Genomic DNA, 121,896 nt, shown 5'->3' with positions numbered 1-121,896 from the left:
ACAAAAATTAGCTTGGCATGGTGGCAGGCACCTGTAATCCCAGCTACTCGGGAAGCTGAGGCAGGAGAATCACCTATATCTGGGAGAGGGAGGTTGCAGTGAGCCGAGATTGCAACACTTCAGTCTAGCCTAGGCAACAGAGAGAGTCTCTGTTTTTAAAAAAAAAAAAAAAAAAAAAAAAGACATTTCTGACCCTTCACCTCCTCAGATCTGGTTCAGACAACCTCCTCCACTACTCTGCATTTTGCTAATGGTATAAAAGTGGCCAGACACGGTGGCACATGCCTGTAATTCCAGCACTTTGGGAGGCTGAGACGGGTGGATCACTGGAAGTCAGGAGTTCAAGACCAGCCTGGCCAACATGGTGAAACCCTGCCTCTATTAAAAATACAAAAATTAGCCGAGCATGGTGGCATGCACCTATAGTTTCAGTTACTGGGGAGGCTGAGGTGAGAGAATCACCTGAGCCCAGGAGGTTGAGGCTGCAGTGGGCCAAGATCCTACTACTGCACTCCAGTCTCAGCAACCAGAGTGAGAACCCGTCTCAAAAAAATATAAATACAAATAAAAAATTTCGTTTAATTATCCAGACATGGTGGCACGCACCTGTAATCCTAGCTACTCAGGAGACTAAGATAGGAGAATCGCTTGAACCCAGGAGGTGGAGGTTGCAGTGAGCCGAGATTGTGCCCCTGCCCTCCAGCCTGGGTGACAGAGTTAGACTGTCTCAAAAAAAAAAAAAAAAAAAGTTTTTAATAAAAAAGTACCATTCATCACCAATGAGGAAATAATAATGATTCCCTGTGGACACAGGGCTAACCACTGTTTATAATGAAAAGATTATGTCCCTTCAGAGTTCTCCCAGGGCTTAGGTGACATTGGTTGTGAGCAGGAGTAGTGGATTTCAAAATAATACACCTAAATTACTCTAAGAACAAATACTTCTTTTGACTTCACTTACAATTTTATACAAAAGCAGAAGTTACTGAAGGTTACTTATCCTTCATATTTACTACCATCTTCTTACCCCAACCCCCATGTCTGTGTGTAATTAAAGGAAGCTTGTTAAGTAAGCTACCCACTTAGTGCTTGGAACAAGAGAATAGTGTGTGTTGGGAGTTGGGGGACTGCTTGTGTGAAATATTTCTCTCTTCTGGGTTTAAAACTTAGTCTTTGCTGCCAATCTGTTAACAGATAGTTTGTAAATCAAGTAGAAGAAAAAATATAAATTAGCTTTCTAATAAATCTGAAATTACAAATGTGAAACAAAGCAGGGAATAAATACTTGACCAAAAATGTATAAGTAAGTGAGTGTTGGGCGATCATAATTTTTAAATATCTCTTGATTATTTTGGTATGAAAGTTCTATTTCAAAGTTCTTCAAAATAATGCCTAATGTTCCTAAGTACTGTGTTCCAAATATATGTAAATACAAGATGGAAACTGTGAAATATATGCCTTCCAAAAAGAAAAAAAACCCTGACATTTTATCTGTATATATTTAATAGATTTATAAAGAACATGCGTACACAAATATCAATATAGATGTACCAGCAAGGAAGATTTAGAACACATAACTATGTGGCAGGGTTGGAAAGAACATAATTCTTTCCCAGAAGGGGTGTGGGGAACTATACTTAATCAGCTACCAGTTACAAAATAACTAAGTCATTTCTCATCAAAATACGTCTCTACTGCATATTGTGGTTGATACATTTTCCATGTTTTTTGTTTATGAAGATTATCCAATTCATTTCTTTGTAGATAAAGCCTAAGAATAGAAAACAAATTATTACATTTTATTTTGGGGCTAACTGAAAAGCCATGCAGTAGGCACCCTTGTTAGAGCTTGAAGAAACAAACAAAAAAAAGACTTCCTCACCATGAATAGAACCTCAGCCCTTTTTCTGTGTCTCAGTTGGCTCCTTCCACCTTTTCAGTGAGACTTAAAAATACCTTAATCTTCAGCAACACATCAGTAACACGTGCTACTGATTCTTTAAACGTTGCTTTTTATGGAATTAATGACATCTAGGTTTAATAAAATATCTAAATTTCTATATGTGACAGAAATCAGTCTGATTAGACATGTATCGAAACCCAATAATAAAGTACTACATCTATTTTAATTTATGCCTGAGGTTGCAATTTTTTGAATTTTTGCAATCAGCCCTTGGCAATGACCTTGAGCAGTAGGATATAAATAAATCCTACATGCTTAGCATTCCAATAATAGAACACTAAGCATAAATTAGTTAACCTATTTATGCCTAGTTTTCTAAAGGACAGAAGTTGGCATTTTTGGCTAAACAACAATCTCATAACGAACAAAAAGCTTTACCAATAGTATATAAATTGAAATATTACAGAAATCTCTAGAAATTTATATAAAAGTGAGAATAAAGGTGATCTAACTTATTACTTCTCCAAAATGAACATGGTGTTTCAAAGGAAAACCAGAATCACTTTTGAGGAGCAGCAACAAATAAAGCTCCACCCAGCTCTCACATTTGAGGGACTTTGCTCATGTTAGGAGTCAAAGCTTATTGTTTGTATGCATCCAGGAAACAAATTTGTAAAAAATTTCCATCCAGTCCAAAGTTCACTCTATCAAAATCTATTAAATGTGTATGCATTACAAGTGTGTAGACCAGAGGTTTAATTTACCGTTGCCTTGCTGGACTTAAGGAGTTATTAGATCCGGCTCAGAGTTGAAGAAAAGACTAGGACTGGTTGTAACAATAACTACCAATTCATGCCACATGCAATCATAGCCACTTCCTCAACTCTGACCTGAAGCATTTTAAAAATATTTTATCTTTTTGTATTGAAAAGTATGGTTGATACAAAAAAAAAAATCTCAATTTTTCACCACCACAGAAAAAATACTACTTAAAGTGGAGAACTTCTAGACTGAGAAATAAGTTTCCAAATATGGCAGAAGGTTTTCTGGGAACAATAATCTCCAAATCCGATTAATAGTTTTTTCTTTTCTTTTTCTTTCTTTAGACAGAGTCTTACTCTGTCACCCAAGCTGGAGTGCAGTGGTGCGACCTCGGCTCACTGCAATCTCTGCTTCCTGGGTTCAAGCGATTCTACAGCCTCAGCCTCCCGAGTAGCTGGGATTACAGGCATGCGCCACCACACCTGGCTAATTTTTGTTATTTTTAGTAGCCAACACGGTTTTACTATGTTGGCCAGGCTGGTCTCGAACTCCCAATCTCAGGTGATCCGCCCGCCTCAGCTTCCCAAAGTGCTAGGATTACAGGCATATGCCACCATGCCCAGCCTCCAATTAATAGTTTTTAAGAAAGTTTTCCCAATTCAGTTATTAGAAAGCCATGTTTAAATGGGAGACTATTAATTGATGATTTTTTAGCTGTATTTCTTAATACTTATTGTGTCTTGTAACTTCTCCTAGATGTAAGTGTGTCAGTCAGCTTTTCAGCTAGCTGAAGCCTCCCTAGGTCCTCCCTTACTTTAGCACAAAATCTGGTGGTGGTTCGTCATTGCTAAATTGGCACCTACTGAGGACCTGACATGTTGAAGGTACTGAGCAGATTCATATTGAACTTCTGCGGGAGGAATTTACTACCACACTTAAGATCTGATTATAATACTCTTGAACTCATAACACAGTCCTATGGCATGGACCTTGAGGACCCTGCAACAGGTGGTCTCAAGAACAACTGTATTTTTAAAATAACCATCATAAAATGAGTAAGGCAATGAACAATGGTGGCTCAAGGATTTTTTGTTTTCTATAAATTAAGCTTATGACAACCAGCAAAAGACTTGCCATTATACCTTATACACAGACATTGAAGATTAGGTTGTTTCTTTGGGTTGATATTATATCCATACCTGTTATTTTGTATTAAAGATGTGTTAAACCAGAAGAAAAAAGGGTAGTTGTGATAGTATCTAGGAAAATCCTAAAAAGAAAAAAAAAATTTTTTTAAGTAAAATTGATGCCAAGAACTAATCATTCCAAAGAAATTAAAGTTTCTTCCTTTATTCCTTTATATATTTATCAAATAATTATAACCATTCAATATGTAGCATTCTACATCCTATAACAATACACTCAAGACACAAAGGAGGAGGCTTATGAAAATGCTATTGCTTTCTCTTGCTGTTTCTATCAAAATTTTCAAGGAATACTATATTTTCCATGATAGATATTTAAATGCTGATATTTGAATCTGGTTTAGATAGTGTGAAACAGAATCCACTAAGGACCGATGCTTATATATACCCAAGTATTTTGTAGTGAATTCTTACAATTTTTTTTGTTGCCTCAGCATCCCTTTTAAATATAAATTGCACTTTCTGATATCAGAAGCAGGGCTCAGCCACCCTTGACAGTTTCCAGTTCACCTCCTCCCGGTTTCTCAATGTGACTGATACCAATATCTGCCTTATACAACCTTCTGCTGGTGACTACTTCATTATGGGACAGCTAGATATAACCACCCCACAGACCCCCATACTCTGCATGGACCGTGTGGATATATCAGTGACCACCTCTCAGTCACAGCATGACTCCATGCTCATGACTGCTTGCATTAAACCCACCGATTAGACCTCCCTGCAGGAAACCTGCTCAGGTAACACCTTACTTCCCAATAAAGGCTTCCATTCTCAGGTCCCTCCCTCTTTCTCACTCTTGCTGCCCACCCATCAGTTGAGCACAGGTCTCCTGCATGGCTCCCCCTTGGAGTTAGCCCTGTGAGGTGTGCTGCCCTCTTCTCTTTAGAATTAACAAAAAACTGCTTCGGTTATTTCATGTGTTGTATTGTGCTGCCTTCTCTGTGTTTCACCCGAGTCACCCAAACCTAACTCTCTTTCCAGTCAGTGCTCCCAGCTACTCAGGAGGGTGAGGTGGGAGGATTGCTTGAGCCCAGGAGGTGAAGCCACAGTTAGCTATGGTCACGCCACTGCACTCCAGCCTGGGTGACAGAGTGAGACTCTGTCTCAATTTTTAATATTAAAAATGATGCAAAACAAAATGTAACCACTGCTATGCAGTAAAACATACCTTTGGTTTTTTAGCATCTTGGCTTTTTTTTTTTTTTTTGTATTTATTTTGTATTTTTTGGATTTGTGAATTAATACATGTAAATTTAGAAACATTTAGAAAATGTACAATTTAGAAAAAACAAATGAACAAAAATTATTCAAATTACATATGTTCTTTTAAAATTTTTGTTATAGATCTGATTTATTCCCCCTTCCTCTATGGGATGACATTTATCATCTCCCTTGTTGGGAATTGTAGTAAAGGAAACCTTAAATAAAACCATTCAAATGTTCAGACAAGAACAATGGCAGAGGCCATTTCTTGATTACTCACCGAAGAGGAAACTTGCACTTTCACATCATCATACAGAGGTGGACAGTTGAACACATCAATTATTACCCTGTCTGTTTCAATGTCATGAAATACCTGTGAATGAACACATGGAATTCAGAACTATAAACCTAGCTAATGATAACAATTCCTTTTCACTTATCCAGACTTCCTATATTTGTCAAGTACTTTTGGTCTCACAGACCAGTCACTACATGTATAAATAATTATTAATAATCTTTTCTAGTTGCAACACTGTTGTTAATATGTATGCGTGTGTGTGTGTGTGCATATATATATATATATATATATATATATTTTTTTTTTTTTTTTTTTTTTTTTTGAGACGGTCTTACTGTCACCCAGGCTGGAGTGCAGTGGTGTGATCTCAGCTCACTGCAACCTCTGTCTCCCAGGTTCAAGTGATTCTCATGCCTCATCCTCCTGAGTAGCTGGGACTATAGGCGCATTCCACCACACCCAGCTAGTTTTTGTACTTTTAGTAGAGAGGGGGTTTTGCTATATTGGCCAGGCTGGTCCCAAACTCCAGCCTCAAGTGATCTGCCCACCTGGGCCTCCCAAAGTGCTGAGATTACAGGGGTGAGCCACCACACCTGGCCTGTTGTTTATGATTTTTAAAGACCAACATGTTTGAGGGTTACCATGAGGCACTTTTCAAAAGTGTCTCACTTTTCAGAAGTATTGAATTTTCTATTAGATTTTAATCAGTTAAATATTATTTAATGTGTGTTATTTGATTTTCATACAGTAGGGCCCCTTTTGAGAATATGTTAAGAAGCTCAATTTTAAAGCTACCCTCGACATTCAAAAAACGATGCTTAACTCTGGCTTTTTATTTATTAAATTTAAAAAATAACAACGGGGGTCTGTAACACTTCAGGGGGTGGGGTCCCCCTGATCATCATGTTTTATTAGAACTCTTATGTTTGTCAATGGGATCTTTGGACTTGACCATTACAGGCTGCAGATGGAGGAGTGACCAAAGATAGTTCAAGTTGTGGAATGAATAACTTTGAAGATATACTATTTCTTTGACTCACTCATATAAATAATGGCACCCACAGTAAGAAGGGTCTATGCTAGGCCCTGCGAAAAACACAAAGGAAGGTGCAGACTCTTTTGGTCCCTTCAGGGAGCTGTACACATAAGAAACAATTGTAGAATGGTATGTAACTCTCAATCTGTATGATGAAGACTGGGTGTGCTCTCATGCACCATTGAGGGCTAGTTAACAGGAAGTGCAGAAAATTTCATTGAGGAGGCAGAAATTGAATTGGGCATGAAACGGTTTAGATAAATGAAGAAGAGCTCTGAAAATAGAATCTAGTCCATACAGATGGAAAAAGACCAGCAATAACGCAAAATAGAAGTTAGAAAAACAACACAAAAGGTCAGGCAGTGTGGCTCATGCCTATAATCCCAGCACTCTGTGAGGCTGAGGTGGAAGGGTTGCTTGAGCTCAAGAGTTTGAGACCACCCTGGATAACACAGCAAGATCCAGCTTCTACAAAAAATTTTTAAAAATTGGGGGATTGCTTGAGCTTGAGAAGTTGAGGCTGCAGGGTGCCATGATCGCGCCACTGTGCTACAGCCTCGGACAGAATGGGACCCTGACTCAAGGAAAGAAAAAGAAAGGAAGGAAGGAAGGAAGGAAAGAAAGAAATAACCAACTAACTAACTAAATAACTTAGAGTTTGTTCTAAGAGCCAAAGGGGATGACCCAGTTTATTTGGAATGGAGTCTGCTGGTCAAGCTACTGATAAAAATAAGCTCAGGTATGTTAGGGCTATTGTATCTTAAGAGCTCAAGAGCCAAGGAAATAAGAGTGAGGGTGCTGAAGAATATCGTGGGGTATTTCCTATGTGACAAAGAGGCCTGATAATTATCACATATAACATTTATTTAGTGATTTATAGTTCACAAAGCAACTTCATACATATTATCTAATTTAATTCCCATAATACTTGAGAAGTGATATTTATTTTACAGGTAAGGATGTTGAGCCAAAGGTGTTAACTGGCTCTGACCATGGGCTTGCCGTGTGTCTTCTGCTCTACATACTTTTCACAATGAGAGCAACATTTTAGTATGCATATTTCAGGATTCTATACATTGCATTCTATAAGGAGCAAGAAAAGGTAAGGAGACCATTGTAGAAATCTAGGCATGAGCAAATGAGGTTCCGCACAGTTAGTGACAGTGAGAACAGAAAGGAAGGCGAGCATAGAAAAATTTCAAAGGCATCATCAACAGGGATTGATGCCTAACTGGATTTAGGGAGCCAAGGCAAAGAGAATCAAAGCCCAAGGCCTGAGTGGGAGAATGCTGGTGCCATTTGCAGAAGCAGATAAAGCTCCTTGATAATTCAGACTGGCTACTGCATTTCAGTTGGAGTGGAAACTGTTCGTGTTGCAGCTCTTGCATCTACAACTCAGTGGGCGACTATAAATATCTCTTCAGTAAATGAACAAATAATAGTTTAAGTAAGGGAAATGGGTGATTCTTTAACCAAGAATAAAGCATTTGCTAAGAACAGGAAGCCAAGGATAAGGCCTGGGTAAATGCCCTCAGTTGGGAGAGGCCAAAAAAAAGTGGGTGCAGTGCAGAGAGTGAGGGAATAGGATTAGTAATAAAAGAATTTGAGACAAAGGCCTGGGTAGGAATTCTAAAAGTTTATGGTTTTTAGACCCATGAAGGAAGCTTTCTTATTGTTTCAGAAAAGGTATGTAGTTTAGGCATTTCTTCATTGTAGCAAAACATTGACTACCAGGTCCCTTTTGCTTTGGATAAAGAGATTTCTCCCCAATTCATTCCTCCTTGCATTGTTTCTCATAGGGTCATCCCCACAGAACCTCTGACTTAGAACAATCACCTGGGACACTGCTAAGTCTATAGATTCCTGGCCCCCATTCCAGATTTCCTGAATCTTACTTTAGGGTACAACCTAGGAATGTAAATCTTTACAAGCTTCTCAGTGGTTTTCATGCACACTAACATTTTAGAATCAGTGCTATATAATAAAAGATAAAATGACCGAGAAGAAGAGAATATGGCTAAAAATGACCAGATATGTAAATTAAAATCCTTAATACATTCCTGGGAACATGCTCAGCATTTGTAGAAAAGTGAAAGGCAAAGCAACACTGTACAGAAATACATTCTGGAAAGTACCCTTAAAAAAAAGTAACCAGAAAGCATCATGGAATCTCTTTATGGGAAGTGATAGTTTAGGGAGGTCAACATTGCTGGTTTGACATTCAGCCTTAAAACAAACATCAGATTTTTTTCAATTCACATGCTTTCTCTTACCTGACAATTGTTTAAGGAAGTACAGGAAAAGACAATCTTTTTCTTCATTACTATTTGGACTTTTAGATCATATCCATCGCCTGTTCCAACACCTAAATGAAATTAAAAAGTTAGGCTGGTTAGCGCGAAGATCAAAATGTCTTGCCAATTAACATCATGGATTAAAAAGAGAAAAAATTAACTGGGCACGGTGGCTCATGCCTGTAATCCTAACACTTTGGGAGGCTAGGCAGGTGGATCATTTGAGGTCAGGAGTTCGAGACCAGCCTGATCAACATGGTGAAACTCTGTCTCTACTAAAAATACACAAAAATTAGCCCAGTGTAGTGGCACATGCCTGTAGTCCCAGCTACTTGGGAGGCTGAGGCAGGAGAATCACTTGAACCTGGGAGGTGGAGGTTGAAGTGAGTCGAGATCGTACCACTGCACTCCAGCCTGGACCACAGAGTGAGACTTAGAGCAAGACTCTGTCTCATACATATATATATATATATATATATATATATATATATATATATATATATGGGAAGGTGACTTGACACCTTTCTTGCTAATGTCTTGCTTTCTTCAAACTTCTAACCGTAATGATTCTTAATAAGAAATACTGTGGTCTAAATTACTTTGGCCCTACTTTAAGTCTAGTTCCTGATGCAATCTCTATAAAAACACAGGTTATATCAAATTCCCATGGTATTCTGTATATATTTACAGACAAAGGCTCTTTTGCCCTTTTTTTTTTTTGTCAATTCAAATGACCTACTCACTTCCTTAGCATTTCCTCAAAGACTGTTTCTCAGGTCCAATTAATTTTTTATTGCTTTCCTCTCAACTCTACATTATTTTTAATTTAAATATGCACAAAACTAAAAGTAGAGAATTAAATATTCTAATAAACGAGTGTATTAATTATTCTTGATTGATCATCTCCTATGCCGTTTGTCTTCTTTTCATTTAATTTTGTTTTCACTAACACCATGATATTCATTTGTCATTAGAAATCACAGTTTCTTGCCTCAGTTCCCTCTTTCCCATTCCAGGTGCAGAACTTCTTTCTATTGATGTCCACCAGAAATCAGTGAAATGTAGAACAAAACTCGGGAGGCTAAAAATACTAGGCTATCTGTGTGGACACCAGCACCCCGGCACCATGGCACCTATAACGCCCAGCACTGGCACCACCTCAGGTCCACATGCTGGCTGTTATAAGAGGTTTGCTTTAGGGGTTCAGATGCATCGCCACCCTGCTACCTCTCTGGCAGTGGGAGTGGTGAGACCCCATCCCCTCTACACAAACACATCCTGCTTTCCCACCTCTACTGAGTGTAAGCTGTGCAGGGGAAGCAAGGTTGGTGATGGAGAAATGGACATGGAAATGGAGGCCAGTTTCTCTCTGCACTTTCTTTCTCAAGTCCCAGAGGTGTACATCTGACCAACTTCCCTGCCTCCCTGGGCAACAGTGCATCCCAGCTTTATCTCTCTGCTTCCATTCTGGAAGCAGGCAAATAGCTCTCATGATGTTTATATGGATTTTTACAACTGGTAATACTCGGTAACAGCTAGGGGGGTGAAAGATACCTCCATAGAGCCCCACTTTCTCCCAACCCTTTCCATTTCCATGTAGATTCAGGCAGGGAGGACCTAAGTGCTCCCTTAGGAGGTTTATCTTGACCCCCAGCACTGTGGCTGGGAGTGAGAGCCACAAGGTATGGGAGTGGCTGGGAGTGAGAGGGTTACAGATGGAGGACAGAGGGGAAAAGAGAGAGCCCAGGGGGATGAGAAAAAAATATGCCTCTGAAAGAAGGTGAGAAAATGATATGATATGAAGACACCTCTGCCAAGACAAACTCTGAACTAGAGGTGGTTATGAGAAATAACCAGTCTTGAAGGCACAGGGGTCTTCCTCCTCCCTCATCAGAAGCTCACTCTGCCCTGAAAAGTCCACTCTGGGTTGCGAACAGAGGAGCAAAGAGAACAGGAGAGATGGGAAGGTGATGAAGTCCCCCAAATTGGTGATGGAAAAGAAAAAGTGAAGAAAATCTAAGGGCTGGCAATCAATGGGCAATTAAGAAGGAATTTATGCATGAGGATATGTAAAAAGACAGGTATGAGTTAGGATCATCTGTATATATAACAATGAGCAAAACCCTCCCAGAGTGGGAACCTTGGCCCTCCTGCCCAATTCTTCAATTTTACATAAACACTTACCACGAATCGAATAAATAACGAATCTTTTTATAAACAGTGTCTTCCTTGGAGGGAGATTCCAGTTGTAGCTATGTTTCACTTGTGCAAAATATCTAACGTATCTATTCTGAAAAGCAACAGAAGCCTTACTTTAAGTGGAGATGAAAAGTCTAAAGTCAGCATTCTTAGTTTTTCTTTTCTTTTCTTTTTAATTGCATAAAGGTTAGGGGCAGTAAATAATTAAGGAAACATTTACTGGATGCCATTATATTACTAGACATTTTGAGGGATGCTGCCTCACAACTATCTACTTTGGGGGGAAAATACTGAATTAAGTGCGATGGGGAAGTAACAAGGATGGAGCCGGGTCTTGTTGACAGGCTGCTTATGGTTGAGAGGGCAACTAATCAGAACCAACAACAAAACAGTTACAGCATTAGCAGTGTGCAGATAGAAGCTTAGTTGTGACTGAGTTAGAGGAAGGTTTGTGGTTTAGTGAAGAGCAGGTTCCTGGGCATGAGAGAATGGTATATGTGAAAACTCAAGGGGAATACCTCCATACCTCGGAAGCAGGTTTCCTGTCATTCTTCTTTTGTTCCTGACAGCTAGAATTTCTTCGCTTTCCATTTCCCCAATTCTGTTTTCACAAGGAAGCCCTGGAATTCCCTTAGCCTTGTCCTTTCCCTAGGGCAAGCTGTTCACAATGGCTGTCCTTGAATCTATCTTCAAGGGGTTGAAGACCTTTGGTACTGAATCAACTGGTTCAGAACTCAACAGTTGGCCGGGCTGGTGGCTCACACCTGTGATCCCAGCACTTTGGGAGGCCAAGGTGGGCAGATCACTTGAGGTCAGGGGTTCGAGACCAGCCTGGCCAACAGGGGGAAACCCTGTCTCTACTAAAACTACAAAAAGTAGCCATGCGTGGTGGTGGGCACCTGTAATCCCAGCTACTCGGGAGTATGAGGCAGAAGAATTGCTTGAACCCAGGAGTTCGAGGTTGCAGTGAGCTGAGATTGCACCACTGCACTTCAGTTGAGGTGACAGACTGAGATTCTGTCTCCAAAAAAAAAAAAAAAAAAAGTTCATGGACTCTTCCATACCCATTGAGAACTGTTCATAGAAGTCACAAACTGCCATACTTTCCTTCAGAAAGGGCCAGTCATGAGGAAGGCTCATGAAAGTTCTTAACTTAGAAGTAGATGTAATCAGTAGAATGGCCCACAATGCAGGATCAAAATGTGTTGGTGTCTGAGAATCACCACCAGACACAGAGGGCACGCTGCCCTGAGGTCTTGCCAACACAACTCTCAAACATGCAGCTGAAACCCTGTGTTGCCCTGTCAGTGAATCAGAAGAGATTCAGTTGCAGCCTTTGGTGTGCTAGTTCTGGACTAAAGTTCGAGACGCTACACACGACTACAGAAGAGGTGCGGATGGGGAGATGTGTGGGGAGAGTTGTTGGGGGAGCTCCATCTAACATCTCCTTGGCTCCTGCCACCAGATTCTCCACCTTCCCCTAAAGGCTGTAACCTGCCAGGGCCCTTAAGCTGCTTTTGCTCCCATGCTTCTTTCTCCTGCAACTTAAAACAACATGGACTGGTAGTAGAAATTAATACAACCAACCCATAAGAGGCACTCACTACAAACAAAGAAGATATTATGAGGAAAGGGTGGAAAGATGGATAAGCCATGGGCCTTGACTTTAAAGAGGATACAGAAGTTACCACTTCAAATAGCTAGAGAATAATGCAAAGTGATGTAGTCCCTAAGAGAAACACAAAGGGCTTTAAGAACTGAAAAAGCAAGAGATTACTTGAGGCTGGGAAGGGAAAATGACTCTAGGAAAGGGGCATGAGCAATGGCACGAGGGAATCAAGTGTCCATGGGCTGGGAAACAGCACACAGTCTAAATGTGTTAGAGTGTGGGATGTGTGCATGCACAGAGTGGAAGAAAAGGTTGGAAAAGTCAAACTGTGGATCCTGAATGCCAGGTTGAAACACTTAGTTTATTGCTATTGGCAGTGGGGACATATTCTGGAATTTGAGCATGGAAATGGCATGATTAGGGCTGCACTTCAGTAAATCCACACATTCCTTTTAGCATAGGGTCTATGACTGTTCTTTGTTTGGTTTTGTTTTTGGCTTGGGAGTGGGAGAAAAGTATCAGTGGATAAGGCTGAGTTCTTTTGCCCAAACTAAACAGGGTCAGTAGTTACAGCGTTCTTCTAACAGGGCCAAGAGTACTTATTCAGTTCCCACCATCTAAAGAAAAACTCATTTACAGCCACATCCAAATCTAGTTAAGAATTCCCAACCCACTCTCACTTTGGTTTGAGGGGCAGTATAGAAAAGGCAATATAAATGAGAAGCTGTGCACAGCATGGGCTTCAGAGTCTGACATCTAGATTTCAGTCCTTGGTTCAAAAGTTAATGTAGTTAATTTCTCTGAACCTCAATTTTCTAATTTATAAGATGAGAATCATAGTAGTGCCTACTCACGGAGTTACTGAGAATATTAAATGAGATAGTGAATGTAAAACTCTTAGAATGGTTCAGCAGAGTCTAGAATGTTATAAATGCTATAGGATAAACATTCTGGTTTCTGCAGTAAACCAATTACAAGTAATAAAAAATGGCGAGAAATCTATGAAGTAAAAGAGACTTAGGAGACATAGCAACCAAATGAAATGTGTGGATGTTGTTTGAATTCTGACTGAAACAAACTAAATTTTCAAAGATTTTAAGACAATTTTGGAAACAAACATGGACTAGAAATTTGATATTAAGGATCTTTAAGGTATAATATTTTAGATATGATAAAAGATATTATGGGTTTTTTGTTGTTTTAAGAGTCCTTAGATGTCATACTAAAATACTTGTAGGATAAAATGATCTGACGACTGAAATTTCCTTCCAAATAATCCAGGTCTAGGGAAAGCAAGAGTGGAGGGTGGGGTTGGGAGTGTGAGTAGAGTGGGAAAAGTGTGGATGAAATGTGGCTGATTGCAGGCTGAAGTGACTGTTGCAGTGAAGTGATGACTATACGGAGATATATTGTATGATTCTCTGGACTTTTGTATATAATTAAAATTTTCCATAATGAAATTTTTTTAAAAAAAAAATAGAGTAACTGTATGTTTCATATAGGTGTTATGGGTTTTCAGTGAGATACGTAAAAGTGCGGTACTGTCTGGTGTATACAAAAGGGTTTTTGAAAAGTTTATTTCCCCTTTTCTTTCTCTTTTAAAATACACCTCCCCCACAACACACACACACACACACACACACGCACACACACACAGGGGAGTCATCCAAAAACAGTCTTTGTGATGTTCTGCAAGGGTTGAATTGCCCTAGTAAGGATTTGTGGAAGACTTATATCTTTGTTACATTGAAACAAAAGGCTGGTGATTTTAGATGAACTTCAGGGTCCTGGAGCCTTAGGTATTGGACCTTCCTGCTTTGGGAAAATAATCAACTCCTGAGCTCCATAAACAATAACCAGTATAGAATAGAAAGCAGGATGCTCTGAGGAAAAGCCACACCCCCCAACGTGTGGGTGGCACCTGAAGCAGGACCCTCAGCCTCAGGGAGGGACCAAGGCCTGTCGCAGGGCGCCCAAATGCTGCTGCCCGATCACCAAAGGAGAAGAGTCTAAAATGAAACCACGTAACAGGTGGCAATCTTAACCCACTCCCCTATAAAAGCTCCCCTTCTTAAAAAGAAAACTTACCTGAGAAGGAGTCTCTACTCCCTGATATTTAGTGCCATTGGTTTTATCTGTTCGCCGTTCTCCAAAATAGTACAAGCTTTCCTACAAAAAAGGAACCATGGTTTACCTGCATTCTTTCCTTTTCTATATTAGGTGCCCTTAGTCTTTCTAAAACCACCTTCTTTCCTAAAGCCAGTGATTTTTTTTTTTTTTTTTCATGGAGTCTTGCTCTGTCACCCGCACTGGAGTGTAGTGGCAGAATCTCACCTCACTGCAACCTCTGCCTCTTGGGTTCAATCCTGCCTCTGAGGCAGGATTATCCTGCCTCAGCCTCCTGAGTAGCTGAGACTACAGGCATGTACCACACAAATGGCTAGTTTTTTGTATTTTTAGTAGAGATGGGGGCTTTGCCATGTTGGCCAGGCTGGTCTCAAACTCCTGACTCAAGAGATCCACCTGCCTTAGCCTCCCAAAGTGCTGAGATTACAGGCATGAGCCAACGCACCCAGCCGCAGTGGTCTTTTGGCAAAGGCTACCCAAATTACCAAAATTAACAAAGTCACATCAAAGACTTCTTTCATTCAAGGTTTCGTAAAGACATAAAATTTTAGAGCTGGAAAGACCTTAGAAATCATCTGGTCCAACCCTTCTTTCCATCTTACAAATGAGAAGACCGAGACCAAAAGAAAACTACACAATCTGCCATGGAGATGCTGCAGCCAGTTAGAGGCAGCACAGACCTGGAATACAAGTCTCTGGTTCTCAGTCTAGGGCTCCATATCAGTGGCTTTCAAACTTTTCATTTTTTAAGTTGCAATCCACATTAATAAACCTAGGAAATGTACACACACACACACACACACACACACCCCAATACTTAAACCTTTTGATATTTTCTATTCTGCTCTATTCCATTTTATTTATTTTTAGTTTTAGTTTTTATTTTGAGACGGAGTTTCCCTCTTGTTGCCCAGGCTGGAGTGCTATGGCTTGATCTCAGCTCACCATAACCTCCGCCTCCTGGGTTCAAGCAATTCTTCTGCCTCAGCCTCCCAAGTAGCTGGGATTACAGGCATGTGCCACAACGCCCAGCTAATTTTGTATTTTTAGTAGAGACGGGGTTTCTCCATGTTGGCCAGGCCAGTCTCAAACTCCCGAGCTCAGGTGATCCATCCGCCTTGGCCTCCCAAAGTGCTGGGATTACAGGTGTGAGCCACCGTGCCCGGCCAATTCCATTTTATTTTTAAGAGATGTTAGTCACAACTCAGCACTTTATTTTACAACTCATTGATAAATCATGATCCATAGCTTGAAAAACACCATCCTAGAACATCCATTTTCAAAATCTGTGTGTCTCAAATTAGAAAAACCAAAGGTGGTGGAATTAGAGTGCTGGTCATTGTGCATAACCACCACTTCTTCCCTAGACTGTAGGCCAAACAACTCGAGTGGAGCTGCTGGAAATCGTAGCATCTCACCAAGAAAATGGCAGAAGGAAAAATGACGGAGAACACTGCTTTAGGTGGAAACAGCCCATCCTGTCTTATCAGAAATTTCTAGAGGTCACAGATTCCACATGTGTTGACTAAGCAGAGATAGTTACATGCAGGAGAGACTTTGAGTTGTGAAATCTTGCTTTTTATCTACCTAAGCATTGTGAGGATGGTCAAGACCCTTTGGAGGATTTATCTAATTCAGCTTGATACTATTCTCATGAGGAAAGAAGAAGTCCTGGTACTGGCAGGAGTAAGAGCAGGGCCAGGATAGGTGAGGGAACTACTGTGATTACTGAATGTTTTTTATATCTGTGTAACATGGCTTTACTCCCCTCACCTTAATCCTGCCCCATCAGGTCTTGTTTTTATTTAAAATGTTGATACTGTGTACCTCAAAATTTTTTGCATTAATTTTTATTTTTTAAATATTGCATTAAAAATCATTTATTTTAATTATTGCAATTTTTAGCATTCTCTTAAATTTTGCATCTCATTGACCTCACTCTACTGCTGGCCCAAAGAGATTCTTAAGCCAGCTACTAACTAATGCATGTTAAACAAGGAAGTATCAAAAACAGACTTTTTAACAACCACTTCTCCAATTACAGTTTCACTGAGCACCATGACTAAAATAATCATCTTAACATCCTACCACTGATGTTTCAGAACTAGCAAACTCAGTCATCATAAGACAAAGTTTGTGGTAACATCTTTCATACCTCTGCAGTTAAAAATATTTCAGTGGCAATCAGGCAGGCACAAACCATAGTTCCAGTTCTTCCTAGAAAAGAAAAGAAGTTAGTTCAAGGGACATGCTTGGTGTAAAAATACACTCAGAAATATTCAACGAGTTCATTTTAAGTTGATTTTCTTTCTTTTTTGCGGGGGGACAGTGTCTCGCTGTGTCACCCAGGCTGCAGTGCAGTGGTGCGATCTCAGCTCACTGCAATCTCTGCCCCACAGGTGGAAAATAAATTACATGTATGGTAAAAATATTTCTCACTACCTCTCCACGAAAGAACAAGATGAGATTTTTACTAATTCTATTCGAAAGCAGTAATTCATGTCTTATATAAATTCTTTTGGATAATAGTAAAAAAGAAAAATTCCCAACTCATTTAGTAACACTAATATAGCTGGTTCTAAAACTGCGTAAATACAGTAGATGATTACTTTATACCAGTCTCACATATAAATGTAGATACAAAAATATATATATTTTTTCAAAGTGAATTCAGCAATGTAGAAGCACCATGTATCAATACCAAGTGCCATTTCTTTTAAGAATGCAAGGATGCTTTTTTTCCAAGATGGCAGATTACAAGCTTTTAGCATGCCTCGGTCATTTGGAAATAGCAAGATAGTATATAAAGATCAACTCTGTAAGCTTTAATTCAAGAAAGAAAACGACAACTCCCTGGAATTATGAAGGACACTCCAGATCCTTGGGAGGACAATGCAGGCAAACAGGTCTTGTGACAACATTCGAACGACAAAAGTGAATGAAGCCTCAGTATGTGACAGAGGCAGACAGCATCCCTCTTTCCACTGGGGATCCTAGCAACCCGGACCCAGGAAGAGCACTGTTTCTCCCAAGTCCTGGAGCTAATTTAACGAGAGACTTGGAGACTTTGTGAGGGAAAGACACAAGGAAAAGCTGCAGGCATTTTCCCAAACCTGGACTGAGCAGGACAACACTGGGGAACCTTCCCCATCTGGCTCCACCCATCTTCCCCCTACACCCCCACCTAACCCCCATTCCGCTAGGGCTTAGGAGGGAGCTCAGATTAATGTATTCTCTAGGAATCAGCTCATTGCCTAAGGCAACAGAGAGTTCCTCCCAATAAACAAGAATCAAGTATATAGCCAGCACCACTGGCCACAGCCAGCTCTTACCCATTGGCGCCATCTACTGGCTTCTAGGTCAAACCACATACCCAATATAAAACCTGCTGATAGAAGTGCATATAGAAGCAACGCTGAAAGACCTACTAGCATTGCTCTACAGTCACATAACCTAGGAAGGAAGGAAAGGGAAAGAAGAAAATAATAATAATAATACAGGAAAGAAAAGAAAAAGAAAAAATCCTACCCACATAAAAACAATTACAAAAATTAGAAGCGCTAGCATCTCCAGATGAGAAGAAGCAGTGCAAGAATTCTGGCACCATGAAAAACTTGCGTGTAGTGACACCACCAAAGGATCACACTAGCTCTCTGGCAATGCTTTCTACCAAAATGAAAACTCAGAAATGACAATAAAGAATTCAAAGCATGGGTTCCAAGGAAGCTCAATGAGATTCAAGGTTGAAATCACCAAAAGAAACTTCTAAATCAATTCAGCAAATGAAGGAAGAGATGAACATCTTAAAAAGAAATCAATCAGAACTTCTGGAAATAAAAAAACTCACTTAAGGATTTCAAAATACAATGGAAAGATTTATCAATAGACTGGACCAAGTAGAGGACATAATCTCAGAGCTTGAAGACTGGTCTTTTGAACTAATGCAGTCAAACAAAAATAAAGAAAAAAATATTTTTAAAAAGTGAAGAAAGTCTTTGAGAAATATGAGATTATGTGAAGTGACCAAACCTACAAATTACTGGCATTCCCTAGAGAGAAGGAGAAAAAGAAAACAACCTGGAAAACATATTTGATGCAATTGTTCAAGAAAATTTCCTGAATCTTGCTAGAAAGGTAGACATCTAGATACAGTAAAGCCAGAGAACGCCTGCAAGATGCTATAAAAAAATAAACATTACCAAGGCATATACCAGACTATCCAAGGTCAACATTAAAGAAAAAATCCTAAGGCCAGATCACATAAAAAAGGAGTCCAATCAGGATAACAGCAGACACCTTAAAAATCAGGAGAGACTGGGAAGGTCTATTTTCAGAATTCTTAAAGAAAATAAATTCTAATCAAGAGTTTCTTATCCTGCCAAACTAAGCTTCATGAGTGAAGGACAAATAAATATTTTTTTTCCAGAGAAGCAAGTGCCATGAGAATTCATTAAAACTATACCAGTCTTACAAGAGATCCTTTAGGGAGTTCTAAACAGGGAAATGAAAGAATGATACCTGCTGTCATAAAAGCACACTTAAGTACATACCTCACAGACCCTACAAAACAACAATACTACAGAAAGTATAAAGCAACCAGCTAACAATGTCATGATAGGGTCAAAAGCTCACATGTCAATATTAACCTTGAATGTAAATAGTCTAAACACACCACTTAAAAGTCACCGAGTGGAAAGTTGGATAAAAAAACAAAACCCATCCGTCTGTTGTCTTCAAGACACCATCTCACATGTAACAACACCAACAGGTTCAAAGTAAAGGGTTGGAGAAAGATCTCTCACACAAACAAAACACCAAAAAGAGCAGGGATCACTATTCCCAAAACAGATAAAACAGGCTTTAAACCAGCAATAGTAAAAAAGGACAAAGAAAGGCATTACATAATGATAAGGGGTTCAATTCAACAAGAAGCCATAACTATCCTAAATATATATGCACTCAACATTGGATCACCCAGGTTAATAAAACAGGTACTTCTAGACCTACAAAAAGACTTAGCCACATAATAATAGTCAGGAGACTTCAACACCCCACTGATAGTATTAGACAGATCATTCAGATAGAACACTAACAGAAAAATTATGGATGTAAATTCAACACTTGACCAATTGGATGTAATAGGCACCTAAAGAACATTCCACCCATCAACTACAGAATATACATTCTTCTCATTTGTACACTGAATGTATTCCAAGATCAACCACATGTTCCACCATGAGGCAAGCCTCAATAAATTTAAAAAAAAGTTGAAATCATACCAACCATTTTTTTGGACCACAGTTGAATAAAAATAGAAATCAGTACCAAAAAGATCTCTAAAAACCAAACAATTTCATGGAAATGAAACAACTTGCTCATGAATGACTTTTGGGCAAATGATAAAATTAAAGTAGAAATCAAAAAATTCTTTGAAATAAATGAAAACAGAAACACAACATACCAAAATCTCTGGGATGCAGCAAAAGCAGTATTAATAGGAAAGTTTATGGTGCTAAATGTGTACCTCAAAAAGCTAGTAAAATCTCAAATTAATAATGTAACATCACACCTAGAGAAATCAGAAAAACAAGAACCCTAAACCTAGCAGAAGAAAAACAATAACTAAAATCAGAGCAAAACTAAACAAAATTCAGACCCCACAATTAAAACAAAGATTCAAAGAAACCAAGTCATTTCTTTGAAAAGATGAACAAAATTGATAGATTGCTAGCTAGATTAACAAAGAAAAAGAAAGAAGATCTGGATAAGCACAATCAGAAATAACAAAGATGACATTACAACCAATCCCACAGAGATACAAAAGGTCCTCAGAGACTATTATGAACAGCTCTATGCACACACACTAGATAATTTGGAGGAAATGAATAAATTCTTGGCAACACAGAACTTCCCAAGATTGAATCAGAAAGAAATTGAAACCCTGACCAGACCAGTAACAAGCTCCAAAATTGAATCCATATCAATTGAATTGGATTCAATTGATCCAATTCAATTGAATCCGCCAACCAAAAGAGTCCTAGATCAGATGAGTTCACAGATGAATTATATCAAATATGCAGAGAAGAGCTGGTATCAGTTCCACTGTAACTATTCCAAAAAGTCCAGGAGGGATTCTTCCCTAATTCATTCTATGAAGCCAGCATCACCCTGAAACCAAAACCTAGCAAACACACAATTAAAAAAAAAGAAAACTAAGGGCTAATCTCAATGATGAAGATAGGCACAAAAATCGTTAACAAAATACCAGCAAACTGAATCCAAGAGCACATCAAAAAGTTAATTCACCATGATCAAGTTCGCTTCATTCCAAGGATGCAAGGTTCAGCATATGCAAATCAATAAATGTGAATCACCACACAGAAACCACATGATCATCTCAATAGATGCAAAAAAAAAAAAACCTTTTGATAAAATTCAACATCCTTCTTGACAAAAAACACTCAAGAAACTAGGCATTAAAGGAATACACTTCAAAACAGAGCCTTCTATTATGAACCCACAGCCAACATTATAACAGGCAAAAGCTGGACGCTTCCCCTTGTGAACTGGGACAAGACAAGGATGCCTAATTCTCACCACTCCTATTTAACATAGTAGTAAAAGTCTTTGTCATAGCAATCAGGCAAAAGAAAGAAAAAAAATGGCATCCAAATAGGAAAATAAGAAGTCAAACTATCTCTCTTCATCAACAATATGATTCTATATCTACAAAATCCAAAAGACTCCACCAAAAGGCACTTGGAACTGACACGTTACTTCAGTAAAGTTTTAGGATACAAAATCAATGTACAAAAATCAGCAGCATTTCTATACACCAATAATGTCCAAGCTGACAGTCAAATCAAGAACATAATCCCCTTTATAGTAGCCACACAAAAAATCAAATACCTAGGAATACAGATAACCGAGGAGGTGAATGATCTCTACAGGAAGAACTACAAAACACTGCTGAAAGAAATCATAGATGACACAAACAAATGGAAAAACATTCCATGCTAATGGACTGGAAGAATCAATATCACTAAAACGGCCATGCTACCAAAAGCGATCTACAGAATCCACATTTTTCCAATCAAGCTACTAACATCATTTTTCACAGAACTAGAAAAAAACTAATTCATATGGAACCAAAAAAGAGCCTGAATAGCCAAAGCAATCCTAAGCAAAAAGAACAAAGCCAGAAGCATCACAGTATCCAACTTCAAACTATACCATAAGGCTACAGAAACCAAAAGAGCATGGTACTGGTAGAAAAATAAAATAGATCAAAGGAAGACAATAAAGAACTCAGAAATAAAGCCAAGCACAGAAAGCCATCTGATATTTGACAAAGTCAACTAAAACAAGCAATAGGGAAATGACTTCCTGTTCAATAAATGGTGCTAGGATAGTGGGCTAGCAATATGCAAAAGAAAGATATGGCCCTATACCTTTCACCGTATACAAAAATTAACTAAAGACAGAAAGACCTCAGACTATAAGAATACTAGGAGAAAACCTAGAAAACAACATTCTGGACATTGACCTTGGGGAAGAATTTACGACAAACTTTTCAAAAGCAATTGCCACAAAAACTGACAAGTGGGACCTAATTAAACTATAGAGTTTCTGCACAGTAAAGAACCTATCAACACAGTAAACAGACAACCTATAGAATGGGTGAAAATATTTGCAAACTATGCATCTGACAAAGGTTTAATATTCAGAATCTATAAGAAACTCAACAATTAGGCAAAAAAAAAAAAAAAAACCATTAAAAATGGGCAAAAGATATAAACACACACTTCTTAAAAGAAGACATACCAGTGGCCAAGAAACAGATGAAAAATGCTCCACATCACTAATCATCCGAAAAATGCAAATCAAAACCACAATGTGATTACATCTCATACCAGTCGGAATGGCTATTATTAAATAGTCAAAAAACAACAGATGCTGGTAAGGCTGCAGAGTAAAGGGAACACATATACACTGTTAATGGGAACGTAAATTAGTTCAGCTACTATGGAAAGCAGTTTGGAGATTTCTCAAAAACTTAGAAATACCATTTGACATTGCAATCCCATTACTGGGTATACATCCAAAGGAAAATAAGTTGTTCTAACAAAAAGACACATGCCCTGGCTTGCTCTTCTCAGCACTACTGACAACAGGAAAGACACAGAATCAACCTAGGTGCCCATCAGTGGTGGACTGGATAAAGAATATGTGGTACATATATACCATGGAATACTACACATACATAAAAAATAAAATAATGTTCTTTGCAGCATCATGAATGCAGCTGGAAGTCATTATCCTAAACAAATTAATGCAGGAACAGAAAACCAAATACCGTATGTTCTCACTTATAAGTGTAAGCTAAACAGTGGATGCTCATGGACATCAAGGTGGCAATAATGGATATTGGGGAGTTCTAGAGGGGGCACAGCAGAAGGTGACACAGGTTGAAAAACTAACTATTGGGTCCTGTGCTCAGTACCTGGGTGATGGGATCAATCATACCCCAAACCTCAGTATCACACAATATACCCAGGTAATAAACCTGTACATGTACTTCCGAATCTAAAATAAAAGTTGAAATTATACCAAAAAACTAAGCTCAAAAAGAAAAAATATCTTTGCCCATTAAAAAATAATAAAAATACAAGAATCATCCTATATCAGAAATCTATATTAATGTAATTTATCATATTCACAGATTAAAGTAGACATATCTCACAATTATGTCAATTAATGCAGAGAAAGCATTCACTACAATTCAGCCTACAACTGTGACTTTAAAAATTAATAAAAACTAGGACACTTCTTTAACTCAACAAAGGGAATCTACCAAAATACCTACCAGGAACATCATATTAATGATGTAATACTGATAGCATTTTCTTTAAAGACTGGAATTAAACAAAAATGCCCATGTTCACTGCTTCCATTTAACAATGTACTGCAGAGCCTAGCCAGTGCAGTAAGTCAGTGTAGTAAGTAAATCTATAGAATAACTTGTTAATCTAACGAGACAGTTTAGGAAGATTTCTAGATGTAGGCTGAACATAAACAAAAATTAATAGCTAAATCAAGGATTCAGGTTGAAATCTTTACAGTAATTACTTAAAAAAAAAGAAAAGGAGTATATAACTTCCAAGGTAATGGTAGAGAGTGAGAAGGAAAGAATTATTAAAATTCAATAAAAGCAAAACACAAAGTCAGTAAGAATATAGAAGAGTTAAATAAATTTAACAAATGGATGTACATAGAACCATTGTTCTCAACAATGCATAATACGTGTTCTTTTCAAATGTACAGAAAACATTTAACAATATCGACCAAATTCTGGGCCATAAAGCAAGTCTACACAAATTTCAAAGAAAAAAAAAAACATAGTATGTTCTGTGTCCACAACACAATACAATCAGAAATAAAAAACTTTTTTTTTTTTTTTTTTTCAGATGGTGTTTCGCTCTTGTTGCCCAGGCTGGAGTGCAATGATATGACCTTGGCTCACTGAAACTTCTGCCTCCTGGGTTCAAGTGATTCTCCTGCTTCAGCCTCCCGAGTAGCTGTGATTACAGGCATGCGCCACCACACCCAGCTAATTTTTGTATTTTTAGTAGAGACGAGGTTTCTCCATGTTGGTCAGGCTGGTGTTAAACTCCTGACCTCAGGTGAACCACCTCCTCGGCCTCCCAAATTGCTGGGATTACAGATGTGACCCACTGCGCCTGGCCTCAGAAATAAAAAACTTAAAGATAAATACAGAAGTCTCCTATGTTTGGAAATAAGAAAGTATGATTCTGCATAACTCATGGGTCAAAACAAAACAAAACAAAACACCAAGCACAGTGAAAACTGGAAAATAATTTGAACCCAGTAAAATGAAAATATTACATATGAAAATTTGTGGGATGAAGCTAAAGCAATTCTTAGAAGAAAATGTGTAGCCATAAATGCTAAATAGAAAACAGAGTGGTCGACACTCTAAGAATTATTCATCTTAAGAAGTCAGGAAAAGAACAAATTAACCCAAGGAATACAGAAGAAAATACTAATATAATACTAATTGATGAAATAAAAAATAAATAATAGAGACCATCAGTAAGGCCAAAAATCTGTTACTTTTAAAAGACTAGTCAAATTGATAATTCCCTGGTGAGACTAATCAAAAGAGAAAAAGGGAGAAGGCACCAAGAAAGTAATGCAAGGAATAAAAAGGGAATGCCTCTGTAGACATTAAAATGGTAAAATGATATTGTGAATAATTTGATGCCAAGACATTCGCAAACGTAGATTAAATGGACAAATGCTGGGAAAACTATAACTTACGAAAACGGGCTAAGGAAATAAAATTATAAAAAATTCTATAGGCCAGGCGTGGTGGCTTATGCCTGTAATCCCAGCATTTTGGGAGGCCGAGGCAGGCGGAGCACGAGGTCAGCAGATCGAGACCATCCTGGCTAACACGGTGAAACCCCGTCTCTACTAAAAATACAAAAAATTAGCCGGGCCTGGTGGCGGGTGCCTGTAGTCCCAGTTACTTGGGAGGCTGAGGCAGGAGAATGGCGTAAACCCAGGAGGTGGAGCTTGCAGTGAGCCGAGATTGCGCCACTGCACTCCAGCCTGGGCGACTGAGCGAGACTCTGTCTCAAAAAAAAAAAAAAAAAAAAAAAAAAAAATTCTATATCTGAAACTGAGCCATAATTTAAAAACTTCTCCCCAGAGAAAACTCTAGACCAATGTAGCTTCACTGGTGAATTTCACTGTACACTTAAGAAGAAAAAAAATTAGCATGCATAAATTCATCAAGGGAATAAAAACTGAGAAAATGAAATCTAACTCATTTCATGAAGCCAAGTTTCAAAAAACTATGAGAAAAGAAAATTATAACCAATCACACTGATGACATGAATTTGAAAATCCTAAACAAAATATTAACAAATAGAATCCAGGAATTTAATAATAAAATATTTTAATAATTAATAAAATAGTATAGCAAAACTCAATTATATTTATTCCAGAAATATGTTGGTTTACCACTTAATCAATCATGTAATTAACCACATTTATTTATAAGATAAATGGGAAAAATTATCATCTCAAAGATTCAGAAAAATCTGGAAAAATTCAACATCCATTCATGAAAAAAAAAAAAAAAAAACTCTCAGCAAACTAAAGACATTGTTTTTTCTTTTCTTTTTCTTTTCTTTTTTTTTTTTTTTTGAGCAAATGTCTCACTCTGTCACCTAGGCTGGAGCGCAGTGGTGCGATCTTGGCTGACCGCAACCTCTGCCTCCTGAGTTGAAGCTCCTCTGGAGTAGCTGGTATTACAGGCATGCACCACCACATCTGGTTGTTTTTATTTTTTCGTAGAGACGGTGTTTCATCCTGTTGCCCAGGCTGGTCAGAAGTGATCGGCCCCACTGGGCCTCCCAAAGTGCTGGGATTACAGGCATAAGCCATGGTGCCTGGCTGAGGAATTTCTTTTTCTTTTTTTTTGAGATGGAGTCTCGCTCTGTCGCCCAGGCTGGAGTGCAGTGGCGATCTAGGCTCACTGCAAGCTCCGCCTCCCGGGTTCATGCCATTCTCCTGCCTCAGCCTCCTGAGTAGCTGGGACAACAGGCGCCCACCACCACGCCCGGCTAATTTTTTGTATTTTCAGTAGAGGCGGGGTTTCACCGTGTTAGCCAGGATGGTCTCGATCTCCTGACCTCGTGATCCGCCCGCCTCAGCCTCCCAAAGTGCTGGGATTACAGGCGTGAGCCACTTCGCCTGGCCTGAGGAATTTCTTAATCTGATAAATGGTAGCTAACACACACACATACACACACACGCTCCTAAAGCAATTGGAGAAACGCTGAAAGCTTTTCCTTTGAGAATAGAAGTGTACATTGATGGCTGCTATTGCCACTTCTAATTTTACACTGTACTGAAGGTTCTAGCCAGTGCTAGGGGAAAAATATGACTGAAAAGGAAAAAATACAATTTATTATTTTCACATGATATAATCATGTACTATAAAATCCAAAAGAATCTATAGATAATTTAGTAGAACTAGTAAGTGAGTTTAGGCTGGGTACAGTGGCTCAGGCCTGTAATCCTAGCATTTTGGGAGGCGGAGGCGGAGGCTGGCAGATCACTTGAGCCCAGGAGTTTGAGAACAACCTCGGCAACATGGCAAAACCCCGTCTCTACAAAAAAATCAAAAAATTAGCTGGGCGTGGTGGCACCTGCCTGCAGTCCTAGCTACTTGGGAGGCTGATGTGGGAGGATTCCCTGAGCCCAGGGAGGTTGAAGATGCAGTGAGCCATGATCACGTCACTGCACCCCAGCCTGGGTGACAGAATGAGACCCTATCTCAAAAAAAAAAAAGTGAGTTTAGTCAAGTAGCGAATTACAAGATTGATAAATAAAATGAACTGCATTTAAATCAACATTTAGAAAATAAACATTTTAAAGGGATATCATTTCAATAACCACAACATTTCAAATATGTAGGAATAAATCTCATCAAAAATATGCAAGCTTTCTACACAGAAAATAAGAAAACATTGTAAAGAGAAATGGAAGGAGACCTAACTGAATGAGAGAATCTCTCTTTTCATGGGTTGGATGAGTCAATATTGTAAAGATTCAATTCTCCCCAATCTATAGATTCAACACAATTCCAAAAATATTTCTATCAGGTGTGTGTATTTAACTAGTTGATTCCCAAATTTATATGGAAATGTAGACGGCCTAAAATACACAAATAATTTTGAAGAAAAAGAAAAGATGATTGTACTCACTTAAGTGGAAATAAGGACTTATTAGAAAGCTACAGTAAGATGGTTGTGCTACTGGCACACAAATGAAAAATCAGTGAACAGAATAGAAAGGTCAGAAACAGACTCAAATTCTGCAGGGTAGTAAAGTAATGAAAATCTTCTCAACCAGTGTGCTGGAATAATTGGATAGCCATATATGGAAAAAGATGAAACCTAACCCCTTCCTCACACCATGCTTATAAATCAATTTTAAAAGGAATGAACCTTCTAGAATAAAATATAGTAGTAGAATGTCTTTAAACTCAAGGAAGATTTTCTTAATCAGGACACAAAAACACAAACTTTATAAAAGGAAAGCATAATACCTATGATGGTAATACAGCTAAGAACTAAAGGCAAATCACAGAGCAGAAAAGGTTTCTTGAAATACATATATGACCAATAACAGAATGGAAATCAGAATACATAAAAAACTGCAAATCAAGAGAAAAAAGACAAATAATCCAAGAGAAAAATGGGTAAGAAAATTTAATAGTTACTTTACAACAAAGGATATCCAAATACTTAATAATCTTAAGAAAACTTCCTCAATCTTATTAGTAATTACAGAAATGCAAATGAACACCACCATAATATGCCATCACACAAACACCCAATGGCTAAAAATACAAATACTCAGAATTGCAAGTACTGGGGAAGATATGGAACGCTTCGAGTGTACAATACCAGTGGAGTGAAAATTGGTACAACTGTTTTAGAAATAGGTGACATTATCAAATAAAGTTCAAGATTAATTACCCTAAGACAGAACCATTTCAATCTGAGGTATATACTGAACAAAAATATGGTCACATATGCAACAAGAAATGTGTATTTTTAAAAGCAGCATCATTGGGCCAGGCGCCGTGGCTTACCCCTGTAATACCCCCGTAAGCTCTTTGGGAGGCCGTGGTAGGCAGATCACTTGAGGTCAGGAGTTCGAGACCAGCCTGGCCAACATGGTGAAAGCCTGTCTCCACTAAAAATACAAAGCAGCCAGGCATGTTGGCAGGTGCCTGTAATCCCAGCTACTCCGGAGGCTGAGGGACAAGAATCACTTGAACCTGGGAGGCTGAGGTTGCAGTGCGCTGAGATCGTACCACTGCACTCCACCCTGAGTGACAGAGTGAGACTCTGTCCAAAAAAAAAAAAAAGCAGCATTATTTATCATAGTAAAAATTGGAAACAACCCAAATGTAAAAGAAAAAAAAAAAGAGATTCCATTTGCAGTCACAATTTGTGTAGGAATGAATTTTTGAAAATATATGCAAAGACATGATGAAGAAAATATAAAATATTATTAAAGAATGAACAAGATCAATCACATGTATAACTTAATATCACAAAGTTGTCAGTTCTCTCAAGTTAATCTATAAATTCAATGTAGTTCCAATGAAAATCCTAAACGTGTTTTATAATGGAACTTGACAAAATTATTTTAAAATTTAATGTATGAATAACGTTCCAAGAAGAGCAAGACAATTCTGCCTTTATCAAACTACAATATAAAGCTACAATAATTACAAAAGTGTGATATAGAGAACTTAGAAACAATTTTGAATATTTGTAGAAACTTGGTATATGATTGAGAGGAATTACAAATAAATGGAGAACAAAATAGCATGCAATTGATGATGTTAGGACCATTGGCTACCCATATGAAAAAAAAAAACTTCCCCCAAATTTCAATTAGATTAAAGACCCAAATATTAAAAATGCAACTTGAAGATTTTTGAAGAAATGTAGAGTATCTTTACTATCTCAGTATAGGGGTGAATTTCCTAAACATGACAGAAAAGCATGAAATACATACACACACATAGACTAACACATTTTACTACATTCACCATTACAAACTTCTTTCCAGCACAATGGCTCACACCTGTAATCCCAGCACTTTGGGAAGCTGAGGCGGGTGGAACATTTGAGTCCAGGAGTTCAAGACCAGTCTGGGCAATATAGGGAGACCCTGTCTATACAAAAAATACAAAAATTACCCAGGCGTGGTGGTGAATGCCTGTAATCCCACCTACTCAGAGGAGTTGAGGTGGGAGGATCACTTGAGTACAGGGAGGTTGAGGCTGCAATGAGCTGAGATTGAGCCGTTCTACTCCAGTCTGGGTGACAGAACGAGACCGTGTCTCAAAACAAAACAAAAATTTACAAACTTTTATACGACAAAATAAATCACAATCAAATTTAAAAAAAACACACACACAGTGGGAGAATATACTTGCAATACTAAGAGAAATTGACATTCAGATTCTTTAAAGAACTCATACAAATCAATAATAAAATATTTCTACTATCATGATACTACTGGTAACCCGCAGGCAGCAACCAATCAGAAGACAGCAAGACTAATACGAATGAACATTTAAAAAAAGAGGCTTCTCTGGTGCATACCAGCGGGATATTCTCTAAACAACCCCAAAAAATCAACAAAATATTCAGTGAACACTTACATTATGCAAACCCCTTCTCAGCAAAAGTTTTTAGAAAAAAGTCAAATTTCAAATCCTTCAAGCCAGGAATTAGCATTAGTTAATAGAAAACTGATGCTACTGCTTGATAATAACGTTTTTGTTTGAGCAATGTGAAATGGCCATTTTTAAACCAAAAGATGGTTAAAAAACTGGCAACTTCAAATGATTCAACCTCTATCTTCTTAATTTAACTATGGTATTGTAAATTGCCAGTTTATACAGAATATTCAAACCTGTAGAGCTAAACACTGAACCTGTATATTAACTAATGCGCTTGAAACTAATTCTCAATAAGACTAAAACTTCATTTTACTGAATTATATAAATCAGTTTACAGTGTTATGTTTTCCTGGAATTTGATATAAAAATGGTTTTACAGCCCTCTAAGAATATAATTCTTCATGTTTGTCAAAAATTGTGAAATATCCTTATATGATTATTCAAAACCTAAACCTGAATGAGAGAAAATCTAACTGAACTTAAATTGTTTGGTTTTACAAGTGGCTTTTCTGCCCATTTTAACCCCACCAATATATACTTCTTTGTATCATTACACTAGAAAAAGTCCAGTATAATTTTTGAAATAGCATCTCTATGTTGGTTCCCTTAATCTAAAAGATTCTCACCAAGTTTAAGAACAACCTTAAATAAAAACAGATATATAGACCAATGGAACAGAATAGAAAGCCCAGAATAAATCCACCCGTTTTTCAGCTGATCTTCGACAAAGGTGCCAAGAATCCACGATGAGGAAAGGACAGTCTCTTCAACAAACAATACTGGGGAAACTGGATAACCACTTGCGGAAGAATGAAATTGCACCCTATCTCACCCAGTATACAAAAATCAACTCAAAGTAAAGACTTAACTGTGAAACTTGAAATTGGAAAACTACTAGAAGAAAACATAGGGGAAAAGCTTCTTGACATTGGTCTGGGCCAAAATTTTTTGGATATGACTGAAAAGCATAGGCAAAAAAAGAAAAAATAGACAAATGACATTGTATCAAACTGAAAAGCTTTTGCACAGTAAAGGAAACAATTATAAAGAGACAACCTACAGAATGGGAGAAAATACCTGCAAAGCATATATTCGAGAACAGGGTAATATTTTTTTTAAAAAAAGGAACTCAAACAACACAATAGCAAGAGAACAAGTTACTTGCCTAAAAAATGGGCAAAGAACCTGAAAAGATATTTCTCAAAAGAAGACATATGAATGGCCAAGAGGTATACGAAAAAATGCTCAACATCATTAATCATCAGGAAAAGCAAATTAAAACCACAAAGAGATATTCTCATACCTGTTAGGACGGTGATTAACAAAAAGACAAAAGAAGAGTTGGTGAGGATGTAGAGAAAAGAGAACCCTCTTGTACACTGTTGGTGTGAGTGTAAATTAGTAGTTATTATGGAAAACAGCATGGGGATTCCCCAAAAAACTAAAAATAGAACTACCATATGATTTGGAGATTCCACTTCTGGGTATATATCCAAAGGAAATGAAATCTGCACTCCCATGTTCACTGCAGCCTTATTCATAATAGCCAAGCTATGAAGTCAATCTAAATGTCTGGATGAACGGATAAAGAATATCTGCTATATATAAATAAGAACATACTATTCAGCCTTAGAGGATATCCTATCACTTGAGATAATAAGGATGAAACTGGAGACCGTTATGTTAAGCGAAAGGAGCCAGGCATAGAAAGACAAATATTGGATGTCTCACTTATTTGTGGACTCTAAAAAAGTCAAATTCATAGAAGCAGAGAGTAGAATGGTGGTTACCAGGGGCTGGGGGGAACAAAAAGGAGGGATTGTGGAGATGTCAGTTAAAGGATGCAAAATTTCAGTTAGACAGGAAGAAGAAGTTCAGGAAATTTATTGTACAAGATGGTGACCATAGTTAATAATAATATAGACTTGAAAATTACTGAGAGAGTGCAATTTAAATGTTCTCACCACAAAAAAGTAAAAAGTATATGAAGTAATGCATATGTTAATTAGGTTGATTTAGCCATTTTACAATGTTTACATATATCAAGACATCATGTTGTATGCCATAAATATACTTTTTATTTGTTAATTTAAAAATAAAAATAGCAGCCTTAAATAAAAGTACTCTGACACTCCAAACTTAAAGACTTTGTATTTTGAGAGACATAAACTGGCAAATGAAAAATAAAGATATCCAAATAGTAGAAAAACAAGGGAAAATATGCTCAACCCTCTTTAGTTCTTTTTTCCTTCCCTTCCTTATCCTCTCCCTATCTCCTACTCTTGCTCTTCTCCTCTTTCCTTTCTCCTTCCCTTCTTTCAGTCTTAGAGCTAATATTTTTAAATGCTAACAATTACTAATACTTAATAGCAACACATATCTTGTTCTTGTGCTTTCCATGTATTTACATGTCTTTAGAATGGGAGGAATAAAAAGAAAAACGTTATTACCTTTGCCTCCTTTACAGTGAATCACTATGATGTTTTCAGGATCTTGAGCCAGCCACTCCTCTACTTCCTTGGAGAATGCTACCATCTCCCTGATTTCAAGTTTAGGATTTTTAGTTGAATTAAAATATTTTCAAAAAATCAAGCCCAATATATTTAGCCCCCTTCTGATAGTCAACGTAGCATAAAACTTACCATAGAGTGGGGACATTATGATCATCAATCATGATTCTACTGACCCTATTATGGAAGTGCTTAGGATCATAAGCTCTTTCACCTAAAATAAATAACATGTATGTCATATCTCTCTATACAATAACACAGTAAATGATGAAGTTATGAATCATATAAAATATCTTATTAGAAATTCCCTATCCATTTCAAAAGGAGCTTTCCAAGTTGCTCCTGCTGCTCTAAATAAAATAAACTTAAGAGTCTCAAAAACATAAGGACAGTAGTGGATTATCCATCTCACGTCACCTAAACTCAACTTATTTTAGTTTAATAGGTGTAATTTTTAACTTTTTAGCAGACTATTCATTATATTATTGCAGGGTAGTTAGAAACCATGCAAGAGGTAAATGTAACTGGCCAAAATGATTGCCCCCCTGTCTATTGAGCACACAGGTAGAGAAAAAAATTAGGACAGAGTGGTAAGCTGGGTTGCGACCTATTTTCTAAAGAGTTTTTTTGCTTTTTTCCCATCTGCGGCCCTGCTCTCATCATAACCCACTGCTAATGGGTCAGGGGACTCATTTGTTAAATTGTCTATGTCCTCGTAACACAATCTGGCAGGAAAAACAGACAGATTTTCCTAAACCTAGTATCGCCAGAACAGATCTTCCCTAAAATGGTTTGCCTCCACTCCAGCCTCATTAGTCCTGCCAGAGCTGCCTCCTTCATAAGGGTACTCTGTGCTCCTGGGCTAACTCCTTCTACCAAATGGGGCCAGTCCAAGATGGGGATTTTTAAATTCCTTCCGCACCAGCACCAAATACTTATGATTAAATGCAATGTAAAAAACAAAATCATCTTCTTACATTCAGTAATCTGTTTTCTATCTACAGTAGCAATATACAGAGTAATGTACATACTGCATAGATTGTAGACTCGATAGTGGTTTGGATGTTTCTTGTCTAGAAACTGTACAACTTCCTAAAACAGAGAAACACATATTTTACATATTTGCATGGCACCAACATAAGCCATTTCCTAGGAGGAACCTAAAATGGTTATTACTTTCTATTACTTTGTCTCTCATCAGCATCTTCTAGGGGAGACTCAGGGAATAAAGGGTATGCCAATTTCAAGTTCTAATCCACTGTGGTTTTTCAAATAGTCCACAAATATGTGTTTGACTACTCAGATTAGCCTCTATTGTAAATACACACTGTTTAAAGCTATTAGAAAAGTACATTAGATGGTTAACGAACTTTAAGTAAATTTGTTCCAAAGCATTAATTCACAGTTAATGTGATTCTTATTTAAATCTAATTCATATTGGTTTTTATTTAAATTTCATTCTGAATAGGTATGTCGTTTAGATAGTGGTTTGAATATTACATTCTACCTAAGCACTATGTAAGCAAATAAATGCAAAAAGTATTACAGTACGATTGTGTGTGTATGTATGATAGAAAAAGACAAACATATTATATCAATTTATAAATAACTGGTAACAATATGGAGACTTTTTTGGCTCACCTGTTCTCTTAGTTTTTTAATGAAGATATATATGTACCGCTAAGTGTGTGTGTGTGTGTGTGTGTATATATATATGTATAACCTTTCCAATGAAAAACAAATAGTAGTTATTATTTGAAATATAGTTAATATAACTACATGAATCCAACAATATTTTCAGGAAATATATCTTTCTGAAACATATGTATATATCTCTGTGTAACAACAAAAATGACACAAAATTTCAAAAACGGATTAGTATGGTACCCTCAGAACAATGTTTACTGGCTTAATATTGAGGAAAAATAAAATTAAGGCATCGAAGTCATCCATTTATTAAACTGGTTATCTATGTTAGGAGGAAATAATACATCAAAAAGATGAACACCCTGAATCTGCACAGTGGCAGAGGGGAGGGATTAAACATTTCACATACTTCAGAATTCATGAATTTTCTTACATAAAATCCATATAGGTTTAGAAATTACATATTAAAAACTACAACTATCTATGAGAAACTTAAGTGAATTTTAATCAATTCTTTGGATGAGGAAGAACTAAAAGTGTTGAATCAATGGAAGATCAATAGCCTTGGGTTTGACTTCATAAAATTCTGAAATTTCTGTTTAAAAATGCTATAACGAACAACAGGGGAAAATATTTTTTCAGAAAAATGGACTATTGGGGACTATATCTTATCTAGGATAATAAATTAATAATTCATTAACAACAACTTAAATATTACTCCCTCACCTTATAGATAAATGGGCCAAGGACATAAACAATCCATAAAAGAGAAAATCAAACTGATTAACAGCCTACATAAATATTCAGTGTCACCAATAACGAAGTTAAAACAACAGTGACATGACCTTTGCACCCATGAAATTAGCCCTTTCTCTTTTAATGAGAAAATCCAATGCTGGCAAAATAAGACATGACATTAAAAACTTTGATTTATTGTTGATACAACAATACAATTGCTCTTGGATTTGGCAATATATATTAAGAACCCTAAAAATACTCATTCTCTTTAACTAGGTAAGTTCACTCCTAACAATCTGTACAGAAAAAGCCTTATGCTCAAAGATATTTGTTGCTGTATTATTGATAATAGTGACACTTAAATGTCCAACATTAGAGGTTAATCATAGCACTAATGAAATATCATGCAACCATTAGAATACTGTCCTGTTCTTCATTCTCTCAACCAGTAAATATCTCAATGCAGTAATTTATGTGCAGTCTTCTTTAGTATACATATATAGAAAAACAGCTGGCCGGGTGTGGTGGCTCATACCTGTAATCCTAGCACTTTGGGAGGCTGAGGTTGGTGGATCATGAGGTCAGGAGTTCAAGACCAGTCTGGCCAAGATGGTGAAACCCAGTCTCTACTAAAGATACAAAAATTAGCCAGGCACAGTGGCGGGTGCCTGTAATCCCAGCTACTTGGGAGACTGAGGCAGGAGAATCTCTTGAAGCTGGGAGGCGGAGGTTGCAGTGAACTGAGATTGCACCACTGCACTCTAGCCTGGGTGACAGAGCAAGATTCCACCTCAAAAAAGAAAAAAAAAAGAAAAGAGAAAGAAAAACAGGCAATATTTGCTTTTTCGTGGGAAGACAAATACCCCTGGAGGGTTAAACTTTAGGGATTTTCTGAATCCCATTCCTAGTTTTCTCAATGTCTAAAATTAAATTACATACATATATATGTGTGTGTGTGTGTGTGTGTGTATGTGTGTGTATATACTTTTTATAATTATATATGTGTATATATACTTTTAATAATTATATATATATATAGACTCAATATATTGATGATTTACTGCTGTTTCCTGATCTAAGTAGTTTACTGAAGGCTCCAAATACCTCTTATTCAAAGGTGAAAAGGGACATAAAGAATCTAGAGAACAGGTGAAATCTAGAGAAAAGATGAACTCTGCCAAGAATCTACATTTTTCTGGTCACAAGCTGTCACCAGATGGATAGTTTCTGTTTTCAACCAGAATAAAGAGCATTCAATTCTACCAAGAACAGAAATTAAAAGATGGTTAAGAAGATTTTAGGACTGTAGGTAATTGTATATCTCATATCTCAGCCTTTGCATGGGCTTACTAAGTTTATAATTTCTGATGCAACTTCCTTGTGATGCAAAAGTAGAAACTACTACTCTGTGAAAGCCTTCTTGCAACAATCTCCACCTTCGGGTTTTCCTAAATCTGCTCAACTCTTCTCTCTGCCTATCTTAGTACATTCCTTGATTTGGAGGCAAAGGTACACCCTCTGTACCTGCATGAAGTGGTAGCAGTGGCCAAACTTGTTGATGCTTCCACCACAGTGCTTGTGTGTCCACTAACTCTATGGGTCCCACATCTCTAAAGTTTCTGCTACTTCAAGGCAGCATCTGACATTTCTCCACTAGTAAATTTACCACTTATGAAATTGTAAGGTCTGCTTTGCATATTCAATATTGTTCGAAATGTAACCCTGCAAATTTATTCTCTTTTAAGAATAAAGAGGAATCGCATGACTGTTTAGCATCCTCTCAGGAGTTAAGTATACCCGGATTTGAATCATGTACCTTTTAGTCAGCCTTGATTTAATATACATTGTGGATGGTTCTCAGAAATGACAAAGGCATTCCAAGCGCAGGATATGCTGTTGTCATTGAACATGCAATTGAACATTACTCCATGACTGTTCCCATTATGGGAGAGGAAAAGTAATTCCACCTCAAATAAATAGTTTGAAACAATTTTCAAAATTGGCCAAGCGTGTGGTAGAATCATGTCTTAGCTGGGAATAGCATAACCTGGGTGAGATGTGGGTCAGATCCTGCTCTTCAAGGTCTTTGGGTATTTACAAATACATTTTTATACAACTGCTGAAGCCTTGCGTTTCTGACTATATAGTAGTTATTTCTTGTAAACTATCTGCATGTATAAAAATGCTTCCCTGCCTGAGAAAAAGGTAGAATGATTCCATCAGTGGTCCCAATTCTTCATCTTTTCCTGAATCCCAGCCTTCACATTTCACCTTGTAGTGCCCTTTCACTCTAAATTTTGGTTCTATTATGTGAGTTGACTTGGTCAATGAGATGTCACAAAGGAGAGGCCTGCAAAAGCACTTGTAAGATTCCACTCTAGCTCTTTCCTTTTGCCATTACCCTGAAACATATCCATCATATTTTTCCTGATGGAGGATGAAGATGAGTTCAGCAGATAGGAGTTATCCAAGGCACCAAAGCTAAGGTAATCATAGACCAGGAGATAAAGACATTTCAAGGAAAGAAAATTTCATATCACCCATGCACATAGATGAAAAGTTCTAAATAAAATATTAGCAAACAGAATCTAGTGATATATAAAAAAGACAGTACATTAAGACCAAAGGGAGGTTATTCCAAAAATAAAAAATGTTGGTTTAACATTTGAAAATCTCATTAAGGGAAAAACACAAAAACATTTTGATTACCTTGATAGATCCAGAAAAAAATATAGAATCTACTCAACACCAATTCATGATTCAAAACTTTTAGCAAACTAGAAATAAAATGGATTGTCTTAATCTGGTAAAGAATGACTACAAAAGCCTATAGCAAACATCATTTCAAATAGCGAGGTATAAAATTCCTTCCACCTGAGTTTGGGAATAAGGCAAAGCTGCCTCCTCTTACCATTTCTATTCAATATTACAGTGAAAGTCTTAGATAATTCAATAAAGAAAGAAAAAAAGTATAAAAACTGGGAAGAAAGTAGTAACTTTATGATTGTATACATAAAATCCCAGGGAATCTACACATTAATTATTAAAATGAATGTGTGAATTTATGAGGGATGCTAGATATAAAGTTAATATACAAGGCCAAGTGTGGTGGCTCACATCTGTAATTCCAGCACTCTGGGAGGCTGAGGTGGGAGGATTGCTTGAAACCAGGAGTTCGAGACCAGCCTGGGCCAGTGAGACTAGTGAGGCTCCCTGTCTACAAAAATTAATTTTAAAAAAATTAGCCAAGTGTGGTGGCTAAAACATCAAAAGCAACTGCAACAACAGCCAAAATTGACAAACGGGATCTAATTAAACTAAAGAGCTTCTGCTCAGCAAAAGAAACTATCATCAGAGTGAACAGGCAACCTACAGAATGGGAGAAAATTTTTGCAATCTACCCATCTGACAAAGGGCTAATATCCAAAATCTACAAAGAACTTAAATTTACAAGAAGAAAACAAACAACCCCATCAAAAAGTGGGTGAAGGACATGAACAGACATTTCTCAAAAGAAGACATTTATGCAGCCAACAAACATACAAAAAAGGCTCACCATCACTGGTCATTAGAGAAATGCAAATCAAAACCACAGTGAGATACCATCTCACGCCAGTTAGAATGGCGACCATTAAAAAGTCGGGAAACAACGGATGCTGGAGAGGATGTGGAGAAATAGGTACACTTTTACACTGTTGGCTGGAGTGTAAATTAGTTTAACCATTGTGGAAGACAGTGTGGCGATTCCTCAAGGATCTAGAACCAGAAATACCACTTGACCCAGCAATCTCATTACTGCGTATATAATCAAAGGATTATAAATCATTCTACTATAAAGACACATGTACACATATGTTTATTGTAGCACTATTTACAATAGCAAAGCCTTGGAACTAACCCAAATGCCCATCCATGATAGACTGGATAAAGAAAATGTGGCACACAGACACACCATAGAATACTGTGCAGCCATAAAAAGGAATGAGTTCATGCCCTTTGCAGGGACATGGATGAAGCTGGAAACCATCATCCTCAGCAAACTAACACAGGAACAGAAAACCAGATACTGCATGTTCTCACTCAGAAGTGGGAGCTGAATAACGAGAATGGACACAGGGAGGGGAAAAGGGCCTGTCGGGGATCGGGGGAAAGGGGAGAGCATTAGGACAAATACCTAATGCATGCAGAACTTAAAACCTAGATGATGGGTTGATAGCTGCCACAAACCACCATGGCACATGTATACCTATGAAACAAACCTGCACGTTCAGCACATGTATCCCAGAACTTAAAATTTAAAAACAAAAGTCAATATACAAAAATTAAGTGTGTTCCTATATACCAATAGCAAATAATTAGAAAATGAAGATGTTCAAATATCATTTAAAACAGCATAAAAACTTATCAGATGCCTAGAAATAAAACTAACAAAAGATGTGTAGGCCAGGTGCGGTGGCTCATGCCTATAATCCCAGCACTTTGGGAGGCCAAGGTGGGCAGATCATGAGGTCAGGAGATCGAGACCATCCTGGCTAACACGTGAAACCCCGTCTCTACTTAAAATTCAAAAAAAAAAAGAAAGAAAGAAAGAAAAAAAAATTAGCCAGGTGTGGTGGCGGGCTCCTGTGGTCCCAGCTACTTGGGAGGCTGAGGCAAGAGAATGGTGTGAATCTGAGAGGTGGAGCTTGCAGTGAGTGGACATCACGCCACTGCACTCCAGCCTGGGCAACAGAGCGAGACTCCATCTTAAAAAAAAATGTGTAAAACCTGTACACTGTAAACATTGCAAAAAGACATAAGTAGAGAGATATATTATGTTCATAAGTTGGAAATCTCAATATTTTTAGACGCCAATTATCCCCAAATTAAGCAATGTAGTCAATGCCCAAGTCAAAATATATGTGTGTGTGTGTGTGTGTAAATTGCCAAGATGATTCTAAAATGTACATGGAAATTAAAAAAATCTAGAAGAGCCAAAATAGTTTTTAAACTAAGAAGTACAAAGTTGGGGGACTTATACACAAGTTTCCAAAACTCACTATTAAGCCATAATATTTAAAACTGTGATCTGGACTTAAGTATAGACAAGTCATAATAAAAGGAGAAAAAGCTGAGAAACAAACCTATACATGTATGTTCACTTGATTGGCAATAAACACACCTCTGCAATTGATTGGGGAAATTATGCTCTTCACAGCAAATGGTACAGGAGGGATTGACAGCTATATGAAAAACATGAATCTTGGTATTTTCTATCTTTACAACAATTAATCGGAGATCAGTCATAGACCAATGCATTGATAGAGGCATTGGTTACATGCATATATACTTAAATATAATATCATCAAGATATACACTTGATTAGTGCAACTTACCATATTTGCTATACCTCAATAAAAATGTGATTATGTATTTTAGGTTCAGGGGTACATGTGCAGGATATGCAGGTTTGTTACATAGGTAAACACGTGCCATGGTGGTTTGCTACACAGATCATCTCATCCCTACATATTAAGCCCAGCACCCATTAGCTATTCTTCCTGAGGCTCTCCCTCTCCCATCCCCTCCTTCCTGACAGGCCCCACTATGCATTGTTCCCCACCATGTGTCCATGTGATCTCATTATTCAGCTCCCATTTATGTGTGAGAACATGTAGTGTTTGGTTTTCAGCTCCTGTGGTAGTTTGCTGAGGATAACAGCTTCCAGTTCCATCCATGTCTCTGCAAAGGATCTAATGTTGTTCCTTTTTATGACTGTACAGTATACCATGGTGTTTATGTACCACATTTTCTTTATCTGATCTATCATTGATGGGCATTTAAGTTGATTCCATGTCTTTGCTATTGTGAATACTGCCACAGTGAACATACACGTGTATGTATCTTTATAAGACAGTGATTTATATTCCTTTGGGTCTATACTCAGTAATGGGATTGCTGGGTCAAATACTATTTCTGCCTCTATGTCTTTGAGGAATTACCATACTGTCTTCTACAATGGCTGGACTAATTTACACACCCACCAACTGTGTAAAAGCATTTCTTTTTCTTTGCAACCTTGCCAGCATCTGTTGTTTTTAGACTTTTTAGTAATAGCCATTCTGACTGACATGAGGTGGTACCTCATTGTGGTTTCGTTTGCATTTCTTTAGTGGTCAGTGATGTTGAGCTTTTTTTTTTTTCATATTTTTGTTGACTGCATGTATGTCTTCTTTTGAGAAGTGTCTGTTCATATCCTTTGCCCACTTTTTAATGGGGTTGTGTGTTTTCTTCTTGTAAATTTGTTTAAGTTCCTCGTAGAATCTAAATATCAGACCTTTGTCAGACAGATAGATTGTACAAATTTTCTCCCATTCTGTAGCTCGTTAGTTTAATTAGATCCCATTTGTCAATTTTTACACTTGTTGTAATTGCTTTTGGCATTTTCATCATGAAATCTTTGCCCATGCCCATGTCCTGAATGGTATGGCCTAGATTTTCTAGGGTTTTTATATTTTGGGGTTTTACATTTAAGTTTTTAATCCATCTGCAGTTAATTTTTGGATATGGTGTAAGGAAAAAGTCCAGCTTCAATTTTCTACATATGGCTAGCCAGCACTCCAGTACCATTTAATAAATAGGGAGTCCTTTTCCCATTGCTTGTTTTTGTCAAGTTTGTTAAAGAGCAAATCGTTGTAGGTGTGAAGTCTTATTTCTGAGTTTTCTATTCTGTTCCATTAGTCTACACATCTGTTCTTGTACTAGTATCATGCTGTTTTGGTTACTGTAGCCCTATAGTATAGTATAGTTTGAAGTTGGGTAGTGGGAGCCACCTGCTTTGTTCTTTTTGCTTGGGACTGTCTTGGGTATTTGGGCTCTTTTATTGTTCTATTGTTATATATGAATTTTTAAATAGTGTTTTTTAATTCTGTGAAGAACTTCAGTAGTAGTTTAATGGGAATAGCATTGAATCTATAAATTACTTTGGGCAGTATGGCCATTTTCATGATATTGATTCTTCCCATCCATAAGCATAGGATGTTTTTCCATTTTTTGGTGTGTCTTCTCTGATTTCTTTGAGCGGTTGTTGTTGTTTTCTCTGTGTTTGATTTCTTTTAACAGGCCACTCTACCATAGTGCTTCTGCAGTTTGCTGGGGGTCCATTCCAGACCCCAGTCACCTAACTTTCTCCCGTGTACCTGGAGGTATTACCAGTGAAGGCTGTGAAATAGCAAAGATGGCAGCCAGCTCCTTCCTTTGGAAGCTCCATCCCAGGGGGATACTGACCTGTAACAAGTCTACATACACCTGTAGGAAGTGGCTGGAGACCCCTGTTGGGAGTTTGTACCCAGTCAGGAGACATGGGATCAGGGATCCATCCAAAGAAGCAGTCTGGTTGCTTTTTGGTAGAGCAGGTGTGCTGCACTGTAGGGACCCCTTCCTCCTCCTGACCACCTGTATTTTCCATAGCTGGCAGGCAGGAGTGGCTGAGTCTATGAACTACAGTGATGCCGGCTGCCCCTCTCCACCACCTAGGGAACTCAGACCCATCTGAGGTGGAATCCAACCTGGTGCTGTTGGCTGATTAGGATTCCAAGTCATTGGGTCTTAACTTGTGAGATATCGTGGAAGTGGAGCTGGCAGAATAACGCTGCTTGGCTCCCTGGATTCAGCCCCTTTCCAAAATATGTATGGACAGATTTCCCAACTTGCTGTGGATCTCAGGGCCAGATTACGTAAAACGCCTGGGTTTCTGTGTGTGCCCGAGCAGCTGATCTGCTGAGACTCCACACAGCTCTGTGTATCAGACACAAAGCTCTGGTGGCATGGGCTTACAAGGGGATCCCCTGATCCATGGGTTGCAAAGATCAATAGGAGAAGCACTGTCTCCTGAGCAGGATTGGACAATCACTCACTGCTTCCCTTGGCTGGGAGTGGGGGTTCCTTTGGCTCCATGCTGCTCTCGGCTGGGCCATCGCACCCTCTCGCCACTTTTCTTCATTCTCCATGGGGCGAGCTGTTCTTCCACTCAGTCCCAATGTGAGAACCTGGATATCTCAGTTGAAGGTGCTGAATTCACCTGCCCCTTTTCATTCCTCTTCGTGAGTGCTGGGGAGTGCAGCTGCTTTTAATTGGCCATACTGGATCACTCTAAACATTTCTCTTTTAGTCCTTGTTCTTAATTCCTATAGCCCTTGGTTTAACATTAGTTTCTTAATAAAATAACCTGTCCACATTCTCCAGTCTTGGGATGATGATTCAGGCCAGGGATCCAGGCCATTTTCTGAAAAGTTGCTGAACTTGCAGCCTTGTCCTGTTCACACCTGAGCTAACACGCTGCAGAGAGGTACTCCTTCCACCTCTTGGCAACCGAAGACAGCCCTTGATAATTATAGTTTTATTGAAGTATAATAAGTATTGTAAATTACATAAAATTAAACAGTGACTTTCACTTGGCATTTTACAGTAAACAGCATTATATGTTTGAAATTAATTTAGTCATCCACGGAGCCTAAAGCAGTATGCTGCCACTATAATTTAGGATCTCGGCCGGATGCGATGGCTCAAGCCTGTAATGCCAGCACTTTGGGAGGCTGAGGCGGGCAGATCACAAGGTCAGGAGATTGAGACCATCCTGGCTAACACGATGAAACCCCATCACTACTAAACAAAAAAAAATACAAAAAAATTAGCTGGGTGTGGTGGCGGGCACCTGTAGTACCAGCTGCTCAGGAGGCTGAGGTAGGAGAATGGCGTGAACCCGGGAGGTGGAGCTTGCAGGGAGCCAAGATTGTGCCACTGCACTCCAGCCTGGACCACAGAGTGAGACTTCGTCTAAAAAAAAAAAAAAAAAAAAAAAACAGTCGTGATTCTTTACAATTCCTTCCAGCAGGAGTTGGAGTCTATTTTGTACTCTGAATCCAGACTGGCAGTATAATTTGCATTGTCCAATAAAATGGGATAGAAGTAATATTATACTAATTTTGAGCCTGGACCTTAAGAGGATTTACATTGTTTTGCTTGCTGCTCCTGGTACTCTTGCCACTGCCATCATGTGAACAGGCCTGAAGTAGCCTACTAGAGAATGAGCGACCACATGGGACCATTCAGCCAAGTCATGTTATTTTCTTTTCTTTCTTTTAAAAAATCTGCTTTTTACAGCCGGGCACAGTGGCTCACGCCTATAATCCCAGCACTTTGGGAGGCCAAGGCGGGCAGATCACGAGGTCAGGAGATCGAGAGCATCCTAGCTAACACGGTGAAACCCCATCTCTACTAAAAATACAAAAAATTAGCCGGGCACGGGGGCGGGGCGCCTGTAGTCCCAGCTACTTGGGAGGCTGAGGCAGGAGAATGGCATGAACCCGGGAGGCAGAGTTTGCAGGGAGCTGAGATCGTGCCACTGCACTCCAGCCTGAGTGACATAGTGAGACTTTGTCTCAAAAAAAAAAGTCTCAAAAAAAAAATTTGCTTTTTTCATTCTTTAAAAAAAAATTTAATTGACACATAATACTTGTTCATATTTATAAGGTAGAGAGTGATATCTCAATACCTGTGTACAATGTGTAATGATCAAATCAGGATAATCAGCATATCCATCACCTCAAATATTTATCATTCTTTGTGCTGGGAACACTCAAGAGCCTCTCTATTTAAAAATAGACAATAAATTATTATTAACTGTAGTCATCCTACAGTGTTACAGAATATCAAAACTTATTCCTCTCTATAAGCTGAAATCTGACATTTCTTTGTTGATTTTCTATCTAGATGATCTGTCCAGTGCTATGAGTGAGGTATTATGGGGTGTTAAAGACCCCAACTGTTACTGGATTGGAGTCTGTCTTTCCCTTTAGATCTAATATTTGCCTTGTTTATCTGAGTGCTCTAGTGTTGGGTACATATATATTTGCACTTATTATATCCTATTGCTAAGTTGATCCTTTCATCATTATAAAATGTCTATCTTTGTCTCCTTATACAGTTTGACTTAAAGTCTGTTTTATCTCATGTAAGTATAGCTACTCCTGCTCACTTTTGGTTTCTGTTTGCCTGGAATATCTTTTTCTGTCCCTTCACTTTCAGTCTGTGTGTACCTTTACAGGTGAAGTTAGTTTCTTGTAGGCAGTATGTAGTTGGGTTTTTTGCTTGTTTTATCTTGGCAACCAACTCATATCTTTTAATTGGGAATTTGATCTGTTTACTTTCAAGGTTACTATTAATAGATGAGGGTTTATCCTGTCATTTTTTTTTTTTTTGGTTGTTTTTTATATCCTGTGTTCTTTTCTTCCCCTATTTTTTTTTTTTTTAAATCTTTGTGGGTTGGTGGTTTTCTATAGTGATAAAGTTTGATTTCTTTCTCTTTCTTATGTATCTGCTCTACCAGTGAGTTTCATAGTTTTGTGTTTCTCATGATGGTAATCATCCTCTTGCTTCCATTTGTAGAACCTCCCTTAAGCATTCCTTGTAAGGCCAGTCTAGTGGTGATGAATTCTCTCAGGTTTTGCTTGCCTAGGAAATACTTTATTTCTCCCTCATTTCTAGAGGATAGCTCTGCTGGGTATAGTATTCTTAGTTTATAGTTTGTTTTTGGTTTTTTTCCTTTCAGTACATTGATTATATCATCCCATTATCTACTGACTTGTAAAGTTTCCACTGGGAAATCCACTATTAACCTAAAGGAGTTTCCCTTACATGTGACTTGATGCTTTTTTCTTGCTGTTTTTAATATTTCCTTTTTTTTTTTTTTTTTTTGGACTGTCTCACTCTGTTACCCAGGTTGGAGTGCAATGGTGTGATCTCAGCTCACTGCAACCTCCATCTCCTGGGTTTAAGTATTTCTCATGATTCAGCCTCCCAAGTAGCTAGAACTACACGTGCATGCCACTACACCTAGCTAAGTTTTTTTGTATTATTAGTAGAGACGGGGTTTCTTTAAGTTGGCCAGGCTCGTCTTGAACTCCTGGCTTTGTGATCCACCCGCCTCAGCCTCCCAAAGTCCTGGGATTACAGGTGTGAGCCACTGCACCTGACCAATATTCCGTCTTTTTGACTTTTGAAAGTTTGACTGTTATACAACTCAGAGAAGACCATTTTGGGGTTGATTCTATTTGAGAACCTTTGAGCTTCCTAGATTTCAGCCATATCTCTCCCATGTCTGTTTTTAAAGCTCTTGATTATATATATAATTTTTTTTTGAGACAGGGTCCCTCCCTGTCTACCAGGTTGGAGTGCAGTGGCATGATGTCAGCTCACTGCAACCTCCACCTCCTGGGTTCAAGCGATTCTTGTGCCTCAGCCTCCCAAGTAACTGGGATTATAGGCATGCACCAACACACCTGACTAAATTTTGTATTTTTTTAGAGATGGGATTTTGCCATGTTAATCACTCTTGTCTTGAACTCCTGGCCTCAAGTGATCCACCTGTCTTGACCTCCCAAATTGCTGGGAAAACAGGAGTGATCCACTGTATCTGGTCTCTTGATTATTTTTTATTTTATTCCTTAAATTCTTCAGCTCCAAGATCTCTGTTTGGTTTTTAATGACATCTATATCTTTGTTGAATTTCTCATAAGACTGTAAATTGTTTTTCTAATTTCATCAATTTGTCTATCTGTATTCTCTTGTACCTCATAAAGTTTCCTTAAGATAATTATTTCAAATTGCTTCTTAGTCATTTGATATACTCTTAACATTTAGGGTCTGTTAATGGGGAATTATTATGTTTCTTTGGAGGTGTAATGTTTCCTTGCTTTTTATGTTTCTTGTGGTCCTAAATTGATTTTTGCACATCTGGTGGAACAGGTGCCTCTTCCAATGTTACGGAGCTTTCATAGAGAAATATTGTTTCCAATAGTTGTCTCCTAGTGTTCATTGAGTAGGGTGATTTGACTTTGGTTCTAGGTGGCTGCAGTAATATAGTCTTCATGTGACTTCTTTGGCTGTAATCAACATTTAGAGGTGTCTCTGAGTGCCTCAGAGGCCTAGATGGTGAGTGTTTGTGGAGACAGTGGTATGGCTTTTCTTGGGATGGGAGCCATCGGTCGGATTAGTTCTAAGGCCCTAGAGGTATGCATGCTAGGTGCAGTGGCTTTGCTAGTGGTAGGGTGGTGCCACCAGCAGGGTGGGCACCAGGCAGGCCAGTCCTCAGGGTCTTAGAAGTGCATGCAGCATATGGCAGCTCTGCTGGTCAAGGGGATGGGGCTGTTGGCAGCAGTGGGTGCCAGATGGGATGGGCCTTGAGGGGTGCATGGAGCATGCAGTGGCTCTGTCAGCTGAGGACAGCCAAGTCATTTTAGACTAGCCGGTGCTCAGATGACTCAGTAGCTGCCCACAGATGCGTGAATGAGCTCAGTTGAAAGAGGCAATCCTCCCTGTGAGCACAGAATTGAACAGTTAAGCCCATCTCAAATTCACAAACCATAGTATCATGAGCCAAATAAATAGTTGCTGTTATAAGCCAGTAAGTTTGGGGGTGGTTTGTAACCACTGGTACAATTGTAACTGGTATCAATCCATGATGATTGTTTTACTTGAAAGATTACCTTCTGGAAAGAATATTGACATTTCTGGGTCAGTATTAAACTTTTGACTACACAGTCTACATTCACTGAGAAATGAGTATTTTTAAGATAAACACCCTTACCTTAATTGGATTCCGATAGAAGGACTGGCCTCCAGAAGATGGAAACGACATAGCGATAATACGTTCTGGAAGTCAAAATCATCACTATTACAAACATCATTATAGATTTAAAATAACATACAAAAATTAATTTTATATGATCAGACTCCATTTTCACAGAAAAATAAATTTTAAGATTGAGGTTGACAGAAAAGAGCTAATACTCAGGATAATCAAGATAACATGTTAAATTATCCAACATAATGACCATTAAGCTGCCACGGTGTTCATAAGACTCCACCGGTTCAAACCATATGCTATGTACTTATGTTGGCCTCAGTCTGAAGTTCTCCCTGTTCTGGAATTTATTTCTTAAATACCAAAGAAAATCCAAGAATTGTGGGCACCAGTAATGGTGGGAACTCCCAAAGTGCTTTGTAGCCTTCTGACTTAGAAAACCTGAGATCTACAAAGCTCTGACCTCATTCTCTGGGGTTCTAAGAAGAGAAGCAGTCTCTCTGGGATCCTTGGGATTCAGGATAACTACTAGAACTTAATAAATTGAAACTCAAATGGAGTTAGCTGAAAATCCATTCAAGTTTCTGTGCTGCAATCGAGTAGTCCTAAATTGAGATGACATGAAAATCTTCCTTGCCAGAGTTAAACCACAAATACGTCACACTATCACAGTGGCATAGCATATAGCCTCATGAATAAAGAATACTTTGAATGAATGTGGCTTAGACAAGGCAAGAACAAAATAAAAATATAATTACAAGAAAAAGTGAAGTTAATCTAAGTAAATCAACAGTTAAGTGTCACAAACCAGTAATGTAAGTGAGGTCTAGGTCAAATCCATCCCTTTTGTATCGCCTTTTGTTTCCTGAAACCTGAGAGTTTAAAACCATTATTAGTTTGTGAAACATAAATCAACATAAAAATAAAGGACATTATACAGTATAGAAATCAACCCTTGCCAATGGGTCCCAAAACACAAAATATTTTTCTGAATCATAAGCATGTTTTACCCACTTACCAGCCTTCTTATCAGCTTTCCAAGTTGTCTTTTTAGATGAGCCAGATGAAAAACTCTTATCAGAATGATAAGTCGTAGAAGTCGAAATAAACGTGTCCATCTAAAAATAAATTTAAAAGATCAATTTTTGCTTCAGAAACAGAGAATTTTATGAATATAAATTAAGTTTAGAGCAGCAGTTGTTAACCAGGGACAATTTTCCCTCCTCTCCTCAATCACCTACATGGGGGATATTTGACAATGTCTTGAGGCACTTTTGGTTTTCACAACTGGGATATGTGTGTGTGTGTGTTCACACGCATATCCGTGCTACTTCCATCTAATGAATAGAAGCCAGGAATTCTGCTAAACATCCTGCAATGAATATAACTGCTCACCACCCTCCTGTGACAATAATGATCTGGCCCAAAATGTTAGTAATGCTGAGATTGAAAAATTCTGGTCTAGAGAAATAGTGAAACAACAGAGTCTCAGAATTTGTAAATTTAATTTTGGGATTTGAAACTAGCATTTTCAATTTTTCCACATCAAAATAAATTGAGGATTCTTGTTCACCTTTGTTACTCCCATCTGTAACAGAGGTTCACTACAGCTACTAATGCACATCAGGCAGGCAACAGATTGAGATACTTCCCAAGTGTGCTAGCTGGTGTCTCTCCTACCATGAGAAATATCAAAGCAGAGAACTGATGGTCTGGACTAGTGCTTCCCTGGTTTGAGCATGCATAAATCAGAGTCATCTGGAAAAACCTGTTAAGCTACAGATTGCTGGGTCCCAGAGATATTGATTCAGTGGGTCTGGGGTGGGGCCTAAGGTATTTTTCTTGTATTTCTAGCAAGCTCTCAAGTGATGCTGAGGTTTCTAGTCAGAGGACCACACTGGCTGAGGTGATTTTCAAACAACTCCAAAAGCCTATCACTTAACATGCTTAGTTGGTGCCTGAGTTGTAGTCCAGGGAAGCTAGGGGTACAGAAAGAAACCAGGTATTTGACCCATGAACAAGCATAGGCGGCCACCAACATCTACATCCCAGTATACATTTGCTCTTCCATTTTCCTCACTGTCACAGTAAAAAGGAAAAAAAAAAAAAAAAGAGAGTCACCAGGTCCTCATACACCCTTTAGTTTCCTAATCCCCAGCAGTTCTAACTTTGCCTTAGCTTTCTTTGTTTCTACCACAACTATACTGCAAAACTCTACTGTTGTGTTGCTATACATGTCATCTCCTAGTTTTCTGTTCTGTTTTCTATTTTTTAGAACATCATGATTGAGGCTGGGCACGGTGGCTCACGCTTGTAATCCCAGTACTTTAGGAGGCCGAGGTGGGCAGATCACTTGAGGTCAGGAGCTCAAGAGCAGCCTGACCAACATGGTGAAACTCGTCTCTACTAAAAATACAAAAATTAGCCAGGTATGGTGGTGCATGCCTGTAATCCCAGCTACTCGGGAGGCTGAGGCAGGAAAATCGCTTTAACCGGGGAGGCAGAAGTTGCAGTAAGCCTGATATCATGCCACTGAACTCCAGCCTGGGCGACAGAGTGAGACTCCATCTCAAAAGAAAACAACAAAAAAAAAAAAAAGGAAAAGAAAATCGTGATTGAAGTCACTCAAATTTTGCATATGCTCAAATAAATTCCCTCTTGGCTGTGGGAAAAACCCAGACAGAACATATGTGTAAGGGATTTGTAGTTGAAGCACAGAGAGGAATTGTTTTTAATATCAAATTTTTTAATGTATCAGATATTAAACTAATAAGAATATCACACTTGATCTTAACCAAAAGGCCAAAAAATGATACAAATGGGAATTTGATGAGAACTTCAAAATGTAGCGAAGTTAAAGTTAATACAGGAGGTAAAGTCCTTCTTTGGCTACTCCATCTTTTTTATTCAATTACTGGTACTTAGTGTGTATACTCTTCGCTGGTCCCTAAATACCACAATCTTTCAGTTTCAACCTATATGGGAATTTACCTACACATTTCATTTTAAAGCAATATATTTGGTATAAAATGAGGCCATTTGAAGTTGAAAAGATTATATCGAATAAAAGCCACGGAAAAGGCAAAAAATAAATGAAAAACTTTGAAAGAGGTGAGTCTTATAATTCATACCTGGGAACATCCTTAAGAAACTTAACGTCAAAAAAAATGTAAATGACATCAACCAGCAGGATAATCACAGTAATGGCAGTATCTAAAATGTTCAGTAAATCAGAAAAATAATGCTGTCTCCTGCAATATAAAATGGAAAAATATGAGTTCATCTCCCCTGCAAGAAGAGACAGGAATATTTAAAGAACACAGACTATTAACTGATCCCCATTAAGAATTCTAGTTTCATAAATTATTTCAAATGCATGTTCTAGAGTAGACTAAGGGAAAAATATAACATTCATGGGAACTTTTCAAACAATACATTTATATTCATCATTTGACACATATATATGACTAAAGCACCAATATGGCAATTTAAGTATAGTAAGAGATATAGCTAAATGCATATTAACCACCCTTATCATGGATGATGGGGTATCTCTGTCCCCTCAAGCATTTATCATTGTGTTACAAACAATCCAATTACACTCTTTCGATCATTTAAAAATGTACAATTATTATTGACTATAGTCACCCTGTTGTGCTAGCAAATAGTAGGTGTTACTCATTTTTTTCTATTTTTTCGTACCCATTAACCATCCCCACCTCCCCACCCCCAAATTCCTAGTACCATTCGCAGCCTCTGATAACCATCTTTCTACTCATGTCTATGAGTTCAACTGTTATCCTTTTTAGAGCCCACAAATAAGTGAGAACATGTGATGTTTGTCTTTCTGTGCCTGCCTTATTTCAGTTAACATAGTGATCTCCAGTTCCATCCATGTTTGTTGCAAATGGCAGGATCTCATTAGCTAAATATAGCTAAGTATAGCTAAATAACAATATTAGCTAAGTATAGTAATATTAAATAATACTCTCTTGTGTATATGTACTATTCTCTTTATCCATTCATCTGTTGATGAACACAGGTTGCTTCCAAACCTTAGCTCTCATGAACAGTGCTACAACCAACATGGGAATGCAGATTATCTCCTCTATGTACTGATTTCCTTTCTTGTGGGTATATACCCAGCAGTGGGATGGCTGGATCATATGGTGGCTCTATTTTTAGTTTTTTTAAGGAACCTCCAAACTGTTCCCCATAGTGGTTCTACTAATTAACAATCCCACGAACAGTGTATGAGGGTTCTCTTATCTCCACGTTTGCCAGCATTTGTTATTGCCTGACTTTTGGATATAAGCCGTTTTAGCCAGGGTGAGATGATATCTAATTGTAGTTTTCTATACTGTGAATTTCTCTAATGATCAATGTTAAGCACCTCTTCACATGCCTGTTTACCATCTGTATGTTTCCTTTTGAGAAATGTCTATTCAAATCTTATGCTCATTTTAAAAAATCATATGATTAGATTTTTTTTTCCTATAGAGTTGTTGGATCTCCTTATATATTCTGGTTATTTATCCCTTCTCAGATGGGTATTTTGCAAATATTTTCTCCCATTCTGTGGGCTGTCTCTTCACTTTGTTAATTGTTTCCTTTGCTATGAAGAAGCTTTGTAACTTGATGTGATGCCATTTGTCCATTTTTGTTTTGGTTACCTGTGCTTGTGGGATATTGCTCAAGAAATTTTTGTTCAGACCAAAGTCCTGAAGATTCTTTCCGATGTTCTCTTGTTATAGTTTCATAGTTTGAGGTCTTATCTTTAAGTCTTTAATCCATTTTGATTTGATTTTTGTATATGGTGAGAGGTAGGGGTCTAGTTGCATTTTTCTGCATGTGGATATCCAGTTTTCCCAGAACCATTTGTTGAAGAGACTTCCGTTTCCTCAATGTATGTTGTTGGCACATTGATTGAAAATGAGTTCACTATATGTGTGTGGATTTGTTTCTGGGTTCTCTATACTTTTCCATTGGTCTATGTGTCTATGCCAGTGCCATGCTCTTTTGGTTACTATAGTTCTATAGTATAATTTAAAGTCAAGCAATATGATTCCTCCAGCTTTGTTCTTTTTGCTTAGAATAGCTGTTATTCTGGGTCTTTTGTGGCTCCATATAAATTTTAGGATTGTTTTTTCTGTTTCTGTGAAGAATGTCATTGGTATTTTGATAGGGAGTGCACTGAATGCGTAAATTGCTTTGGATAGTATGGTCTTTTTAACAATATTGATTCTTCCAATTCATGAACATGGAATCTCTTTCCATTTCGTGGTGTCCTTTTCAACTTCTTTCATCAGTGTTTTATCGTTGTCATTCTAAAGATCTTTTACTTCTTTGGTTAAGTTAACTCCTAGGTTTTTAATTTTATTTGTGGCTATTGTAAATAGGATCACTTTTTAAAAGTCTTTTTCAGATGGTTTACTGTTGGCATATAATATGCTACTGATTTTTGTATGTTGACTTTGTATCCTGCAAATTTACTGAATTTATCAATTCTAATATTTTTTGTTGTGGAATCGTTAGTTTTTTCCAAATAAAATATATCATCTGCAAACACAAGGATAATTTTACTTCTTCCTTCCCAATTCAGATTTCTGTTTTTATTCCCTTTATTTCTTTATCTTCTATGATTGCTTCAGCTAGGACTTCTGGTACTCTGTTGAATAACACTGGTGAAAGTGGGCATCCTAGTTGTGTTCTAGATCTCAGAGGAAAGCTCTTCCATTTCTCCCCATTCAGTGTGATACTGACTGGGGGTCTGTCATATATGGTTTTTATTATATTGAGCTGTGTTACTTCTATACCCAGTTTTTTTTTGTTTTGTTTTGTTTTGTTTTTTGAGATGGAGTCTCGCTCTGTCGCCCAGGCTGGAGTGCAGTGGCCGGATCTCAGCTCACTGCAAGCTCCACCTCCCGGGTTTACGGCATTCTCCTGCCTCAGCCTCCCAAGTAGCTGGGACTACAGGTGCCCACCACCTCGCCCGGCTATTTTTTTGTATTTTTTAATAGAGACAGGGTTTCACCGTGTTAGCCAGGATGGTCTCGATCTCTTGACCTCGTGATCTGCCCATCTCGGCCTCCCAAAGTGCTGGGATTACAGGCTTGAGCCACTGCGCCCGGCCCCAGTTTTTTTTAGAGTGTTTATCATGAAGAAATGTTGAATTTTATCAAGTACTTTTTCAGCATTAACTGAAATTATCTTATGACTTTTATCCTTTATTATGTTGATATGATGTATCACTTTGGTTGATTTGTATATTTTGAACCATGCTGGCATCCCAGGGATAAACCCCATTTGTAATGATGAATGATCTCTCCAATATACTCTTGAATTCAGCTTTCTAGTATCTTGTTGAGGATTTTTGCATCAATATTCATCAGATATATTGGCCTGTTGTCTTCTTTTTTTTTTGGAGGCAGAGTCTCACTCTGTCACCCAGGCTGGAGTGCATCTGTCGTGATCTGGGCTCACAGTAACCTTCATCTCCCAGGTTCAAATGATTGTCATGCCTCAGCCTCCTGAGTACGTGGGATTACAGGCACCTACCACCATGCCCAGCTAATTTTTGTATTTTTAGTAGAGACGGGGTTTCACCATATTGGCCAGGCTGCTCTTGAACTCCTGACTTCATGTAATCCACCTGCTCCAGCCTCCCAAAGTGCTGGGATTGCAGGTGTGAGCCACCGCTCCCGGTCTTTCTTATTTTGATACATCTTTGTCTGCTTTTGGTATCAGGGTAATACTGGCCTTGTGGAATGAGTTTGGAAGTATTGCCTCATCTTCTTCTGCTTTTTGGAATAGTTTAAGCAGGAGTGGTATTTGCTCTTCTTTAAATGTTTAGTAGAATTCAGCAGGGAAGCTATGGAGTCTCAGTATATATATTGGCTATATATGCTGGATGAATATATACTTAAAATTGTTATAGCCTCTTGCTGAATTGATCCCTTTATCATTATATAGTGACATTCTTTGTCTCTTCTTATCGTTTTTGTCTTCTTATCGTTTTTGTCTTGCAGTCTATTTTATCTGATACAAGGGTAGCTACTCCTGCTCTTTTTTGGTTTCTACTGGAATGGAATACATTTTTCCATTCCTTTATTTTCAGACTAATGGGAGACAAGTGTTTCTTATAGGCAACAGATCGATGGGTCTGGTGTTTTTTGTTTAGTTTTGTTTTTGTTTTTACTTTTTTTTTTGAGGTGGAGTCTTGCTCCATTACCAGGCTGCAATGCAGTGGCATGATCTCAGCTCACTGCAACCTCCGTCTTCCAGGTTCAAGTGATTTTCCTGCCTCAGCCTCCTGAGTAGCTGGGACTATAGGTGTGCACCACCAGGCCCACCTAATTTTTGTATTTTTAGTAGAGATGGGGTTTCACCATGTTGGCCAGGATTGTCTTCATCTCTTGACCCTGTGATCCACCTGCCTCAGCCCCCCAAAGTGCTGGGATTACAGGCGTAAGCCACCGTACCTGGCCAGGTCTTGTTTTTTCATCCATTCAGCCATTCTGTCTTTTGACTGAAAAGTTTAATCTGCTGACATTCAATGTTATTATTGACAAGCAAGGACTTACTCTTGCCATTTTGTTAATTGTTTTCTGGTTGTTTTGTAGTCTTCTCTTCCTTCTTTCCTCCCTGTCTTCCATTAGTGAAGGTAATTTTCTCTGGTGATATAATTTAGTTTCATGTTTCTTATTTTTTGTGTATCCATTGTATTTTTTTGGTTTGAGGTTACCATGAGGCTTGCAAATACTATCTTATAACCCATTATTTTAAGTTTATAAAATAACACTGTTTGCATAAACAAAAAAGTAATAAGAAAACTAATACAAACTCTACAACTTAGTCTCATTTCTTTTTAACTATTTGTTACTTTGATTTGTATCTTATTATAACATTTATGCCTTGTTGTTGTAGTTAATGTTTTTGATTGGCTTATAGTTTAATCTCTCTACTTAGAATAAGAGTAGTTTATACACCATAGTTAGTGTTATAACATTCTGTATTTTTCTGTGTATTCACTATTACCAGTGAGGTTTATACCTTCAGGTAGTTACTTATTGCTCATTAATGTTCTTGTCTTTCTGACTGAAGTACTCCCTTTAGCATTTCTTCTAGGACAGGTCTGGTGTTGATGAAATCCCTCAGCTTTTGCTTGTGTGGAAAAGTCTTTATTTCTCCTTCACTTTGAAGGATATTTTCACTGAATATATTGTTCTAGGGTAAATGTTTTGTTTCCCTCAGCATTTTCAATACGTCATGCCACTCTCTCCTGGCCTGAAACATTTCTGTTAAAAAGTCTGCTGCCAGCTGTACTGTAACTTCATTATATATTATTGGTTTCTTTTCTCTTGCTGCTTTTAAGATCCTTTCTTTATCTTTGATCTTTGGGAGTGTGATTATTAAATGCCTTGAGATAGTCTTCTTTGAGTTAAATCTGCTTGGCATTTTATAACTTTCTTGTACTTGGATATTGATATCTTTCTGTAGGTTTGGGAAGTTCTGTTACTATCCCTTTGAATAAACTTTCTAACCGCCCCCTCTCTACACCTCCTCTTTAAGACCAATATCGCTTAGATTTGCCCTTTGGATGCTATTTTCTAGATTCTGTAGGCATGCTTCATTGGTTTTTATTCTTTCCTTTGTCTCCTCTATGTATTTTGAAATAGTCTGCCTTCAAGCTCATTAATTCTTTCTTCTGCTTCATCAATTCTGCTATTAAAAGACTCTAATACATTCTTCAGTATGCCAATTACATTCTTTGGTTCCAGAATTTCTGCTTGATTATTTTAAATTATTTTTATATCTTTGTTAAACTTATCTAACAGAATTATGATTTTTTTCTCTGTGTTATCTTAAATTTCTTTGAGTTTCCTCACCACAGCTGTTTTGATTTCTCTGTCTGAAAGGTCACATATCTGTTTCTCCAGGATTGGCCTCTAGTGTCTTCTTGAGTTCATTTGGTGAGGTCATGTTTTCCTGGATAGTGTTGATGGTAGCAGATGTCCTTTGGTGTCTAGGCATTGAAGAGTTAGGTATTTATCGTAGTTTTCACTGTCAGGGCTTATTTGTACCTATCTTTCTGGGGAAGGCTTTCCAGATATTGGAAAGAACTTGGCTATTGTGATCTAAGTTGTATCTGCTTTAGGGGGCACCCCAAGCCTCCTAAACTCTGTAGTTCTTGCAGACTCATGTGGTACTGCCTTAATGGTCTTAGACAACATCCAGGATAATTCTCTGGGTTACCAAAAAGAGAGTCTTGTTCTCTTCCCTTAATTTCTCCCAAACAAACAGAGTCTTCCTCTCTGTTCTGACTCACCGTGACACAAACACCCATGTGGCCACCACTACTCTGACTGCATTAGGTCGGATATGAAGCCAGCACAGCACTGGGTCTTGCCCAAAACCTGCTGTAACCACTCCATAGCTATTGCATAAGTTTGGTGAAGCCCTGGGGCTCTACGATCATCACATGGTAAAAACAGCCAGGCCTGTGTCCTTCCCTTCAGGATGGCAAGTTCTCCCAGGCTCCGGGTGAGTCCAAAGGTGCTGGGAATCAGGGCCTAGATCAAAAACTTCTAATTCTACCTAGTGTTTTATTGTGCTATGGCTGAGCTGGTTGAGCTGTCACTCAAACCACAAGATGCAGTCCTCCCCACTCTTTCCACCCCTCTCCAAAAGCAGAGGAGCATCAATCTATGGCTACCAAACTCAAACACAGGCCATGGGAGGTACTGCCAGACTACCACCAAGGTTCTCCTAAGGCCCAAAGGCTTCTAAATCAGCTTGAGGTGAATCCTTTTGTTACTTTTTTTGGGGGGGTGCGGGGGGGATAGAGTCTGACCCTGTCACCCAGGCTGGAGTGAAATGGTACAATCTTGGCTCACTGCAACCTCCGCCTCCTGGGTTCAAACAATTCTCCTGCCTCAGCCTCCCGAGTAGCTGGGATTACAGGCTCCCGCCACCACACCCAGCTGATTTTCATATTTTTAGTAGAGACAGGGTTTCACCATCTTGGCCAGGTTGGTCTCAAACTCCTGACCTCGTGATCCACCCGCCTTGGCCTCCCAAAGCGCTTCTTAGAAAAGTACAAAATAGCTTTATGTATTATCAAAATAATCAAACTTACCCTTCTACAAATACTCGAAGAAGAACATCCATGAGAAAAAATAAGGCAATAGCTAGAGAAATAGAACGATACTCCAAAGGAATATAAACGTTGCTATCAGTGAAAATTAGGTCAGCAAAGATCAGAGCCACATCCAATAAGATCAGGAAAACTCCAAATATTCTACAATAAATAAATAAATAAATAAATAAATAAATAAGTAAATAACAGCAAAGATAAAGGGGCTTGTGTCCCTATAGTTATACTATATTTAGGCCAATGATCGGGTACGAAAATGTTATTATTTAGTTTTAAACTGCCCAGTGGCAGGAAAAACTGTAATGTTATAGAATCTCAGAAACATCATTGTTTTCATCCAATAGAAGCAGTTCTTAATAAATAAAATTCCCACCAAACCACTTCACAAGATGTTATCATGCCTTTTTATAGTAGAAACATCACACTAACACCTCAAGAGTGAGGTTCACTAACACCTCAAACTGAATTAAAATTACCTGCGTCTGTTTGTAAACTCTTCTTAAAATTTGAGAATTTCATAAGAAGTTTATACCCATTTCTCATTAAAAATAAAATCTTATCAATCTTGATAATTCCTAAGAATTTATTAATATAAACCAAATGAAAGCATGAGTAACATAAGTTCTTAAAAGACCAAGTTTTTTGTCAGTGACATTTTCAACAAGTACATGATTACATATTTATGGACGATTCTAGTACAGTGATGGGTACATGAGAAAGAATTCAATTCCATACGTATTTATAGTACTGAACTCTAAAGTACCTCCTGAAACTTGCTGTTACATATTCTAAATACATTCCCCATAAATTGTTTACATTATTTGCCTAATCTATGAAGATGAATTCATCTTCAAAGTACTTTTCAAAAAGTTGCAGCTCAAGTTAAAATATCATTAATTCAAAAGGAAACAATTATATTGTGTAAATCTATATGATATTGAATAAATCTATATCATAGTATGAAATCTTACTCTTAAGTAGAGAAGAGTCTAAGTAAATTGTTTCCAGAATTAAAGAGTAATTCTGGATGTATAAAGTACTTAATAAAACACGTTACTTATAATTATAGAATTTTAACACTCGATTTTCATTAACTTTACTTGTGCAGATGGAAGAAAAATATTAATATGTTACTATTAATCTTAGGCAAAAGCCATTTCTTTGCAAGTCTTAAAGTCGAGCTTAAACCAAATTTCCATGATAAATTAGTTTACATTAGATGGGGCACATAGCTACTTAGCAACTGATGAACAGGAAATGCTTTTTGGTTTTGTTTTTTATTTCGGTCTTTCTCATTGAAATATTAAGTATATATATATACATCTTGCTCTGTCATCCGGGCTGCAGTGCAATAGCGTGATCTCGGCTCACTGCAATCTCCGCCTCCCAGATTCAAGCGATTCTTCCACCTAGGCCTCCCGAGTAGCTGGGATTACAGGCACCCGCCTTATGCCCGGCTAATTTTTGTATTTTTAATAGAGACGGGGTTTCACCATGTTAGCCAGGCTGGTCTTGAACTCCTGATCTCAGGTGATCTGCCCGTCTCGGCCTCCCAGAGTGCTGGGTTTACAGGCGTGAGCTACTGCACCCGGCCAAGTCTCAGATATATTTAATACATGGTGTTCTTTATGCATTAAGTCTCAGGTATATTTAATACATAGTGTTTTCTATGTCTCACATACCCAATTGCAAAGGATGATACAATTGAATGAACAATTTTCTTAATCTTGTTGCTGCAAAAAGAAGCAAAAATAAAATTAATCAGATTTCTTCTAACCTATATCATAAATTTAACCAAAAAACAAAGGCCTTTATAAATACAATGTTAAAAGACAATTATTCAGAAGTTATACAATAAAATGCCTTTTAATAAAAACTAAAATGTTATCCTTTCTGCTCCCTGAGTATTTTACTTTCCTATCCAGAATATATGTGAATAAGACAGCAAACTTTGGATGTTTAGTAACGTTTCCATTGCATGCAAAGCCCCAACTCCAACTTTATGGCAATACTAAACTTAAGCTTGTGGTCATCAACTCAAGGAATATAGCATGAAAACAGAAAAGAGTGGTAGAAGAGAACTGTATTTTAATGCCAGCCTGGGCAAGTCATCAAACTTTGGCCAGATCTCAGTTTCCACAGCAATAAAATAAGGTATTTCAAGGATAAGCATAGGGAGTAAATGATGCTCTTGCCATCTCTTTGAGACTAGACACCTAGTGAACAGATACACATTAGTGAGAGCTGCATTTAGGTTGCATATGAACTGCAGAGGTAAGACATTTCAGTAAGATATACTTCAAAGGAGAAACACCCAAAAGACTGGGCTCCTTCCATTAATCCAAGAAAGGAGAACCTGCTTGATGGAGCCTCCAGTAATGCCTCATTTTACCTTATGGCTGAAGACAAGGTGGCTAATGAGGAACAATTTTTTGTCCTTACTGAAGCCTCCTATTTTGGAGGCTCTTTAGGAGGAGAAGCCTCCGACATAGCAGGCATCAGTAGGAAAACCCTTCAGGAAGTTTCTGTCATACTGAAGCCTCCAACACAGGACTCAAATTTCACTGTGAGAGGCATGAATCCTAAAACAATGCTCCCAGTCTGTGCCTAAGACTGGAGAACAAAGAGGACAGATACTGAGGAGAACTGGGGCACTGCCAAAATTGGCCTTTGACATGAACAGACATTTCTCAAAAGAAGACATACATGTGGCCAAGAAGCATACGAAAAATAGCTCAATATCACAGATTAGAGAAATGCAAATCAAAACCACATGTGATGCCATTTCATACCAGACAATAGTCAGAATGGCTATTATTCAAGAGTCAAAAAATAACAGATGCTGGCTAGATTGCAGAGAAAAGGTGTAAAACACTACACAATGTTGGTGGGAGTGTGAATTAGTTCAACCATTGTAAAAAGCAGTGTGGGGATACCTCGAAGAGCTAAAAGCAGAACTACTATTTGACTGAGCAATCCCATTACCTAGTATATACCCAGAGGAATAGAAATCATTCTACTGTAAAGACATATGCATGTAAATGTTCACTGCAGCACTATTTACAATAGTAAAGACATGGAATCAACACAAGTACCCATCAATGACAGATTGGATAAAGAAAATGTGGTACATATACACCCTGGAATACTATGCAGCCGTAAAAAAGAATGAGATCAGCCGGGCACAATGGCTCACACCTGTAATCCCAGCACTTTGGAAGACCGAGGTGGGCAGATCACGAGGTCAGGAGATAGAGACCACGCTGGCTAACACAGTGAAACCCTGTCTCTACTAAAAATACAAAATAAATTAGCCGGGTGTGGTGGCAGGCACCCGTAGTCCCAGCGACTCGGGAGGCTGAGGCAGGAGAATGGCATGCATGCGGGAGGCAGAGCTTGCAGTGAGCTGAGATTGTGCCACTGCACTCCAGCCTGGGTGACAGAGTGAGACTCTGTCTCAAAAAAAAAAGAAAAGAAAAAAAAAAGAGAATGAGATCATGCCTTTTGTGGGAACGTGGATGGAGCTAGAGGCAATTATCCTTAGCAAACCAGTGCAGAAAGTGAAAATCAAACACTGAATGTTCTCATCTGTAAGTGGTAGCTAAATGATCAGGATGTAAGAACACAAGGAGGGAAACAAACACTGGGGTCTAGTGAAGCAGAGAGGGTAGGAGGAGAGAGACAAGCAAAAAAGATCACTTTTTGGGTACTGAGCTTAATACCTGGGTGATGAAATAATATGTAAAACAAACCTCCCTGACATGTGTTTACCTATGTAACAAACTTTCACATGTACCTCCAAACCTAAAATAAAAGTTAAAAAAACAAAATTGGCCTTTGACGAATGATGTTAACCTGAGATAAAGGAAATCCCCAATCCTTCTAAACTTCCCCTCCTCCACCTGGACCCACCACCTCTACCCAGGCTTAGAAAGTTAAGGCTGATGTAGACAGAGGATCAATTGGCCAAAAGGGGCAAATTCTTTCCTGAAGTTGCCATTCTCTTACAAGAACCTCTGATCCCACACAGTCTACTGGATCTCTGGGTATCAAGGAAATGTCATCAATCTGAATTCACTTGACAATATGACCATACAGAACCAAGCCTGACAGATCATGAAGGCATGAAGGAGTGGCTTGGGTAGTTGTAGCCCCTTCAATCTGTTTCAGTGTCCCCTGAAACTATACCAAGTAAATATACAATTGAGACTTTTTTGGTTTAAAAAGTGTATTATGTAAATGCAGCTTCAAGCAGTTACGTGCCCAGTTTGCAGGGAAATAGCTATGACTCAATAAATCTATATCCAGGAAAAGTGCCATTCACATTTGAGAGCAACAGACAGACACTCAAACATGCAACAACTCAAAGCATAGCCTCTATGTACCTTTCCTAAAAACAATTACTCAAAGTGCTTGAGTCAGCTAAGCAATGAATCAAAATGAAGAACATAGAAATAAGGAAGATGACTTATAGAGAAAAGATGGTAAATAATATAAACTCAGAAGTAAGTCTAAATAAATCTGGTAATGTAGCATAAAAATGTAGTATGTGAAAATGTAAATAAATGATTGTAAAAGTAAAGACAATATAAAATTACCAATAATAGTATTGATCTATATTTTCAGCATTATTACACTAGGATTCAAGGTTTGGAAGAAGATACAAGTAAAGGCAGATTGCATTTCCTATCTTTTACAAGTACAAGTCCAGTTTTATTCTCGATATTGATGGAGAAAAATGGTATAATTATGTTTTCTAAATATCTAAATATAAACATTGATAGACTAGAAATGGGCTTCTGACTTGCATATCAGTAAAAAATGAAAGGGATAAAAACAAATCAATTACTAGCGAATTTAAAAAGAAAATATCAAAGTATTTTTCATAAAGAAAAAGTAAGATAATAAAGCCAAACATACCAGAAATCATAAATACAGACATATTACTCTCATCTTCCATATTGAGAAATACTCTCAGATAACTTTAAAATTAAAGGCAATACATGCTATACACAAGAGACAAAAACTAAATTGAAACGACAGTTTAAAAATAAAGAGATAGAGGCTGGGCGCAGTGGCTCATGCCTGTAATCCCAGCACTTTGGGAGGCCGAAGCGGGTGGATCACGAGGTCAAGAGATCGAGACCATCCTAGCCGACATGGTGAAACCCCATCTCTACTAAAAATACCAAAAATTAGCTGGGCATGGTGGTGTACACCTGTAGTCCCAGCTATGCGGGAGGCTGAGTCAGAAGAATGGCTTGAACCCGGGAGGTGGAGGTTGCAGTGAGCCAAGATCACGCCAGTGCGCTCCAGTCTGGCCACAGAGTCAGACTCCATCTCAGAAAAAAACAAAAGAGAAAAAGATATGAGATACTAAACTTAAAACACTGAAAGTTCCAATATTAATATCAAAGTTGAATTCAAAGCACAAATATTAACTATGACCATGACTTATTTTTTATCAATAGAAGGTGGAAGCTACATGACATGTTTTGCGGGAAGTTAGGGACCCCGAACGGAGGGACCAGCTGAAGCCGAGGCAGAAGAACATAAATTGTGACGATTTCACGGACATTTATTAGTTCCCTAAATCAGTACTTTTATAATTTCTTACACCTGTCTTTACTGTAATCTCTGAACATAAATTGTGAAGATTTCATGGACACTTATCACTTCTCGAATCAATACTCTTGTGTTTTCCTATGCCTGTCTTTACTTTAATCTCTTAATCCTGTCATCTTCTTCATAAACTGAGGAGAATGAATGTTGTCTCAGGACCCTGTGATTGTGTCAACTGCACAAACTGTTTGTAGGGCATGTGTGTTTGAACAATATGAAATCTGCACATCTTAAAAAAAGAACAAGAAGGTAACTTTGAACTGGCGCTGGTGAGCTAGACGAAACAGAGCTATATTTCTCCTCTTTCAAAAGCAAATAGAAGAAATATCGCTGAATTCTTTTTCTCAGCAAGGAACACCCCTGAGAAAGAGAATGCACCCTGAAGGTAGCCTTATAGATGGCCCCTTTAAGGCGTGCCGTCTTTTGTGGTTGAAGCCCAAGGGATGAAATAAGCCCCAGTCTCCTGTAGTGCTCCCAGGCGTATTAGGAGAAGGAAAATTCCCGCCTAATAAATTTTGGTCAGACAGGTTGTCTGCTCTCAAACCCTGTTTCCTGATAAGATGTTATCAACGACAATGCGTGCCGAAACTTCATTAGCAATTTTAATTTCGCCTCATCCAGTAGTCCTGTCATCCCGCCCTGTGATAGAGGCTGGGATCTATCACATTTGCTCCATTTGTTTTGTGATATTTTATTACCTTGTGAAGTATGTGATCTCCGTGACCCACACCCTATTCATGCACTCCCTTCCCTTTTGAAAATCGCTAATAAAAACTTGCTGGTTTTATGGCTTGGGCAACATCAGGGATCCTGCCTACATGTGATGTCTCCCCGGGACACCCAGCTTTAAATTTCTCTCTCTTGTGCTCTTTCCCTTTATTTCTCAACCCAGCCGAGACACTTAGGAAACAGAAAAGAACCCACGTTAAACATCGGGAGTGGGTTCTCCCAATAGACACTAACAAGACCATTTTTAATGAAATGGGATTTGTATTGAGGGCAGGTGCTCTCTCTCCCACAGGACACATTTGTCTCTGGTACAGACTGGCAGTATGGAGATGGCCATGATGCAAAGCACTGAAAACACTGTACTGACTCTCTGGTCTTCCTGCTCTCACTCTAGATCATTAAAACAGGGTAAGGACAATACAGGGGGATGACATTTTGATGCTGTGGAAACTATTCTTCACACAGGAGAAAAGTAAATTGCTACACGTTATGCCTTAAGACAATGTAAATTCAGGGCAGCTATTTTATTTAAATGAAGAAAATAAATTGAAAACAGAAATCTTGGTGAATATATTTAAAATCTTGGGGTAGAGAAGGTCATAGTTAATATTTGTGCTTTGAATTCAACTTTGAATTTTTTTTTTCTGAGAATAACATTAAAGGCATAAATCACAAAGAAAAGAACAGGTACATTGGATTATATGAAGATTAAACACTTTTATATAGTGAAAAGCAAGACAATCTAGGAGAAATTACTTACATTACATAAAATAGAAAAAGGATCAACAGATTTAACTTTTCAGTCTGAAGACAGAAAAGCACCCCAATTTTAACTGGGCAAAGGTAGTTTGGAAATGATGAAATATTAACTGAAAAAAGCACAAATGAAGGTATGTCAAGGAATGTGCATTAGGACAAACATATTTACTAATATCAAAGAAATCAATGATGGCTAGCATTAAGTATTGGAGGGGAGAAATGTACACTTTCGCATCTTGATGTTCAAGCACATATCAATATCAATAGCGTCACAATCATTCCCTTTGACACAGGATTTCCACTTCTGAGAATTTGTAATAAACAAATAACCAACAATATGCAAAGATTTAGCCTCAAATGTATTCATTTTTTGTAACACTAAAAACTTGTAAAAAACTTAATTGTTCAGCAATATCTATTAAATGAATTATAACACATCTACACCATGCAGTATTACACAACTATTACAAATAATGTTGTAAGTGCACATGAATATACATTAAAAAGAAAACACAGACATAATGCCATTAAGTAATAAGGTTATTTACAAAAGAATATAAGTATGGTCTCGTATCTGTAAACCTAAAAATGTACAGGCTTAAAGAACTTAGAAGTTCATGTATCAAAGTTTAAGAATGACTAAATGTGGGTAGATTTGTTGATTGTATTTTCTGATTTTCCTTTCATAAACTCTTATGTTATTTTCAGTTTTTGGCACAAAACCTATTTACAGAGCTACAGAGTTTTCAAAGTGTTTTTGCATGTTATTTTAGTTTTATTACTAATTTTTTACAATACAATATCCACTACATAGAAAGCATTATAACCAGTTTACATCTGAATAATCTAAAAGTTAAACAGGTTTAGTGACTTGCTGAGTATCAGGTGAATGAATACATGATGTCAAAGCCAAGCACTGATTCCAGCTTTTACTCTAAATCCAAGATCATCCCCCTGGTATGAAACACCAGTGTTTCTCACAGGGACTACTGCCAATTCCTCCTATGTCTATGCAATGAGACTTTGTAACTTAAACATAAAACAAAACAAAAACCTGCTTTATTTTGTTTGGAGTGGAGAAAGAAAAAGGAAATGCTTGCCTTGCTCAGTCTGTCTAATTTTCCCTAAGCCCTGGGCAGCTCCATTACAGAAAATGTATAGCTAGTATGCAGACACACAGTTTAATTAAGTGGTGCCGTGAATTCTTCATTGATGGCCCATGATAAAAATTTCTAGAAAATGAAAACTCAGGGTAATTTGAAGAACTATTTGTATTTGCCCTCTGTTTCCCATGTAATCTTTGTTTAGACACCAACAGCTTACAACCATGAGTTAACTTCCTCTATGGCAGTACTTCCTCTCCAACATTGACACAAGCTGGTGAATGGTTACACAACTGGGCAAGAAAGAAGCAGAAGAAAAATCTCCTGAATATGTCTGCGGTTCAGACACAAGCCAGTTTAAGAATGTATTGTTTCATTACAGTGAGTGCACGGTAAAATGCCTTCAGGTCAGTGCAATAGGAAGTACTCAGTACTCTAGTGAGATTAGAAACAGAAAAGAATAAAATCCCAATGAGCATAAAGGTCTTTAGTCAGCAAAACATGTTTGCTTTTGCTATCAATACCATTTGCTCATAGGTGAAATCTACAAAACTGGGAATCACACATGATCCAGTAAAAATGAGAAAGGTTCACTATTGATGAGTAAGTAGCATTCTGCATTCCTGTTTTCTTTTAAAATAAAAAAACTTCTCATGAAGTTAATTTCTTCTAAGGATACTTTTTACATTTTCAAGCTAGAAGAACATTTATTCCTGAATGAATGGATGTTTTTTTTTTTCAAAATAATACTTGTCTAAGTATTCAATTGGAATAAATATGGTATACTCTCCCACCCATGCATTTTGATATCCTTCCATAGTTTCCCTTTTCCCTTCTTGCCTCAGCGTAAGCCCTGTTTAACTAAAGAAAAGAGATCCATCAATGGCTCCCTCCTTTCAGACTTCAAACTGACTTACTCATATGAAGTGACATATTCAGCATTTTCATAATCTTCAAACCTGGAAAGTCGTTCTGACACACTTTAGCCACCAAAAAAATGCAAAAATACATCATTAGATATTTGCTACACAAAACAGTGATGAAGAATTTATTTGAATAACAAGAATTCCATGAATCTAAAGGATATAGTAAACACGACTTAGCTCACTGGAAGACCTAACATTTAAGAAAGAAAATTACAATCATTAACCAGAAACTCTGTTCTCATGGATACTCCCAACACTGAATTTTGCATATTTTTCTCTTCTTTTCTCTCTCTGTCTCTTTCTATACATGTATATAAAGATATATAAAAGAATACATATAGTTATAGAATACATAAATGTGTATAGACATGTCGCAAAGACATTGTGGGTTTCATTCTAGACCACTGCAATAAAGCAAAAACTGCATCAAGTGACTCACACAAATGTTTTAGTTTCCCTATGCATACAAAAGTTATGATTATACTACATTATAGTCTGTTAAGTGTGCAATGGCATTATGTCTAAAAAAATTATGTACATACCTTAATGTAAAACTACTTTATTGGTTTAAAATATGCTAATGATCACCTGAGCCTTTAGCAAATCATAATCTTTTTGCTGGTGGAGGGCGTTGCCTCCATGTTGATGGCTGCTGGCAGATCAGAGTCACGGTTGCCAATGGTTGGGGTGGCTAAGGCAAATTCTTAAAATAAGACAACAACGAACTTCACTGTATCAAATGACTCTTCCTTTCACAAGTGATTTCTCTGTAACATGTGATGCCATTTGATAGCATTTTATTCACGGTAGAACTGTTTTCAAAATTGGAGTGAATCCTCTCAAATCCTACCACTACTTTATCAACTACACTTTATTTATATAGAATGAGTTAGGAAGACTTTCCTCTGCTTTAATTTTTTGCAATAGTGTAAGAATTGATATTAGTTTATTTTTTAAAGTAGGTAGAATTAAGCGGTGAAGTCATCAGATCCTGGACTTCGTTGAAAGTCTTTTTGTTACTGATTCAATCTCATTACTTCTTTTTGGTCTGTTCAGGTTTTCGATTTCTTCTTGGTTTAGTCTCAGTAGGTTGTATGGGTCGAGGATTTTATCCACTTCCTCTAGGTTTTCAAATCTATTGTAGAGTTGTTCATAACAGTGTCTAATAATCCTTTTTATTTCTGTCATATCTGTTGTGAGGTCTCTTTTCTTGTTTCTGATTTTATTTATATGGGTCTTCTCTTTTTCTTAGTCTAGCTGACAGTTTGTTGATATTTTTAAACCTGCTTTTTGTTGTTAACCTTTTGTAAATCTTGCCTCAATTTTGTTTATTTCTGTTTGGTCTTTATTATTCATTTCCTTTTAATAATTTGGGATTTGGTTTGTTCTTACCATAGCAGTTTCTTGAGGTAGAATTGTTAGGTAGTTTATTGGAAATCTTTCTAGTTTTTTGATCCAGGTGTTTATTGCTATGAACATGCTTCCTAACCTTCAAAGTTATTATTGGTAGGTGAGGAGTTACTTCTGACATTTTATTGTTTTCTGGTTGTTTTGTATGTTTTGTTCCTTTCTGCCTCTCTGTTTACTTTTGTAGTTGGGTAGTTGTCTGTAGTGATAAAGTTTCATCCCTTTCTCTTTCTCTTTTATGTACTGACTCTACCAGCAACGTTTAAAGTTTTACATGTTTTTATAATGGTGGTTATCATCTTTTTACTTCCAGAAGTAAGACTCCCTTGGGCATTTCTTGTAAGGCTGGTCTAGTGGTGATGAATTATCTTGGATTTTGTTTATCTGTGACAGATTTTATGTCTTCTTCATTTGTAAAGGATAGCTGCACTGGGTATAATATTCTCGGTTGAAAGATTTTTTTTTCTTTCAGAACTTTGAATATATCATCTCATTCTTTTCCAGTCTAAGGTTTCTGCAGGGAAATCAGCTGTTTGTCTAATGGGAATTCCATTGTAAGTGTTTTCCTGCTTTTCTCTTGCTATCTTAAAAAATCTTTGTCACAGCTGTTTGCCTGCTTGGAAGCATGAACTTCAGGAGTGGCCTGAAGGGCTGTTTCCCATGCCTGGTATGTGGGTACACAGCTGCTCATCTGGCCTGAGGCCAGTCTGCTGGGGGAAACCCATGGGCCAAATATAGAGCTGCATGGCTGCTACGCTGGACTGAAGGCATCTTTGGCAGGGCTGGCCAACAGAGGGTGTTTCTCAGGCCTGGGATACAGTCAAATAACTTCTCAGCTGTCCTGGAAGTGTGTCTGCTGGGGGTGGTCCATAGGGCTATTCTAGCTCAGGATGTGGGCACACTGCTGCTCAGCTGGCCTGGGTGGTGCCTGCCAGGGGAAGCCCAGGGGGCTGCTTCTATGACCTAGGATGTGGGCACAAGGCTGCTCAGCTGGCCTAGGGGCATGTCTTCTGGGAGTAGCCCATGGGGCTCTTTCTCAGGTCCTGGATATGGGCATTCATGGCTGATTGGCTGGTCTGGAGGTGCATCTGCCAGGAATGGGTACAGGAATGTTTCTCAGGCTCGTGAAAGGTTGCACAACTGCTTAGTTGGCCTGGGAGTGTTTCCGTTGGGGGTGACCTACAGGGCTGTTCCTCAAACTGGGACAAAGTATGTGGCTGCTTAGTTGGCCTGAGGGTATGCTGGCCACAGTAAGCTCCCAGGGTTGTTTCTCAGCCCTGAGACTCAGGCACACACAGCTACTTGTTTCTCAGGTCTGAGACACAGGTTCAAGGCCCACTCAGTGGTGTGCCTGCTGGGGGCACCCTGTGGGACTGTTTCTCAGGCCCTTATTAAAGGCAGAAGGCTGCTGGGCAGGTCAGGAGCATGCCTGTGGTGGATGAGGCCTGCAGGGCTGTTTCTCAGGTCCTGAGCATAGACTCATAGTCACCCTGTTGACCTTGGAGTATATCAGCTGCTCAGGGGCTTAGGGGACTCTCCCACTTGAGAGAGGGCATGTAGTGGTTTGGCTAGCTCAAGGGTGAGCTCACCCTGGATGGGACTGCAGATTATTCCTCTGTCTGAAAGTGTAGTGGTGGGGGTTGATTTCCCTGCTCTTCAGGACTTGAGTTACCGCCAATCCTGGGACCAACCTCCACACAGCTGGGGTTGTGGCTTTAACCCACCCATGTGGGTTTGGTATACTGAAGGTAAAGCTCCAGTGCTGGAGAGGCACAGTGGCTACTGGCCCCCAGAGGAGGGCACACTCAAGAGATGACTCTGGTCTAAAGTTGGTGATGTGTTGCTGCAGCTTAGGTCTCTGGGGGTGGGAAGCCTTCACCTTGTACTCCTAGTCCAGGACATGCAACTGTGTACATTCTTGGCAGTACTCCACCCTGGCCTCAGGGCTTGCAAATACTGTGAGATTTTCCTTAAGACTCTGTGTTTGTGATGGCAGTGGGGCTGGTGGGGATCTTCTCCTTACCTTCACCCTGCAATGAGAAGTCCTTCCTGTCTCTGGGCCAATTCAACCCAGGTGGGGGAGAAGGGGCTGCAGAGGCTGAGTGCTTCCATGCTGTGGGGGCCTTCCAGTCACTACAGGTGTGTCTCCACTCCTTTGCTGCACTCCAGGACTATCCCTTTGATACTCTAATCAGACCTTAGATGCGTATTTGTTGCCTAGGTTTTTTCTTGTAGGGGAGATGAGCATAAGGCATCTCTAGTCACCCATCTTGCTTCATTTAGCATAATTCATAAGAGCCCTAGGATTTTCAGAACACTCAATGATCACTGGCCTCAACTTAGTCACCAGCTTCATTAGCCCCTAAAAGAGAATCAGTCTGTGCTTTGAAGCTTTGAAACTATGCATTGACTTCTCCTCTCTAAATATAAAAGTCCTAGATGGCATCTTCTTCCAATAAAAGGGTATCTTGTCTACACGGAAAATCTGTTGTTTAGTGTGGCCACCTTCATCAGCTCTCTCAGCTACATCTTCTGGATAACTTGCTGCTGCTGGATAACAGCACTTGCTGTTTCACCTTGCACTTTTATGTTATGGAGATGGCTTCTTTCCTTAAACCTCATGAACCAACCTGTTAGCTTCAAGCTTTTCTTCTGCAACTTACTTACCTCTCTCAGCCATCACTGAATTGTAGAGAGAGAGGGCCTTGTCCTGGATTAGGCTTTGGCTTAAGGAAATGCTATGGCTGGTTTGATCTTCTATCCAGACTCCTAAAACCTTCTCCATATTAGCAATCAGACTGTTTTGCTTCCTCATCATTTGTATGTTCACTGGAGTAGCAGTCTTAATTTTCTTCAAGACTATATATATACATATATAAATATACATATATACGCATATATACATATATACACACACATATATATATATAAGTATATATATTTATATATTGCATTCACAACTTGTCTCTCTGGTGCAGAAGTCTAGCCTTCCTCACAATCATTTTGAGCTTTTAGTTTACAGTGAGAGGCTTGTGACTCTTCCTTTCACTAGGGACACTTAGAAACCCTCATAGACTTATTAAATGACCTACTTTCAATATTGTTGTATCTCAGGAAATAAGGAGGCCCAAGAAGAGGGAGAGAGATGGGGGATGTCTCCTCTGTGGAGCAGTCAAAAAACACATGACATTGATTAAGGTAGTTGTCCTATAGGGCATGGTTCATGTTCATGTTGACCCCAAAGACTTACAATAGTAACATCAAAGATCACTGATCATAGATCATAACAGATAGGTTAACAACAAGAAAGTTTAAAATAGGCTGGGTGCGGTGGCTCACACTGTAATCCCAGCAGTTTGGGAGGCCAAGGTGGGCAGATCACAAGGTCAGGAGTTTGAGACCAGCCTGATGAACATGGTGAAACCCCGTCTCTACTAAGAATATAAAAATTAGCCAGGCGTGGTGGTGGGCGCCTGTAATCCCAGCTACTCAGGAGGCTCAGGCAGGAGAATCGCTTGAACCTGGGAGGCAGAGGTTGCAGTGAGCTGAGATCACACCACTGCATGCCAGCCTGGGTGTCAGAGTAAGAGTCTGTCTCAAAAATAAAAAAAGTTTAAGATATTGCAAGAATTCCCAAATGTGACACAGAGACACCAAGTGAGCACATGCTGTTAGAAAAATGAAACCAAGAGACTTGCGCAATGCAAGGTTGCTACAAATCTTCAGTTTATAAAAAGTAGTATCTGAGGGGCAATAAAGCACAATAAGGTATACATGTATACACATACACATATGTGTACATATATACTATATATGTATACATACATGCTAAACAATATATACACATGCCTGTCTATATGCTAAAGTGTATATATTAAAAAGACTACTAATGTTATTAATTGGGGTCAGTGCTATAGAATACATCTATATAGATACATATATGTACATACATAAAGATATGTATACATCTATATATGCACATATATACATATAGATATATAGGTATGTTCATACATATACACACATACATGTATGTAGGTATCTATATATACTAAATACATATATAAAGGATATACCTATTTATACACACATACATATATTCACGTGTGTGTGTGTGTGTGTGTAGATATATCCGTTAGCAATGACCTAGATTAATAACATTAGTAGTCTTCAATGACACCACCATTGAAAGGTGACTTATATCAGATATATCAAAGTGGTGAAAGACTACTGATGTCATTTTATCTGGGCCAGTGCTAAGGATTAAAAATGTCCATGCCAGATCAAGCGACTTCAGAGACTTACTTTTCTGGTTGAAGTTATGTACAATTGCTCTACTACATTTATAAACTGGTTGAACTCTGAAAATGTATATGCCAATTAATTATTTGGAATCTAGTATTAATATATCATTTTTTTCCCTAAAAGAAAGCCTTATATCATGTAAAAAAGCTCTTGGGCCTTAACAGTCTAGTGAATCAACATTTAAGTGCAGTTCTTTATTACATCATTTGTGAGTGAATCTTACCAATCTCAATTATCTCCCTCTCTTCTTTCTCTCCATATATTAATGACTCTACCACATATTACTCTTTTTAGTTCAATGGTGTAATAGCTAAAGCATTAAAAATGAATGTAGCAAGACTCCACATCTTCCTAGACTTATTTTTCTGATACAAATTAGCAATAATTACTCTACAATTTATAATCTAGTTACCCTAAAAATTGACATGTTAATCAGTTATTTATTTCAAACCTGGTATTCAACTTTTCTCTAGAAATGAGGTTTCAAATGTTTGTAATGAAATTCTTAGGCCTGTGAAAAAAACTTAATGAATCAAGTTTATATACATTTCTTTACTCCTAACCCTAATCCCCAAGTTACCATTTCTGGCAAAATTTACATAAGTTCAACTTCAGTTTGTAAATACCCACCTTGCTTACCCTTGTAATTTTCTGTTTTCTCAAGTTCAAATACCACCAATAACTCTTCACTAATCATGGATGTCTTTTCTGCCCCTCAGATACGATTAAGTAACTGCAGACCTAAGGCAGGGGCTCCATCCAATCTGATGGTGGGTTTGCCTTTGGGAAAGTAACCTCATGTGGTAACAGAGGAAGAGACCAAGGTTCTACTAGCTTTGTTCTTTTCTGTTGACAGTTCCTCAGCTCCCTGCCCACTGTTACCTCCCCCATGCTAAGAATAGGACTGTCTCCTCTCTTGCCTCACTCATATTTTCCTAAGGGTTTTGGCTGCTGCTAAGAGTGACCAATGCAATAGGAATAAGAAGCATTGCTCTTATGACATGTTCCTTTTTTATCCAACTAGATCCAAAAAGGATAGAAAGGTAACTGCAGATACTACAGTAATTAGACTTTAGAAAACAGTGTCTAAGACACCCTGTGTTGTTATGGATGCTCCAGACAATGAACTAGGCAAATCTGAATCTCTCTTCTCTACATGTATGCTTTTGTGTGTGTGTGTGTCTATGTGTATATTTACATATATATGTTTACATCTAGCTTTTAATTTATTTAGACCTCACTTTTTGTTGAAGGATGCTTCATGAGTTATTGTCATTTCACTGAAGGCAGTGCTAATGGAGTAAAAAGGTACACAGACACATAAACACCACATGATTTTCTCTTTTATTGACACTATTAGCAAAAACCTCTTTTGCACCAAAAGGCATAGTTTTTCCATAAAAATAAAATATCAAATATACACATAAGTAATGGGTGAGGGTATGCAAATCCTACCATATAACTCCAGTAAGTAAATTCCAACAATTAACAGACTCATTTTTCAATGGCCAATTAATTAAACAATGATGATATACAAATTAAACCTATCTACATATTAGAAATACATTTTAATTCACCCATGCCTCCACTGTACTATAAAATGAATAGAGCCGGGCACAGTGGCTCACGCCTGTAATCCCAGCACTTTGGGAGGCCGAGGCGGGCAGATCACGAGGTCAGGAGATCGAGACCATCCTGGCTAACACGGTGAAACCCCGTCTCTACTAAAAAAAAAAGCAAAAAATTAGCTGGATGTGGTGGCGGGTGCCTGTAGTCCCAGCTACTTGGGAGGCTGAGGCAGGAGACTGGCATGAACCCGGGAGGCAGAGCTTGCAGTGAGCCGAGATCACGCCACTGCACTCCAGCCTGGGCGACTGAGCGAGACTCCATCTCAAAAAAAAAAAAAAAAAAAAAATGAATAGAGAAAATTTTTATTTACCGGCTTAAGAAATCAATACTACATATTCAACTCATGTACTACTGCTTAATGAGCAATTACAGAATTCACACCTTGATGTTTCCTTGCAAAAGAAGTGGTAATACATAACACAAATAACCTCTTTAAAAATTAGTCACTGATTAAACACAAACTTCTTATAGTTTCTGGAACATCTAATTAATTTTTTAAATTTTCTTGAGCATTACCCTATAATTAACTTGCATCAGGTTTCATTTTTCATGATTTATTTCCAGTGGAAGTCTGAACATGCCTGTGAAAACGATCCATCAGGTCCTTCCTTTCACCCATCATACTAGTTTTTCCTGTCCAGGAGACAGAGGCAAGTAGCTGTGGGCCTGAGGAAAGGCTGCATCCAGTGAGTTGGTGCGTTTGGGGTTGGGTCTAGGCACCAACCTCACATGTTGACAGAGGTCTGGATGGTGAGGGACAAGTCCTGTTCCATTAGCTCCATTCCTTTCTGCCCAGGGCTCCACTGCTCCTTGTCTGCTGCTCTGTCCTCCATGTTGCAAATAGGATTCTCACCTCCCTTGGGGCCACTCTGGTAGGCTCTCGAACTCAGGAACTCTGAGTCCCTTAAAAAACTGCTTACTAAGAACTAAGGGTGACGAATACACTAACAGGAAGAAGCAACCTTCTATGACTTGCTCCTCTTTATATAACTCCATCAAAAAAGGATGCAAAGTTACCTACAAATGCTACAATGAGAAGAACTGGAAACCCACTAAGAACACTCTGTATGGCCATGTAGGCTCCTGAGAGAAAATTCCACAAATGTCCATCTGTCTCCTTGTTTTATGATTCAATTGTGTGCGTGGGTTTGTTTGTGCACGTGTGTTGAGAGAAATGTGTATAGATGGATGGGTGAATAGATTTGTTTATGTGCCTGTGTGTGTATATATATACTTCCATGCACACTTATGCATACATTTTTCTTTATTTATTTATAACTCACCTTTCATAGATACAAGCTTCCTTGGTTCCTCCTGTCAGTTCACTTGTGTGGGGACTAGAGGATGATAAAAGAATACAGTCAGACAGGTGACATAATTTGAAATTTACTTTTTGGGAAAAACTAGCTTTCATTACTCTAAACATATACTGGTTAATTTCTGACTATTCATGTGTATAGCACTATTTGGATCTGAAACATCATTTTTTATCAAAAATCAGGATTTATATGATGGATACCACCATCTTAGGATGGAAAAAATAGTAATGCTTCCAGATTCAAGTAAACCTTTTAATTACAACCTCATCCCAACATGTGACAGCCTTTGTGGCAGCAGTTATTTCAAACTCAACTCCAATTTTTAGGTAGTCATCCCTCCTAATCCATTGAATGTCCTGCTTCAAAAACCCTCCATTACCTCCTTACTTTCAACCAGCATGGGCGACTCCCCAGCCCCACAAAGAGAGTCAAGTCACTAGAGGTCTGACACAGGGGCACAACCCAATACGATGGTGATATAAGGTCTGGAGCACCAGCCTCCATAGTGGCAGAGTTCTGGAGGGTGGAGAACACCTCCAAGGCTCTTAGCTCTGTTCCTTTCTGCTGAGGAGTTCACAGTTCCCCAAGTACTCCTACCTCTTCCTTGCTCCAAATAGGATTTTCTCTTCCCTCAGCCCACTCTAGTATTTCTCATACACAGAAAATCTGAGTTTCCAAGGCATTTGGCTCCTAGTAACAAATGGTGAAAAGCCAGTAACAGACGAAAGCTTCTCTCTATACACTATTCCTCTTTTCTCCAAAACAACTGTAAAAATGTGGATGTTTAACTATAGGTGCTACAGTGAGAAGATGAACTGTGTCCAAGACACTCTGTATTGCCATGGACACTCCTGAGAGCAAATCTCACTAATCATAATATCTTCCTCTGTCACTGTTTTGTTTGTATCTCTATGTTAGTGTGAACATCCTTTATAACTCACATGTCATCGGTGTCTGTATCGATGATGACTTCCACCAGGTCATCAGGATGGGGACTACGGGACAAATATGATCAGAATCAGACATGACGCATAATTCTAATGTTTTGCATCAAATAGCTACACTAACTCAATGAGTGATTCCTTGCATACGCTTTAAATATATATATATGTATACCTGTAAATTGAACTGGGATGAAATTTTTTCTTATTGAAAATGAGGTTTTATGTGCCAACAGTGAATATCTTAGGCTGGGAACATAGAGATGCATCCAGATTAAGCAACTGCATCTTCACCTCAATGTGTAATAACCTTTTTGAGGGGAGCTAACTCCAGTTCAACTTTAGTTTTTAAGTCCCCTTCTTATAATTTCATCTGAGTTCCTCCTTCTCTATCACCTCCAATCACCTCCTCAGTTTTCACCCATCCTAGTTGTCTTTCCTGCCCAAGAGTTACAGCCAAGCAGCTGCAGGCCTCAAGCAAGGGCTTCATTCCATGTGATGGTGGGCATGGGCCAAGGGAGTCAGCCCCACATTATGGCAGAGCTCTGGAGGGCATAAAATACTTACAGGGTTATTAGCGCTGTTCTTTTTTTTATAGTGGTTTCTCTGCTCTTTGTCCCCTCCTATCTCCTTCTCGTTTCAAGCAGGATTCGCTTCTCCCTTGGTCCACTCTATGAATACAGTCTCATTCCCACAGAAAGGAAAGGTGACAAACTCTAACATAAAAAGCCTCCCTCTATAAGTTCTTCCCTATTTTCCTACCTCCATCCAAAAAGCAAAAGAATATTCTGTACAAAGCTCATCCTGAGAGGACTCTGGAAATAGTTTCAAGGGAATACCTTGTTCCCATGGATGCTCCTGACAGTGAATAGCCCAAATCTCTCTCTCTAGTGTGTATGAATGCATGGATGTGCGTGTTTGAATATGCATATATACATGTATAATTGTCCTCCTTTACATCACATATTACAGTGGACAGCCTACTAAAAGATACTCTCAGTTCACACACAGCGCAGTGCCAAAGGACTTAAAACGTACATAGTAAGACAACATGTAACTTCCTAGACTTAACGTTTTCAATTCAAACTAGTTCCCATTATTTTTTATTTATTTATTTATTTTTTTACTGAGACAGAGTCTCACTCTGTCGCTCAGACTGGAGTCCAGTGGCATGATCTTGGCTCACTAAAACCTCTGCCTCCTGGGTTCAAGTCATTCTCCTGCCTCACCATCCCGAGTAGCAGGAACTACAGGCGCACGACCCACACCTGGCTAATTTTTGTATTTTTAGTAAAGACAGGATTTCACCATGTTGGTAAGGCTGGTCTTGAACTCCTGACCTCGTGATCCATTTGACTTGCCCTCCCAAAGTGCTGGGACCACAGGCGTGAGCCAATGCACCCAGCCTTCCAACTACTTTTCAACCTGTAAACTGCTCTACCCTACAGAATTCATGCGTGTATTTGGTTCTTTCGAATCTGCCATGCCATTTAGCCTACACATCATACTTTCTACGATTGCAGCACATTTTACACCTATCCAAGACTCACTGACGCAATTGTTAACCTAAACTGTCTATCACTGGAACTGACCAATGCCTGACAGCCATTTGTGGGTGAATTTCTCTTAAATTCATCTCCACTGTGTAGGCAGTCATTCTTCTAATTCCATCTATGGCCCGCTTCCTAGATCTCTCCATCATGTCTTTCTTGCACCCATCATGCTGGTCTTTCCCATCCATAAGACACAGGCAAGTAAGTACCTGCGGCCCTAAAGAAGAGCAGCATCCAGTGAGATGGCGTGCTCCTGTTTGTGTTATAGCACCAACCTCATATGTTGACAGAACTCGGGAGTCTGAGGGACAAGTCCATGTTCCCTTAGCTCCATTCTTTGCCCAGGGTTTAACTCCTCCTTGTCAGCTGCTATCTCCTTCATTGCAAATATGATTCTCTCCTCCCTTGTGTCAATCTGGTAGATTCTCAAACTCAGGAAATCTGAGTCCTTTAAGAAACTGCTTACTAGGAACTTACTAGGTGACAAATATACTAACAAGCAGCAGCATCTCTCTTAGGACTGGCTCCTTTGTATACAACTCCAATGGAAAAGGATGCAATGTTACCTACAAAGGCTACCATGAGAGGAATTGCAGACCCTGTTAAAAACCACTCTCTGTGGCCATGCAGGCTTCTCAGAATAAACTCCACAAATGTCCGTCCATCTGTCTCCTTATTGTATGTTTCCATTGTGTGCATGGGTTTGTTAGTGGACATGTGTTCAGAGAAGTGGGGATGGATGGATGCATGGATGGATGGATGGATATATTTGTTTATGTGTCTGGGTGTGTGACTACTTCTATGCACAGTTATGCATATGTGTGTCTTTATTTATCTAAATATAACTCACCTTTCATTGATACGTGCCTCTGGGTTTGCTGTTGTCAATTCATTAGTGGGTGGACTAGAGGATGATAAAAGAATACAGTCAGACAGGGGACACAATTTGAAATTTACTGTTGTGGAGAAACTAGCTTTCATTACTCTGCACATAAACCAGTGAAGTTCTGACTCTGCATGTGTATAGCACTATTTGGTTCTGAAACGTCACTTTTTTTAATTAGAAAGGAGGAGTAATATGATAGAAACCAACATCTTAGGCTGGGGAAAATAGTAATGCTTCCAGATTTAAATAAACTTCTTTATTATGACCCAGTCCCAGTGTGTGTCAGCCAGTGTGGTGGCAGTTATTTCAAACTCAACTTGTGTTTGGAGCTCGTCAGGCCCCTTCTTTCACTAAATGTCCTGTTTCAAAGGCCCTCCAGTACCTCCTTACTTTCAACCAGCATGGGTGTCTTCCCAGCCCCACAAAGAGAGTCAAGTCACTACAGGTCTGACACAGGGGCACAATCCGATATGATGGTGATATGAGGTTTGAAGCACCAGCCTCCATGGTGCCAGAGTTCTCGAGGATGGAGAACACTTCCAAGGCTCTTAACTTTGTTCCTTTCTGCTAAGGGCTTCACAGTTCCCCGAGTACTTGTACCTTCTCCTTGCTCCAAATAGGAGTCTCTATTCCCACGGCCCACTCCAGTATGTCTCATACACAGAAACTCTGAGTTTCCAAGGCATTTGTCTGTTACTAAGGATGAGAAGAAAGTAACAGACAGAAGCCTCTCTCTATAATCTGTTTCTCTTTCTTTCTAAACAACTGTAAAAAATATGGAATTTACCTATGTGTGATACAGTGAGATGATAAAGAAACGATGTCAAAGATAAGGCTGTATAACTGTCAACACTCCTGAGAGTGAATCCCAGTAATCTCAGCCTCCTTCTCCATCATCAATTTGTGTGTGTGTTTGTGTGTACATCTTTTTCTTGTTTTTGACAGAGAGTTTTGCTCCTGCTGCCCAGGCTGGAATGCAATGGCATGGTCTCGGCTCACTGCAATGTCCACCTCTCAGATACAAGCAATTCTCCTGCCACACCTTCCCGAGTAGCTCGGATTAGAGGCGCCTGCCACCATGCCTGGCTAATTGTTGTTTTTTTAGTAGAGACAGGGTTTCACCATGTTGGCCAGCCTGGTCTCGAACTCCTGACCTCAGGGTATCTGTCCGCCTTGGCCTCCCAAAGTGCTCAGATTCCAGGTGGCAACCATTGCTCCCGGCCATGTGTACATCTTTTATAACTCACCTGTCATCGGTGGGTCGATCAATAATGACTCCCGCCAGGTCATTCGGATAGGGACTATAGGACAAATATGGTCAGATCAGACACAATGCGTCATTCTAACGTTTTGCAACAAATAGCTACAGTTAGTCTATGAGTTATTCCCGGCTTGCACTTTGATTATTCACACGTATGTATACCACTACATTGACCTGAGATGGCATTTGTTTTTTTATTAGAAATGACATTTTATATGCCAACTGTTGTGCATATATTAGGCTGTGAACATATCGATCCATCCAGACTAAGTAACTGTATCTACACCTCAATGTATGACAGCATTTTTGGAGGGCATTTAATTCCAGTTCAACTTCAGTTTGTAAGTCCCCCTTCTTATAATCCCATCTGAGTTCCTCCTTCTCTATCACCGCCAATCACCTCCTCAATTTGCATCCATCCTAGATGTCTTTCCTTCCCAAGAGTTACCACCAAGTAGCTGCAGGTCTCAAGCAAGGGCTTCATCCCATGTGATGGTGGGTATGGGCCAAGGGAGTCAGCCTCACACTATGGCAGAGCTCTGGAAGGTGTGAAATACTTCCCTCTGTTCTCTTTTAGGCTGAGGTTTCTCTGCTCTTTGTCCCCTCTTATCTCCTTCTCACTTCTCGCTCCAAGCACGATTCGCTTCTCCCTTCGTCGACACTACGAGTACAGTCTCATTCCCACAGAAAGGAAAGGTGACAAACACTCACATAATAAGCTCTCCTCTCTCAGTTCCTCCCCATATTCCTACCTCCATCCAAAAAGCAAAAGAATATTCCGTACAAAGCTCATCCTGAGACGACTCTGGAAATACTCTCAAGGGAACTCCTTGTTCCCATGGATGCTCCTGACAGTGAATAGCCCAAGTTTCTCTCTCTTGTGTGTATGAATGCCTGGATGTGTGTGTTTGTATACGCATATATACATGTATAATTGTATTCCTTTATATCACATGTTGCAATGGACAGCCTACTAGAAGATATTCTCAGTTCACACATAGCCCAGTGCCAAAGAACTTAAAACGTACATAGTAAGACAACATATAACTTCCTAGACTTAACGTTTTCAGTTCAAACTAGTTCCAATTACTTTTCTTCTGCTTTTCTTCTTCTTCTTTTTTTTTTTTTTTTGAGACAGAGTCTCGCTCTGTCGCCCAGGCTACAGTGCAGTAGCATAATCTTGGCTCACTGCAACCTCGCCCGTCTGAGTTCAAGTAATTCTCCTGCCTCAGCCTCCCAAGTAGCAGGAAGTACAGGCGCGCACCACCACGCCTGGCTAATTCTTGTATTTTTAGTAGAGATGGCAGTTTCACCATGTTGGTCAGGCTGTTCTTGAACTCCTGACCTCATGATCCACCCGACATGCCCTCCCAAAGCACTAGTACCACAGGCGTGAGACAACGCACCCAGCCTTCCAATTATCTTTCAACATGTAAACTGCTCTACCCTGTAGAATTCATGAGTGTATTTGGGTCTTTGGAATATGCCTACACATTTATCCTACACTTCATACTTTCTACAATTGCGGCACACATTTTACACCTATCCAAGACTTACTGACTCGAGTTAACCAAAACTCTCTACCACGAGAGTTGACCAATGCATGACAGCCTTTTGTGGGTGAATTTCCTTTAAATTCAACTCCACCGTGTAGGCAGTCACCCCTCTAATCCCATCTATGGCCCACTTCCTGGATCTCTCCATCACATCTTTCCTTTCACCCATCATGCTAGTGTCTCCCGTCCATGAGATACAGGCAAGTAGCTGCGGGCCTAAGGAAGAGCAGCATCCAATGAGGTGGCGTGCTTGTGTTTGTGTTTAGCACCAACCTCATATGTTGACAGAGCTCAGGAGTGTGAGGGACAAGTCCATGTTCCATTAGTTCCATTCTTTCCCCAGGGCTTCACTGCTCCTTGTCAGTGGCTATCTCCTCCATGTTGCAAATAGGATTCTCTCCTCCCTTGTGTCAATCTGGTAGGCTCTCAAACTCCGGAAATCTGAGTCCTTTAAGAAGGTGCTTACTAGGAACTAAGGGTGACAAATACACTAACAAGAAGCAGCAGCTCTCCTAGGACTGGCTCCTTTGTATCCAACTGCATTAGGAAATGATGCAATGTTACCTACAAAGGCTACCATGAGAGGAATTGCAGACCCTGTTAAAAACCACTCTCCGTGGCCATGCAGGCTCTCAGAATAAACTCCACAAATGTCCGTTCATCTGTCTCCTTATTGTATGTTTCCATTGTGTGCATGGGTTTGTAAGTGGAAGTGTGTTCGAGGAGTGGGGATGGATGGATGCATAGATGGATGGATGGATGGATATATTTTTTTATGTTTCTGGGTGTGTGACTATTTCTATGCACAGTTATGCATATGTGTGTCTTTATTTATCTAAATATAACTCACCTTTCATTGATACGTGCCTCTGGGTTTGCTGTTGTCAATTCATTAGTGGGTGAACTAGAGGATGATAAAAGAATACAGTCAGACAGGAGACACAATTTGAAATTTACTTTTTTGGAGAAACTAGCTTTCATTACTCTGCACATAAACCAGTGAAGTTCTGACTATGCATATGTATAGCACTATTTGGTTCTGAAATGTCACTTTTTTTAATTAGAAAGGAGGAGTTACACGATGTCAACCAACATCTTAGGCTGGGCAAAACAGTAATCCTTCCAGGTTTAAATAAACTTCTTTATTATGACCTGAATCCCAGTGCATGTCAGCCAGTGTGGTGGCAGTTATTTCAAACTCAACTTGTGTTTGGAGCTCGTCAGCCCTCTTATTTCACTGAATGTCCTGTTTCAAAGGCCCTCCAGTACCTCCTTACTTTCAACCAGCATGGGTGTCTTCCCAGCCCCACAAAGAGAGTCAAGTCACTACAGGTCTGACACAGGAGCACAATCTAATACGATGGTGATATGAGGTTTGGAGCACCAGCCTCCATGGTGCCACAGTTCTGGAGGTTGGAGAACAACTCCAAGGCTCTTAGCTTTGTTCCTTTCTGCTGAGGGCTTCACAGTTCCCCGTGTACTTGTACCTTCTCCTTGCTCTAAATAGGAGTCTCTATTCCCACGGCCCACTCCAGTATGTCTCATACACAGAAACTCTGAGTTTCCAAGGCATTTGACTGTTACTAAGGATGAGAAGACAGGAACAGACAGAAGCCTCTCTCTATAATCTGTTTCTCTTTCCTTCTAAACAACTGTAAAAATATGGAAGTTACCTTTACGTGATAGTGATACGAGAAAGAAACGGTCGTCTGTTCAAACATATGCTGTATTACGGTCAACACTCCTGAGAGTGAATCCCAGTAATCTCAGCCTCCTTCTCTGTCACCAATTTGTGTGTGTGTTTGTGTGTACATCTTTTTCTTGTTTTTGACAGAGAGTTTTGCTCCTGCTGCCCAGGCTGGAAGGTAGTGGCACGGTCTCGGCTCACTGCAACATTCACCTCCCAGGTACAAGCAATTCTCCTGCCTCACCCTCCCGAGTAGCTCGGATTAGAGGCGCCTGCCACCACGCCTGGCTAACTGTTGTATTTTTAGTAGAGACAGGGTTTCACCATGTTGCCAGACTGGTCTCGAACCCCTGACCTCAGGGTATCTGTCCGCCTTGGCCTCCCAAAGTGCTCAGATTCCAGGTGGCAACCACTGCTCCCGGCCATGTGTACATCTTTTATAACTCACCTGTCATCGGTGGGTCGATCAATAATGACTCCCGCCAGGTCATTCGGATAGGGACTATAGGACAAATATGGTCAGAGTCAGACACAATGAGTCATTCTAACGTTTTGCAACAAATAGCTACAGTTAGTCTATGAGTTATTCCCGGCTTGCACTTTGATTATTCACACGTATGTATATCACTACATTGACCTGAGATGGCATTTGTTTTTTTATTAGAAATGAGGCTTAATATGCCAACAGTGCGTGTCTTAGGCTGTGAACATATCGATCCATCCAGACTAAGTAACTGTATCTACACCTCAATGTATGACAGCATTTTTGGAGGGCATTTAATTCCAGTTCAACTTCAGTTTGTAAGTCCCCCTTCTTATAATCCCATCTGAGTTCCTCCTTCTCTATCACCTCCAATCACCTCCTCGATTTGCACCCATCCTAGTTGTCTTTCCTGCCCAAGAGTTACCTCCAAGTAGCTGCAGGTTTCAAGCAAGGGCTTCATCCCATGTGATGGTGGGTATGGGCCAAGGGAGTCAGCCTCACACTATGGCAGAGCTCTGGAGGGTGTGAAATACTTCCCGGGTTATTAGCTCTGTTGTTTTTTTTTTTGCTGGGGTTTCTCTGCTCTTTGTCCCCTCCTATCTCCTTCTCGCTCCAAGCAAGATTCCTTTTCCCTTGGTCCACACGACGAGTACAGTCTCATTCCCACAGAAAGGAAAGGTGACAAACACTCACATAATAAGCCGCCCTCTATGAGTTCTTCCCCATTTTCCTACCTCCATCCAAAAAGCAAAAGAATATTCCGTATAAAGCTCATCCTGAGATGACTCTAGAAATAGTTTCAAGGGAACTCCTTGTCCCCGTGGGTGGTCCTGACAGTGAATAGCCCATATCTCTTTCTCTCTTATGTGTATGAATGCTTGGATGTGTGTGTTTGTAGATGCATATATACATGTATAATTGTATTCCTTTATATCACATGTTGCAATGGACAGCCTACTAGAAGATACTCTCAGTTTACACACAGTGCAGTGCCAAAGAACTTAAAACATACATAGTAAGACAACTTGTAACCTCCTAGACTTAAAGTTTTCAGTTCAAACTAGTTCCAATTACTTTTCTTTTGCTTTTTTTTTTTTTTCCGGAGACAGAGGCTCACTCTGATGCCCAGGCTAGAGTACAGTGGTGCGATCTCGGCTTACTGCATTCTCAGCCTCCCGGGTTCAAGTAATTCTCCTGCCTCAGCTTCCCGAGTAGCAGGAACTAAAGGCACACACTGCCGTGCCTAGCTTATTTTTGTATTTTTAGTAGAGACGGCAGTTTCACGACATTGGCCAGGCTTTCTTGAACTCCTAACCTCGTGATCCACCTGACTTGCCCTCCCAAGGCGCTGGGACCACAGGTGTGAGCCAACACGCCTGGCCTACAATTACTTTTCAACCTGTAAGCTGCTCTACCCTACAGAATTCATGAGTGTATTTGGTTCTTTGGAATCTGCCATGCCATTTACCCTACACATCATACTTTCTAAGATTGCGGCACACATTTTACACCTATCCAAGACTCACTGACTCAAGAGTTAACCAAAACTCTCTACCACCAGAGCTGATCAATGCATGACAGCCTTTTGTGGGTGAATTTCTTTTTAAATTCAGCTCCACTGTGTAGGCAGTCATCCCTCTAATCCCATCTATGGCCCACTTCCTGGATCTCTCCATCACATCTTTCCTTTCACCCATCATGCTAGTGTTTCCCGTCCATGAGATACAGGCAAGTAGCTGCGGGCCTAAGGAAGAGCAGCATCCAATGAGGTGGCGTGCTTGTGTTTGTGTTTTAGCACCAACCTCATATGTTGACAGAGCTCAGGAGTGTGAGGGACAAGTCCATGTTCCATTAGTTCCATTCTTTCCCCAGGGCTTCACTGCTCCTTGTCAGCTGCTATCTCCTCTATGTTGCAAATAGGATTCTCTCCTCCCTTGTGTCAATCTGGTAGGCTCTCAAACTCCAGAAATCCGAGTCCTTTAAGAAGGTGCTTACTAGGAACTAAGGATGACAAATACACTAACAAGAAGCAGCAGCTCTCCTAGGACCGGCTCTTTTTTATACCACTCTATTAGAAAAGGATGCAATGCTACCTACAAAGGCTACCATGAGAAGAATTGTAGACCCTGTTTAAAAACACTCTCTCTGTCCATGCAGGCTTCTCAGAATAAACTCCACAAATGTCCATCCCTCTGTCTCCTTATTATATGTTTCCATTGTGTGCATGGGTTTGTTAGTGGAGGTGTGTTGGGAGAAGTGCGGATGGATGGATGCATACATTTCTTTATGTGCCTGGGTGTGTGACTACTTCTATGCACAGTTATGCATACGTGTGTCTTCATTTATCTAAATATAACTCACCTTTCATTGATACGTGCCTCTGGGTTTGCTGTTGTCAATTCATTAGTGGGTGGACTAGAGGATGATAAAAGAATACAGTCAGACAGGGGACACAATTTGAAATTTACTATCTGGAGAAACTAGCTTTCATTACTCTGCACATAAACCAGTGAAGTTCTGACTATGCACGTGTATCACACTATTTGGTTCTAAAATATCATTTTCTTTTATTAAAGGAGGATATTTACAATGGCAACCAACATCTTAGGCTGGGGAAAATAGTAATGCTTCCAGAAGTAAATAAACTTCCTTATTATGACCTCAGTCCCAATGCGTGTCAGCCTTTGTGGTGGCAGTTATTTCAAACTTAACTTTTGTTTGGGGGTAGTCAGCCCCCTTATTTCATTGAATGTCCTGTTTCAAAGGCCCTCCAGTACCTCCTTGTTTTCAACCAGCATGGCTGTCTTCCCAGCCCCACAAAGAGAGTCAAGTCACTACAGGTCTGACACAGGGGCACAATCCAATATGATGGTGATATGAGGTTTGGAGCACCAGCCTCCATGGTGCCAGAGTTCTCGAGGGTGGAGAACACTTCCAAGGCTCTTAGCTTTGTTCCTTTCTGCTGAGGGCTTCACAGTTCCCCGAGTACTCGTACCTTCTCCTTGCTCTAAATAGGAGTCTCTATTCCCATGGTCCACTCCAGTATGTCTCATACACAGAAAATCTAAGTATGCAAGGCATTTGACTGTTACTAAGTATAAGAAGAAAGTAACAGACGGAAGCCTCTCTCTATAGTCTGTTCCTCTTTCTAAACAACTGTAAAAATATGGAAGTTACCTATGCGTGATACAGTGAGACGATAAAGAAACTATGTCAAAGATACGCTGTATTACTGTCAACACTCCTGAGAGTGAATCCCAGTAATTTCAGCCTCTTTCTCTGTCACTGATTTGTATGTGTGTTTGTGTGTACATCTTTTTCTTGTTTTTGAGAGAGTTTCGCTCCTGCTTCCCAGGCTGGAATGCAGTGGCATGGTCTGGGCTCACTGCAACATCCACCTCCCAGGTACAAGGAATTCTCCTGCCCCACCCTCCCGAGTAGCTGGGATTAGAGGCGCCTGCCACCATGCCTGGCTAACTGTTTTATTTTTAGTAGAGACAGGGTTTCACCATGTTTGCCAGCCTGGTCTCGAACTCCTGACCTCAAGGTATCTGCCCGCCTTGGCCTCCCAAAGTGCTCAGATTCCAAGTGGGAACCACTGCTCCTGGCCATGTGTACATCTTTTATAACTCACCTGTCATTGGTGGGTCGATCAATAATGACTCCCGCCAGGTCATTCGGATAGGGACTACAGGACAAATATGGTCAGAGCGAGATATAATGCGTCATTCTAACATTTTGCAACAAATAGTTACAGTTAGTCTATGAGTTATTCCCCAGTTACACTTTGATTATTCACAAGTATGTATATCACTACATTGACCTGAGATGGCATTTATTTTTTTATTAGAAATGAGGCTTAATATGCCAACAGTGCATATCTTAAGCTGTGAATATATCGATCTATTCAGACTAAGTAACTGTATCTACAACTCAATGTATAACAGCATTTTTAGAGGGCATTTAATTCCAGTTCAACTTTAGTCTGTAAGTCCCCCTTCTTATCATCCCATCTGAGTTCCTCCTTCTCTATCACCTCCAATCATCTCCTCAATTTGCACCCATCCTAGTTGTCTTTCCTGCCCAAGAGTTACCTCCAAGTAGCTGCAGGCTTCAAACAAGGGCTTCATCCCTTGATGGTGGGTATGGGCCAAGGGAGTCAGCCTCACACTATGGCAGAGCTCTGGAGGGTGTGAAATACTTCCAGGATTATTAGTTCTGTTCTTTTTTTTTTTTTTTTTGCTAGGGTTTCTCTGCTCTTTGTCCCCTCCTATCTCCTTCTCACTCCAAGCAGGATTCGCTTCTCCCTTGGTCCACACTCCCACAGAAAGGAAAGGTGACAAACACTAACATAAAAAGCCTCTTTCTATGAGTTCTTCCCTATTTTCCTACCTCCATCCAAAAAAACAAAAGAATATTCCATACAAAGCTCATCTAGAGAGTCCTCTAGAAATAATTTCAAGGGAACTCCTTGTTCCCACGGTTGCTCCTGACAGGGAATAGCCCAAATCTCTTTCTCTCTTGTGTGTATTAATGCATGGATGTGTGTGTTTGTAGATGCATATATACATGTATAATTGTGTCCCTTTATATTACATGTTGCAATGGACAGCCAACTAGAAGATACTCTCAGTTCACACACAGCACAGTGCCAAAGAACTTAAAACGTACATAGTAAGACAACATGTAACTTCCTAGACTTAACATTTTCAGTTCAAACTGATTCCAATTACTTTTCTTTTGCTTTTTTTATTTTTATTTTTTTGACAGAGTCTTGCTCTGTTGCCCAGGTTGGAGGGCAGTGCTGTGCTCTCAGCTCACTGCAATCTCTGCCTCCCAGGTTCAAACAATTCTCTTGCCTCAGCCTCACAAGTAGCAGGGACTACAGGCACGCACCAACGTGCCTGGTTAATTTTTGTATTTTTCATAGAGATGGGGTTTCACCATGTTGGCCAAGCTGGTCTTGAACTCCTGACCTCGTGATACACCCACCCTGGCCTCCCAAAGTGCTGGGACTACAGGCATCAGCCACTGTGTTCAGCCAGGAAAGTCTTTTGATATACAGACCAGCATTTCCTTTTGAGCATCTTTGGGCCATATTACAGGTACTGTTAAGCTGGCATTGCATGAAGTGTATAGAATATAACACTAATGTGGGGAGATGTTAAAGTAACAACAACAGCACTTGTTTTATTTAAATGTAGAAAATTAATTCAAATATAAAAAAAATTTTTGGGAACATATTTGTAATCTTAGGATAGGAAAGAACTTTCTGAGTATAACACAAACACCATTAGTCATCAAAGTACCAATTATATCTGAATACATGAAGCTTATTATAAAGTTCTATGTAAGGTTTCTGTATTTTACTCTAAACACCAAATGTAAAAACATATTACAGATTTGCCACATGGAGTGGAGATATGACTAATGTATTTGAACAACAAAATTCCTTGAATCTGAAAGATATCGTAAATATGACTTAGCTCACTTAACACCTAACTTTTTAGAAAGAATTTTAGAATCAGTGTCCAGAACACTATTTTCCCAAGAATAATTCTGAGACTGATTTTCACGAACCTGAATTCCTCCCATCTCCAATATATATTATGATATCACCTCTCATTGTTAGCTCCAGTACAGATTTCTGATGTCAATTCATTGGGATTAGTGCAAAGGATTAAAAGCAAACAGTAAGAAACAACGTAAATTCATACACTACTTTTTTTTTTTTTTTTTTGGTTCAAATTGGCTATGGCTGTGTTACAAATTACAGTGTGTTGTCCCTAAAAAATTCTCATGTAAATCTGTTATTTGGCACCTCGTACTTCATTTTTCTCCAGAAAGAAGTCTCTATGTGTTAGGAATATAAATTGTTTAGGACTCTCAAGAAAGTTTAATGAATCAAGATTTAAATACAATTCTTTATTATTGAACCTGATCATCATGTGTGACAGCAACTTGAACTTAAATTTGCTTCAAATTCATGTTCCATTTGAAGGCACACAACGTTCTTGCCCATTTTGATTCCCTAATTCTCAAGTCCCTCCACCATGTGACTCATGCTCTTCATGAGTCACAGCTATCTTTGCTTCCCCTCAAATAGGATCAAGTGACTAAACCTCAGGCAGGGGCTCTATCCAATGTGATGATGGATTTGGGTTTGGGGCACCAGCTCTGAAGGGTGAGGGACAGATACAGGGTCTCTTAGCTCTTTTCTATCTGCTAAGTGCTGTTCTGCAGCCTGTCCAATGCTACCACCTTCTTTCTCCAAGTAGGATTCTCTCCTCTCATGAATTGTTCTTGATAGGGTTTTGGCTGCCAATTACTAAGTCACAACCAAACTTTGAGTACCAAGTGTCCCTCTTCTGACCTGATCTTAATTTTTCCACATAGGTTCAAAAACAACACTACCTAAAGATGCTTATACCCTCTTACGGAAAGCTGTTATTGCCACTAATGCTCCCAGTATTTTTCACCACTTAGATCAGTCAACTCACCCATTATGGTCATAGTTGTCAGATGCTGTTATGGTAGACACTGTTAATGAATCCATAATTCTACTAAAGAGTAAAAAACACAGACAAAAAATAAAATCAGATATTTTCTAAGGCAATCAGGATGTTAATCTTGACAGTATTTCAGGACACAAAAAATAAAATCAGAGGAATTTTGACAGGAACTAAAGAAATAATTTCAGGGCACAACACTAGTACTTCTGAGGGTGTGTGTGTGTGTGTGTGTGTATGTGTGTGTGTGTGAAAGGACACAGAAAAAAAGAAAGAAAATATAAGAATAATGTTTCTATATCAATGGCTAGTTCCTGGTCATCCTTGGTAGGAAATAAACAAGTAGGTAAGTCAAGGATAGCCTAAATTATGTTTAAAACCTTTTGTGAACTTAAAGTAGATTATATGTGTAGAATCATTTTGTTTTCTTTTTGTCTGGATTCATTTTTTTAAGTCATATGGCTATCTTTTACAAAATCAAGACTTCCTAGCACCCAAACCACTGGCTTGGCTAATGTAATCTCTCTACAACTTCATTTCCTCATCTGTAAGTTAAGACACATGCAAAATACACTCCACATCTGTTGACTTCATAAAACCGTGCTGAATATTCAGCATTTTGCAAATATTGGTTTTTAGACAACCTGCTCTCTACACCATATATTATGCCATAAAAATCAGCATGTGGCAATATAAACTGATATTTTTAGTTTCAAATACACGAACATGCTCATCAAAGTAATAAACTCCCAAGACTCAAGAATTAATGCTCTTTGCCACAATTTGCTAACTTTTCAAATGTTTAAATAAGTTTAAGAAACTGATTGCACCCTTTTTTTTTTTTTTTTTTTTTTTTTGCTGTTGATAAAAACTGGGATTCCCAAGAGTGTGCTGACGTTTCTGAACTTATTTGACCACAGAACCTCGTTCTCACAGTTAAAATGTGTGAGAAACACATTTTGGAAACAATATATTAAATGGTATCTTTTTATGTCTTTAAGTAAAAGTTCTGCTACAAAACTAATTTTGGACTGTGATCGATAGCTCAAACCTTTCAGCACAGATAGACATTAATTTTGTGCTATTCTTTCAGCATGTGAGGAAAGGAGTGCTGGAGTTCAAATTATCAAATCTCATTAGCCTGGTCTGAAGGCCATGAAGGGAACCTTTCAAGTTGTAAGTGGGTGCTTTTCCTTGAATGGCTCATGGAAATTCATCCAGGTCTCAGGAAAAACAATGCCTTTTACAAAAAGAAAAGCATCTAGAGGTATCCGCTGCTTTTCCGCAGGAAGAAAAACTGGGTTGTCTATGCAGAATACACTAATAAGTCTTAACAGAGGAAAAGGTTCAAAACATCAAAAACATAAGAATTTGAGTTTCTGACATAAGCAGCCTCATTGAATGATTACTGGATTTTTCAGATATCTTCCACTGAGGAAGAGAACTGGAAGACACTCAAATTACTATTCAGATCCAGGTGACAAGTCAGGATTGCTAAGCAAGTTCCTTGGGAAACTCATCTCCAAAAAGGACACAAGACATCCATAGATGTTACCTGAACTCCTTTCAGGGAGATATTGCATGAAGTGTGAAATAGTTTGATAAGCTGCTTGGGAGCACAGAATGACTTCCCTCATGGGACATGAATAAGTAGCTAGCTAAATTGCCTTCTAAGGAAGGTGAGAATGGCAAACTATCCTAAAATTACGTGATCACGCAGAATTCCTAAATGCTTTTTGGTAGATAGGAGAAACCACAGAAGTTTGAGTTAGGTAAAGGTTACCTACACCTTCATAATCATGGTACCAGGTTATAAAGAAAAGTAGGTCACCAATCAAATCTGCCACACATACAGATATTCATTGAACAAAACATTCAGTAGCAAGCAGGCACAGTACATAAGCTTCTGTAAGCTTTCTGTACTTTAGGTGCTCCAAGCACGAAAGGTTCATTCTCAACAAAGTCCTAATATTCCAGAGGCCAAAATCTTCCTAAACCTTCCTGGAGATGTTGAGATGGGACCATTGAAGTCCGTTCAGTGGCCAACTCTGTGGAGTGGCTTCCGGAGCTGAGCACTAGCTCACCATCCTGAACAGAGCAGACACCATTAGGGCAACCAGCTGACCCTACAGGAAAGATTAAAGCAACCAGTATATGCATGTTATCACACTGCCTAAAATGTCCTATTTTTAAGGACATTAACAGGTATAGAATGAGGCTTGTTTTATTGTTTAAACTTTTTTCTATTTCTATTATTTTTCTAATTACTTTTCTATTTCTATTTGCTGGGTCACAGACAGCAGCAAATTCCGTAACTTTGGGGTTATACCAGCTCATGTGCAGCAGGAGTAGAAATATCAAAGCTCTCAGTCTACCACCTTCTGCTCCAGAGATGTGGCCCAAGCACACCTTTGGACGTGAACCAGGACAACCCAAGGCAGAGCTGGATTTCTGGGAGTTTCTCCCTGTAAGCCCTGGACCTGCTTACCTGTAGGCTAAACTGCTTCCGGCACCACTGCCGCTCACAAGAGGCTGGGGTCGGTTCAGCCGCTAAAATGACATAAGTCTCAGGTCTTGTGTCTTCAGTACAACTTTCTCTAAGAGGGAGAAATGTATTCAAGATCCTGTTAGCAGCTTTCTCTCCCATTGCCTTTCAGGATTACAGCTTTTCCTTTTTTCATTTTTTAATCCCCAAAACCAAGCTTGTTAGATCAAATCTTTACCCAATTCCTGACAAATAACAAGGTTATTGCTATTTGGCCCAACACCCACTAGTTGTCCCCCAGTACCCTGAGGATAAAGGGACTCTGTAAGGTCCCTGGGAGGGGAAAGGAATGTCAATTAGTGGTCCCCCCAGCTGGTATAAGCAAACTTTCCTGTCTGTGGGCCCCAGACACCACCATCTAGTTCCCCCACCAAAACTTTACATGATTTTAATTCTCCTGATGAGGAGGAGAGGACAACATCAGCCAACAGAGAGGGCAGAGGATGGGATGGGACTACCTTGCTCAGAGACCCTCACCTCTAGGTCTTTACCTCGTATTGAGAAGAAGCCAGTACTGGAATAAGAACTGTGTATCCATAGCAACCCCAAACAGAATCCTGTGCTCTTGAGATTCTCCTAGAGTGGGGAACAGAACGAGCTTGGTCCAAGAGTGCAGAGACTTAAAAACATGCTGTTCTGCCACACATACAGATACTCATTAAAGATGAGGGAGAAGGGCATGGTGTGGGGGACAACGTACCAAAACCAAAGACCACAGGATAATAACCTCAGAGCAGAGATGATCTCTCCAGTTATTTTTTCTTTTGCATGTCATGGAGCGGATTCTTCTTATTTACTCTGGTGAAGACGTTTATGTCAAGTGTTCAGTTTCCTTTGTGGGTTACAGAGAATAACCAGAGGGCTCAGTGTTTTCTAGACCATATTAAATTTCACTAAAATAAGCAAGGTTGATAGGACTTGCGGGGGAAACTTCATTGACTCAAGCTATCATTTTATAGGATTGTGAGAAAACAAATAGTTGTACATTTAAAATACACTCATATTCTAGCTAGAAGAGAGGATTTGGAATGTTCTTACAGGAAAGAAATGGTAAATGTTTAAGGCAATGGATATGCTAGTTACCATGATTTGATCATTATATCATGTAAAATATACTGAAACATCACACTGTACCTCATAAATATGTACGATTTATTATGTGTCAATTAAAATTTTGATTATAAGAAAAAATAAACTTCAATTGTAAGAAAACAACCCAACTTTTAAAAAATGGGCAAAATGGCCGGGCGCGGTGGCTCAAGCCTGTAATCCCAGCACTTTGGGAGGCCAAGACCGGCGGATCACGAGGTCAGGAGATCCAGACCATCCTGGCTAACACAGTGAAACCCCGTCTCTACTAAAAAACACAAAAAACTAGCCAGGCGAGGTGGCGGGCGCCTGTAGTCCCAGCTACTCTGGAGGCTGAGGCAGGAGAATGGCGTAAACCCAGGAGGCGGAGCTTGCAGTGAGCTGAGATCCTGCCACTGCACTCCAGGCTGTGCGACAGAGTGAGACTCTGTCTTAAAAAAAAAAAAAAAAAAAAAAAGGGCAAAATATGTGAACAGATACTTCACTAATAAAGATTTGCAACTGACAAGCAAGTGAAAAGATGGTCATCATAAGTAGCTATTAGAGAAATGCAGATTCAAACTACAATAAGAAACCGCTAGATAACTATTAGAATAACTAAAATTAGAAAGATGGCGTGTTGACAAAGATAGAAACTGAAACTCTCATACAATGCCAGCATTGTAAAGTGCTAGATCCACTTTGGAAAACAGTTCGGCAGTTTCTTAAGAAGTTAATTAGGTCTTCGAGTTCCCACTCCAACATGTAGAGAACTTGGAAATCATCACTCCCATCTTCACAACAGGAAAAAAGATAATCAAACTGAAAATCAACAACTTTTCTTAAATCTGTCAGAGAATAGAGGTCACAGGGCAAACCACTTCCTCAAAACCTAGAGAGACAGGTGACTACAGAACATCACAGTTTACCTGAGAGCAGAAGCCACAGGAGCCAGTAATCGGTAGGAACACTTAAATGCTAATCAATAAATTACCAGTGGCTGAGCGCGGGCTAGCTTGAGAGTTGAAAACTTATTGGAGTCCCACCTTGGGGACCCCTTATACTTTCACGAATTTTACTTCCAGAAACCCTACCAGGTTCTCATGATGAAGGCTGAAGAAAATTTCCTCAGGCTCTTTACACAAAGAAAAGGGAAAAGCAACCATTTCAAAGTATACCCTAGTTGGTGGATAGAGAGAGTGAGTGGGTATATCAACCATTTTGAAATATGCGCAGGGCATTCTATTCTCTGTGTGAAAGTCCTGCCCTGAAGAAAAACTGCTTTATCAGGGCCTTGTCTGACATAGGAGAAAAGCAGGAAGACAACTCTAAACCCCTCTAGCTTTCCTGTCCCACATAAAAGGAGAGGAAAAAAAGAAATCATTACTAAGTCAATATCAGAAAAATTTACACCTATGTTTTTGCCTAAGAGTATAGTTTGGGATCTTACATTTAGATATTTCTTCCTTTTGAGGTTAATTTTTCTGTACGATGTGAGGAAGAGATCTAACTTCATTCATTTGTATGTGGATATCCAGTTATTCCAGCACCACTTGCTGAAGAGACTGTTCTTTTCCACTGAATGGTCTTGGTACCCTTGTGGAAAATCAATTGACCTTAAATGTATGGATTTACTTCTGGACTCTCAATTCTATTCCATTGATCTACATGTCTATCCTTATTCTTGTACTAAACAATTTTAACCACTGGAGCTTTATAGTAAGTTTTGAAATAATAAAGTGTGGACTCTGCAACTTCATTGTTCTTCTTCAAGATCATTTTGGTTCTTCAGAGTCCCTTGCATTTTCAAATGAATTTTAGGATCAGCAAGTCAATTTCTGCAAAATAGAAGCTAGGATTCTGATAGGAACTGAGTTGAATATGTAGATTAATTTGTGGAGTACTGTCATCTTAACAGTAATGTCTTCCATTCAGTAAATACAGAATGTCTATCCATTTATTTAGGTCTTAATCACTTTCAATAATGTTTTGTACTCTTCTATTTCTTTTGTTTTAGTCTTTTTTTTTAATGCTATTGTAAATAAAATTACTTTCTTAATTTCATCTTCAGGCTACTCATTACTAGTGTTTCTAAATATAACTGATTTTTTGCACATTGATCTTAGATCTTTTGTGAATTCAATTGTTGCTCCAGCAGGTTTGTTGTTTGTTGTTGTGGATTCCATAGATTTTCTACATACAACATTATTTATCTGCAAAAAACATAGTTCACTTTTTCCATTCCAATCTAGATGCTTTTTATTTCTTTTTTGTTGTTGGTTTTGTTTTGTTTTGTTTTGTTTTGTTTTTTTTTGTCTAAATGTCCTGGCTAGAACCTCCAGTACAATGTTGAATAGAAAAAGCAAGAGCAGGCATTCTTGTCTTGTTCCTCATCTTAGGAAAAAAGCTTTAAGACTTCTGCCACTAAGTTTAATGTAAACTGTTGGTTTTTCATAATCTTTACTAGACTAAGGGTTTGGGGTTTTTTTGTTGTTGTTGTTATCTACTTAGGTTATTTACCATACTTTTGAGTTCTTTCCTTTTTTTTTCTTGATCAAGCTAAGCTATCAATTTTGTTGATCTTTTCAAATAACTTTCGGTTTATTTCTCTGTTGCTTTTCTGCTTGCTATTTTATTTATTTTCACTCCATTTATTATATCTTTGCTTTATTTGCTTTGGTTTCAGTTTGCTCGTCTTTTTCTAGTTTCTTTAGGTAGAAAGTTAGATTATTGATTGAGATCTTTCTTCTCTTCTAATGTAAGAATTTACACTGATAAATTTCCCTTTAAGCACTGCATTAGCTGCATTCCATAAGTTTTGAGATGTGGAGTTTTTTTTTCATTCATCTCAAAGTATGTTCTGATTTCTCTTGGATTTCTTCTATGACCAATTGATTATTTAAGAGTACATTGTTTCATTTCCATATATTTGTGAACTTCCCAAATTTCCTTCTCTTACTATTCTAACTTCATTTTATTGCAGTTGAGAACATGCTTTGTATTATTTAAATCTTTTAAATTTTATTGGGAGTTGTTTTATTGCTTAGCATATGGTCTTTCCTGGAGAATGTTCCACGTGCACTTATAAAGACTGTATATCTGTTGTTTTTGGATGCAGTATGCTGTACATACCTGTTAAATCTAGTTGGTTTATAGTATTATTCAAGTCTTACATTTTCTTAGTGTTTTCTGCCCAATTGTCTAGCTATTAATGAAAGTAGGAAATTGAAGTCTTCAACTCTTATTGCTGAATTGTTTCTCCCTTCAATTCTGTCAAAATTTTATTCATGGACTTTGGGGCTCTGTTCTGTTTTTGATGGATTGATCCTCTTACTATTATAAAATGTCCTCTGTTGTTAATAAAAATTTTTCCTGTAAGTCTATTTTTTCTGATTTTGTATTATGATTCCATCTCTTAATTTATATTGTTTTGGTTACTGTTTGCTTGTTATATCTTTTTCTATACTTTTAATCTATTTGAGTCTTGGTCTAAAGCATGTCTCTTATACACAGCATATATTAGGATCATGTCCTTTAATTCATTCTGCAAATTTCTTCTTTTAAATGGAGAGAAATTTCCATTTCATACAATCATTGATAAAGTAAGATTTATGCTAAATAGTTTTATAGTGTACAATTTTTATTTCCTTGTCATTTATTTTACTACATTTTTGAGTTGTTTTCTTCGTGGTTGCCCTGGATATTGCAATTAACATGTTGATTTATAACTATGTAGTTCATATTAATACCAACTTAATTACAACAGTATACATAAACTTTTTCCTATGTAGCTCCATTCCCTCTCTCTTCCATTGTGCTGTTAATCTCATATAACCATATCTTCATATGCTCTATCTTCATCAATCCATTCATGAGAATTGCTTTATGCTTATACTGCCTTTTATATTTACTCATATAGTTATCTTTCTCAGCTCTTTATTTCCTCATGTGAATTTCAGTTACTACCTATTATTCTTTCATTTCAGCCTAAATGACTCCCATTAGTATTTCTTATAGAGATGTCTTCAAGCAAAAAATTTTGTTAGCTTTGTTTATCAAGGAATGTCTTAAAAGTCTTAAGATACAGCCGGGCGCGGTGGCTCAAGCCTGTAATCCCAGCACTTTGGGAGGCCGAGACAGGTGGATCACGAGGTCAGGAGATCGAGACCATCCTAGCTAACATGGTGAAACCCCGTCTCTACTAAAAATACAAAAAACTAGCCGGACGTGGTGGCGGGCGCCTGTAGTCCCAGCTACTCAGGAGGCTGAGGCGGGAGAATGGTGTGAACCCAGGAGGCGGAGCTTGCAGTGAGCCAAGATCGTGCCACTGAACTCCAGCCTGGGAGACACAGTGAGACTCCGTATCAAAAAAAAAAAAAAAAAAAAAAAAGTCTTAAGATACTTATGTCTTATGTTTCTCCTTCAATGTGGAAGGATATTTTGCTACATATAGAACTCTTGATTAATAAGTCTCATTAGACCCTAAGTAGCCATCTTGATTCTCACACCAACTGTCATGGCATCATAGGGGTGTTATACAAGTAACCCTTATTTCACTTCATAATTGCTCCAATATGCAATGGTAATTATCCTGGCGATTTGGATATGCCAGAGAAAAGTCACAATGTGCTTTCTTTAGTTGAAAAGGTGAAAGTCTCTGACATCATAAGAAAAGAAAAATATTATAGGCTGAGGTTGCTAAGATTTACAGTAAGGACAAATCCTTTACCCATAAAATTGTGAAGAAGAACAAAGAAATCTGTGCCAGTTTTGCTGTCAAACCTCAAGCTGCAAAAGTTATAGCTACCCGGCATGATAAGTACTTAGTTGAGATGGAAAAGACATTAAATTTGTAGGTGGAAGACATGAACAGAAATGTCTTCTGACAGCAATCAAGTTTAGTACTCTCAGCGTTTGTTTTTTTCTTTGTTTGCTTTCTTTTGTTTACATTTTTGCTAGCATATTGTGTATCTCAACTTATCTATACCCCAGGTAGCCATGATGTTCAGCAATTGCCTCTGATTGTCTTCAACACATATCCCCTGACCAAAGGCTGGGGGAGCTCTAAGTCAGGCCAAATAAAGTCTTGTGAGTGGGGTCTTCCTGGGACCTCCTAGTCAAGTCACATAATGACGTTTCTCTGGGAATAAGGCTTTGAATAAGTCCCAACCCCCTTTTGTTCTTTTCTATGGTTCCCAGGAGCTTGGTTTTCACCAAGATTGTAGGATGTTAGTTTTCAAAGCTACCATGGAACTGGGAGGATGTAATGAGCATAGAGAAAGTAAGAGCACTACAGAGTTCACTATTCTCACCAAAATTCAGCCTACATTCTTGAATAAATGCTCCCAAGGTTGCGGCAAGCCTTTGGATATTTTCCGGAGTTCTGAAAAAAAGTGCTTCTATTTTTCCCAGTTGCTTTCATAAATAAAGGAATTTTCGAAGGTTCCCGGCTTCCCATTTTTACTGATATCACTTCCAAATGCACTTTTATTTTTATTTTTTTGAAACACAGTCTTGCTCCATTGCCCAGGCTAAAGCATAGAGGTGCGATCTTGGCTCACTGCAACCTCCGCCTCCCGAGTTCAGGCTGTTGTCCTGCCTCAGCCTAGTAGCTGAGATTACAGGTGCATGCCACCATGCACGGCTAACTTTTGTATTTTTTGTAGGGACGGGATTTCACCATGTTAGCCAGGCTGGTCTTGAACTCCTGACCTCAGGTTGTCCTCCCGCCTCGGCCTCCCAAAGGGATGACAGGCATGAGCTACCACGCCCGGCCCCAAATACACTTTTAAATACATTTCTGAACTCACAAAAATGTAAAGGAAGTACAGAATGATTACAGACACACGCACAATTGCACACACAATCTAGAGGTGAAACTAAAGTCATCGGTCAACACAAAAGCCGGTGATGCCCTGGAAGTGAGTCAAAACCAAAAACCTAGAGCTTTGTTAGTTAACATTGTGGCTGCCTGAGGTAGTAAACAGGAATTGGGGCAATCAATAGGAAAATTAAAATACTTTCTTTTTCAAAAAGCTGGGAATGAGATGTCAATAGGGGAGTTTGCAATGCTCTGACATATTCCTGGGAATCTGTTCAGCAATCCTGGAGATCTAAAATTTCTCTGGTTGACTAATAGGATTTGAACCTGACAAAGTAAGGAACTGAGTCTGAGACCTCCACATAAATCCAGATACTAAAATGAGCTATATATTTAGTAGAAAAGACATTCTACTAATATCTTTAGTAGATGAAGATTTAGAAGATGAAGACATACTTCTTCATCAGCACATGGAAAATTCTCCAAGATAGACCATATGTTAGGACATAGAATAAGTCTCAACAAATTCTCAAAAATCAAAATCATACCAGTATCCTCTCAGACCACAATAACAAAGAAACTCTGGAATCGGTACAAATACATGGAAATTAAACAACATGCTCCTGAATGACCTTCAGATCAACACTGATTTTACACTGTACTTTTGACCAATGGACCTAACAGACATTTATAGAACATTTCATTCAACATTTAGTAGGAAAGACAAAGTCGGAAGGATATGACAAGTGAACCAATAAGCAATTCAGTCTCTGCAGGCAGTGGATTTTAAAACATTAATAATTGTAATAGTCTTCCCAAACGTTTTCTAACCAGCTTTACTCTTATGCTGGAATTTGAATTTACACCAATGAATATGGTTGGTCCAATTGGACTATGAATAAGTCCAATAAACTGCAAACCAATAAATCAAACTAGAATGGTTCCTGATTGGTACTACTTCCAGAACCAAGCAGAAACCAGGCAAATCATCTCAATTCCAGTCTCTCAGGGTACCCAAAGTTAAAGTTAAGACAAATATGACCTATTTCTAAAATTTAACAAAGAGTTGAAGAGTCAAACTACCATAAGTAGGAGTCAACAGAAATCACAAAGATAAGAAAAACACATAGAAAAATATAAATATTAAAATTATAACAAACTATATTCAGGAAGTACATTTAAAAGTATGTTTGAAGTGAAAAGATAGAGATCAACACTATGGGGAACATTAAAAGGGGCCATTGGTCCATTCTGGAACTTCAGAGTAGGTTTTCTGAAAAAGATGATGCTTGAGCTTGGGCTTGAAGGACAGTAAATAATTAAGCAGGAGAAAAAGTGGTGAGGGAGTTTCAGAGAAAAGGATCATAATGAACAAATTCATGGAAGCACTAAATAGCAGAGGGACTCTAGGGGAAATTATAAACATTTACCTATTACTGCAATAACAGATGTAGAGTAGGGACTAACGGGAGATATCTGTACATTATATTAAGAAGTATAGATGTTATTTAATAGGCAATAGAGTCAAAAAGGGATTTTAAGAAGGGAAGTCTCATGATAATTTTGCTTTAGGTAGTCTGTCTTTCAGTGGTGAAGAGAGAGGGGCAACACTGAAGTGTCAGGGATCAGTTAGGAGACTGCTACACAGCATAGGTGACAGATGTTGAGGGCCTGAAAACCAGGGTGGTAGTAAGAATTGAGAGGAGAGAGAGATTTGAGAAACAGCAGAAAAAAATCGCTTGAACCCGGGAGGCGGAGGTTGCAGTGAGCAGAGACCATGCCACAGCACTCCAGCCTGCGCAACAGAGTGAGACTCTGCCTCAAAAACAAACAAATAAAACAGTAAAAAGAGACAAAGATGGTCATTATAGAATGACATGGAGATACATTAGCAAGAGGATATAACAGTTCTAAACATATGCACTCAATACTGGGATACCCAGATATATAAAGCAAATGTCATTAGATCTAAAGGGAGAAAGAGACTGCAATACAATAATAGATGAGGACTTCAACACTCTACTTAGCATTAGACAGATCACCTACACAGGGAACTGACAAAGAAACACTGATTTTAAACTGTACTTTAGACCAATGGATGTAACAGACATATCTAGAACATTTCATTCAACAGTAACAGAATACACATACTTCTTCATCAGCACATGGAAAATTCTCCAAGATAGACCATATGTTAGGACATAGAGTAAGTCTCAACAAATTCTCAAAAATCAAAATCATACCAGTATCCTCTCAGACCACAGTGAAATAGGATAGGAAATCAGTAACAAAGAAACTCTGGAATCGGTACAAATACATGGAAATTAAACAACATGCTCCTGAATGACCTTTAGATCACGGAAGAAATTAAAGAGGAAATCAAAAAATGTCTTGAAACAGGCTAGGTGTAGTGGCTTATGCCTGTAATCCTTGCACTTTGGGAGGCCAAGGTGGGTGGATTGCTTGAGCTAGGAGATTGAGACTGGCCTGGGCAACATAGTGAGATTCTGTCTCTACAAAAAAAAATACAAAAGTTAGCCAGGTATGCTAGTGCGTGCCTGTAATCTCAGCTACTCAGAAGGTTCCAACAGAAGGATCGCTTGAGCCCAGGAGGTGGAAGTTCCAGTGAGCCAAGATTGCGCCATTGCATTCCAGCCTGAGCAACAGAGACAGAGTGAGACCTTGTCCCAAAAAATAAAATGTCTTGAAACAAATGAAAATTGAAACACAACATAACAAAACCTACGGGATACAACAAAAGCAGTGCTAGGAGAGAGGTTTATAGCAATAAACACCTATATTTTAAAAGTAGAAAGATTTCAAATAAACAAACTAATGATATACCTCAAAGAATTAGGAAAGTAAGAACAAAACAAACCTCAAATTAGTAGAAGGACAGACAAAATAAAGATCAGAGCAGTACTAAATGAAATAGATTTAAAAAACAATATAAATAATCAACGAAACAAAAAGTTTCTCACTCAAAAAGGTAAACAAAATCGATAAACTGCTAGTTAGACTAAACAAGAAAATAAAAAAGATGGCCCAAATAAACAAAATCCAAGACAAAAAAGAAGACATTGCCAGGCACGGTGACTCATGCTGTAATCCCAGCATTTTTGAGAGGCTGAGGCAGGTGGATTGCTTGAGCTCAACCTGGACAACATGGCGGAATTCTGTCTCTAAAAAAAATGCAAAAATTAGCTGGGCATGGTTGCATATGCTTGTAGTCCCAGCCACTCAGAAGTCTGAGGTGGGAAGATCACGTCGGACCAGGCGCTTGACGCTGCAGTGAGTCATGATCACACTATTGCACTCCAGCCTGGGTGACAGAGTGAGACCCTGGGTCAAAAAATAAAGAAATAAAGAAATGAATAAAACTAGACATTACAACTGACACCACAGAGATACCAAAAATCAGACACTATTATGAACAACTATATATTAATAAACTAGAAAACTTAGAGGAAATGCATAAATTCCTTTACACATACAACCTACCATGATTGAATCAGGAATAAATAGAACACCTAAACACACCAATCATGAGTAATGAAATTGAATCCATAATTAAAAAGTATCCAAACAGTGAAAAGCCCAGGACCCAATGGCTTCACTGCTAATGACTTCACTACCAAATTCTACCAAACTTACAAAGACAAACTAACACCAGTTCTCCTCAAACTAGACCAAAAAATTGAAAAGGAGGGAATTCTTCCTCATTCTACAAGGCTAGCAGTACCCTGATACCAAAACCAGATAAGAATGCAATAACAACAAAAAAGATAGTTACACTCTAATATCCCTAATAAACATAGATGTAAAAATCCTCAACAAAATACTAACTAACTGAATCCAACAGCATATCAAAAAGATAACATACCAGGATCAGGTGGGATTTCCCAGAAATGCAAAGGTAGTTCAACATACACCAGTCAACAAAGATGACACATCACATCAACAGAATGAAGGACAAAATCATATGATCATTTCAAGAGATGCAGAAAAAGCATTTGATAAAATGCTTTTTTATCAAAAAGTTCTTCACGATAAACACTCTCAACAAACTAGGCACTGAAGGACCATATTAATATCTCCACATAATAAAGGCTACATAGGACAAACCCACATTTAACATCATCCTATTATAGCTTTCAGCTTCTCCTCTAAGAACTGGAACAAGACAAGGATGTCTATTTTTGCCACTCCTATTCAACACAGTTCTGGAAGTCTTAGCCAGAGCAATCAGACAATAGAAACAAATAAAAGACATCCAAATTGGAAAAGAGGAAGTAAAACTGTCCCTCTTTGTAGATGACATGATCTTGTATCTAGAAAAACCTAAAGATTCCATCAAAAGCTCTTAGATCTGATAAATGAGTTCAGTAAAGTTGTAGGATACAGGCAGGTGTGGTGGCTCATGGTGTAATCCCAGCACTTTGAGAGACTGAGGCAGGAGAATCACCCGAGGTCAGGAGTTCAAGACCAGTCTGACCAATATGGTGAAACCCTGTCTCTACTAAAAACACAAAATTTAGCCAGGCGTGGTTGCGTGCGCCTGTAGTCCCGGCCACTCAGGAGGCTAAGACAGGGGAATTGCTTGAACCCGGGAGGCAGACATTGCAGTGGGCCAACATGGCACCACTGCACTCCAGCCTGGACTACAGAGCAAGACCCTGTTTAAAAAAAAAAAAGTTGTAGGATACAAAATCAACATACAAACGGTAATAGCATTTCTATACATCAATAATAAACTAGCTGAGAAAGAAATCAAGAAGGAAATCCCATTTATAATAGCTACAAGAAAATAAAATACCTAGGAAAAAAATGTAACCAAGTAGGTGAAAAACCTCTACAAGGAAAACTACAGAACATAGATGAAAGAAATTGAGAAGGACATAAAGAAATGGAAAGACAACCCATGCTTATGGATCAGAAAAAAATCAATATTGTTAAAATGATCATACAACCCAAAGCAATCTACCGATTCAATAAAATTCCTATCAAAATACCAGTGTCATTCTTCACAGAAGTAGAAAAAATAATCCTAAAATTCATATGGAACCAAAAAAGAGCTTGAATAGAGAATCAATCCTAAGTAAAAGGAAAGCTGGAGACATTATACTATCTGACGTCAACATATATTACAAGGCTCTAGTGACCAAAACAGCATGGTATTGGTATAAAAACAGGTATCAAATGAAACAGAATAAAAATCTCAGAAATAGATCCACACATTTACAGCCAACTGATTTTCAACAAAGGTGTCAAGGACATTCATTGGGGAAAGGACATCCTCTTCAACAAATGGTGCTGGGAAATTTGGATATCCATATGTATGCAAAAGAACACGACTAACCTCCTACTTTTCGCTATACACAAAAATCAATTTGAGATGGATTAAAGACTTAAACATAAGCCCCGAAACCAATAAACTACTAGAAGAAAACATAGGAGAAGCACTTCAGGACACTGGTCTAGGAAAAGGTTTTATGGCTAAGACTTCAAATGCACGGCAACAAAAACAAAAGGATTCAAATTGGACTATATTAAACTAAAAAGCTTCTGCACATCAGAGGAAACAATGGAGTGAAGAGATAACTTGTTGAATGGGAGAAAATATTTACAAACTATTCATCCAACAAGGAATTAATATCCAGAATACACAAGAAACTCAAACACCTCAACAGTAAAAAATAATAGTAATTCCATTTAAAAGTGGGCAAAGGGTCAGGCACAATGGCTCATGCCTGTAATCCTAACATTTTGGGAGGCTGATGCAGATAGACTGTCTAGGCCAGGAGTTTGAGACCAGCCTGGGTAACACAGTAAAATTCCGTCTCTACAAAAACATACAAAAGTAGACTGGGTTTGGTGGCTCATGCCTGTAATCCCAGCATTTGGGGAGGCCGAGGCAGTAGGATCACTTGAGCCCAAGAGTTCAAGCCCAGCCTGGGCAACATAGTGAGACATCATCTCTACAAAAGTCAAAAAATGAGGTGGGAGGATCACTTGAGCTCAGGAGATTGAGGCTAGAATGAGCAGTGATCGCACCACTGTACTCCCAAGCCATCTCCAAAAAAAAAAAAAAAAAATACACACACACACACACAAATTAGCTGGGCACAGTGGTACATGCCTGTGGTCTCAGCTACTCTGGAGGCTGAAGCAGGAGAATCATCTGAGCCCAGGAAGTTGAGGCTGCAGTGACTCGTGATTGCACCACCGCACTCCAGCCTGAACAACAGAGCAAAAATAACAATAAACAAATGAATGAATGAAGGAATGTGGGCAAACGACATAAATAGATATTTCTCCAAAGAGGACATACAGGTATATGAAAAAATGCTCAACGTCACTAATCATAAGGGAAATGCAAATTAAAACCACAATGAGATATCATCTTCACCCAGTGAGAACGGCTATGATTAAAAAGAAAATAATAATGGATGTGGGCGAGGATGCGGAGAAGGGGGAACTCTTATATGCTGTTGTGTGGGAATGTAAATTAGTACAGTCACTATGGAAAATAGTATGGAGATTTCTCAGGAAACTGAAAATAGAGCTACCCTACAATCCAGCAATGCCACTACTGGCTGTTTATCCAAAGGAAAGAAAACCAGTATATCAAAGGGATGATACCTGTACTTCCATGTTTACCGCAGCACCATTCACAATAGCAAAAATATAGAATCCAACTAAGTGTCCATCAACAGACAAATGGATAAAGAAAATGTAATACATATAATCAAGTACTATTCACCCATAAAACAAGAATGAAATCATGTCGTTTGCAGCAACCTAGATGGAACTGGAATTCATTGCTATGTGAAGTAAGCCAGGCACAGAGAGGCAAATATTGCATGTTATCACATACGTAGGAGCTAAAAAAGTTGATGGTGGATAGATAGATACCAGAAGCAAGGAAGGGTGTGTGGGTTGGCAGGGAAGAGTGGTTGGTTAATACAGTTAGATAGGAGTAAGTTCTAATGTTCTATAGCGGAGTAGGGTGACTACAGTTAACACAATGTATTGTGTATTTCAAAACAGCTATAAGAGAAGACTTGAAATGTTCCCAACATATGGAAATGACAAATACTCAAAGTGACAGATACCTTAAATACCCTGATTGATCATTACATATTCTATGCATGTAACAACATATCACATGTACATATGTACCCCATAAATATGTACAAATATTTGTTGTGTACCAATTAAAAATAAACAAAAGTTTAAAAATACATTCTATCTACACAATGAAATATTATTCAGCACTAATACACTGCAAGTTGGATGAACCTTGAAAACATGCTACATGAAAAAATGCATAAAAGATCACAAATGGGCTACTCACCAGGGTGATACAGGAGGATCACTTGAGCCTTTCCTGCTTGCTTTGCTGAAGGCATCAGGCACTTCCATGGCTGGGATCAACTCTTCTGGAAGCAGGTCCTAGCAGGACTGTGGGTGTCCACATCCAGGATAAGGATCCTGCAGAGAGCTTGGGATACTTACTCCTCAATCTGGGGGGAGCAGCAGGGGCTGGCGCCTTAAGGACTTACTGTTCTTCTGACCAGTCCTGACGTTTCCAAGGCACTGGGGTTTTCAGGACTGGATAAGACTGTTTTAAGGCCACAGTGTGGCAACTGCAGTGTGGCAACTGCAGCGAGTCACAGGCCAAATCCTCAACTCTGGCACTGTCTAAAGTGCCTTTCTTGGCCTGGTAAGGTGGCTCACACCTATAATCCCAACACTTTGGGAGGCTGAGGCGGGTGGATTACTGGAGATCAGGAGTTCAACACCAGCCTGGCCAACATGAAACCCCAACTCTACCAAAAATGCAAAAATTAGCCAGGCATGGTGGGGCGCGCCTGTAATCCCAGCTACCTGGGAGGTTGCCGCAGGAGAATCGCTTGAACCCGGGAGGCAGAGGTTGCAGTGAGCCAAGATCACACCACTGCACTCCAGGCTGCGCGACAGAACAAGACTCCGTCTCAAAATAATCATAATAATGATTTTTAAAAATGAATAAATAAATCAGTGTGTTTCTTGCCCATTCCATGTCTCACCACAACTCTATTAAGCAGGTATGAATGGCTCTCCATGGCTGTAATAGAGGAACTCGGGGCCTTAGATTCCACCCCTCGCCTAACCCCTGACAGCCGGAGGTTCAATAAACAGTAGTCGGTCTTATTATTATCTTATTACCACTCTCTCTGTGGAGCTCCAGCAAGGAGGGTTCACACCTCGTTGGGAACCAGTTCCCGAGCAGGGCTCCGAGCACCCTCTCCAGGCGGCGACGCGAGGGCCCTCGGGGACTCCGAGGCTCCTCCCGGGCCTTGTGGGTCCTCACAGAAATGGCAGGGCATTGGGGCAAGCTCCGCCCGCTGCGCAGGCCGAAAGGTTTCGCGAGCATCCAGAAAGCTCGCCTGACCCTTAGAGGCGAGGTTAGGCCCCCAACTCATATCCTGGGGAAACTATGGGGGTGGTATTCGGTTTCCACAGGCGAAGTCAACAGAAACAGCCGGCCACGTTGAAGCCTGAGCAGAGCTCCCGTCAGGCCCCGCCCCCGGCGCCCGGCTCACTGGGCCCCGCCGCCTCCCGGAGGTCCCTCCAGTGGTTCCTTCATTCTGCTAAATAGCGAGCATCAAGCACAAGCTGAACGGCGGACAGGCAGTGAGCAGACACACAGGGGCCACGAACTCAAAATAGATAAATAAATACTCAGACTTGTTCTTATATCCAAAGGCAACTGATAGGCTCATTTAGGCTCTGGCTTCCGGTGATAAGGAGTTATAGATGACAAGCCTCAAAAGGAAGAGCACCTCTCATTGTCTGCGCTCCGGCCCAAGCCTGCACACTCAGCTTTGGTCCTCACTGATAATCATTGCCATTCACCATTGGTGATTAACTCAGTCATCACTCTGGAGGTTCCAAAGACTTCAGGAGCTGCGTGTCAGGAACTAAGGACAAGGGCCAAATATTATTTTTTATTATAATATTAACAGCCACAAATGTCCACACCTTTTATTGAATACTCTCATCTTTTACCACTGAGTTCTGTTGCCATGTCTGTCATTTATATTTCCATATATTATTTGGACTCTTTCTAGTTTATACATCTATCTCTGCACCAATACTATACTGTTTAACTTAATTTTTTAATCATTATTTAAATCTGGTAGAACGAGTTTCCCACTTTGGTGCTTTGTTTTTAAACATAGACTCTTCCTCATGAATTTTAACATTAGCTTGTTCAGTATTGTAAAAAATCCTCTTGAATTTTTATTGGAATTGCATCGTTTTTGGATTAATTTTGGGAGAATTGACATCTTTAGGATTCCATAACGATTATGTTGTTATTTTTACTAATGTTGCTTTTAAAATTATGTTTTCTGAGTTGTTGTTGCTGGTATATAGGAATGCAATCTTTTTTTTTGTATATCAATTCTGCATTCAGAAAACTTGTTGCACTGCTTTATTAACCTTGTCTGTAGATTGTCCAAGAGAGGCAGCAAAGTGTGATGGTAAACAGCCAGACAGCCCCTTCTACTTTCTTTAACTTTATTCTGCTGCCCTTTATCTAACATCTTAAACTAAATACTTAGCTCATGAAGTAGTCTTTATTCCTTTTCAATGCCAGCATCTGAAAAAGATCAATGCCTCTCTAATTACTTTATCTAGTGTGTTGAGGGACCCAATGCCACCACCATATTCAATAATGAGCTAGAAGGACTCACAGAACTTAGACAAGCTGTTCTATTCATGGTTATGGTTTGTTACGATGAAAGGCTGTAGAATACATTCGGAAGAAAAAAGGCACAGAGGGCAGAGTGCAGGCAGAACCAGGCACAGCTTCCAGTTATCCTCTCCCTGTGGAGTTATATGAACAGAACTTAATTCTCCCAGCAATGATGTGTGACAATATGGACAAAGAATTGTCAACCAGGGATGCTCACACAAACTTTTGTGTCCAAGATCAGCTATATAGGCATGAAGCCCCCACACTATTGACCCTAAATACTCAGTCTCCAACCCATTCCTCCCTATGGAAGTCAAACTCATACAATATGACCCACGGCTCCAGGCAAGCAAAAACAGGTGCTCACCATAAATTACATTATTACCACAAACTCTGGCATTGCCCAAGGCCTAAGGTATACAAAGACACTCTTATCAGGCAGGACATTTCAAGAGCTAATAGTTAGTCAAGAGTCAGTCTTTTCTTGGAGGTATGCAATCCCATAGCTGGTGAGTCAACCCTTTACTATTCACTTATATTTTATGAGTTCAATTTGTAGTTCTATTGTTAATTTTATTTATTTTGAAGTCTATAAAGTATATTTTTTACCTTTTAAAAAATATAAATGATAGATACTATATATTATACACCTCCTACACATTGTTTTTGTCACTTGAAATTGTTCCATATTTGTTTTAAAAAATCTTTTTTTTTTCTTTTGGATGGCTGCATTTTATTTACCAATTTTCTATTGATAGATATTAGGATTTTTTGGTCCAATTTTTTGCTATTCAAAATGAGATTAATAACTCGTGTGTGTGTGTGTGTGTGTGTGTAATTTTACTTACATTCTAATATGTTTGTAAGATATATTGCCAAAGTAAAATTATTGGATTAAATGATATGCTCAGATGCTATATTCATCTGTAATATTAATAGATCTTGCATTTCAGTAAACTGTTGCCCAGAAAGATTTCACCAACTTTTATTCACTAGCAACCTAAGAAAGTACCTGCTTCCGCATACTCTTGCCAACTGACTGTATTTTAAAATATTTTTATAATACCTGGTGTACTGGTGTACTCCAGTACTACATGAATAATATATTTGTAGCTTTTATTTTTATTCTATTCATCATGAGTAAGGTTGAGCATCTTTTCACGTTTGAGTCCCTTTTTTTTTTTTTTTTTTTTTTTTTTTTTTTTTTTGAGACAGAGTCTCTCTCTATCACCTAGGCTGGCGTGCAGTGAGGTGATCTTGGCTCACTGCAACCTCTGCCTCCCGGGTTTAAGCCATTCTCCTGCCTCAGCCTCCCGAGTAGCTGGGACTACAGGCCTGTGCCACCACACCCAGCTAACTGTTGTATTTTTAGTAGAGACAGGGTTTTGCCATGTTGGTCAGGCTGCTCTCAAACTCCTCAGTCTCCCAATGTGCTGGGATTACAGGCATGAGCCACCGCATCTAGCCTTGAGTCACTTTTCTTTCTTTTCAATGAACTGTTTTATATACTTTTGTCCATGTTTCTGTTGGCTTATTCATCTTTTCCTTATTGATCTGAAAGAGCTCTTTTACACTGGTGATGTTAGCTGTCTATATGCATTATGAATTGGAAATATTTTTCCCAATTTGTTGTCTAACTTTTTATTTGTTGTGGATTTTGCCACATATTTTTAAACAATTCATCAGTCTTCTATTTTTAGGAAGTCTTTTGCTATATTGTGCTTTTTAAAAACTGTACAGTTATGAAAATTATTCTTAATGTTTCTTTGACTCATTTTATTGTTTTATTTTAAGATTTAAATCTTTTGGACCTGGCACAATGGCTCACACCTGCAATCCTAATGCTTTAAGAGGCCGAGATTGGAGGATCACCTGATTCCAGTAGTTCCAGACCAGCCTCGGCAACAGAGTGAGACGCAGTTTCTACAAAAAAAAAAAAAAAAAAAACCTAAGAATTCACCAGGTATGGTGATGCACACCTGTAGTCCCAGCTACTCAGCAGACTGAGGAGAGAGGATCACTTGAGTCTAGGAGTTCAAGACTGCAGTGTGTCTCTGGACTCCAGCAGCCTGGATGACAAAGCAAGACCCTGTCTCTTAAAAAAATAGTAATAATCTTTTGTTCATCTGAAATATATCTTGGTGTAAGATATAAAGTAGAGCTAAACTAATTTTTGTTCCAAATGACTGCTCATTTATCCCAACACCATTTGTTGAATTTTCTATTTATCACTAATTTGAAAAGCCACCTTTATCATTGTGTAAAGAGCCTCATGTATTAGAATCGATTTATAGACATTCAGTTCTGTTTCATTGATCAGTCTATTTAATCACACTTCTTTTTTTTTTTTTTTTCCTTTTTTTTTTTCTGAGACAGAGTCTCACTCTGTCACCCAGGCTGGAATACAGTGGTGCAATCTCAGCTCAAGTGATGGTCCTGCCTCAGCCTCCTGAGTAGCTGGGATTACAGACACATGCCACCACACCCAACTAATTTTTGTATTTTTAGTAGAGACAGGGTTTCACCGTAGTGTTCAGACTGGTCTTGAAATCCTGACCTCGTGATCCACCTGCCCCAGCCTCCCAAAGTGCTGGGATTACAGGCGTGAGACACCGCGTCCTGCCTTAATCACACTTTTTATGATGTGGAGAGGTAGGCGATAAAGGCCAGCGTTGACCTCTTTGAGGTGTAACATTTTGGTTGAGGTGTAACAAACATACAGAAAAGTGCACAAATCACAAGTATAAAGTTCAATGAGCATTCACAGTGTGAATATACAGTACAGTATATACTCAGTACTCATAACCGCTACTCAGACCAAAGAGCAAAACATTACCAGTACCTAGAAGCCTCCTTCCAGTTACCGCCCTCCTCAGGCTAACCACTGCCTGACTGACTTCTGATTTCTAATAGGATAATTCATCATGCCAGTTTGGAAATTTAGGAGTTGAATTATTCAGTATACTCTTCTGTACCTTCTTTCACTCAATATTACGCTCATGAGATTCAACCACTTTGATGCATATAGTTGTAGTTCGTTCAAACTCATTGCTGTAGAGTTTCCCACTGTATAAATGGAAGACATTGTATTTATTCATTCTACTGTTAATGAACATTTGGGAATTACTGATTTTTTGCTATTAAGAATAGTGCTTATATGAACATTTATACATACCGTTTCATGAGCTTGTGTTCCTGCTTCTATTGGATGTAGAGTTAGGAGTGGAATTACTGGACCAGAGGGTATACATATGTTCAGCCTAAATAACAAACAGTTCTTCCAAAGTGATCGTGCCAGTGTCAGAGTTTCCAGTACTCCACATCCCGGCTTACGCTTGGTATTTGTAGCAGAAGCTGTTGGTGGCCATCCATTTGCACTCAAGCTTCCCTATTTCAGTTCACACCTGCACCTTAAACTCTGCCTAAGGGTTTCCCTGGCCATCAGAACCTTTTAGGTCCTCACTTAAAACAGGCCAGAAGGGAAGGGGATTAATAAGTCCTGAGCAGAGATCTCAACCAATGACTGATGCGCCGTGGTTTATGCATACCCTAGCTCCCTTGACCTTGGGACAGGAAGACTCTGAAGCACATGCTCTACACTTGCTGTCAGAGCTCCCAGTGGGAGTAAGCTCCAGCTGGCACTGGTGATGACATGCTTGATAATATGGCCTGTATCTGTTGGCTTCCCCTCCCTGTCTGGTTTCCACTTCCCTACGGGTATTTTAAATCCTTGTCTCACACAGTCCACTTCTGTGGGAATCCAAACTAAAGACAATCTATTTTTCTTTATTTTGGCTGTGGGGGAGCTGGGAGTGATTAGAGAGAGAATATGTCTTAAAATGCTCCTAATGAGGGAAGGTGATAATGTAAGAACAGTTGAGAAAAACTGGCTTAGATATATGATTCATATCAAATTTATTTTTGTGTATAGTGTAAGGGAGGGGTCCGGTTTCTTTATTTATTTTCTATTTTACATATGTTTATCCAATTGTAAAAGCACCATCTATTGGAAAGACTTTTTCCCCCTTAAACTAATTGCCTTAACACCATTTCACTAATAATAGACTATGTGTATATATATATGGGCATATATATATATAATATATGTATAGTCTGGTCTCTGTTCTGTTGGCTTCTTTTTCAATTATTATGCTAATACCATACCATATGGATTACTATACCTCTACAGTAAATTTTTTTGAGGGTCTCACTCTGTCACCCAACAAACTTGAGTCTTCCAACCCATAAACATGGCATATTTTTTCATTTATATGCGTTTATGATTTTTTAATAAATAGGTCTATGTATTTGATGTTATTGCAAATGGTATTTTTATTTCATTTCTCAATTGTCTCTTGCTAGTATATAGAAATACAGTTGATATATATACATATATATGGGCATAATTCTGGTTTCTATTCTGTTCTATTGGCTTCTTTGTCTACTATTATGCTAGTATCATACATATAGATTACTATACCTCTATAGTAATATCATTGATCTTTAGAGAAAGGCAAATCAAAACCACAATGAGATATCATCTCATGCCAGTGAGAAAGGCAATTATTAGAAAGTTCAGAAACAACAGATACAGGCAAGGTTGCGGAGAAAAAGGAACACTTTTACACTGTTGATGGGAATGTAAATTAGTTCAACCATTGTGGAAGACAGTATGGCAATTCCTCAAAGATCTAGAGGCAGATATATCATTTGACGCAGCAATCCCATTACTGGGTATATACCCAAAGGAATATAAATCATTCTGTTATAAATATACATGTACCTGTATGTTTATTGCAGCACTATTCACAATAGCAAAGACATGGAATCAACCCAAATGCCCATCAATGATGGACTGGATAAAGACAATGTGGTACATATACACCATGGAATAGTATGCAGTCATAAAAAGGAACGAGATCATGTCCTTTGTAGGGACACCGATGGAGCTGGAAGCTGTTATCTTCAGCAAACTAACACAGGAACAGAAAACAAATCACCGCATTTCTCACGTATAAGTGGGTGCTGAATGAGATCACATGGACACATGGCACGGAACAAAACACACTGAGGCCTGTTGCGGGGAGGGCCTGATAGGGGGAGGGAGAGCATCAGGAAGAATAGCCAATGGATGCTGGGCTTAATGCCAAAGTGATGGGTTGATCCGTGCAGCAAACCACCATGGCACACATTTACCTATGTAACGAACCTGCACATCCTGCACATGTACCCCGGAACTTAAAAAAAAGTTGAAGGATACAAAAACAAAAATGAGGTCAGACACAGGGGCTCACGCCTGTAATCCCGGCACTTTGGGAGGCTGAGGAGGACAGTTCATGAGGTCAGGAGTTCGAGACCAGCCTGACCAACATGGTGAAACCCCATCTCTACTAAAAATACAAAAATTAGCCAGGCGTGGTAGGGGGCACCTGTAATCCCAGCTACTCAGGAGGCTGAGGCAGGAGAATTCCTTGAACCCGGGAGGCAGAGGTTGTAGTGAACCGAAAGTATGCCATTACACTCCAACCTGAGCGACAGTGCGAGACTCCACCTCAAAACAAGACAAAAAACAAAAATAAAAAATCCTCTATAAATATTTGTTAAATTGGTAGGATTGTTAGCATAATTTACAAAAATTTTATTCATATTATTCTATAGCATATCTAACTAACATTCGTGTTAACAAATACCAACGGTTCTTTGATTTAAAAGTGGTGAAAGACAAGCTAATCATAAGTTTTTTATACACCCATATATTTTCCAATAGCATGACATGGTCAAGATATTTAGAAATAGGCTATTTGGGAAAGAAAGAACTTGTTGAACTCCAGAAAATATAAGGTAGATACAATTCAAGGTTTTTGAACCTTGGAAAAGGAAGGGTAATTTTCTTTTTTTTCTTTTTTTTTCCATACAGAGTCTCACTCTGTCGCCCGGGCTGGGGTGCAGTGGCACGATCTTGGCTCACTGCAAGCTCTGCCTCTCGGGTTCACACCATTCTCCTGCCTCAGCCTCCTGAGTAGCTGGGACCACAGGTGCCCACCAGGACTCCCGGCTAATTTTTTCTATTTTTAGTAGAGACGGGGTTTCACCGTGTTAGCCAGGATAGTCTTGATCTCCTGACCTCGTGATCCGCCCGCCTCGGCCTCCCAAAGTGATGGGATTACAGGCGTGAGCCACAAGGAAGGGTAATTTTCTATAAATAATTTTTTCACAACTGTGTTTCTTATCTTCATACACAAGCATCTTAATTGGTGTATTACCCATTTGCTTCGCTAGATGGAGATATGAGGCACAAGAACTACAAATTCCCTCAAAAAGGAAGTGTAACTCTTGATATTTTGGAAAACATAATTTATTTAAAGAAGAGAAACTACAGCTTGTAAGACGTCATCTTAAGGGAGATGATCTTCCATGTAACAAATTGTTGGCTCCAGGGAGAAACGTTTTCTGGGACTGATGGTTAGTTTTTTACTAGTTAATATTTCATCAGTGTTACTGAGGAGACTTCTTAATTTATTCACCCACTTACATGTTTTTGGTTTTGTTTTTGTTTTTGAGACGGAGTCTCGCTCTGTTGCCCAGGCTGGAGTGCAGTGGCGCAATCTCGGCTCACTGCAAGCTCCGCCTCCCGGGTTCACGCCATTCTCCTGTCTCAGCCTCCAAGTAGCTGGGACCACAGGCGCCCGCCACCACTCCCAGCTAAGGGTTTTTATTTTTAGTAAAGATGGGGTTTCACAGTGTTAGCCAAGATGGTCTGGATCTTCTGACCTCGTGATCCGACCGCCTCGGCCTCCCAAGGTGCTGGGATTACAGGTGTGAGCCACTGCGCCCGGCCTATATGTTCATTTCTTTATTCATTGACCAAACACTTAATTTGCCCTACACTGTTAGTCATTGGGATACAAAAATAAGGAGGACACAATCCCCACTCCTCCAGAAGCTCACAGCCTCCAGATGAGTAGTATGTAAACTATTAATTAGAATACATTCAGGGCAGAATTATAGCATGGGTTAACCCAAGATTTGCTGGCTGCACCAGGAGAGAAACGGCTGGCTCTTATTGAGTAAGAGAACGTGCTTGGGATGAGTTTCAAGGGATGAATAATTCAGAGGCAGTCTCAAATGAGAATAAGACTATAGCAATAGTCCAGACAACACTTGGTGAGGGAGTTCACTTGAAGGAAACAAAAACAAAAATAAGGCCGGCGCTGTGGCTCACACCTGTAATCCAAGCACTTTGGAAGGCCGAGGCTGGCGGTTCACAAGGTTAGAGGTTTGAGACCATCCTGACCAACATGGTGAAACCTTGTCTCTACTAAAAATACAAAAATTAGCTGGGCGTGGTGGCACTCACCTGTAATCCCAGCTACTCAGGAGCCTGAGGCAGAAGAATCTCTTGAACTCAGGAGGTGGAGGTTACAATGAGCCGAGATCAGGTGGGTACCTGTGGGGATAGAAAGGAGGAGGTAAGTGCACAAGATGTAGAGAAGGTAGAATACGTTAGACATAAATACTCAATAATTGTTGGGATCAAACGGGAGGAGGACATTTTCTAGATAGTTTGAAACAAGCACTGTGGAGGTCAGGATAAAAATTCAACATGACTAGGAGAAATTGAAAAAAAAAATTTTTTTTTTTTTTTGAGACAGAGTCTCGCTCTGTCGCCCAGGCTGCAGTGAAGTGGCACGATCTCTGCTCACTGCAACCTCGGCCTCCTGGGTTCGAGTAATTCTCCTGCCTCAGCCTCCCGAGTAGCAGGAACTAAAGGCGCGTACCAGCATGCTTGGCTAATTTTTGTATTTTTAGTAAAGATGGCAGTTTCACCATGTTGGCCAGGCTGATCTTGAACTCCTGACCTCGTGATCCGCCCGACTTGCCCTCCCAAAGCGCTGGGACCACAGGCGTGAGCCAATGAACCTGGCCTTCCAATTACTTTTCAACCTGTAAACTGCTCTACCCTACAGAATCCATGTGTGTATTTCGTTCTTTGGAATCTGCCATGCCATTTACCCTACACATCATACTTTCTATGATTGCAGCACACATTTTACACCTATCCGAGACTCACTGACTCAAGAGTTAACCAAAACTCTCTACCACCAGAGCTGACCAATGCATGACAGCCTTTTGTGGGTGAATTTCTTTTAAATTCAGCTCCACTGTGTAGGCAGTCATCCCTCTAATCCCACCTATGGCCCACTTCCTGGATCTCTCCATCACGTCTTTCCTTTCAGCCATCATGCTAGTCTTTCCAGGAGTCTAGTCCAGGAGACACAGGCAAGTAGCTGCAGGCCTAAGGAAGAGCAGCATCCAATGAAGTGGTGTGCTTGTGTTTGTGTTTTAGCACCAACCTCATATGTTGACAGAGCTCAGGAGTGTGAGGGACAAGTCCATGTTCCATTAGCTCCATTCTTTGCCCAGGGCTTCACTGCTCCTTGTCAGCTGCTATCTCCTCTATGTTGCAAATAGGATTCTCTCCTCCCTTGTGTCAATCTGGTAGGCTCTCAAACTCAGGAAATCTGAGTCCTTTAAGAAGGTGCTTACTAGGAACTAAGGGTGACAAATACAATAACAAGAAGCAGCAGCTCTCCTAGGACCGGCTCCTTTTTATACAACTCCATTAGAAAAGGATGCAAGGCTCACGTTGTTGCATGTATTCAAGGTTCTCTTGCTTTGTTGACTAATAGTACACTGGACTGTATAGCACACTTTGTTTATCCATTCTTCTGCTGCCAGAATTTGGATTGTTTACAACTTGGGGCTATTAGGAATAAAGTCCTATGAATATTTAAGTACAAGTCTTTCTTTGGACATATGCTTTTATTTCTCTTGGGTAAATACCTAACAGTGGAGTTTTTGGTTTTTTTGTTTTGTTTTGTTTTTAGGCAGAGTCTCTCTCTGTTGCCCAGGTTGGAGTGTAGTGGCGCGATCTTAGCTCACTGCAAGCTCCCCCTCCCAGGTTCACACCACTCTCCTGCCTCAACTTCCAGAGTAGCTGGGACTACAGGCGCTTGCCACCACACCCCGCTAATTTCTTTTGTATTTTTAGTAGAGACGGGGTTTCACCGTGTTAGCCAGGATGGTCTCGATCTCCTGACATCGTGATCAGCCTGTCTTGGCCTCCTAAAGTGCTGGGATTACAAGCATGAGCCTCCCTACCTGGCCGAAAATAATTTTAATAAGGCATCTCTATTCATATCTTAAATTGTAAACTGCCTTCTCACTCCCTTTTCTTGAGATCTCACCTCATTCTCTGTTTACTCTGGCATGTAAACGTATTCTTCCTGCCAAATGAGTCAGTCTCAGTCTAGATTTGTACTGACACGTATTAAATTTCCTGTAAAAATAAGAAACTAGTACATTATCTCTCTCTCTTTCCCCCTTTCCTCTATCTCTGTCTTACACACACACCATGCACATACATGCACACACCCTGACAAGTATATAGAAAAAGTATAGTGTCACCTTTACAGAAAATATATGGAATTACTATTCATAAAGCAGAAAAAACAATCTTGTGCTCATAACATACCCCAGAAAACCGTGCAGTTGTTACTCTCCAGTGTTCTTAGATTCTGAAATGGAAGATAGGACTTACTGCAGATATTTCATACTCAACTATGTGGAATAGTTTTTCTAGGGTTTTTTGTGTGTGTGTGTGAAGTCCTATTATTTATGCAAAGATTGGAAATCTAGAGGGTTTTTTTGCTTGTTTCCAGTCTTTCTCTTAATTTCTGTGAATTCAACTCTGTTCTCATCTAACATCCATGTGTTTAATTTTATTCATCCCTAACACAGGGCGTATAATAATACACACCCAGTGAGTGCGTGAGATTCATGGAGAAGGACGTTTGCCATGACCCCTGAACCAGCCCAGACAGCTGACGGAGGCAACTTGAGGTGGAGAGAGAGAGAGAAGAAAAGTTGAAGTGACAAAGAGCACTTTCTCTACAGGGAGAGTCAAGAAGAACCAGAAAAATTTAAACTTCAAAAATTCTGGACTTGCTTTTAAAGGCTTTCTGTTTTTTATTTGCATAGTGATGAAGAAAAAAGAATTTGGGTGTGTATATTTGAGTTCCAGCTAGGGATTCTCACAGCCTCCCTATCCATGTCATCATCTGTATCCACATCACCTCTGTTTACATCCATACCCTTGTCTACACTTTAATCCACTTCCATATCTTCTCATCTTCCTCATGTCTGGATCATCCTGGTGGTACAAATAGGGTGGACAGAGGAGCACTGGAAGTAACATAAACAATATCTGATGACTAGAACAAACTCAACAAGTATGAACTCCACCTGTCTTTGCAGTATATTTTTGAAAAACTTTGTAAAGGGTTCATGTCTAAATTGTTTCCGATGTAACGTGAGCCAATGGAAGGAGCACAAGAGGTTTACATCAGAAGGTCTTGGTTCATAGAGTTCCTTGGAAAAGTGCTTGATTCTAGGACTCAGTTGGGGAAAATCTAATTGAGCATGAAAATCTTGTGATGTCAGAAAATAAGGAAGGACTCAAAACAACAGCTCTACCCCCCAATGACAGGATCAAAAGGATATAAGAGCCCACCTAAAGGGTTTCCAATGGCCAAAGTTGGAACAATTTGACCAAGAAAATAATGATAGTATTTGATTCTAAACTAGTGGAATAAAATAAATATCCATCAGTCCATACATACCAATATAAATAAATAAGTGAATGAATAAATACATAAATTAATACTTCTGCCTTTCAGGAGAACTGTAATTAATAAATGCAGGAGAAATGAGGAAAATACAAAGTCATTGTTCAGTAGACAACACAATAATACTTGTTGCAGGCAAGATCTACTGGTAGTCCAAAATCACTGGGTGAAAGTTTGAGGTGAAAGAGGATGTTAGCATAGTCTCAGTGTATCTCCTCCAAGGTATCTATTAATCACAAAGGAAAACATAGTAGGTTTACAGTGGAGAGACCTGACAGATGCCATCTTTTTTTTTTTTTTTTTTTTTTTTTGAGACATGGTCTCACTCCATTGCCCAGGCTGACATGCAGTGGCACCATCTTGCCTCACTACAATCTCTGCCTCCTGGGTTCAAGCAATTCTTCTGCCTCAGCCTCCTGAGTAGCTGTGATTACAGGCATGCACTACCGCGCCCAGCCAATTATTTTGTATTTTTAATAGATTTGGGGTTTCACCATGTTGATCAGGCTGGTCTTGAACTCCTGACCTCAGGTGATCCACCCACCCCAGCCTCCCAAAGTGCTGACCCTGACTCTTCAAAAGGGTCAGGGTCATGGAAGGCAGAGTGTGAGACAATCTCTCAGACTGGAGAAGACTGACAAGTGGTACCTAAATGCAATATGGGATTCTGAATCAGATCCAACAGAAAAAAAAAAAAAAAAAAAAAGACAAGGGAGAAAACTCATGAAATTCAAATTAGGTCTGTAATTTAATAGTATTGTATCAATGTGAATTAAGTTAATTTTCTGGTTTTGATCATTTAACTATGGCTGCATAATTATTAACATTAGGGAAAGCTGGGTGAAGGTTAGACATAAACTCTCTGCACTATTTTTGTAACTTTTCCATAGTCTAATGTTATTTAAAATTTTAAGTTTTATTTTTTAACACCTTGGTTCGAGTCTGAGCTCTAGCACTTATTACCTCTGTAACCTTTCTGGGGCTCAGTTTTCTTCCTAAACAGTGAGTTAGGATGGATGACCCTTCGGCCCCTTCTAGAGAGCTATGGAGAGGTTCTCTTACCCACAATGTTTACCTTCCTTTACTTCAGCAAGCTACACAGTCACTGATCAGCAGTTTTGGAAATGAAGAATCTTGAAAATAGTCATGAAATTTTATTTGCAGGTATTAATAATTTATCTCTGAGGTTCAACTTTCCACCTAAAGGCAGAGTGATCCAGGACTGGAGAACTATTCCCAGCTTGTTGGGTGTTAGATGCTGCTTTAACAGATATTATGCCAACAGGAAACTAACCTAAAAGTCTTGTTGAAGAGTATTTAGACTAGAAGAAAACACAAAAATACCATATCATCTACTAAAGAGTAGTGGAATTATGAGTGGTCATTTTGTTTCAAAGTTTCCTTAATTTTAACCTTGTCTTTTTAGAATTAAAAATGTGTTTACCAAAAAAATGCGTGTACTTGGAATAGATAGACGCATTGTTGAAAATTTCCAGCTCTCTAATCCTAGCAACCAGGAAGAATATCCCGGGAATGCTTTGGCAGTTAAAAAACAAATCAGCTTGGCAGTGATCACTTCCCTTGATACCCTCCCACACGCCCACATACACATTTCTCTTGACCACTACGGACATTCCAGCCTCTCTCCTTCCAACAGCATCTGCCTCCCTGTGAGAATTCTTTCTTGGGGCCTTCATTCCTGCAGAAATACAGCATCTAATTAAAATAGAAATCTGA

General features: G+C 39.0%; 1 protein-coding gene and 1 pseudogene across 5 annotated transcripts; both read right to left on the bottom strand.

Moving 5' to 3' along the window:
* Window positions 1–209: 209 nt before the first annotated feature.
* LOC103214483 (phosphatidylinositol 3,4,5-trisphosphate 3-phosphatase TPTE2-like) lies at window positions 210–108,510 on the bottom strand. Of its 5 annotated transcripts, XM_073014372.1 has the most exons (30): window positions 107,938–108,510; window positions 107,084–107,220; window positions 93,538–93,669; window positions 93,329–93,413; window positions 92,781–92,889; window positions 90,284–90,346; window positions 87,418–87,471; window positions 86,145–86,198; window positions 83,748–83,801; window positions 82,463–82,516; window positions 80,043–80,096; window positions 78,760–78,813; window positions 76,357–76,410; window positions 75,380–75,433; window positions 59,299–59,349; window positions 57,599–57,760; window positions 50,592–50,711; window positions 48,479–48,578; window positions 48,269–48,332; window positions 47,464–47,528; window positions 33,485–33,545; window positions 32,586–32,667; window positions 32,394–32,482; window positions 16,795–16,856; window positions 14,601–14,681; window positions 10,889–10,994; window positions 8,684–8,775; window positions 5,357–5,449; window positions 3,865–3,935; window positions 210–1,771 (listed from the first exon to the last, which is right to left on the bottom strand). In XM_073014372.1, the coding sequence occupies exons 6-30, from the start codon at window positions 90,337–90,339 to the stop codon at window positions 1,669–1,671; spliced, it is 1,890 nt and encodes a 629-aa protein (XP_072870473.1). In that variant the 5' UTR covers window positions 90,340–90,346; window positions 92,781–92,889; window positions 93,329–93,413; window positions 93,538–93,669; window positions 107,084–107,220; window positions 107,938–108,510; the 3' UTR covers window positions 210–1,668. The 5 variants fall into 5 exon arrangements, with proteins under 5 accessions (XP_072870473.1, XP_072870472.1, XP_007958685.1 ...); XM_073014371.1 differs by lacking the exon at window positions 93,538–93,669 and having other exon boundaries at window positions 107,084–108,510; XM_007960494.3 differs by lacking the exons at window positions 75,380–75,433; window positions 76,357–76,410; window positions 78,760–78,813; ... (9 more) ...; window positions 107,084–107,220; window positions 107,938–108,510 and adding an exon at window positions 62,836–71,811.
* LOC119620115 (U2 spliceosomal RNA) lies at window positions 50,156–50,274 on the bottom strand (annotated as a pseudogene).
* Window positions 108,511–121,896: the final 13,386 nt, after the last annotated feature.

The sequence above is a fragment of the Chlorocebus sabaeus genome, chromosome 3 (genome assembly GCF_047675955.1).
Source record: "Chlorocebus sabaeus isolate Y175 chromosome 3, mChlSab1.0.hap1, whole genome shotgun sequence".
In the NCBI taxonomy this organism is placed as follows: domain Eukaryota; kingdom Metazoa; phylum Chordata; class Mammalia; order Primates; family Cercopithecidae; genus Chlorocebus; species Chlorocebus sabaeus.
The sequence above is the reverse complement of the archived record's forward strand: the minus strand, read 5'-3'. Positions and strand labels throughout refer to the sequence as shown.

Coding starts and splice junctions, on each gene's coding strand:
- LOC103214483 (XM_073014371.1), bottom strand. CDS start 90,339: ATGGATTCATTAACAGTGTCTACCATAACAGCATCTGACAACTATGAC. Junction 50,712..57,598: donor CTTCGAGTATTTGTAGAAGG/GTAAGTTTGATT, acceptor TTTATATTGCAG/GAGACAGCATTATTTTTCTG. Junction 48,333..48,478: donor GAAAGCTGATAAGAAGGCTG/GTAAGTGGGTAA, acceptor TTAAACTCTCAG/GTTTCAGGAAACAAAAGGCG.